The 144,179-nt window shown below is 34.0% G+C and overlaps 9 protein-coding genes, 3 long non-coding RNA genes and 1 other non-coding gene across 13 annotated transcripts; 1 reads left to right on the top strand and 12 right to left on the bottom strand.

Moving 5' to 3' along the window:
* Positions 1-23,905: 23,905 nt before the first annotated feature.
* On the bottom strand, positions 23,906-26,213 carry LOC146913728 (uncharacterized). The gene is made up of 2 exons (XR_015016427.1): positions 25,845-26,213; positions 23,906-24,091 (listed from the first exon to the last, which is right to left on the bottom strand). It is a non-coding gene; the product is annotated as an uncharacterized LOC146913728 (long non-coding RNA).
* A 3,739-nt stretch (positions 26,214-29,952) lies between these two features.
* On the bottom strand, positions 29,953-32,216 carry LOC146913727 (uncharacterized). Its single transcript, XR_015016426.1, has 2 exons — positions 31,901-32,216; positions 29,953-30,138 (listed from the first exon to the last, which is right to left on the bottom strand). It is a non-coding gene; the product is annotated as an uncharacterized LOC146913727 (long non-coding RNA).
* An 18,591-nt stretch (positions 32,217-50,807) lies between these two features.
* On the bottom strand, positions 50,808-52,308 carry LOC146913726 (F-box/kelch-repeat protein At3g23880-like). Its single transcript, XM_085720418.1, has one exon. The coding sequence runs from the start codon at positions 52,300-52,302 to the stop codon at positions 51,019-51,021; it is 1,284 nt and encodes a 427-aa protein (XP_085576544.1). The 5' UTR covers positions 52,303-52,308; the 3' UTR covers positions 50,808-51,018.
* A 14,517-nt stretch (positions 52,309-66,825) lies between these two features.
* LOC146913725 (F-box/kelch-repeat protein At3g23880-like) lies at positions 66,826-68,361 on the bottom strand. The gene has a single exon (XM_085720417.1). The coding sequence runs from the start codon at positions 68,271-68,273 to the stop codon at positions 66,987-66,989; it is 1,287 nt and encodes a 428-aa protein (XP_085576543.1). The 5' UTR covers positions 68,274-68,361; the 3' UTR covers positions 66,826-66,986.
* Positions 68,362-78,074: 9,713 nt separating this feature from the next.
* LOC146913724 (small nucleolar RNA R71) lies at positions 78,075-78,179 on the top strand. The gene has a single exon (XR_015017095.1). It is a non-coding gene; the product is annotated as a small nucleolar RNA R71 (small nucleolar RNA).
* A 272-nt stretch (positions 78,180-78,451) lies between these two features.
* Positions 78,452-81,381, bottom strand: LOC146913723 (uncharacterized). Its single transcript, XR_015016424.1, has 2 exons — positions 80,952-81,381; positions 78,452-78,734 (listed from the first exon to the last, which is right to left on the bottom strand). It is a non-coding gene; the product is annotated as an uncharacterized LOC146913723 (long non-coding RNA).
* Positions 81,382-91,583: 10,202 nt separating this feature from the next.
* Positions 91,584-93,095, bottom strand: LOC146913722 (uncharacterized). Its single transcript, XM_085720975.1, has 2 exons — positions 92,993-93,095; positions 91,584-92,359 (listed from the first exon to the last, which is right to left on the bottom strand). The coding sequence occupies exons 1-2, from the start codon at positions 93,093-93,095 to the stop codon at positions 91,584-91,586; spliced, it is 879 nt and encodes a 292-aa protein (XP_085577101.1).
* Positions 93,096-97,448: 4,353 nt separating this feature from the next.
* On the bottom strand, positions 97,449-99,011 carry LOC146913721 (F-box/kelch-repeat protein At3g23880-like). Its single transcript, XM_085720416.1, has one exon. It carries the CDS (start codon positions 98,944-98,946, stop codon positions 97,660-97,662), a length of 1,287 nt encoding a protein of 428 aa, XP_085576542.1. The 5' UTR covers positions 98,947-99,011; the 3' UTR covers positions 97,449-97,659.
* Positions 99,012-103,196: 4,185 nt separating this feature from the next.
* LOC146913720 (uncharacterized) lies at positions 103,197-105,119 on the bottom strand. Its single transcript, XM_085720974.1, has 3 exons — positions 105,017-105,119; positions 103,715-104,383; positions 103,197-103,570 (listed from the first exon to the last, which is right to left on the bottom strand). Exons 1-3 carry the CDS (start codon positions 105,117-105,119, stop codon positions 103,197-103,199), a joined length of 1,146 nt encoding a protein of 381 aa, XP_085577100.1.
* A 4,969-nt stretch (positions 105,120-110,088) lies between these two features.
* LOC146913719 (F-box/kelch-repeat protein At3g23880-like) lies at positions 110,089-111,645 on the bottom strand. The gene has a single exon (XM_085720415.1). The coding sequence runs from the start codon at positions 111,584-111,586 to the stop codon at positions 110,300-110,302; it is 1,287 nt and encodes a 428-aa protein (XP_085576541.1). The 5' UTR covers positions 111,587-111,645; the 3' UTR covers positions 110,089-110,299.
* Positions 111,646-115,984: 4,339 nt separating this feature from the next.
* Positions 115,985-117,907, bottom strand: LOC146913718 (uncharacterized). The gene is made up of 3 exons (XM_085720973.1): positions 117,805-117,907; positions 116,503-117,171; positions 115,985-116,358 (listed from the first exon to the last, which is right to left on the bottom strand). Exons 1-3 carry the CDS (start codon positions 117,905-117,907, stop codon positions 115,985-115,987), a joined length of 1,146 nt encoding a protein of 381 aa, XP_085577099.1.
* A 4,744-nt stretch (positions 117,908-122,651) lies between these two features.
* LOC146913717 (F-box/kelch-repeat protein At3g23880-like) lies at positions 122,652-124,160 on the bottom strand. Its single transcript, XM_085720414.1, has one exon. The coding sequence runs from the start codon at positions 124,098-124,100 to the stop codon at positions 122,814-122,816; it is 1,287 nt and encodes a 428-aa protein (XP_085576540.1). The 5' UTR covers positions 124,101-124,160; the 3' UTR covers positions 122,652-122,813.
* A 4,217-nt stretch (positions 124,161-128,377) lies between these two features.
* On the bottom strand, positions 128,378-140,702 carry LOC146913716 (uncharacterized). Its single transcript, XM_085720972.1, has 4 exons — positions 140,629-140,702; positions 138,324-139,624; positions 128,896-129,630; positions 128,378-128,751 (listed from the first exon to the last, which is right to left on the bottom strand). The coding sequence occupies exons 1-4, from the start codon at positions 140,700-140,702 to the stop codon at positions 128,378-128,380; spliced, it is 2,484 nt and encodes an 827-aa protein (XP_085577098.1).
* Between the last annotated feature and the right edge of the window lie 3,477 nt (positions 140,703-144,179).

The raw sequence follows: 144,179 nt of genomic DNA, 5'->3' as shown, positions 1-144,179 counted from the left end.
GAGAGAGTATATATCAATGATCATAAATTAATACTCCTTCGTCTGACAATGAATGATCAAGTTAATTGTTTCACATATTTCAATACACAATTTTAACATTTAATATCTTTAATTATATATTAACATATAAATAGTTTTAAATTATTGTTTTTCTATTGTCATTCTTTGAATTTATCACAGGACATACTTACATATAAAATTTGAAATTAACTTATAGAATTTATGATACATATGCTAAAACACATGAGGCCCAATGATCCACGAGGCGTGTCAAGGAGAGCGCACGAGAAGCTTTGTGCGACTTACTGCACAAAAACACGCCGTGAACAAATTTCCACAATTGAAGCCCTCGCTAACGATTTTCGAAGATGGTGCCGCATATCATAGAATGTTATCAATCCCTTCGCCTATATAAGTGTGACAACGCGTCACGTCTAAGATACGATTCATTCACCACTTTTTAGCACAAAATCCACCTCTTTGAACCAAGGTTTAACCAAGAGTCTCTTTAGAATGTCATTTATGATTAGAAGAAGAAAAGGTAAAATTAAATAAAAATTGTGGGGTTTGATTCAAGAAAGGAGGATGGTTGATTTGTTTCAGTTGATAAAAGTTCTCTTCCTCATTATTTTCTTTTTCTCTACACTTTACCTTTTACTGTGCTATTTGATTTTCCGATCACCGACAAACTTGTTGTTCCTGTTTGATTTTCACAAATCAAGAAGGAAAATTAATGAGAAAAAAAATGAACATAGACAACACCTTAAAATAAAAATAGAAATTAAAACTCAAGACCCCATCTCATGTAAGGTGGTAGAGAGTGAAGAGAAAGAAAAAAAATGTGAGGCACGAAATCAGATTCATGATGAATAGACTTTGGCAGTGGAGATGACGAAGATAAGAAAAATAGAAAGAAAAAATTATGAGAAAGAACATCTACGAAAATGTAAACAATGTAATATATACGAAAGAGAAATGCTATTGACAAACTCTCTATCAAACTCTTTTTGACACACTCTCAACTATTGGGCCACATCATCAAAAAATTCCACCCATCACCTTTTTACCGGTTATACATGTTAATTGCAATTTTTATTTTATTTAATTATTTTTATTTCAAATCATCATCATCACCTTCATTGGAGACTCTTTCATTGTGACATGAACTTTGCCCCTCCTCTACTGCAAACTCCATTCAATTATGATTACCCCACTTTTTCTTTCTCTTGATAACTTAAACTTGTAAAATTGTTTGTTTTTTTTACCTTTGAAACTTGGTAGCAGTTTTGAATTCATACTGAGTTTATAAATTGAAATTCATAATTGTTAGGTGATGGTAAATAATTCATACTGAGTTTCATTTGGTTTTACACCTTCTTATATACTTTATTTAAATTCGTCCCCTAAATCTATAGTGTTTCTTCTTGAGACACTGCTAGTTTTAACAACCATTTTTTGTCCTGCTGGGTGAATGTCAACGACTCAATAAAACATAGTAATGTGTGTCATATTGAAAGAATGGAAAATTCCATCTAAACTTTGGATTAATTAGGTGATGGGTTTGAACTGTAAATTCATCTCTTACAAAAGAAACATTAAATTCACAGTACATCGATCCACCCCATGGAAGAAGGAAAAAAAAAAGATTAAAAATTATATCTTTTTCCATCTCTTTCATAAACAGATCCAAGAAGGATCTTGAAATTTATAAAGATAACATTAAGTTTTTTTGAAGGTTTTGTGTTTGTTGAGGGATAGGAATTGGAGAGAGAAGTTGAGGAACACTTTTGGCTTTTGCAGATTGTGCCTTGTTATAACAATGCAAATGAGAGAGAGAGAGAGAGAGAGAGAGAGAGAGAGAGAGAGAGAGAGAGAGAGAGATAATGGATGAATTAATACAAAGTGAGGTGTGGCCAACTTTTTTTTGTGGTGGTCGGGGTTTGAACCCCAGACCTTGCATATATTATGCATTGTCCCTACCAACTGAGCTAAGCTCACGAGGACTGAGGTCTAGCCAACTAAACTTATAGACAAGAAACTCAAAGCAAAGAATGGGAAATTCACACACATAAGTGGTTTTTTTTATGCATTGGATTGCTTTGCATTGTTTGTTATCAATGATGCAAAAGAAGCCATAAAAACAAATTCAAACGAGTTCATGCTTGAGTTATTTCTTGGAAATTTTGATATGAACACTCAAACAAACATTACAGGATACAATTGTTTTCTTGAGTTATTTTGATATCATAAAAACTAATTAGGTCATTATTCTACAAATCAACTTAATTCTAATATTCTTTAATATTTTTAAAATAAAAAAGTAAGGTACTATATGTATGAGTGGTTCATGTTGCCTCTCACTCTTATTGCCTTCCTTCATCATTTCTCTTCTTACAAATAAGATCAATGTCAACAACACCCTCCTAGAATGAACAGTAAAGACGTAAACCAAGATGAAGAAATGATAGTTTTTTTAGATGGTTACAATTGTCAAATCGTCATTCATGATGGTGTGGAGGACAATGTATAATCCTCCATCTGCAAGTATATGGAAACACTTCTCAAGGGTAGGATAGCAAATCTTTTGTTGAAATGATTGATGAAAATTTAGTAAATAATATGGTTGCGATAACACAAATCCATAAGCTTAAGGGGTTATCGAAGCTTAATTAAATAATCATCAATCCTATTTAATCAAGTACCACTAAGCCATCTAACTCATGAATAAGTTATTTCATCCATAATATCACTAAATTTTCATCAATCACTTCAACGAAAATTCGGTTACCCAACCTCTTGAGAAGTTTTCCAAAATGCTTTAAGATGGAGATTACACATTGTACTACACATAACAAAAAGGACTATTTGACTGTAGTGACCAACCAAAAGTCTCACACCGTCATCTTTTCATGTTGAGTTACGTCTCAAGGGTTCATTCCTGAGAGGTGTTGAATTCATTGTTCCTGTTTGGATCAAAAGAAATGAGGAAAGAGAAAGAAAAAAAATGAGAGTGAGAGCATGTCTTGCCAATAATAGATATCATACTTAACTTTTCTAGAATGTGAAAACAATTCCAAACAGTTAATACCTCTTTTTTTTTTTTTTTTGTCTTAGATGAAGTGGTCAACCACTTATAGAATGTGAAAACAATTCCAAACAGTTAATACCTCTTTTTTTTTTTTTTGTCTTAGATGAAGTGGTAAACCACTTAAATTAAACTCACACACAACTGTGAGGTCCCGGGTTCGAACCCAGGTCATGACGTCCGACCTTGCAATTTCGGCATTTGTCAGTTGAGCTAGGACTTCTAGACAGTTAATACCTCTTTTATTTATGTATCAAACATTCTTTTGGTCCTTACATTATTACACAAATACAATTTTTTGTATTATTGCTAAGAATAGGTGATTCATTGAAAGAATAGAGTTGTTTTTTAGATAGAAAAGATAATGAAGTTTAAACAATAACAGCAATTGTAATTGGTAATATATATATATATATATATATATATATATATATATATATATATATATATATATATATATATATATAAGTTAGTCAAATGACAGCTAATTAATTAGAAATATATACACCTTGTGGCAAAATATTGGTAAAAAAATCAAATATTGCTTGTTTACAACCTAAAAAAGAGTCTATGTAATCTCGAAATATTCCTCCACAAGCTCCCATATCATCAAGTCAAGAGCCATCTATGTTGAAAACTCATTCATTAAAATTTCAAAATTGTTTATTTAAAATTTAAAAATTGGAATTGTTGTATCTCACAAATCGCTCATATATGTCTCCTCCGTCTTTTTTTATAGGAGTACTTTTTACAGTGGTTGAAGTAATAAATTTGTTATTAAATTATGCTTGATGTATTCATATAAGAGTGTTGCTATATATAGCGAACACAATGCTCACGATTGCATAGCGAAAGTTGCATTACCATTGGATCTTCAAGGCACACAATACATGGGTGGTTGGATTTAAATGCAAGACTTGCTACAGTACACGTGTACAATATTGGGATAGTTTCGGGACAATATTTTCGCTATATGTAGCTTTATCCTTCATATAATACATTAAATGTCTATGGCTGGTAGGATTCAATTGGTCAAAGCAGTTATTCAAAGTATGTTGTTACACACCATGACCATTTTTCTTGGCCAACAAGTCTTCTCAGGGAAATGGAAGTTTGGATAAAAAAATTTCATCTGGAGTGGTGATATTAGCAAAAGAAAATTGGTGACAGTAGCGTGGAAAAAAGTTTGTGCTGATGTGGATGAGGGAGGTTTGGGATTGAGGTCTCTGATATGTCTTAATCAAGCTACTAATTTGAAACTGTGCTGGGAGCTGAATCACTCTGAGGAACAATGGGCTAGCATCTTAAGGGGCAGAGTCATTAGAGACAACAATTGCATTCGGTACCATATTTATTCTTCAATTTGGAGTGGGGTCAAAAGTGAATTTAACACGGTCATAGAAAATACCTGCTAGGTCATTGGAAATGGAAAAAGAATAAACTTCTGGCTGGACAATTGGTGTGAAGAACCTTTGATTCAATATCTGCATCTTCAACAGTCACAAATTCATCATTATCCCAAATTGCTCAGTGATTATGTTTCAAATTCTCATTGGACTTTTCCTGCTGACTTGCTTCAGAACCATCCTTCTTTGTGGAATCTTGCTGCTCGAGTAACTTTGCCTATTCAAAGCAACATTGACAAACTTGCTTGGAAACATAATGGTACTGGTATTCTTACTTTGAAAGAAGCTTATAATTTTAAGAAAAATCATTTTCCTAAGGTTTCTTGGGCTAAGATTATCTGGTCCGCTGACATCCCTCCCTCAAAGTCTCTTCTTGTTTGGAGGTTAATGTTAAACAAACTTCCAACTGATGACAATCTTCAAGCTAGAGGTTGTCTGCTCCCTTCCATCTGCTCCCTTTGCTACAGGAATGCAGAAACCTCAATTCATTTATACCTTGAATGCCCTTATGCAGTTCATCTATGGAATTGGCTTGCATCTACTCTTAACAGAAGCTGAAACTTTCAGAATGTAGAAGAAATTTGGAACATTTGCAATGGTTCTTGGAATCCTCAGTGTAAGCTTGTTATTACTGCTTCCTTGATTAATATTCTAAATGCAATTTGGTTTGCTAGAAACCAATGGAGATTTTCAGGTCAAAGAATTCATTGGAAAAGCTCTTTATCTTCTGTTATTTCTGGCACTTGTCTGACTGGTAATCTGACCAGATCGGTGGCATCAGCAAGCATCTCTAACTTCATTATTTTAAAGAAATTTAATGTTAACCTTCATCACCCTAAAGCTCCAATGATTATTGAAGTTATTTGGAAGCCTCCCATTCCTCATTGGGTTAAATGTAACACTGATGGTTCTACAACCTCTCAAGCCTCGGCTTGTGAGGAATTTTCAGAGATCATGAATCAAATCTGCTCCTTTGCTTTCCTGAGCATACTGGTTTACAAAATGCTTTTCATGCTGAATTATTAGGGGCTATGAGTGTAACAGCCCGGTGGGCCCCTCGCAAGGCAAGGCACTTGACTGTTACTCACAAGCTTAATCACTAGCCCCCTCACCATACTAGTGTTTTTGCCTCTCACGGGAGGCAAAAACACTAGTATGGTGAGGGGGCTAGTGATTAAGCTTGTGAGTAACAGTGCAGTGTGGGGGGTGCAGTGCCTTGCCTTGCGAGGGGCCCACTGGGCTGTTACAATAGCTCAATTGGTAGTGGGAATGCATTGAAGTAGTACTTATCCCCAGGTACTAGGTTCGATTCCCACGGGAGGCAAAAACACTAGTATGGTGAGGGGGCTAGTGATTAAGCTTGTGAGTAACAGTGCAGTGCGGGGGGGTGCAGTGCCTTGCCTTGCGAGGGGCCCACCGGGCTGTTACAATGAGAGCCATTGAGTTAGCAAAGCAATTCAATTGGAACAATTTGTGGCTTGAATGTGATTCAACTTTGGTAATCAATGCCATTAAGAATAATTATGTGGTGCCTTGGTGTCTAAGGAACGGATGGGAGAATTGTATCCATATTACTAGATCTATGAATTTTTTGGCTTCTCATGTTTTTAGAGAGGGAAACACCTGTGCTGATGCCCTAGCTAATGTAGGTCTTTCATGTAATCATCTAATGGTTTGGATGCATGTTCCAGATTGTATTAGAGAGTATTATGGCAAAAACAAATTAGGGTTTCCTAATTTTCGTTTTGTTCATTTTTAAGGAGGTTTTGGTTCTTGTCCCCCTCCTTTTCCTTTGTTGCTTCTTTTGGTTAATATATTTTGGTAGTCTAGCACTTTGCTAGCTATCCCTTTTGGTTGAAAAAAAAAAAGAGGAGATACATAGAAAAGAGTAATAAACGCATCTAGAATTTTGGAAAGAGTTTTATTTTAGAGATGAATATTTTTTGGTAAAATGGTCTTATAATTATGGAATAAGGGAGTATATATACTCATTTTATGATTTTAAAACATTAAAGTGTGTGAACGAAAAAAAAACCCAGATTGAAACATGGATGCTTATTTTAATTAAAAGTATTGATCCCTCTATCTCATTTTAATTGTATTTTAAGGATTGTGCACGGTAGTTAAGAAAATTATTACTCCCTCCGTCTCACAATATTAGTCGTTTAAGGTTTATGCATGATTATTAAAGAAACTAGATAGTATACCCGTGCTTCCGCACGGGTCATATACATTGAAAATGTGATAGTTAAAAGCAAAATTATCAAGCAAAATTTTTCTAAAAATTGAAATAAGTTTTACAACAACACAAAAAGGATAAAGCATAACAACAAACACAATCATACCCTCAAAAATAAGATTGAGGGTAATAACCTTTTTTTTAAGACTAATAGTCATTGCAAATGTAATGACTAAAGGAAATTATCTTCTTAACACTTTAAAGGAATTCTTAAATCAGTCAAAAGTAACCTTATTAATAATCATCGTAAATGAAACGGCTAAAGAAAATTATCTCCTTAAAATTTTAAAGGAATTCTTAAGTCAGAAGGTGTCAAATATAATCTTGATATGAAAACGTTATCACCTATATTACTTCTTGGTATATTAACCTTTGATAAAGGGACAATTATGTTAGACTTATACTTTTTTTCTATTGAAATTCTTTAACAAAATATATCTTTAAAAATTGATATATTTCGATGATAAAATAGTGTGAATAAAAAAATTAGAAAAAGATAAAATACGTAGTTTGTGATATTGGTTTGATGTGAACATAAAACTATAAAAGTATAAATATCGGTGGTGGCTTTTTAAGTTTCAAGCAGTTGTGTCAAAGAAGTAATCGATAATTGACTAAAAATTGGATGGCAATGCACACCCATGTTGCCAAATTTAACCTGTTTTTATGCTCTAAGTTATTAAAAATATTATAGATGGTTAAATAAAAATTAGTATTATTTTCAAAAAAATAAAATAAAAATTAGTATTCAGTGTTTGATTGGGTTGCACTGGCTGCAAGCCTTGAACTAAACATCTATTTTTATTTTATTTTATGGAAATACAAATATTAAACATCTCTATGCCATTTTATGGAGAGTTTGTTTGATCCACTCAAAAATCTAAAGGTCATAGAGCACTCCATTTCCGAATTTGACTCACGTTGAGGTAGTATATTGAACCTTGTCATAGACTCATAGTGAAACAAATCATGAATGCATGTTAGCATTTATTAGAAATAAGGGATCACAGTAATAATCAAGTACATGCAATGAGTCAATGAGCATTTAAAATTTTCATGTTTAAACTCAAGTTATTTATTTTTCAAATTTTGTATTTCATGCAATTATTTATAACATATAACCTAAGTACAACAAAAACAATGACTCTTGTACTAATACAACATTCTACATAATTATGTAGAATTGTAGGAGCAGCCCAGTTCATTGCTTGTTTTAAAACTCACACCAAATGTTTTTAGTTCTATATACATTGATCATCCAAGAATTAGCACGCCATAACTGATATGAAATTGATAAAAAATTGCGAATTAGAAGAAAACTTAAAAAGAAGATAAATGTTAGTAATCTATTTTAGACAAAAATCAAAACTTGTCACTTAAACCCATTTGCAAAGTGTGTTGCTTCATTGAATTAGATCACTAAATCTTGTCTCTTTATATAAGAAAACGAAAGGCCTAAACATTAGTTCACCATTAGCAAAAACGATTTTAAAAAAGCCCAAAAAATCATTTATAGCAAGAATGAATCAGGAAGCAATAGAGAATAATGGGAGAAAATGGAGGTCACCTCTTAGAAGAATAGTGTGTGTTGAGAAGAAAAACACACACACTTATGTTGAAAAAAAAAAAAAAAAAACAAAGCGATTTTTGAATGGAACATAGGAAAGAGCAGCCGTATATATAGCAAAGCGTCACACATCAGCTGTTAGGTATTCTTTATGCATGGAAAACAGAATAAAAATAAATGTCCTAGTAAGTTGGATAGTTATATTAAACCAAGACAAATGAATTAAATGTGGCAGGAGGGAAGTTGAAATTCGAAAGTTTTCAAATATGGAGCCAAAAATTTGGAATTAGGGTTTTGCAATTAGGGTAAGATTGTTAGCTAGGATTAGATATAAAGGATGATTAATTGTGTTGATTTCAATGGTAAAATTAGTAGCATTTACTAAAACACCCTTATTAATTGTAGTTGGTGGAGTAATTAAGTTGGATGAAATTCATTAAATAAGGGTATAATAGTTAAAAAAACTAATAAATATTGCATTGGTATTGTAAAGTGGCAATTATTTTGAGAAATAGAGAAAATGCTAAAGAGACAATAATTGTGAGACGGAGGGAGTAGTTTAGTTGATTTTAATGGTAAAATTAATATCATTTATTAAAATGCCCCTGTTGATTGTAGTTAGTAGAGTACTTAAGTAGAATGAAAGTTAACCAATAAGGGTATATTAGTGAGAAAAAATAATAAATGTTGTATTGATATTCTAATGCGACAATTATTTTGAGACACGAAAAAAATGTTAAAATGACAAATGAAATGAGACGGAGAGAGTATATATCAATGATCATAAATTAATACTCCTTCGTCTGACAATGAATGATCAAGTTAATTGTTTCACATATTTCAATACACAATTTTAACATTTAATATCTTTAATTATATATTAACATATAAATAGTTTTAAATTATTGTTTTTCTATTGTCATTCTTTGAATTTATCACAGGACATACTTACATATAAAATTTGAAATTAACTTATAGAATTTATGATACATATGCTAAAACACACGAGGCCCAATGATCCACGAGGCGTGTCAAGGAGAGCGCACGACAAGCTTTGTGCGACTTACTGAACAAAAACACGCCCTGAACAAATTTCCACAATTGAAGCCCTCGCTGACGATTTTCGAAGATGGTGCCGCAGATCATAGAATGTTATCAATCCCTTCGCCTATATAAGTGTGACAACGCGTCACGTCTAAGATACGATTCATTCACCACTTTTTAGCACAAAATCCACCTCTTTGAACCAAGGTTTAACCAAGAATCTCTTTAGAATGTCATTTATGATTAGAAGAAGAAAAGGTAAAAATAAATAAAAATTGTGGGGTTTGATTCAAGAAAGGAGGATGGTTGATTTGTTTCGGTTGATAAAAGTTCTCTTCCTCATTATTTTCTTTTTCTCTACACTTTACCTTTTACTGTGCTATTTGATTTTCCGATCACCGACAAACTTGTTGTTCCTGTTTGATTTTCACAAATCAAGAAGGAAAATTAATGAGAAAAAAATGAACATAGACAACACCTTAAAATAAAAATAGAAATTAAAACTAAAGACCCCATCTCATGTAAGGTGGTAGAGAGTGAAGAGAAAGAAAAAAAAAATGTGAGGCACGAAATCAGATTCATGATGAATAGACTTTGGCAGTGGAGATGACGAAGATAAGAAAAATAGAAAGAAAAAATTATGAGAAAGAACATCTACGAAAATGTAAACAATGTAATATATAAGAAAATGTAAACAATGTAAATGAGTGAGAGAGAGAGAGAGAGAGAGAGAGAGAGAGAGAGAGAGATAATGGATGAATTAATACAAAGTGAGGTGTGGCCAACTTTTTTTTTGTGGTGGTCGGGGTTTGAACCCCAGACCTTGCATATATTATGCATTGTCCCTACCAACTGAGCTAAGCTCACGAGGACTGAGGTCTAGCCAACTAAACTTATAGACAAGAAACTCAAAGCAAAGAATGGGAAATTCACACACATAAGTGGTTTTTTTATGCATTGGATTGCTTTGCATTGTTTGTTATCAATGATGCAAAAGAAGCCATAAAAACAAATTCAAACGAGTTCATGCTTGAGTTATTTCTTGGAAATTTTTATATGAACAATCAAACAAACATTACAGGATACAATTGTTTTCTTGAGTTATTTTGATATCGTAAAAACTAATTAGGTCATTATTCTACAAATCAACTTAATTCTAATATTCTTTAATATTTTTAAAATAAAAAAGTAAGGTACTATATGTATGAGTGGTTCATGTTGCCTCTCACTCTTATTGCCTTCCTTCATCATTTCTCTTCTTACAAATAAGATCAATGTCAACAACACCCTCCCAGAATGAACAAACAGTAAAGACGTAAACCAAGATGAAGAAATGATAGTTTTTTTAGATGGTTACAATTGTCAAATCGTCATTCATGATGGTGTGGAGGACAATGTATAATCCTCCATCTGCAAGTATATGGAAACACTTCTCAAGGGTAGGATTGCAAATCTTTTGTTGAAATGATTGATGAAAATTTAGTAAATAATATGGTTGCGATAACACAAATCCATAAGCTTAAGGGGTTATCGAAGCTTAATTAAATAATCATCAATCCTATTTAATCAAGTACCACTAAGCCATCTAACTCATGAATAAGTTATTTCATCCATAATATCAATAAATTTTCATCAATCACTTCAACGAAAATTCGGTTACCCAACCTCTTGAGAAGTTTTCCAAAATGCTTTAAGATGGAGATTACACATTGTACTACACATAACAAAAAGGACTATTTGACTGTAGTGACCAACCAAAAGTCTCACACCGTCATCTTTTCATGTTGAGTTACGCTCAAGGGTTCATTCCTGAGAGGTGTTGAATTCATTGTTCCTGTTTGGATCAAAAGAAATGAGGAAAGAGAAAGAAAAAAAAAATGAGAGTGAGAGCATGTCTTGCCAATAATAGATATCATACTTAACTTTTAATTTTAGAATGTGAAAACAATTCCAAACAGTTAATACCTCTTTTTTTTTTTGTCTTAGATGAAGTGGTAAACCACTTAAATTAAACTCACACACAACTGTGAGGTCTCGGGTTCGAACCCAGGTCATGACGTCCGACCTTGCAATTTCGGCATTTGCCAGTTGAGCTAGGACTTCTAGACAGTTAATACCTCTTTTATTTATGTATCAAACATTCTTTTGGTCCTTACATTATTACATAAATACAATTTTTTGTATTATTGCTAAGAATAGGTGATTCATTGAAAGAATAGAGTTGTTTTTTAGATAGAAAAGATAATGAAGTTTAAACAATAACAGCAATTGTAATTGGTAATATATATATATATATATATATATATATATATATATATATATATATAAGTTAGTCAAATGACAGCTAATTAATTAGAAATATATACACCTTGTGGCAAAATATTGGTAAAAAAATCAAATATTGCTTGTAGTGGAACAAACTAAGTTCAGTCAAAATATATAGAAATACAGACCAAAATCTAAAGATAAGATAACAAAAAAATAACAAAAATGCAAGAGTGGACTAAACCTAATGTAATTAGGGTTAACTAATTGATTAAACAAAAATGAAGGAATAGAACGTAGTACTACAAAAAGAAAAAAGAGATTACGAGAATAATTCAACATAGATAACAACTTAAAACAATTTAATGTAAGTTTGTGGAGAGAGAAGAGAAAAAAATAAACATGTGAGACACGAGTCAGATTCATGATATAGAGTTTGATAAGAAGGAAAAAAAATGCAAATGAATGAGGAAGAAAAATTAGAGAGAAAATATATTAAAAGGAATAGAAAAGAGAGTAAAGGCAAAGAAGAGAGAATGGATGAATGAATGGAAAGACTAAAGAGTAGGCTGCTTCAATTTATAGACAAGAAACTAATTAATTTGATTATTAATGAAACTCTTTAAATTGATAATAGGTCAAAAATCTTTAACAATTTTTTTCTTACTTCACACGCCAAAGAGGGTACAAGATTCGTGCACTCTTTAATTTTTTTGAAGTCTAAAAATGGAAAAAGAGAAAAACAAATGAGAAAGATGAAATTGGATGAAGCTCAATATGCAAATAAAATTACTGTTTCGAGAGGGAATTACTTTTGTGAAGTTGTGTTATACCTAACCACAAATTCTACGAGGTAGAAATAAGTTTACCACTATTGAGTTCCATGTTTAAATGTGAGCCTGTAGATGTGGATTTACTGGCTTGTTTGCTACTCTTGTTCGCATAATATTTGATTTTCTCTTTGAAAGACACATAATATTGACATTGAGTGTTACATTTGTTCATTTTATGCAAATTAAAAATAAAAGAAGAGTGATTTATTTTTTCTTTTAATGGCACATAATATTGACATTGAGTGTTACATTTGTTCATTTTATGCAAATTAAAAATAAAAGAAGAGTGAATTATTTTTTCTTTTAATGGCACATAATATTGACATTATATACCAACGAAAATGGTTGGACTATCTAACTATCCGAGTCAGTTTGTTGAGAAAAGGTTATATACCAACGAAAATGGTTGGACTATCTAACTATTTGAGATTAAATGGGACAATTCATAATTATATACTTTACAGTTTACAACAAAGAATGTAGATATTAAAAAGTTAGGATCTAGCTAATATAGCTTAATCCCAAGTTCAATTAGGCTTGTTAACACTACACTTTTAATAGTATTCACATTTACAATAACAAGTATATATCTACTTGGTTGAGACATTAACTTAACAGAAATTGAACCAATACAATATGTCAATATAATGTATTGTTGAACTGCTACAAGATGGTGTCATGATAGAAACAAGAGATCAAGATAATGTGAAAATTTAATCCATTAATAAACAGAAATGCAGCAAATCTCTAGTTAAAACTAGTCATTTAAAAATGAAAGTATATCAAAAATAAAATTAAAAGGAAGTTCAACAAACAAGAGAATTTGGCAATTTAATGAGGGAAAATATGTCAATATATTGTGGATGTTGATTTTGGATGAGGATGGTGAAGTTTGTACTTGTGCAAATAATAATGTTGCATAAGTACATTATTTGGGTGTTTTGAGATGTTTCTATGGATACTTAAAAGATATTTTTTATCACAAAAGAATGAGGAAGAAAATTTACAGAAATATATGGAAATGAAAACGAACACGAAAAAGAAAAACGAATAACTATAAAGAGAGTAAGAGTCCCTAAAAAAAAAAAAAAGAGAGAGTAAGAGATTTATGAATGAATGGAAAGGTGAGTGACTCAATTGATAGAATAGAAAGAAGGATATGTGTGGGATTTCTTCTAAAACAATTTTTAGCCAGGCTATCAGTTTTTTGTTAAATTACACTCACCTCTCTTGAGGTTTCCTTAAAAAACATCAACACTCCTCCATTTTTAAACTGAACACTAACCTCCCTTAAATTTTATTGAAAGTGACAAACGCACAAACAAGGGCAATAGTCAGGGATATAGCTGAAATATTATACAAGGTATCTGTAGAATCAATTCTCCTAGACACATAAGCTACAAGGAGCTGCTTCTGCTAAAATCAATTCTAGACTTCAAAATCGATTTCCCATTACGTGACCGAAACAACATGCTAACCCAAAAAACTCATGTTTAGCCTTCTAGACATGCTTTTTGTTTCCCCTCAACGTGGAACCAAACAAGTGCTTACTAACTTTAGAGTGAGAAAGTTACATTACTTTGGGTTATTTTCGACTGTTAGATCAATCACATGTTTTAGATCTTAGTACAAAAAAAGGAGACTTGATTCCTAAACACGTATTGTTCCTCGACCTACTTCCTCAATCCATTATCGTCCTACTAAAAATTGTTCGATCGCCACTATCGTCTAACATTCAGCCTCCGTTCCAAGATGGCGCTGACAATCGGAACAATGGTAGATGGAACGATGTTGGATTGTTGTAATGGTTTGAGGAATAACAGGGTTTGAACGTCCATTCAACTTTTACGATCCAATACCGATTTCTAATTTTTTTTTTTTTAAAGAAATAAATACCTTAGAAACATATCAAGATCAACATCGTCGAAAATAGAATAAACAAAAGACAAAAGTATGTATCTTTCCTGCTCTTAATTAAAGTTGGCTAATCCCTATCCGATTAATGACGCATTGACAGAAATATCTGGCATTCAAACTATCTAAAAATGGAGAATTCTACGGTACAGTCACCCAAATGACTTTTCCAATAAAGTCAAACATTTTAAATCAGTTTGTGGAAAACCGGCTTTAAAAGTCTAAATAAAAATGGAATTTATTAAAGGACCAACAGGGAAATGTATTTTACAACCCTTTATATTATGTCCAAACTATCAAGATATTACACTAGTTAAAGCACAAATTAGATGGTGCAATACAACGGCTGAATATTTTTTAGATAAATATTTATATGAAAGCCATGAAAATATAGATCATTTTTTATATAATGAATATAAAGGATTAGCTCAAGATTTAAGGAATAAACTTAAAGAATTAGCTAGATGAGTGAAGAAAATAATACCCTCACAACTAGAGTTAAAGCTTTGCTTGACGAAACCAAGAAATTAAATGAGAGATTTGAAAGACAGATTTCTTTTCTTGAAACCTTACCTCAAATCTATAAACAAAATAATTTGTTTACAAAAGATTATGAGCAAGGATTAGAAAGACCCCATGAAACTTGGGTAAATATGGAAAAAGATTTTCCGTGTTACAATAAAAATGAGAATAATAAATATCCTCATATATATCATTCTTTTAATCCTCAGTTAAACAATATCACTGATATGATTAATTATCTAATAAAAAACTGTTGTAAACAACATCTTTCTCTTCAAGAAGGGGGGAAGAATAAGGAAAAAATCGAAATCGAAGAAAAAACCTTATTTGCTAATTATAAAAGATGAGTATAGAAGAAAACATAGAGTATCAACTCGAAAAATTAGATCAACTTATGGCTACTTTAGACATAAGTGAAAAAGATTCCATTAAGGAAGAACCTGAACCTAAAGATCTAGAAGATTTTGTCTACGACTTTAGTTCTGATGATGATTCAAAAGACGATGGAAATTTCGTTAAAATAGAACAATTAGAAATGGGCGAAAGCTCAGGAACAAAAAGAGGACCCTCTTATAATTGGAATGCAGAATTCCATAGGGAATTTTCCCAAGCTAAATACCAAAAAATTCCTATGAGTTATATTCCCAAACATAGTGTAAACGATGGAAGTGGAATTTTAAATATTGATTGTGTTGACAATCTTGTCCAAGCCATAAGAAGTTGGTATAATAAAAATACTATCCAGATACAGTTAGATAGTGACTTAAAAGGTCTAAGCCCAAAACAAATTTTTAATTATCTTTTGTGTAGAACAGAAGGTAATGCATATAAATTTCTGGCCGAAAAACCTGAAGAAGAACAAACTGCAGAAAACAGTATGGGAATGATCAATAAAATCTTTGAATGGCTTTTAAATGAATTCAAAGGATGGCAAGATACGGTAGACTCAAATACCGCCTTTAACACTGAAAAATTATGGAGAATAATGAATTTATCCATATGTAATCCTTGTTACATAGAAAATTATATTTGTGAATTTTCACAATTATATTATGATTTAAATAAAGACACTAGAGAAAACCAAAAGGTTGTCGAATTATTTTACCAAAAATTACCTATGTCTATGTCCCAAATAATTCAAAACGAATTTAACAATGCAGTATCCTCAGGAACGGTTAAAGATACTTTAGGAGCTAGAATTTCTATCCTTAGAAATTGGATGCAAGAACAATGCCTAAAGAAACAATCAAAACGAGATGCACGAATAGGTTTGTGCTGCGATAGAATCCAAGGAAAAATTGGAGCATATGGTTGTGAAAAAACTAGGAAAAGAAGAAAATATCCTAGAAGAAAGAAATTTAAAAGATTTTCCTATGATAAAAAGAAACATAGGAAGAAAAGATTCTATAGAAGAAAAAGGGAGTACCCTAGAAAAAATAAAACCTGTCCTAAAGGTAAAAAATCATGCACATGTTGGCTATGCCATGAAACAGGACATTATGCTAATGAATGTCCAAAGAAAGTTTCTAAAGAAAAGAAACAAGTTTTAAACATGATCTATAGAATAGGTTATGAACCAGTAGAATCAGACTCAGATTCTGATTGGGAGCAACAAAGCTTCTATGAACTTTGTACAGATTCCGAAGATGAGCAAAACCAAGATTTTGAGTAAAGGAAACCCTAGTGCTACCTTTATTAAAATAAAACTTCGTAAGAAGGAGATTTTAGCCTATTTAGATACAGGTGCAACATTATGTTTTGGAAAACGAAACATATCAAGAAATTGGGAAAGATTAGGAAAACCCAAAGAAATAATTGTTGCAGATAAGTCAAAACATCAAATATGGTTTGTTTTGAAAAATATCTCAATTACTATAGAAGGTCATGAATTCTTCATACCAACAATTTATCTCCATGATTCAGGATTAGATTTAATCATTGGAAATAACTTTTTAAAGTTATATGCACCGTTTGTGCAAAATGTTAAAACTATTTCTTTACTTTGGAAAAATTTAGCAAACCCCAAAGAAAAGACAAAAGTTATAACAACAAAAATTATAACTAGAAATGAGATTATTCAATTAATTTCTGAAAATCTTATAAACCTAAAGAGTATTTGGGAAGAAGGTAAATTATTTTTAAATCTTGAAGAAATAGAACAAAAACTTGATGCTGTATGTTCAGAAGATCCTTTGGATAATCTGAAAAATACAAATCATGAACTTGTTACCATCAAATTACTAGATCCTAATAAGGAGATTAATGTAAAGTATAAAATGCCTTATTCAGTACAAGATAAGTTAGAATTTCAAAAGGATATAAAAGAACTTCAAGAAAAGAAGTTAATTACTCCATCTGCAAGTCCACATTCAGCACCCGCTTTTTATGTGACAAATCACAATGAAATAAAAAGAGGAAAAGCTAGAATGGTGATAAATTATAAGAAACTCAATGATGCTACAATAGGAGATTCTTATAAATTACCACGAAAGGATTATATTTTGCAAAAAATAAAAGGATGTGATTGGTTTTCATCTTTTGATGCAAAATCAGGATACTATCAAATCAGACTTTCAGAAGGAACTAAGCCTTTAACAGCTTTTTCATGTCCACAAGGACACTATCAATGGAATGTTCTTCCATTTGGACTAAAACAAGCACCATCTATATACCAAAGATTTATGGATAATGCTCTTAGAGGATTAGAACATATATGTTTGGCATATATTGATGATATTTTAGTTTTTACAAAAGGAACTAAAGAACAACATCTTAAAGATGTAGAAATTGTTTTAAATAGAATTTCAGAAAAGGGAATTGTTATTTCAAAAAAGAAATCACAATTAGCCAAAAAGGAAATCGAGTATTTAGGCCTTATTTTTAAAGAAAATGGCACCCTCGATTTATCTCCACATGTTCAGGAAAAGATTCAAGCTTTCCCTGATGAATTGAAAGATCGAAAACAAATTCAAAGATTTTTAGGATGTTTGAATTATATTGCCAATGAAGGATTTTTCAAAAACTTGGCAACTGAAAGAAAGATTTTACAGAAAAAGATATCTGAGAAAGTTCCATGGTCATGGACTGAACAAGATACTCTAACTGTAAAAACTATTAAAAGAAAAATTAAAGTTTTACCCAGCTTATACAATCCAACAGAAAACGATTTTTTAATTGTTGAGATTGATGCTGATAAAACAACCTGGGCAGGTTGTATGAGAGCTCTACCTAATGGTAAAGCGATACTGAATCTTGATGATTCGGGAAACTATGTTGGTGATGTAACCCATCAACAAGGAATGAAAGATACTGGAGCAACCCAGTACGCTAAGTCTAGTAGCTCGAAAGAGAAATTGGACAAACTCTCTGATTCATCAGAAAAATTAGTATCAAAAGATACTAAGATTGATTATTCTTATGAAAATATTAAAAATAAGATAAAAGATGAAGATCTTTTACTTTGTAAATATGTTTCAGGATCATTTACAGATACCGAAACAAGATATCCAATTCATGAATTAGAAACATTGAGTTGTGTTAAAGTTTTAACAAAATGGCAAATGGAATTAATTCCAACCAGATTTTTACTAAGAACAGATTCCAAATATGTAACTGGATTTTGGAAATATGACCTTCGCGTCAATTACAAATATGGAAGACTTGTAAGATGGCAGATGAAACTCCAACCGTTTCACCCATATATTGAATATATAAAATCTGAAAAGAATTGCTTTGCAGATGCATTGACAAGAGAATGGAAGCAGCTATAAAGACATTACAGAATTCTCTCAGGCAAAAGCAGGAGCAAATTGCCTCTGCAAAAAATCGTCTAGAAACTCTTCTTTCTGAAGAGGGGGAGATGATATTAACAATTCAAAACCTTGAAAAACTATGCAAAAAAGAAACATCAACAGTTTCAGAATCCAAAAATACTGAAAACTGGGATCTGCTAGGTCAAGATTCTGGAAAATTCAACTACTATGTAAAATACTCAGCTCCAAAAGAGTCAAACATCCCAATTGAGTCAATAGAACCAAAAGGATGGAAATCCCCAACAACTGTCCTTGCAGATTTACCAAAAACATCTTGGGCTGATAAAGTCGAAGAAGATGAAAGAAAAAATGGAAAAGAAAAAGAACCCATTAATCAACAAACAAGCCAAAAAATTGACAGTCAACTTGGAGGCAAAAAGAAAGCTTATGTAATTTTTGATGGACCTATGAAAGGTATCTACCAAAACTGGGAAACCACAAAGTTACATACAAACGGCAAAAATGTCAGATACAAAGGATATGAGACCCTTGAAGAAGCAAAAACAGCCTACAACACTGTTTACAAGGAGGTTGCAACAGCAAACAATATAGTCCAGCCATCAAAAATGGAGACTAAGAAGAAAATATCTGTAGATAGAATTATCTATGGAGAAAGCAAATTTGTTAAAGAAGTCACCATTGGAGACTACTACAAAAACTGGAGATGGTTAACCAACTACTCAGAAGAATTAAAAACAGAATGTTTTTATCCTAGCAACAACGGGATAGAAGTAAAAGCTGTAACAGTCCCAGGCGTAGGAAAAGAATTAGTCAGATCATTCTATGATTGTGGAATGATTAAAACAATGTATCTTCAAGAAGATGCAGGAAGAAAAATTCATGAACTAGAACTTCTTCCAAAAGATATAGGCGAAATCGCTTATAAGTTCAACAATAGCTTCGCAAAAGGTAAAGAGTTCTTTTTATCTTTTACTTCAACTTATCCATGGTTTGAAGACGATGAAGTTATTAAAGCCAAACACTTAATCAAGATTGGCATTTCAAATCATTCATATCCAACAAATGATGGAAGAGATGTAGATCCAAGACCAGAGTGTTTTCTGCATCAAATGGAAAAATTCTACGACACTCTCATCAGATTTGGAGTAAAATTACCAAACTTCAGGGTAATTACTGCAAAAGAAAGTTTTCTAGTCTATAGTGATTCAAGGAAACAAGCAAAAGAAGAGCATCTTCAACAAATCCTAAAGTTTGAAGAAAACTTTAGTGGACTTGAAGCAGACTTGGACCGTCTACCCGACCCAATCCAACAGGAGTGCTGCCGACACTTTCAAAAATACAAAGGACACCAATGCAAGTGGTGCGCAAAGGACATGAAAAACGTGGCCGACAAAGAATCGTTGTATGACAGTGACATATCACCAAATAACGAAGAAAATGTAGAAAGTTAGTGGGCATGGGACCCATTTAGAGATAAGCCTTATCTCTAAGGCAATTATGTAACATATTTTTCTACGTTTTCTTTTTCTTTTTGTCTTGTCATTGCTTTTGTGTGCTGTAAAGGAAAGGGACGTTGTGCCAACTATGAAGGCCAACTTGTGAGTCTCTCATCCTATAAATAAGAGCCTTGAAGCTCATTTGTATTCACCATGTTTTGAAGCAATATAAGTTATATCGTTTGATATGAGCTTGCCTCTTAGTTTTAAGAACTAGTGGTCCTATAGTGGTAAAACACTATAGTTGAGAATTCTTGAGGTAATACTCTGGAGGAATTCGCCCTGAGTTGGGATAAACTCAACACAAGCAGAAAAAACTGCTGAAGAAGATCAGATTGCTGAAGCAAAACAACCCATATTTCTGAAGAAAAATCAGGTATGAATTTATCAAGAATTATTATAAAATATGTCTGAAGTTTCATATTTTGAAGGAACATCTAGTTATCATGCTGATAGCATAATAGATAATAAAATTGAAGAAGCAGATTTGTCTTTAACTGCTGAAGAAAATTTTAAAAGAAAGTTTAGTAAACTTAAGGAATTTCTGTCAAGAAAAAATATTCTAAAATTCGGAATAATGGTAGGAGAGGAAGCAATTCCAATTGAAACAACTAATGGAAAAATAGTTATATCAACTATAGATAAACAACAAATCGATAAAAGACTTGGAAAATTTTCTGAGAACGAGAGAAAAAAGATTGGTTATATTCATATATCAACCATTCAAATTCTAATCAAAAGTACCTTCATGAAAGGTATTGATTCACCTCTAGAAATAGCTCTAGAAGATTCTAGAATTAGAAATAAAAAACAAGCAGTAATTGCAAAAGGAAATTGTAATCTAAAATATGGAAAGATAAAATTTGATATAAATTTACAGATGGGATTATCCCTAAAAGATATAGATTTGAATAAATCTATAGTTTTTCATTATAAACTAAAAGATTCAACATTTATGAAAGAAGGTAATCATCCTTTTACAATTTACTACAGAATTAATTATGCTTTGAGTAATTCACATCATAGCATAGAATTCATAGGAAAAGAAACAATTCATATTGATGAATTATTTACACCATTAATTACTTTGGAAACACCAATATTTAAAGATATCACGAGAAATAGTTTTTCTTTGATAGAAGCAGAAAAGAATATGTTTGAAGAAACAGAAAAACCGTTGTTTAGAAGCCAAAGTCTTCGAATAACATCACCGAACAAAGATCAAAGAGATTTTAGCAAATCATTAAGTTCTCAAACTATATTTGAAGATGATACTTCATCCTCATTCGAACCACCTAGAAAGGATTTTGAAATAAGTAGAGAAAAAGAGCTTAAGGATCTTCATGATTCTATAAAAACTCTATCGACACAGGTTAATAAGATTAATCAAAGACTATAAAAGGTCAAAATGCCTGGATTAAATCTAAAAACAGAGTTACAACTCTATAAGCAAAAACTAGAAAATATAATTTCTGAAATAAATTATCAAAATACAAGAATTATGTTAAATCAAATTCTTTTTGCTTCACAAGATTTAATAATCTACCATGTAGATTCTATTTCTAAGTTATTAGAAGAAATAGAAGATTTGAATACTCTTACAAGTATTCAGCAAGAAAAAGCAAAAATGCTTTTAGAACCCTTTCAAGGTTTAGCAAAAATCGAAAAAATGTTAAAACAAATAAAAACTGATCAAATGTTAGAACAAGAAAACCTCCGCTGGAGAATCAACAATTAGATATGCCTGGACTAGATCTTATAACAGAATTAAGACTCTTCAAGAAAAGGCTAGAAGACATAGTCTCTGAAATAGAATTGTATTATGAAAGAATTGTTTTTAAACAAACTCTTTACAATTCTAGAGAATTTGTTATATATCATATAGAATATATTGAAGATCTATTAAGAGATACAGAAGATTTAGAAAATCTTACTCAGATACAAAAACAAAGAGCTAAAACACTCTTAAAACCTTTTCAAGGGTTATTTAAAATCGAACAAATGTTAAAAGAAGTTCGTGAAAATTCCGCTGAAAACCCCACTCCAAACCTGGTATCAGAGCAGGAAACACAATCCTAAGGGATAAATATGAAAATAAAAATAAAAAAGAAATTAAAAAATATTTTTTATATAAAACAAAAGCTTTTTAAAATCGTTTTTCCAAATAACCGATTTAAAAAGACATCCACGTGGCACTCTCCCATTAAGCCACATAAGCGACTTTTCCAGAAAAGTCATAAAAACAACTGCACCATAGCAGTCCCCTCTAAAAATACCCAAAAAATGGTTTCCTCTTTTGGCTATTAAGAATTGTTTACTTCCCTATACGTAAATTTTCATTGATAAGTAACATATAAATATCAACGAAGAACAAATTAAAAGAGTTAATATTCCTAGATTTAAGCATATCACATGTGCATGTCTATCATTGCTTTTCCACCAACTAATCAAGCATGGAGAAGCTTCTATAAATTTAAATCAAATATTAACAGAATTAATGTAGATGACCATTTAACTCATTTTACTAGAAAGATATATAAATAGTATAATTCTATCTCTTCTAATAATTCTTTTCTTACCGCACAGAAGATAAAATGCAAAAAACTGAAGGTCGTACAAGAAAAATTAGAGAGAAAATATGTAGAAAATAATAGAAAACCGAGTAATGGCAAAGAAGAGAGAATGGATGGATGAATGAATGGAAACACTAAGGAGCAGGCTAACTCAATTTATAGACAAGAAACTAATTATATTAATTATTACATAATAGTCATAATAAAATTACTTGCGCTCCAAGTAATAGTCTTTAGGGTTCTATTCTATACTATAAGCTTCTGCATGGCCATAGCATGTTATGATGCACGTGCGTTTTAGCTATATATAATGTTGTAATCATTGACCCTTCACAATAATAGAATCATATTTTCCTTTTCATAATATGGTATCAGATTTTCCCTCAAGGGAAAGTTTGTTACGATCCTCGTAACCGTTTTCGTTGTGCCTTGTAGATGAAGTTTCTTTGAATCTTCATCTTCTTCCTCTGATTTTCTGCCATTTTCGTTGCTTCAATTGCAACGATTCTTGTTGATTCTTCCTAATTCTTGATGTTTTGTGAAGAAGCTTCTTGTTCTTCTTCCTCCTTGAGTTGATTTTACTCTGTTTTCTTGATTCGTGGTTTCGCCATTGGAGCACCTTCGTCTTCTACCTTTTTTCGTTCAATTTTCAATTACTCTGTTTCATTATGGTTCGCAATAACAATCAGCAACAACAATCGGATTCTGAATCCGCTTATTTTGTTCATCCCAGCGAAGGACCAAATTCTGTTATTGTTTTACCAAAGTTCAATGGTTCTAACTACCTTTCATGGAGCTGTTCTATGCAACGCGCTTTAGGAGCTAAGAACAAGCTTCCTTTCATCAATGGAACCTTACCTGAACCTGATCATGCTGATCTGAACCGCAATGCATGGGAACGTTGCAATCACCTAGTTCATTCATGGCTTATAAACTCGGTTTCAGACTCAATTGCACAAACACTTGTCTTTCATGACAATGCTTTTGAGGTTTGGGAAGATTTGAAGGAGCGATTCTCCAAAGTTGATAGAATTCGCATTGCTCAATTGAGATCCTCTTTGCACACACTCAAGCAGGGTACCAAATCTGTCTTGGATTATTTCACAGAGATGAAAGCTGTAACACCCATACTAGACGTATCTAGAAAGTCTAGCATGTGTATTAGTTTAGTACTGGATACAATAAAAATTTACAACATAAAAACTTCGAATGAACATTATATACAACAAATGCGTTCGTACAATAAATTACAACTCAAATTTTCTAAAATATGACATATGCATCCTTGAACATCCATGCCATGCTGCAGCTGGTACGAACGAACACTTGCTGAAACATCCATCCGGCTACTAGCTTGCTAAACCATCCTGATATCTGAAACAAATAAGGATTGGGATGAGACATAATGTCTCAGTGAGTTCCACCTAACCCTAGGCTATAGGCAACCTCGGGGAAACCTACGGTCACCACGTGTCTACCATACAACCTGCCGGTTGATTATACGTGTGTGGGGACTTGCTTTCTTAGACGACGGTGCTTGCTAGGGTCGTCTTAATATTCTTAACTTGTTATAGGCTTCTCTGCTATACGTGTCATGGCGGTGAAGGGGGAACTAAAACCGCATTGCCAAGAATACATTCTAAGCATCAAGGCTCTCTTATAACTCTATCATGACACGATTCTAAACCGGACGATTAGGGGTAACCTAAGATCGTCGTCGGCAAATCTTTCTTTAATTGCTTCTACTTGCTTAATATGTTGTATCTACAACATATCATCTCTTATCACCTAAGTGATTCTTGCTATTCTACTACTTCTTGACGAACTACGCCAAGTCTCTACTTGTTCTTGACGATCTACGTCAAGGCTCTATGACATAACATAAACATGAATGATAAATATGCATAGTCAGCTTCATTGATTATGTTAGCGTGTAACAAACATCTTATCTGAGTTCATTTTACGGATTAGTTCCGAGTGGAGTAACCCCGAAAGTTCATCCCTTACTACCGGTGAAAATGCTTTGCAATAGCGCACCGGACTCCCTTAGTGAACGTGCGGGTCCCTTACGGCTTGCCCCATTCCCCTAGGAGAACCTTTTATATCCAACCTTGGAAGGTATATAAAAGACACGACACTTTAACTTAGTGAAATGCGGCTCCCTTTCGGCTTAACCATTCCCCCCCCCCCCTTGGGGAACCCCTTGAACCCAACCTTGGAAGGAATTCAAGAGACATAACACTCTTATTATAATCTTGGTCTTATGCATGTATAAAGGTTAAACCTAATCATACTAACTCTTTTACCTCGGATCCTTGAACGATCCCACTAGAGGTAAACTAAAGGCTTGCTCAACTTACTTCGTGAATGAATATGAAATCGATTCACGTCTTGCCATAGTCGTATGGCTCTTACTTCTTTAAGAAGATAATACTCTTAAACATATGCGAAAAGCTTAAACTTCGCATCTTATCATTCTAGGGATCTTGCTAACTTGCTAGTTCTCGACAACTATGTCGAGGCTCTAGTTTTTCCTTACTTAATGAGTAATTTACTACCCGATTCCTGACATGATTCTCTCGTATACCATGCCTTACTAACATGCATAATACTTGCCTCTTTAACATAAGAATCTTGCTTCCCTTGATCATCATTTGGGACCTTGGTTTGAGGGGTTTACATTCGTAAAAAGACATCACGGAGAAAACCGCATCGCGAATCCCCATGCCTACCTAAAGCGAGCAAAACAAAGAGATTTCTCCCTGTCTTACTCGCCTAGGCGAGTAGATTTGCTGGGGAGGCGAGCAGGACCCCCCTTTCGGAGTTCTAGCTCGCCGTGGCGAGTAATAGCTCGCCGTGGCGAGTTAGGACAGTCCAGAACACTTAATAATGGTATTTTTGACCCAAAAACCTCAAACCAAGTGTCTCTATGTGTTATAGAACATATTTGATCATTGGAAACTTATAAAACATTCATATGGTAAGAATTAACACGTATAGCATGCATGGCATAAAAAAAGGGGCAACTAGTCTAACACTTGAACCCTAGAATTTCATATTACTCATAATATACATACATGGCATAATCATAATCCCAAAGGGTGGGAAGTCTATCTATGGAACTCACCTAAACCAAGTTCTTGAAGCATCACCATGTGCCAAGCCCAATCATGCCAAAACCCTAGCCTTGCTCCACTTGCTTCCTTTGTCCAAAACTTTCTATCTTGATGCTTTTCTTGCAATCTAAGACATCATGATACTTGATTGATCATGAAGAAACCATACTTGAACTTACTCACCAACAAACCCTAATTCTTGCTTCTTAGCTCATAGTTGTTTCTTGCTTGTTTCACCAATCCCATGAAGCATAATCAACATAAGTTCCCAAACCAACAATCTAAAGCCTCAACTTCTTGATCAAGATCAAACCCTAGATTTTAGATCTCTTCTTGAAAGGAGGAAAGGAAAAATCAAAGAAGACCAAGCTTCCCCAAGTTAGAGGATCATGAAGGAACAAGAAAACATGCTTGGTATAGAAGGAGAATTAGAGAAGAATTGAAGAAAGAAAGAGAGAAGGGCGTGGGAGAAGAGAAGGAGAGGGAAAGAGAAACTCTTGCCAACATAGAAAGAGAGAGAAAAGGATAAGGGTTATGAGATATTTTCCTCCCAAAACAATATAAATATCCTTTCCACATGAATTTACCATTTTGCCCTTGCCTTGGACGTGTTTAAAACAACTCTGATATTTTTCCAGTATTATGCTGACATGTCATAAATTATTAACCATAAACTTACTTCCCATGAATTAATTCCTCTGACACGATCACGGGTAATATTTCCATTAGCTGATGAGCGGGATGTTACACTCTACCCCCCTTAAAGAAATTTCGTCCTCGAAATTTAGAGATCAACTACCAATCCTCATGATAAAAACTTATCATCTATGGTCTGAACCACTCATTTTCTAGTCATACATATTCAAAGGGTTCTTCGTATCAGGTCCTCATCTTGTTTCTTAACCCACATGCAACTGAACATAGCCTTCTTGATCTTAATATCACTCAAAATTTAGAGCTAACCGGTTACATTATGATTTATAATATTCCTTGCTACACACAGACTTGTCGTCTTGGACTCGTACTTTACCCGCTTAACATAAACCATTCATAAAAGGTATCTTAACATAAACATGAACGCTCAGGATTTTCCCTTTTAACTGGAATCCTACTGGAAACCAGGTTTGCCCTGCAGTGCTTACTTGCAACATTTAAACATCCTTTCATGCATACATAATCTTATCGGGTAAACATATACTTCATGCATCAATTTACTTACTGTACCTTAAGACGCATGCCTCTCACATGCATTACTCATATAAATGGTTCCATGAATCTCTTATCTCTTTTCAGAGCCTTAGGAAACCTTCTGATTTCGTTGCAATCTCATTGCATCTTATCACACCCGTGCTAAGGGGTAACTCATATTTCTTGACATCAAGATGTGTAATTAACAATACCGTTCATCTGACAATTAATCACTAACATCGTGGTTCACACGCTCTTGAAACTTTCTCGCAAATCTACTTGCTCATACATCAAACATTCTTAACACATTTCCATGCATCCTGTAGGATATGGGCTTCATGCGAACATTGTCGTTTCCACAACGTGTGCATACTTTCAAGTGCCGTCTCTTGTTAAATGATAACGATACATGTTCTAGCATCTTTCTTGAAGGAATTTTCTTAAGCTCTGGTATTCGGGTTCTTGGAACGAATAAATACATGACCAAAAAGATTTGATCATTTCCAAAACTGAATTTGTAATGGTACCACAGAACCACCGGACGAGTTTCTATATTTTGAAAAAAAGAATTTAACAACTCGCCCAAACTTGTCCACGACAAGTTGGTCCTGAAGCTTGTACGTCTTAAGAGAGTTTACTTACGACGTATCTTATCAGTTTCAAAAATGTAAAATTCCATGAGTTTGAAAATAAGCATCGTTCCCAAGTTCCTTAATACCAAGATTAACTTTTAGAAGTTATAAATTCATAACTCGACACGTCTTAACAAGTATCGTTTCATTCAACAAGTAGTGCATACGAAAGTATGATCCTCTTTGAACAAAACTTGAGAGTCGCATCTCCCTACACTTATCATGCTTAAACTTCGAAGGTGGATTCTTCTTTTTAACCGATATACATACTCTTATCACATCGAGAACTCTTTGCTTACCTTACTATGCTTCTTGTTAAACTTGTGTTACCAACTGAAAATCCTCATGTTGATTCATACTTACTAAATTTCCATGTTCCGCGATTACCGTTTAACTTTTGCGGCACTACTCTGATTCCCACCGGTTGGCTTAAACCATTAATCTAATCTGTTAGAGCGTTTGAGACCTCAATTCATGCTTATCACTTGAATGTTTACTTCTTGAACTATCCTCAAAATCTTTCATGGTGCAACCAACATCACAACCTTACACTTGTCTTGTAATTTTAAAACTTGTGATAACTTATCTTATGCTCATAATACTTGACTTGGGGTAAAACTTACATCTTTGCTGATTGGATTTTCCTGCTGTGGTATACATAACATACATTAAACTTGATTTCCGAGTAAACTCAAATCCCTTTGACCAACTCGTCTTGTACTTGAACGTATCTTTCTTAAACATTTAACCTTTGCATCCTCACTTACTATATTTTGCTTAATCATACTAATGCTTGCTCGTTGATTTTTCTTTTAAAGGAAACTTTGTAAACTAGCGCACGGGTCATTGACGTTGGTGATTTTCTACTATATACAAATACTGAGTTTAGGCCCCGGTTGATACTCTAAAATCATAGAACGAGTTGATAACACATACGTGTCATCAAATCTAGATTTTAATGAGTCTAGCTCGCTCTACGAGTATCGTAGCAAACCGGTTCCTAGGAAATCTCATGAATTTTCAAAATGTCAACTTCAATCACCCCTACGCATAAATCTTTCTAAAATTATTTAAAATTTATGATTCCACATCGTATCGAGCCTTGGCAAGTCAATTAAGCAAAACATAGGTTCGAGAGGTACGTCATAATTCCACATAATCTGTGAACCTTGCGCTGCTTTAACTTCTTACTTCATACCTCATACATAAACGTTTGTGACTTTCCTTCTAGATACCGGAACTTCTATACTCTTGATCTTGGCTCGTTCTTGATTCTTAACACATTAACTTCCAAAGCTACCTTAAACCGTATCGATTTCGTTGATGGTTGCCCATGCCTTTTTCCTTGAAAATCTTAAGATATGATATGCAGTCGTTACTTGATGTCATAAAAAGGTTTTCGTTGCATGAAAAATATTATGAAAACAACCCTCCAATAGTCAACGAAACCCTGGAGATGAATTAACGGTTTTTAGGAAATATGAAATCTCATTCCAGGTTCGCTATTGGCGAGTTTCTTCAGTTCAATTATCCCAAAGGTATACTTTACATACAATTATCATTTCTCAAGTAATCCAATGCACATCAGTCACTCCTACGTTCATAAAATACTTTATCGTCTATGCATGGCAAGCATCAACCTAATTCGATACAATGTTCGGTATGTTGGAAATTAATGCCTTAATCCTGATAACATAAAACTTTCTCTTGAATCCTTAACTTCGTTCACATATAATACTATTCCTGAGAGCCCGCTGACTCCGTCAACATACGTCGACTTCTAACTATCTTGTAACCTTATACAGACATTCCAAAATATCATAAACCCGTTCTAACAACCACTCCTTCCGAAATCTTCGGTCATGCTTAGATACATATATCCAACTTCTTCAATTACGGGTACATGAAGTATTGCTAACATCTTACCCGACATGGTCGGAACGTTCCTTCTTAACATATCTTACATTCCCGGTGGATTCACACTTCTACTTGATTAGTTCACCGGCCACCTTTTGGCACGATCGAACTTCTTCATCACATACTTCGTTCCTCCTGGGTCCTATTCAGCTCTCAGGCATCTGTTCTAATCGTTAAATGCTAAATTGAGTTGATCAGGCTCAACTAACATCAACAAATAGAACATTTACCCGGAACCCAATGGTCCCACTTCCTTTGTTGTAATTTAATGATCCAAGGCACGGTCTGAATCGACCTGCTCTGATACCAATTGTAACACCCATACTAGACGTATCTAGAAAGTCTAGCATGTGTATTAGTTTAGTACTGGATACAATAAAAATTTACAACATAAAAACTTCGAATGAACATTATATACAACAAATGCGTTCGTACAATAAATTACAACTCAAATTTTCTAAAATATGACATATGCATCCTTGAACATCCATGCCATGCTGCAGCTGGTACGAACGAACACTTGCTGAAACATCCATCCGGCTACTAGCTTGCTAAACCATCCTGATATCTGAAACAAATAAGGATTGGGATGAGACATAATGTCTCAGTGAGTTCCACCTAACCCTAGGCTATAGGCAACCTCGGGGAAACCTACGGTCACCACGTGTCTACCATACAACCTGCCGGTTGATTATACGTGTGTGGGGACTTGCTTTCTTAGACGACGGTGCTTGCTAGGGTCGTCTTAATATTCTTAACTTGTTATAGGCTTCTCTGCTATATGTGTCATGGCGGTGAAGGGGGAACTAAAACCGCATTGCCAAGAATACATTCTAAGCATCAAGGCTCTCTTATAACTCTATCATGACACGATTCTAAACCGGACGATTAGGGGTAACCTAAGATCGTCGTCGGCAAATCTTTCTTTAATTGCTTCTACTTGCTTAATATGTTGTATCTACAACATATCATCTCTTATCACCTAAGTGATTCTTGCTATTCTACTACTTCTTGACGAACTACGCCAAGTCTCTACTTGTTCTTGACGATCTACGTCAAGGCTCTATGACATAACATAAACATGAATGATAAATATGCATAGTCAGCTTCATTGATTATGTTAGCGTGTAACAAACATCTTATCTGAGTTCATTTTACGGATTAGTTCCGAGTGGAGTAACCCCGAAAGTTCATCCCTTACTACCGGTGAAAATGCTTTGCAATAGCGCACCGGACTCCCTTAGTGAACGTGCGGGTCCCTTACGGCTTGCCCCATTCCCCTAGGAGAACCTTTTATATCCAACCTTGGAAGGTATATAAAAGACACGACACTTTAACTTAGTGAAATGCGGCTCCCTTTCGGCTTAACCATTCCCCCCCCCCTTGGGGAACCCCTTGAACCCAACCTTGGAAGGAATTCAAGAGACATAACACTCTTATTATAATCTTGGTCTTATGCATGTATAAAGGTTAAACCTAATCATACTAACTCTTTTACCTCGGATCCTTGAACGATCCCACTAGAGGTAAACTAAAGGCTTGCTCAACTTACTTCGTGAATGAATATGAAATCGATTCACGTCTTGCCATAGTCGTATGGCTCTTACTTCTTTAAGAAGATAATACTCTTAAACATATGCGAAAAGCTTAAACTTCGCATCTTATCATTCTAGGGATCTTGCTAACTTGCTAGTTCTCGACAACTATGTCGAGGCTCTAGTTTTTCCTTACTTAATGAGTAATTTACTACCCGATTCCTGACATGATTCTCTCGTATACCATGCCTTACTAACATGCATAATACTTGCCTCTTTAACATAAGAATCTTGCTTCCCTTGATCGTCATTTGGGACCTTGGTTTGAGGGGTTTACATTCGTAAAAAGACATCACGGAGAAAACCGCATCGCGAATCCCCATGCCTACCTAAAGCGAGCAAAACAAAGAGATTTCTCCCTGTCTTACTCGCCTAGGCGAGTAGATTTGCTGGGGAGGCGAGCAGCAGCTCGCAGCTGCGAGTTGGGGGCGAGCAGGACCCCCCTTTCGGAGTTCTAGCTCGCCGTGGCGAGTTAGGACAGTCCAGAACACTTAATAATGGTATTTTTGACCCAAAAACCTCAAACCAAGTGTCTCTATGTGTTATAGAACATATTTGATCATTGGAAACTTATAAAACATTCATATGGTAAGAATTAACACGTATAGCATGCATGGCATAAAAAAAGGGGCAACTAGTCTAACACTTGAACCCTAGAATTTCATATTACTTATAATATACATACATGGCATAATCATAATCCCAAAGGGTGGGAAGTCTATCTATGGAACTCACCTAAACCAAGTTCTTGAAGCATCACCATGTGCCAAGCCCAATCATGCCAAAACCCTAGCCTTGCTCCACTTGCTTCCTTTGTCCAAAACTTTCTATCTTGATGCTTTTCTTGCAATCTAAGACATCATGATACTTGATTGATCATGAAGAAACCATACTTGAACTTACTCACCAACAAACCCTAATTCTTGCTTCTTAGCTCATAGTTGTTTCTTGCTTGTTTCACCAATCCCATGAAGCATAATCAACATAAGTTCCCAAACCAACAATCTAAAGCCTCAACTTCTTGATCAAGATCAAACCCTAGATTTTAGATCTCTTCTTGAAAGGAGGAAAGAAAAAATCAAAGAAGACCAAGCTTCCCCAAGTTAGAGGATCATGAAGGAACAAGAAAACATGCTTGGTATAGAAGGAGAATTAGAGAAGAATTGAAGAAAGAAAGAGAGAAGGGCGTGGGAGAAGAGAAGGAGAGAGAGAGAGAAACTCTTGCCAACATAGAAAGAGAGAGAAAAGGATAAGGGTTATGAGATATTTTCCTCCCAAAACAATATAAATATCCTTTCCACATGAATTTACCATTTTGCCCTTGCCTTGGACGTGTTTAAAACAACTCTGATATTTTTCCCGTATTATGCTGACATGTCATAAATTATTAACCATAAACTTACTTCCCATGAATTAATTCCTCTGACACGATCACGGGTAATATTTCCATTAGCTGATGAGCGGGATGTTACACTCTACCCCCCTTAAAGAAATTTCGTCCTCGAAATTTAGAGATCAACTACCAATTTAGAGATCAACTGCCATAAATATTTCCTCACCATTGTTGATGATCACAGTAGATTTTTGTGGATCATCTTACTTAAGACTAAATCTGAGGCCTCTCATCATATTCAAACCTTTATCAAAATGGTCCAAACCCAGTTCAATGTCACCCCTAAATGCATAAGGTCTGACAATGGTCCTGAGTTTCTCATGTCATCTTTTTATGAATCTCATGGTATTTTACACCAAAAATCTTGTGTTGAAACTCCCCAACAAAATGGGAGAGTTGAAAGAAAACATCAACACATTTTGAATGTAGGAAGAGCCCTTTTATATCAATCTAAACTTCCTGCATCCTACTGGTCCTATGCCCTATTGCATGCAGTTTTTATCATTAATAGGATCCCTACTCCTTTACTTCAGGGTCAGTCTCCCTATTATATCCTTTACAATAAACTTCCTGATATTGATACATTCAAAGTGTTTGGTTGTTTATGTCATGCATCTTCTCTTCAATCCCATAGAACCAAACTCCAACCTAGAGCCAGGAAAACTGTTTTCTTGGGCTACAAGTCAGGATACAAAGGCTTCATCCTTCTTGATATTCACTCCAGAGAAATCTTTATATCTAGGCATGTTGTTTTTCATGAATTTTTCCTGCCTTATCCAAGTAATAGTGAGTCTGTCACCACTCAATGGGAGTATTTTTCACCTGTTCAGCCTGTTGTTTCTGAATCAGTTGATACTCCAATTTCTGCTCCTATCATTGATGATGATGATTACAATTCATCATCATCACCCTCACATCATATTCAAACACATCCCACTGATAATTCACCACCTCCTTCACCCCCTCATCATTCTCCTGATGATCCTCCTTCACCAAGGAAATCCACCAGAAATAGAATTGCACCACTTTATCTTCAAGATTATGTTTGTCATAATTCACATACTGTCTCTTACCCTATTTCCAATTATGTTTCCCATCAACATTTGTCTAACACACATTCTCATTTTGTTATGTCTTTACACTCTCAAAATGAACCCAAAAACTATGCTGAGGCAAGCAAATTTGAATGCTGGAATAAAGCTATGCAAGTTGAATTGTCAGCTCTTGAACAAACTGGTACATAGAAGATTGTTGATTTACCAGAACATGTCAAACCTATAGGCTGCAGATGGATTTATAAAATCAAATATAATGCTGATGGTTCAGTAGAGAGGTACAAGGCCAGATTGGTTGCCAAGGGTTATACTCAAATTGAAGGCCTTGACTACTTTGACACATACTCTCCTGTTGCCAAGATGACTACCATCAGACTTGTCATTGCTTTGGCCTCTATACATAGTTGGAATCTTCATCAGTTGGATGTTAACAATGCCTTCCTTCATGGTGAATTACAAGAGGATGTTTACATGATGCTCCCTCCTGGTGTCACTTCCACAAAACCTAATCAAGTCTGCAAACTTCATAAGTCTTTGTATGGTTTAAAACAGGCCAGTAGAAAATGGTATGAGAAGTTAACTTCCATACTCATTCAACAAAACTATGTTCAGGCTTCTGCAGATCACTCTCTATTTACCAAACATACTGAATCCTCTTTCACCATACTCTTGGTTTATGTGGATGACATAATATTGGCAGGCAATTCACTCTCTGAGTTCCAACATATTAAATCCATTCTGCATGCATCTTTCAAGATCAAGGATTTGGGAAAATTGAAGTATTTTCTTGGTCTTGAAGTGGCTCACTCTAAGCATGGCATTTCACTATGTCAAAGGAAATACTGCTTAGATTTGTTATCAGATTCAGGCACTCTCAGTTCTAAGCCTGTTTCTACTCCCTCTGATGCCTCTATTAAACTGCATCATGATTCATCTCCACCATATGAAGATATACCTTCATATAGAAGACTGATTGGTAGGCTGCTCTATCTCAATTCTACCAGGCCAGATATCACTTTTATCACTCAACAATTGAGCCAGTTCCTATCTAAACCAACTCAGACACATCACACTGCTGCCCTAAGGGTTCTCAAGTATCTCAAAGGCTGCCCAGGCAAAGGATTGTTCTTCCCCATAAATTCCTCTCTTCATTTGCAGGGATTTTCTGATGCAGATTGGGCTGGATGTGTTGATAGCAGGCGCTCAATTTCTGGCCAATGCTTCTTTATAGGCAACTCTTTAATTTCCTGGAGAACAAAGAAGCAGACCACTGTTTCCAGGTCCTCTTCTGAAGCTGAGTACAGAGCTCTAGCTTCAGCCACTTGTGAGTTGCAATGGCTTCTTTACTTGCTTAAGGATCTCAACATTACCAGTTCTAAGCTTCCAGTCTTGTTCTGTGATAATCAGAGTGCACTTCATATAGCTGCCAATCCAGTGTTTCATGAACGTACAAAACATTTGGAGATTGATTGTCACTTGGTTAGGGAGAAACTTTAAGCTGGCATCATGAAGCTTTTACCAGTTTCCTCACAAGATCAACTTGCTGATTTTTTCACCAAGTCATTGCTTCCTCAACCTTTTAGCATTCTTTTATCCAAGTTAGGGTTGCTTGATTTGTACCAACCTCTAACTTGTGGGGGGCTATTACATAATAGTCATAATAAAATTACTTGCGCTCCAAGTAATAGTCTTTAGGGTTCTATTCTATACTATAAGCTTCTGCATGGCCATAGCATGTTATGAATCACGTGCGTTTTAGCTATATATAATGTTGTAATCATTGACCCTTCACAATAATAGAATCATATTTTCCTTTTCATAATATTAATCATTAATGAAACTCTTTAAATTAATAATAGGTCAAAAATCTTTAACAATCTTTTTCTTACTTCACACGCCAAAGAGGGTACAAAATTTCTGCACACTCTTTCATTTTTTAAAGCAAATAAATGGAAAAAGATAAAAATAAATGAGAAAGATGAAATTGGATGAAGCTCAATATAGAAATAAAAATTTATTGTTGGAGAGAGAGGCATGTGTGTATTTCGTAAGGAAAAAATATTGATTTTGTGAAGTTTTGTTAGATCCAACTACAATTTCTAAGAGGTAGAAATAAAGCTATCACAGATCGAGCTCCGGTGTTTAAATGTGGGCTTTAGATGTGGATTTACTGCCTTACTTGCTACTCCTTGTTTTCCCATAATATTGATTTTCTTTTTGAAGGACACATAATATTGACATTGAGTGTTACATTTGTTCATTTTATACAAATTAAAAATAAAAGAAGAGTGATTTTTTTTCTTTGAATGGCACATAATATTGACATTGAGTCCAAACCTAACTATCCGAGTCGATTTTTAGAACAATGGTTTGTTTAGAAAAGGTTATATACCAATGAAAATCTGGGAGCATATCCTATTATGTTTACTAACAAGTGAAATGGTTAAAGACTATCTAACTATTTGAGATTAAATGGGACAATCATTGTATGCTTTACAATAAAATGGTTACTTTTGTTTTCCATCGGTTCATAGTATCTTATAATTTTACGCTGCTTGTTTTTTAATATAGGAAGGATATGTAATATCTTCCCATTTATGATGAAATTAATTTGATTTGATAAGTTCAGATACAATATATTATTATTCATAAATCTGGAAATTAAGTGGAAATGTTATTTTCAATCAATTTTAACGGTGTTATGTCTTTGAGAGAAACTTGAATATTTACCTCCAATTTATTCATCCTCTTATATTCTTTTATCTCTTGGTTATCAATCATCAACATATTTTCGTGTAGCTTGCATACTCTATCCCAATATGCAATGTATGTTTGTTGTTGTAATGTCCCAATAGAATATAATAGATCCAAGTTGCATTAAATATTTTAGATAAGTCGTGCTTTCTATAAAGAGAACTTATAGAAAGTAATAAACAACTAAAGGTGTTCATCACATGTGTCTTCTTACTTCATACGTTTTCTCGTGCCTTGTCACATGCATATATGCATGAACTACGATTAATCCACATGAAGTCCAAAAATATACTTTTGTATCTTTTCAATATGTAAAGCTTCCTAGTTGTAAGGGTATCATGATATGAGATAATTGTTGATTAAAAGCCTACTAGCACATCAATCGTCGTGTCTGAAATCTTCCACAAAGTTATGAACATTACTCTTCAGCCAATCTCCTGGAAAATAATTACGGTTTAGACTTCAAAAGAAAGTGAATTGCGGTCTCTAAGATAATGATATCTTCAATATTATTCCATCATCAAGTTAGAGACCGCATATCACTTGATTTTGGAGTCCATACAACAATTATATTTTTGAAGGCTAGACAAGACTCAATTTTGTGGAAGAATCCATACATGAAGCGGAGACAAAAAAAAAACTAATCATCAAAATTTTGATTAGGACACTAGTCGTGCTGAGTATAGTATTGTAGGATAGCAATTTTCTATTATAGGACAAAAAAAAAAACTAATCATCAAAAACTAATCCATACAATTTAAAGGAAGGATTGAGCAAACCCTTTTGAGTGGGTTCAAGATTAGAAATGTCTATTTAACTGTAGGTAAAAGTATTGAAGATAGTAATTTTACTGTCAATTATGTGTTATCCATAGGTAAATGTCTATTTAACTGTAGGTAAATGTCATGTTTGAACCATTACTCATATATTTAACTACAAGTTAATTGTTTGTCACTATAATTAGTGTTTGATTTTTTTTAAATTCTTTTTCAATGAAAATTGTCAAATCTGTAATCGGGCCTCCAAATTATCGGGGACGGCCCTGTATATATATCTCACAAGGATGATCGTATGTTATAGACTACGTCGGCAAGGATCTTCACATTCTTTTGGATAAAAGATTGAATACTATTTGTAATATTTTTTGTAAATAATCAATGATCTTTGTAATATCATGTATTCTCAGTAATATGCAAAATTTTAACTAATATTTGTATACAAATAGTAACATACTCCATCCTCTCCTTTTCGTAAGAGATAAATGTGTCGATAAAAGTTTATGTGTTTGGTCTTTATTATGAACCAAAAACATCAAATTTGATTATTTTTTTATAAGCAAGGAAAATAGAATAAATAAAAGAGAAGTACAGGGGTATAAACCTAACTCAGCAACCACAAAATCAACCTTAAAGAGGTAATACAACATAGAATAACAAAAAGTGGTAGAAAAGTACCCAAATGCTTAACAGACTAATACACATAATAAACACAATCCAGCAAACCCGGTGGGTGGCACGAAACTAGATTGCAAAAGAAAGCGATATGCAACATAATGTAGCATTAAATCAAACAAAGATGGGTTTCAATATTATCAAACTCCCATCTTTTGAGTAATGGTGAATGAACAACCCGTCAACACAGACAAATTCAACTACCAACCACCTCCCCCTGCAATAAAACACAGCAAGCTTCCTAGCCCTTTCAAGCCATATAAACCAAACCACAATGAACCATATATGCGGTATCAGGAATGCATCCAGATGAAATCAGAAAGTACGACAAGGACATGGTCTTGAAGAGCACTGATCTAGATTTTGAAAAACTTTTTCACAACACAAATTCATCGTAATAGCGGTGAACTGCCAGCAGATCCATGATACCAACAACACTGACGTGATGACGGGGAAGAACCGGCCAATAGTACGTTTCACGTATTCAGACCCATGAGGGTTTTGACACCCATATCAACCACCAACATCAAGCATGGAGATGAAGAAGGAGGGTGGTACTGATCTGTACAGAGGCCTACCAACCACCTCCGTTGAGAACACGAGAACAGACAAATGACTCAACGACCACCATCGCTGAAGGAGGTTGGTGATGGTTGAAACCAACCCTGACGAGTTTCTATATCCGAGAAACAATGTGCAATCGTGCACCGTTTCATCAACTTCCAAAGCTAATGGGCGCATACGGCCGAGAGGTCCGGAAATTTTTCAATGTTATTAAAATATAAAATTGTATAAATGTCGGAAAATATAAAATTATATATATGTTGTCTTGAATATGATGTGTTGCTAAGATGTTTTTGATCTCAATCTATAGTACTTTTGTTCAATCTTAAATCCTTCTTAGAACCATTTGATATTCAGATTAATGTTTCTTTGGATAAAATTTGATTTGTGCCTTTGTAATAGTATATTCTAAAGAACACTCAAATAAACTTGTTTGGTAACAATATATATAAGAATCGGTCTAACATTTCAATTAAGTTTGTGATAATATCATTATTTTTATTAAAATTTGATTTGTGCCTTCGTAATAATATAGTTATTTTTTATGATGACAAATTTATTAAATTTAAAATCATATATTTGATTCTTATTTTTAAAATCAATGCATCAGAATGCGATATATGTAGGTACACATATGGTTAAAAATAATTAATCCTAACAACAATGATCATAGATGGTCTCTTTAAATGTTGCACATAAATTAGAAAATGGAAAAGTAAATAAGAAAGGTGAAATCAGATATTGCTCAAATGGAAATAAAATGACCATTTGAGAGAGAGAAGCATATGTTATTGTGTTATCGATTAGCTTGATATTTGATGCAATACTAAAAGCAAAACATCACGATATTTGCAAAAGTAATAGATGGATCAACAATGTATCGGGATTCACTAACTTTAGAGCATAAAATTTACATAACTTTTGCTCATTTTTGAATGTTAGATCAATCACATATTGCAGATTTTGACACATGTCGAACCATTTAATTTTTTTAAAAGAAGTCGGTATTAAGTCCAAAAAGGAAACCCGATTCCCAAACTTCTTGGCCTAAGGCTTAAACCCACCGTCTTCCTTCCACAACATTATCAATCACCATTGTCATCCTGTAGTCTATCGTTATTTATATCACCACCGTAAAAGCACACACCATGAAATATCATCTCATTTTATGAAGATCTGCCACGGTGCATGATTTAATGGTGCAATAAAAATGGCAATAGACATCCAGCTTACCAACGGTGATCAAAATGGTAGCGATGTTGAGGTAGAAGGTCAAGGAAAGAAACATGTTAGGGAATCAGGTCTCCTTTTTTGACAAAGCACATATTCTTTTAGTTATTTAAAATAAATAATAAATAAATAATTGACATCACGATACTTGTTCAAATGATGTAATTCATCAAACCAAAGCCACAAAAATTGTCAACAATTGGAGGTGAAAAACGATATTGATAGCATTTTTTTATCTCTAATGCAGACTCTACACTTTTGGAGGCAAATGGCAGAATAAATTTCATCGCTTTGAACTAATAAAATCTATACAATATTAATTCATCTCTTCAAACTTGTCTGAAGGTGTGAGAGAGGATTTTTGAGTATTTGGGGGTGTTTTGTGAATGTTTCTTTGGATGCTTAAAAGTTTTTTGTCACAAAAGAATGAAAGAACATGCAAAAGAAGGAGAAAAGAAAAATAACAGAAATATGTGAAAATGAAACGAGTAAGAATAAAGAGAGATGGTATGACTGAATAAATGGCAAGTTGTGTGACTCAATTTATAGAAGAGAAAGAAAGTGAGAAATTAAATAAGTAAATGAGAAGGTTAAATGTGTGTAGAGTGGTTGCATTCTGTTTAATTTTTGTAGAACATAAATGGAAAAAAGTAAAAAGTAAAAAGAAAGTTAAATTGGATGAAGTTGAATAGAGAAATGAAATAACTGTTGGATATATATTGATTGAGAAGTATGGCTACCATTGTGTTGTTGTTTTATCGTTTAAATACGAGCCTTTAGATGGGAATTTATCAATGGTGTAGAATGCTTGAAATAAGGAATGAAGGAGTGTAGGATAGATGGAACCATTGTAAAAACAACATTATCCATCAAAGCAATGTACTAAGTTGATGTCAATCATAATCCTTCATGTTCCCTAAAAAAAAAAAATCATAATCCTTCATTTTTATCGACGTGTTAATGTCTACATTTTTCACCTATTATATTATTTCTTTAATTAATTTTTTTTTTTTTTGACATATGTGTCTGGTATTTCATGCGACAAGATTTATCGAAGTGGCTAATTGGATTTTTCACGTTACATGTATAGGAGTAATAGTCATTTTGGTCTCTGAATGTGTAATGATTAGTCATTTTAGTCCTTCATTGTATCAAAATTTCAAAATAGTCCTTGATTGTGCATTATGTTAGTCAAAATAGTCCTTGACACTAAAATAACCTTTCAATGCTCACAATAACTCTTTTCATATATGACTAAAATGACAATAAACATGTACTTATGAGGACTAATATGACAATAAGTAAGTATATTGAAGGACTAATCTGACAATATTAATTAAACATTTTAACAACAAGGACTATTTTGATTAACAAAATGCATAATCAGGGACTATTTTGATGTTTTGATACATTGAAGGATTATTTTGACTACTCATTACAATTTCAAGGACCAAAGTGACTATTACCCCTAGATGTATAAGAAAATTTACAAAATTGACACTCTAGACATGAGTTTGAAAAGACAAACATGAAATCAAACAATGCATATCTCTTCTTTCCATACTTTATTTTATCTTAATGAACGATGATTTTGTTGTGAAAAAAAAAAAGAAGATAATTTTGTGAAATGACTCATAATTTCTCTTTATCACTCAAAATTAATTACATGCATGTCTTAATTTTTGTGAAATGACTTATAATTATTTACAATCTATATTTTCATTTACAAACAAATTACTTTTTTCTCTCTCAAATGACAACATAGCGGTTTCGAACTCCGAACCTCTGAAACCAATTTTTTTTTTTTGATAAGACAAGAGCAAACTGACATCAAAAAGAATAGTGTCCAACTAAATTGGTACCCTATTCTAGTCTCTTGCCAATTGCTCATATATATTATTAAAAAAAGGAAAAAATTACAGGAAAAACTGGGGGGACATAAAACCTAACCCAGTCAACAACCCTAACGGGCAAAATCAAAAACTAAAAAATAAAAATCTCAGAAGTGGATTCAACTTTAAACATTTGTAATAATTAAGCTCAGGTCTAAATTTTGGCGAATGAACTGATCGTCAACACGAAATCGGATCACGTACCATCAACTCTCTGCAACAAAGACAACAAGCATTGACAACTCTTTCGAGTCCCTATAGTACCACGGACAAATGCTTGAAAATGGGGGTGAATTCGATCGCCAACACGGTAATTAACGAATTCACGAGCACCAACTCATCTTAATTAGCCATTTATGGCCCACATCAAGCGAACATACAAACCCAGCCGAGGCACATTTAGGATGGCATATGAACTCGACCGACAACACGGTAACGAATATCATACATCCACAATTTACGGTGACAAACGACGCAAATTCAAGGCCATTTCTAGCCACACAATCCAAAATCGATCTCGAGACCGAGTAAGATTTTTTGAAAACAGCAACAACCAAAGCATGCCAATCCTTGCAAAACTGAAACGTGAAGCAAGCGAACCTGCAGACAACCGTCCAAACAGAAACCACCATCGACACCCACCATAACCCTTGCAAACGGCGAATCAAAGAAAGCCAGAGGAGGGTTGATAGTGTTGGAGTAGAGGCGGCCGCAGGAAAGAATGGTAGATCTCCCCTTGATTGTTGAAACCAGACTACCCAAACCACCAGCGGTGGTTGTTGAAAACAGACAGCCCAAATCACCAACGATGTGGAGGACGTCGGCGAATAAGAACAACCTCCCCAAAACCATCGACATAAAATCGTTGAGATATAAGGGAGAGGGGTGGTGCGGAGGGTAGCAGCCGCTCATCGCACCACCATCTATAACAGCTACATGAGAGAAAAGAGTGGAAAGCGGTGATAGATTGGTGCGGCAGCTAGGTTTGGTGAGGTGAGGTGCGGCTCCAGTTTATTCACCAATTAAGAAAGTTTCTCTGAAACCAAATATGTCTTTTACCATAGAACAAATCTTTAGGTTATGCTAAATTGGTCACCCGACCATTTAACTAATTTTTGTGTTTCAAATTGGTTACGTAACTATTAAAACGTTCAATTTCATCCCTTATCTATGTTGTCTTTAATCATTGTCACATAACTACTAAAATGTTGAAATTGTTCCCTTATTTATGTTGCCATTAATCATATTAGTCATCGTTTTAACCATAAATATCCAAGATTGATCAACATTGTAGGTGAACCACTATGAATCTTATTAAAAAATTGATTTTTAGCTCATCGATATTTTTTTTTCAAAAAGGTGGTTGTTAGTCATGTAGGTCTGTTGTATCCTACAATGAAACATCTAATTTGTGACAATCTAGATTTTCATTTACAAATGTTCTTTTACATTTATTTCTCTTAAATGACAATATAGCAGGGGTCCGAACCTACACATTCAAAATCTGTCTTTTTACCCTGGAACAAATCTTTAAAGTTAAATTCATAAAAGTTTTTTCGGTATTTATAGTCTGCTCTGCTATGTGGGTGTTTCATAGACATCTCTTTTTTTATTTAGAATTTATCTTGTTGTGTCAATAATATTTGTACTTTTCCCTCCCCCAACTTTGTGAGAGCCAACTACTCCTCTCATTAAATTATATGTTTTAAAATTAGTTTGCATTTTTTTTCAATGTTTCCTTTGTCTTGTTTTTGAAAGCAAACTCTAAAAGCATTTTTTTGAAAAGTAACTTTGACTTAGAATTCAAATAGAAGATACTATTATTTTGTTGTACTTATGTATTTAATTGTTTATATAAATACTAGTTTGAAACCCGTGCCTTGCACGGGAAATTTTATGCTGATTTTTTGTTTATGTAATTTAATTTACATTGATAATATTTAAAATACATGTCAAAATGCATGTATATCCTATATATAATGGGTATACACGTATCTTTGAGGTGTTTTTTTTATTTAATTGTTTCCTTTAATTGAAATTATTTCATCATTTTGGATTTTAGTGACAGAGGTAATCTTGCGGCGACAAAAGGTGAACACACGACTTTGAGAATAAATTAACTCTTTATCAAATGCGCCAACCTTCATCGACTATTGTTATAATATTATTTAAACTACTTTATCATTTCAATGACATCTTTTGATCTTACTTGCCAAAAATTATTATTTTTATATTTGAGTGCAATAGAAAATCTCTAGTTTAATTAATATAAAATGAAGTGAGCTCTATTTAAACATGAGTTTTTTTAATAAAAAAATCTATCTAAACATGGTTATTCACAGTTAGAAAGAAAAGGTCTTTAATCCAAAAACTAATATGATATACATGCAAAGGAATCTAAAAAAAACACACACACACACACACACACACCTAACCTTAATAACCTAAATCATTTTAAACGAAAACACAACATTTGTTAGAAGAAACGAAAAACTTATGTTTCATTGCAAAACTAACTTAAGAACGAATAAAAAAATTAACTTCATCTTGGAAGATACCAGCCCGTGAAAGGAAATGATATATATTTCATGGTAAATCATCTTTGTCAACTCTTGTATATTTAGTGTGATACAATTTGTCTATCTTGAAATTGTGCTTAATAGTCCACTGACGTCAAAGCTAAGTTTATAATCTATCTTTTGAGTTGCATGTTTCATGTTTAGCTTTGTGATCCTTGTGTACGACTTTTTCCTTGCTATTCCTAGCACATCTTAAAAAAGAACTAATTTTTTATTTTTTATTTTTGACGTTTTTTATTAAATGCTTGTTGTTCTTAGCATTATCACACTATTTTTTTATTAATTGCAAAACTATTTCATGTATTGCATTAAATTTTTTCGACAAATAAATGAACATTGCTTAAAAGAACAAACATAACGATATCTCATGTTTTCCTTCAAAAAAAACTCTATCTCATATTTCATTCTCCTTCAACTAATAACTGGAAAAAAAATACTCCTTTGTTTCAAGATACATGTCGTAGTTTTAAAATGTGCACTATTTATCTAACTTACTTTGACAATTATTATTAACTAATATATCAATACAAATGTTAACATTCAAGATGTTGCTCAATTTGTCTCAATGAATATTTAAAAAAAAAATCATAATTTTCTATTATAGATAACTAAAGATATTAATAGTCAAAGTTACGTATGGGCATGTGTAAAGTGGTTCACGCCGACGTGTATTTAAAAACGAAGGAAGTACAATGTTAAAGCTCTATCGAAGAAGAGGAAAACAAATATGAAGAAAAAAAAAGTCAATAATGCTAGTTGGATGAAAATCAAATCAATGGACATAGAAAAGTGTGCAACTAAATTCAATGTAATATTTGTTATTTATAAAAACTTTTTAATGGAACATTATACATCCTCTGGTCACTATTATAAGAAAAATTTCACTTTATCGGTGTATTCAATAAAGGAAGATTAGTCACTTTAGTCCATGAATGGGAAAGGAGTCGTCACTTTAGTCGCTGAATGCAGTTAAATTGCAAAATAGTCCCTGAATGTAGACTCTGTTAGTCAATTTAGTCCATGAATGTAGACTCTGTTAGTCAATTTAGTCCCTGAATGTTGTAATACCCCGCTTGTTTCTTGTGATGTTTTACCTGTTAACTTAAGACTATGCGCGTTTAAGAGTAAGAGGGGTATTTTAGTATTTTTACGTGTGAGGGGTTTATAAGCTTGTTTGGGCACATAATTTCTCATTGTTTTCAAGTCTTTCCTCTCTCTAAACAAATTCAGAATTTCCTTCTCTCCCTCTCTCTAAAACTTGCGCCCTCTCCCTCTCTTGTTGCTCCAAACCAATTCCAATTTCTGAGAAGGATCATTTGCATGTTGTTGGTGAATCAAATTAGAAGTTGGTTCCATCTTCCTTGCTCTCAAGACTAATGAAGTTAAGAAGGTTAATGTTTAAGCTAGGGTTTTGGTGTAGAGACTTGAAGAGCTTGAATTACTCTCTGAGATCTTGCATGTGAGGTCTTTAGATAGCTTCCCACCTTGGGTTTGTGTGTATCTAAGTGAGAAAGCATGATTTTTGTTAGTTATGAATGTTTGATCTAGTACCCCTTTTGTTAATTGTTGTTGAAATTGTGTGTATTGTTGCTATGCAAGTATAATAAACTGTTTTTCTATGCTTCTGGATGTGTTATGAGTGTTAGGAACTTGAAATTGGAGGTTTTGGATCAAAAATTCGCATTTCTGCAGGTCTGGTCTGATGAGTGCTTGCTTAAGCGTGCACTGCACACTTAAGCATGCCAGAGGCAGTAGTAAACCAACTGCATGCTTATGAGCACGCTTTCAGCATGCTTAAGCGTGCAGTATCAATGCAGCACGCTTATGAGCACACTTAAGCATGCAGCTTCTGACAACACTTTTCCAAAAAAATTCTTATGGGTTGCTAGTGTCGTCCGGGTCATTCCTTCATGGATTTTTATACCGCTTCAACTTAAGCAAAAATCCTCTAAATGCCAAGTTAAATAATTCACATAATACCATATGATTTACTAAAGAATTGCATGAGCAACATCACATAAACTTAGCAAGAATTGGCGTATGTGAGACATAAGTGTTTTATGCGGGTAGCAATTAAGTCTAATAATGGAGAAATAATAGAGCCTCGACTTAGATAGTCGGTAATATGTATGTTAGCTCGCCTTTAAGGCGTATCAAGATATGAACATGTTTATTATTGTATATGAAATTTCGTGTCTCTTGCGATCCACGTCAGGGGGATTTCAAGAGGTTCACGCCAGGGGGACGTGACACGCTCCGCAAGGTAGGCCCGCACGACATTAAGAGGAGTCCGATGTACCTTATCTAGGAATTCATCGGTCATGTAAGGGATTGTATTCGGGGTTACTCCGCTTGATACACTCCGTAAAATTAACTTAGATAATTGATTGATACACTAAGATACGCTATGTTTATAACAAGAAATGATATGATATGATACAATTTTAGCAACAAGTGACGACGGTCTAGAACCGCACGATCGTCTTAGGTAAGCATGAGTTCACACACGTATAATCAACCAATCGGTTGTATTCTAGACACGAGGTAACCGTAAGTTTTTCCCCGAGGTTATCTCTAGCCTAGGATAAAAAGTAAAAGAGAAAGTTAAATTGGATGAAGTTGAATATAGAATTAAAATAACAGTTGGATATGGTGAGAATATTGATTGAGAAGTATGGCGAGTGATGGTTGGTAGAAATATGGCTACCAATACCATTGTGTTGTTGTTTTATCTTTTAAATATAAGCCTTTAGATGAGAATTTATCGACGGTGTAGAATGCTTGCAATAAGGAATGAAGGAGTATAGGATTGATTGAACCATGGTAACAACTACATTATTCATCAAAACAATGTACTGAGTTGATGTCAATCATAATTCTTCATTTTTTTTTACCGATCAATGATGTATTAATGTTTACATTTTTTCACCTATTATATCTTTAATTATTTATTATTCTATATTTATTTGCTATTTCATCTATTGGATGCTGGCGTGATTTATGGAAGCAACTAAGTGGAGCTTTCCGGTTAGATGTATAAGAAAATTGAAAAATTGACACTCAAGATGTGAGTTTGAGAAGACGGACATGAAATCAAACAATGCTTTCCATTCCTTATTTTATTTTAATGAAATATAATCTTATCTTATCTTATCTTATCTTAATAATACAAATGCAAATTATGCACACAAACCCTAGATTTGCCCTAATTTTATACTAAAATTCCCCTACTATGTTCCAAAATTACAGCATTGCCACCAAACAATTGCCAATTAGAGGCCATCACGGACATAATACTATGTACACTATCAAACAAAAAGAAAAGGCTAAACAAACAAAAAAAACAGCCAAACCATCTCTCATAACGAGAGCTTCTTCTTCCTCTTCCCCTTCCCCAAACCCATTTCCAATTTTCTCATCACAAACTCAGATTCTCTCTCGACTCACCACAAAGTGCATCGCCATAAACTTTGGTTAGTTGTTTTTGCTTTTTGTCAAATACAATTTTTTTTTGTTCTTGCTGATTTGGAGTTTTTTCTTCATAGTTAATTTGTTTTTTGTTTTTGAGGATTTTATATATGTATTGTTCCTTTTTAGAATTTATCAACCATTCGAGGTTTCTCCTTCTTTATTTTTTACAATTTAATAAAATTTATCAACCATTCGAGGTTTCTCCTTCTTTATTTTTTACAATTTAATAAAGCTTTAAGGCCAGTGCCATTTTGCTTTCATCTTTCATTCATAATGATTTGAGTCTATAGAAGTGTCTGCTATTTTTACTAATTTGAATTCATTGTATACGAAGGTTGGATATTCTTCAACATTTTTCTTTGGCCTCTATTGTGGTTTTTTATCAGATTCGGCAGTTGAAGGTTATGCTTCAAAAGTTTGATCTTATGTATCAAAAACTATGTTTTGTTTGACTAATTTTTTAATTCTTCTCTTCGGAATAAAAAGTACTTTTAAGATCATAGTTCCTTTTGAAACAATAATATCTCGTCGGAATTTAGAATGATCTTAACAATATATAAATTTCTTTTATCGAATATATGACATGACAAGTCAAATACAAAAATTCATATCTACGAAAATTCTCAAGTCTTCCCCATTCTATTTTCACACAATCCCTTGATCTTTCAATCTCGCTAATTTTCTTTTAACAAGTAAAGAGTATATGAATTGTTCATACTACATATAGATACCTCTTTGTTATTTAATTGTAGATGCTTTAATTTTAAAAGCTTGTTTGGAATGGCGTTAGTTTTCTTAAAAACACATCTGTACGGTACCCAATGCAATTCCACTGTTTCAAGAAGTTGGTAATAGAAGCTTCTGAGTTAATACTTGCTTTTGCCGTAATTTTGGAAAAAACGTGGATTACGTATCCGAACAGAGGCTAAGATGAGGACATCTAATTTGGAATACTTGTTATCTAAAAGATTAAAGAAAGAAATGTTAAGACATTTATAAGAGGTATCCAGATAGGAAGAACAGTTGTAGCTCAGTTTGTTTTATCCTGGAAGCGGGGTGGTTGATAGTCTGTATTGCACAACTTTGGGCAATGCCACAAAACGTCTTAAAGATAGCGACCTGGTCGTGACTCAACCTAGTAACAACTTCGATAGATATTCTTTTTCAGAAAAAGGATTTGGAAATCCAAATACAACTGTTTGGTAATCCAAAAACAACAATTTAAAACTATCATAACACATTTTACTTAAATTAAGAAGAAAACAACAGATTCTATTTTTTTTTTTTTTTGTATATATTTTGGCATAAATCACTATTCAAACACAAATCAAGCATAAGAACCTAAGCATGTTGCTGTCTAATTATTTTGAATGGTGAATATAAGAATATCATTTACCAGATGCTCTACTAAATGGTCTATCCGAAACCAAACTAGTGATTAATTCAAAGTTCAAAGTTGTATCGATATAACATTCATACATGTGGGAGTAAACTATGTTAGCTGTGCATAGAGTGGCATGAAATTGCAATCTATGTTTCTTTACTAGTGTTAAGGTACAAGAGAAATAAAGAAAAATAAGCAATTCATGTGCATCTCAAGAGGATTCTTTTAAACAAGATCTGATCATAATCTTTTTCCACAAGCTCACTACATGATTGATCGCGATACAACTGCAACACAACCATGGTTTAAAGAATTGCTAAATACTTCAGTTTCAAGCGAAGAAGAGTTAGAAATATTGATATGATCTTTACGACAGAAAAGAAACTTCTAAGTAGCAATGTAACTATGCATCTCAAACAAGTTTGCTAAGAAAGAAGGCTACTGCCTGCCCAACAGTTAGATTCAAATCAATATTAAACAGTAAATACCTCATAAAGATGTGATCTTCCGCGTAATATTATAGGACATTTTTGAAAGTTGTATTGAAGTTGTTTATGCTAAACTGACATTGTTGCGATGTGCACGAACATTTGTTAGGACTAAAATGACTAAAGTTTTGTATTTGATTGATGCTATGAAAGTACACTTAAAAGCAATGTGGACTGTTTTTTATCGGGATCGGAATTTTCTGCGCAAAACATATAGTTGAATATTATGTTCGCAACATATCGGATGATAATTCATTCATGTGGTATATAAAAGATGGTTTAAACATGCAGCTCAGGATTCATTGTTAGCTTAGCTAACTTCATCAGGTAATAGAAAAATATCATAGTTCATTTCTGCATATATTTCAAAAAGAACACATATTGTTTCCAAACATAATTTAATAGAATGCTTCATGCAAATTGTAACCGTTTGATCTGAATCTAAGGGGAAATTTGAAGAATTTTCAACAAAATATGATGTGTTTTATGATGAAACTCTAAGACAATGCGGCAACAGATCCAAAGGAACAATAGAGAGATACACACCTACAAACAGCATTGAGGCGGCGAAGCGAAAAAGACAGTAACAGCACAACAAAACCTGCAGAAACCATATCCACGGACCAGAATATTTCTACTAGTCTATGTATATAACCATAAGAATCTAATGCTGAAAAAACAGAACCAGGCGCTGCTACATGTCAGGAATCGAAAATTTCAGCAGCAAATCTCAGCTGCTACATAACGACATCACATAAAAGGATCCCAATACCCAAAGGTTAAGCAAGCATTGAAGCATATTACCTAAGAAAATGCCAAATGCATTTTTTATAGATACTAGTCTAATCTAAACCTTTTTCTAAATTAAATGCCATACATGGGGGTAAATTTTGTGTGGATTTCATTAAAGTTATAATTACGTTACTATTAATTAACACGAAACTATAAATTCGGGATAAAAAACAAGAACCAACATAAAATAAATAATATAATCGACGAAAAGATATGAGGAGAATCTTTGATAACTAAAACATAGCAAATCATTTACATTCTTACACTGACTGATGACTATCTTTTGTTGTTAGTTGGTATTCTTACATTGATAATACATAAATGAAAGCAGTATTTTGAGTAAGAACGAATCGGTAAGACCTTGAAAATAGTTGACGAATATAAAGCAAAACTATGAAGTTCAAAATATGATAAAGGTCAACACTTCAAATGGCATTGTACATCCAACCCTAAGAAAAATTCTTTTCATTGCAGTAATGCCAGAAGAAGTCATAAATGAAAACTTTAAAATCACACTACTAGGGTAAAATGAAAATAATTATGATAATGAAGAAACGTAAAAAGCCTTAGTTGTGTTGCGATTTCGAGGTTAACATCCAAATGAAACTGCAAGCTAGGTGTCTCATAGCCGTACAAGTGTGGATAATTCAGTTTAAATATATTAATAAAAGATCAATAAATTTCAAAGGAACTAGAAAGTCAGAACAAAAACTGATACAAACCAACATAAAAATAAATGACATAACAAACAAAAACACTTGAGAAGAATCTTAGAGAGCCAAGATAGCTAAGCATGTAGGTCAAGGTGATATGAGACTCTCAGCGTAGACATTAGAGGTAAACCTAGAAGAAGGGAGGTCGTAAAACCGGGGAATCTCTATTTGTAATTCATCTTCTATTTCTTCATCTTCTATTTCAGTACGATTCTTGTAATTGTAAATATGTAATTCCTCTTCTATTTCCAAGAACATTTGGCCATCCTCTTCAGAAATATAAACCAGTCTGACAAACACACAACAAGTATAATCAAGTTCCTCGAACGAGACATTGAAAAATTTATTCCAAGAATCTTTATTTCCATAATCTTTCATAACCCAAATATCCAAAAACGTGTTGGTGTGAGCAAGGAGGCATAGGCAATCCTTAAAAATCCCAGAGTTGAGGATCTCTAGAGGTTCATCTAAACCAAAATTGGGTTGCAAAATCTCTTCATAAGACTCATTTCCTAAATCAAGAGAAAGAATGACCCATGAAGAGTCATTATCTTGATCCCGTGGTATGACCCAATTAATGGTGCCACTTACAAATATCCCGTCATACCAACCGGGTTTACTCATGATTTTAGAAGGGAAGTCTGCGATCCTTTTCCAAAAATTTGTATTTGAGTTATAAATCCTGACTTGAGTTTTGCAAAATAAATCAGATTTATGAAATCGATAACAAGTAACAGCAACTACTTTGTAAGTATCACTAAAACCATCATACCCGATGCTGTAACCAGTTTTAGATTTACCCTGAGGTAGATTTTCCAAAGGTGGCAATATCTTGAATTTCCCAGTAGAAGGATTACCTACAACCAGATCACTATTGGAATCCTCGTAGGACGTTTTGAAACAAATGAGGCCATTGCAAGAGTTAATTATGAGAACATCACTTTCTTCAGGGTTTATAGGGAATCTGAGCATTGTCTCCAGCATGAAGGTGGTCGTAATCCCATCGAAGGGATCCTGTTTCTGAACAGATGCAAGTCGGTAATCATAAAGAAAGAACTCATCATCTAAGTACCTTATCGGACATATGACAAGGTGGTAATGGCTGGTTTGTGACAATCGAAGGTGATCTTTGGCGAATTTAGGATCGGAAATAATGGAATTCAAGGGCTTGCAGACACACTTGAGTATCAATAGTGACTTCACAGTGAGCCTGTACAAGATTTCTAACAACAAATCGAGCGATAAGAGAGCAAACAGGCCGAGGGGGACAGAAGAGTTTTGTTTTCTTACGGAGGTTGACACAACATTTTTGTGGTGATTGTTTCTTTTAGGGCTTGATGATGTTGTGGAGAGAGTCAACGATTGCCTCATGGTTGACACTATTGAATTGAAACCCTAACCCTAACCTCAAAATAAAAGAAGAGTTTTTATATATGCATTTTGGGCTATGAACTATAAGTGGATTTCGAGAAACCAACCAAGAATTTTAGATGATTTCTAAATAAGCCTCTTAAATTGCTAAATAAGCCTCTTAAGTTTCAAGTTTCTAAAGCTATTTATGTATTATTCATTGCATTCTTCTTAAAACTTATTCATAAATTTTTAGTCTCCTGCAAGGTGATTTTAGCTAGAGACTAAACATAGATATGAAAAATCTTCACCAAAATTACTCAATTGATAGAAAAGTATCTTGTATAGATTAAAAATATATTTAATTATTGTTCATAAAAACATATTTAACATTTATTTTAAAAATTATTTATCCATTGCAGAAGCATAAATTTAATTATTAACTAAAAAAGTTCACAGCTTTTTGTATAATTGCTTCTCTCTCCATTCTATAATATATGATTTGTTTGAGCATTTCATACCTATTAAAAAAATGAAAAGAGATATAATTTTACTTTTACTATATTAGTCTTATTAAGTTTCATTGTACTAATTCATCATAGAATATATATTGAATTGAGAATGACGAACATAGTATTAATTAGAGAGTATGGATAAAATAATATGATTAATATACGATCTTAGAAAATGAGAGTAACAATTATTTGATAACAACTTCTTTTTATAAATGTACGAAGTACATTGTACTCGAGAGAACAAAATTGAGGAAATATGCATACCACAAAATTGAATGTTCCTCTTATCCCCTCATTTCCATTGTTTAAAATGATACTGTCGATTCAAGTTTGCTAGAAAAAAAAATAACAAGGTCACTTCATGAACTTAGCCCCTAAATCATCTTATCATGCATGCTTGAATGAATTTCGCCAAAAGTACAAAAAAAGGAATAATGAAGTCTTATTATTGTGAAATGAACATGGGTTATAATGATTCCTGCATTGTAACATATTACTCATCCCATCTCCCCGTAAGCATGTGGTTGACTCATGTATATGGAAGAAATTCGATTGGAAAGGAAGAATTCATCTTGTGTAACCCACATGTTTCTAGATGAAGAATCATTGCTAAGCAGCAGAGGAAATTTCGTACAATATCATGATAATCCAAAAACAAAAAAAAACAAAAAAATACTATCCTACCTATAAATAATAGCGAAAATTGACCGGCATCATTACAAAAGAATCAAAAAGACAAAGTTCAACTTTCAAAGTCCCGTCCTATCTATATTTCCTCTAATTACTCTTTTATCTTTTTTTCTATTAAAACTCTTGATAGGAAAGTGATCATGGCAAGCACAGTTAGTATTCCATCTCTCACTAGAACTTGGGTTTACTCTTAATATGGTAACATAGAAGATGTTCTAAAGTTTGATCCTAATGTACCTACACCACACCCCAAGGAAGATCAAGTGCTGATCAAGGTTGTGGCTGCATCCCTTAATCCTGTTGATGTTAAGAGGGCTCTTGGTCATTTCAAGGACATTTACTCTCCTTTACTAGTAAGATTTCAATTATCTATTATGATCTAAAAATGAAATTTGGTCCCTATAAATATATAAAATAAATTAGTCCTGTAAAATATGTTCTTGGTTTTTAGTCATTTAAAAAAAAACATTGTCAATCAATTTTAAACGACAGAACATGAAAAATGTCTACTTAAATTTTTAGCATGTTCATTTTACTCTTTGTTATACCCTAATTTTGGACCTAAAAATACTTATTCAAAACATTTCTTCTATCTTGAATATATGTCTCTTACTCTTGAAGAATTGCCAATTTGCTATTGTTTACACTGACATTTTACTCTGCTTTATCTCTCAATTTAGCTCTAAAAATCTTTTTCAACTGTGTATTTGTCTATGTTTTCTTGCATTTCAAGTCATCCAAAAATATTTTCCTTGCATTTTAAGTCATTTGAATTTGTCTCTGATCAATTGCATATTTCTCTGCATTTTATTTCAATGTTACTTGCAAAATTCATGAAAAAGGGTATTTTAGTCATTTCCTGCATTCAAATCCATTTTAGTCCTTGAAAAATTGTTTGAGTCTTTTCAATTGGTTTGAATAAGTCCTTGTTTCAATCTCATGTCAAAATCCATTTCAAAAATTACATTTAAAGTCATTTTGAGTCAGTTTAGCCCCTAGGGGCATTTCAGTCATTTCCTGTGTTAAAACTCTGTTTAATCTCTAAAAAATTGTCTCTGAGTCTTTTAATTTGCTTGTATAAACTCTTGCTTTAGTTCCCTGTTAAAAAACCATTTTAAAATTGCATCTGAGATATTTTGAGTCATTTTAGTCCCTAGGGGCATTTTGGTCATTTCACACGAAATTTTGGCAGAGAGAGGTTACTTTGAAGTACCTCATTTAGTAGTTGGTTCATTTTAGTCCGTTTTGTTATTTTTAATCGTTTCGCTTTACGTTATTTTCCATTTACCAATTTTAAATTCAATTTTATTTTTTTTATTTTCATTTTAGTCCTAAAAATTTCTAAAAATTGCGTTTCAGTCCTTTTTTAATTTTACAGTCCAGTCCTTTATTTTTTGGTAATTTCAGAATAGTCCACACTTATGTCCAGTTTATTTTTAGTTTTTTTGCAGAATGGTCCTTATTGTATATCAAGTTTATTTTTGTCTCTTTTTTTAGTGTTGCAAGTTGGTCCTTTAACTTTCCAGAATTGCAGAAGGGCCCCAAGTTCCAAATTAGTCCAGTTTCAAATCAAACAAGTCCAAGTCCAGTTGGCACTATCCAATTGGTACAGAATCACACATGGCACCTATAAAATAGTGCCAACTCAGGTCCAAATGAGAATCATCACCATTCAACGCAAGCCACATCACAAACACAATCCAATCCTCTCTCTTTCCATCAAGATCAAAAACGTAACCGCTTTCCAGAATTCATCAAGAACAGGATGAAGTTCATGAAGAACTTCATCCCCAAATCGTAAACCCTAACCTTCCAGAACTCAATTCAACCTCAATTCATCGCAAATTCACCTCAATTCATCACAAATTCGCACCACCTCATCACAAATTCGTACCAATTTCATCACAAATAAACTCAATTCAACAATTACTACACAAAATTGGTTCAAATTTACAGAAGATTCTCAGAAGAATTATCATCACCGAATCTTCACCTTCGCAATTCAAGCAAAAATTCGTCAATTACAAAGACGAATTCCTCGCGATCACGAAGGATCTGGTAAAAGAGAGAAGGAGAGAGATTGAATTCGAGGTGAACCAGAGAAGAAGAAGAAGAACAACAACGAAGCACTTACCAGAAGCTTAGAGAAGATTCGAGAAGGTTTTCTTCGTCTTCTCAGTCAAATCTCCAATCAAATCTAGGTAAACACACGAATCCTTCTAGTTTTCATCCTAAATCATCATCGAAGGTTCGTAGTTGAAAATAAACGGTGAAACGAAGTAGGTTGACGAATTCCAGAACGTATTCTTTCGAAAAAGATTGAAAAAGAGTGAAAAAGATTCAAAACCGAAAAATCAAATGTAGATCTACAGAGTTTCACCGTTTATTTCTCAAATCTAAGTTCATATTTGAAATCAGCATGAATAATAGAGTGGTTTAGGGTTTAGATCCATGTAGATCGGAGAAGATTAGGGTTCCGTCACCGGAATATTCGCCGGAGGTGGTCAAGTCCGCCGGAGAAGACGACGGAAAGTTTAGAGAGAAGGGAGAGAAGTCTGAGATGTAGAGAGAGAAATGAAGGAATGGAATGAACTGAACCGGTCCACAAACCCTTATATAGGCAAGTGAACCGGTCTGGTTCAGTCCTGGTTCACTTGGCTTTGCATCCTGGCCTTTAGATCTAGGGTTTGATCCAATTGGATCAATCCAACGGCCTTTGTTGATTCCCTGTGGATCCAGGATCCACTTTCCTTGGGCCTGGGCTTTGGTTTGGGTTTCTGACGTTGTTCTTGGTTTTTTTTGCTATTTTCATTACTGTTTCTTGCTGTTTGCACCCCTATGTGTTCAAAATTTTGTTAAAAATTCCTAAAAAAAAATTCTTACATGTTCTTGACAATTTCTTGACATTTTTGTGATATTGTTATGTGTTAAAACCTGAGGAAATATATGTGGTATTTTTTGCTAATTGTCCACTATTTTTGTCAAAATTTGTGAAGTTTTGCATGTTCTTGAGTCTAAAAAAATCCTTTAAAATTCTAAAAAAATTTCATGTATATTTCTTGTTAGTTTTGTGATGTTTTTATAATGATTTTGCATATTAAAAAGTTGGTAAAAAATAATGTGATGCTTTTCTTGCTATCTTGTGATGTTTTATATTAAAAACTTGGGAAAATATGCACAATTTTGCTCCATTTTTTAGTGTATGCTTGTGAGTTGGGATGTGTGGATTGGGGATTGATTTGTCACTGTTTGGATGTGTTTATTGCTGTATGTGAATAAGTGTGGTTAATTGCTTGCTTTGCAAGGCAACCTAATGTTTGTTTGTGAAAATAAAGTGCCAAGTGTGTCTAAAATATATCATGATTCTTGACTTGCATGTGTTCCTATAATTCTCATATTATTGCTTGTAATGAAACCTTTGGAAAATTGTCATGATATGGGGATTATAGGTCATATACTTGTCTTGATGTTATGGTAAATTTTAGGTGAATGTTGCTATTTCTAGGTTAACAACTTCATTACTTTTTGTCAAGTTTTTTTTTTTTAGTGTTTCTCTTGCTTATAATTTTCATGCTATTATACCTTATGCTACTAACCACTTTATTTTCATGTTTCATACATTCCATAAGCTCATCTCATCTCATATTCTAATTTTCTTGCAATTTAATTTTCATACCAAGACTTAGCATGTAAAAATTTAGGGATTTTGTAATATTTTTCTTATGCTTTTAAATTCTTGCAAGACCATAGCATGTATCTAGGCCAATGATGTAAAGGACAATGGACTCTAATGATGTACACCGACACAAGCACCGACACATGCACACACATCACATGGATACTTTAGATGTATGCTTAGGGAATGTCTGCCTTAGGTGTATGCTTAGGAATCGCGATACTTAGAAAAATTCTCTTTTCCAAAAAATATGAACAACATCACTCAAATCATTTTCTAAATAAACTTTGGGGTCAAAGCCCCATTGATTTTCCTTTTATTTTCTTAAACAAAAATCTTAATGAATTTTAATCATACTTAGACTCTTTTGCAAAATAACTAATTCAACCTCACATTTTCACAATCTTATGCCCTTGAGGCCTCTCTCTCTCTCTCTCTCTCTCTCTCTCTCTCTCTCTTATTCTTCAAAATCCCATTTTCAAACTTAAAATCAATCAACAAAAAACAAAAACATTTTTTTGAAGAGAACTACGGTGGATTTGATCCCTTAAAAGGGTACGTAGGCAAGGAAACAATATTCCTTCAATTCAAATAAAACAAAACTCAAACATCTTCTTCTCCCTCCAATTCTTCACTTTGTAAACTCTTAGGTGTAAATATCATTTTTCAAATAGCATTTAAAAACAAAGCGCGCGCGTAGAAAGTAAAGACGGTTCCTATAGGATACTATAGTTACTATAGGTGCCTAACACCTTCCTATAGCAAAACCAACTCCCGGACCTCGATTCTCAAGGGTTTTTCTTATTTTTTCCCTTCCCAAGAAAAAAAATGAGATATCAAAGGTTAAAAAGGTTCAAACTTAATCAATGTTTGACACCCGAAAAACCAAGATAAAACACTCTTAAGTATGAAGCCACAACAACAACTTCCTCACATCTTCAATTCATCAACAACAACATAATTCTCTTCATTTCATTGCAACAACACTTTACCAATTCAAATCATTAAACCCAATCCACAATTAAACAACAACTTCCATGATTATGATACATTTCTCGCAAAATTCACAACAACATAACAATTTAATCCAAACACCAAATTTAGCATAATAACTTCATGAATTATTTATTATTCTATATTTGTTTGCTATTTCATCTATTTGATGATGGCGTGATTTATCGAAGCAGCTAAGTTGGAGCTTATGTGAGTTTGATAAAACAGACATGAAATCAAATAATGCATCTCTTCTTTCAATTCTTTATTTTATTTGAATGAAATATAATTTTGTAAAATGACTTATAATCTCTCTTTCTCACTCAAAATTAATTACATGTCTTAATTTTTCTGAAATGACCAAATAACCTATAATTTTTTAGAGTTATATTAGGTTGAAACTCCCATTTTCCATCCCACCTTTATACACATGCTTATGTGGCAAACATACAATAAAAAACTAAAAACAAAATGAAATATAAAAAAGGAGAAAAGACAAAACGACAAAACAACACTATTTATCTCTCATCCTCTCTTTCCTCTGCCCATTTTCTCTCTGTTTCCCATCACCATATAAACCGCCCCCATCTTTGATCTTTCTGGTGGTCAATTTCTTCTCGTTTTTGCTACTTGGTAACTGTTGTAACGCCCTCCTTTTTATTTAATTATTTTAATTAGTTTTAGAATATATTTATATATTTATATGATGTATATGAGGGATATATGATTTGTTGAGATTAGATGTCTTTTTATAATTTAGTTAATATATTTTGTTGAGTGATATTTTGTTATGTTATATGTTGGTATTTACTAGCATAATATATTTGTTAATTGTTATAGATATATATTTGTTATTTGGTGTATTATTATATATTTAGTAGAGAAATATTATTTATTAGAATATGAGGATTATTAGTGTGAGTGGATTTGGGGGTTAGAATAGAAAGAAGAATAAGTTGTTGGGCCTAAATAGATTTGGGAAGAATATTTTAGTATTATAAATAGAGAAGCTTAGGTTGGAAAGAGTTTACCTTATACCGCTTTTTGGAAAAGAGGAGAACAAGAAAGAAGAGAAGAGAAGAGAAAAGTCAAGAGAAGAGGAGAATATCTTAGGAAAGAAGAACGCTGCTGCTGATTCAGGAATTAATCTAAGGTGGGGGTGAGACTATCTTGCATTAATATTAAGTTGTTAAATCATTAGATTACATCTAACAAGTTGGGGAGAGTTTGTGTGAATTTGAGAATTAGGGTTTTGAGAGAGATTTGATGATTAGATGATGAAAACTTGTTGAATTGATGTAGAAATTGTATACAGACCTTAGATAATCCATAGGATGATTATTGGAAATAGTTTTAAGGTTAGCACCATGAGATTAGGTAAAACTTGAAGAAAATCTGCATTATGCCCGAATTTTGATATTAAAACTTGTATTGATCGGTGCGGAATTGGTCTTAGGTGTAAACACGAAAGTTGTAGGTATGGATGTTATCTTTCTAATGCCGTTGGTCTCACGTCCAAACGATTTATAGAACTTGAGTTATGGTCAAATTACTGCACGTAGGTCACAGTGAATTTTTATGGACTTTCAGCACAACTTTTCCGAATTTAAAATGAAAACTGGTATTGATCGGTACAGAATTGGTCTTAGGCGTAAACATGAAAGTTTTAGATAATTTTGTTAGCTTTCTAGTGGCTTTGGTTTGACGTGAAAATGATGTTTGGTATTTGAGTTATGATGAAAATACTACATGGAGGTCTTAGCAAAATTGTACGGTGACAACATTCTCTGTTTCATGTTTTTGCATTTTGTTCATATGTTTCTGTTTTAAATTGATCTTTCTTGTAAACCTGAAAGTTGTTGATATTTGTGATATCTTTCCAGTAACTTTGGTTTGACATGAAAATAAGTTGTGGATAATTTATTATGTTTTTACAAAGATACATAGTGAATTATTGTCGCTGTTTAAATACGATGTTATATGAAGTTGTTTATGATTGATGAATATGATGTTTTAAGATGTTGTTTATTATCATTTGATATTGTTAAATTATGATATGCACTGAATTATTTATGTGATCCATATGTTGTCAAGATGCTAAGATGTTAAGATGTTAAGACGTTAAGATGATAAGAGTTGTTAAGTCGTCCAGTCGTTATGAAGTCACCAAGTTGTTAAGATGTTATGTTGTCAAGATGTCAAGATGTTAGGATGTCATAGATGTTCATGAAGTTGTCTAAGTTGTACGAAAGTTATGTCGTTGCATTAGAGTTGTGTCGTTGCATAGTCAGAGATGGGGGCTCAATGCCCGACAGGTCCTTTATGACCTTAGAGATGGGGGCTCAATGCCCGACAGGTCCTTTATGACCTTAGAGATGGGGGCTTAATGCCCAACAGGTCCTTTATGACCTTAGAGATGTGGGCTTAATGCCCGACAAGTCCTTTATGACCTTAGAGAAGAGGGCTTAATGCCCTGGTGGTACCACATGCATAATGAAGATGTCTAAGATGATTTGAGAAGTAGAAGTTTCATAGTCGAGTCGAAGTTGTTAAGATGTTGAGATGTCAAGTTGTCAAGTTGTTAAGATGACAAGTGGATAAGTTATTAATGAAGTGCTATGATGAATGAAGACGAATGATTTATGATAAGATGTTACGTGAGTTATAATTATGTTGATATATGAAGTTGATTCCGAATTTGATTATGAAGTTGTTTTCGGTAATGCTATGTTTTGATAATAATACTTATGTGAAATTACATGATGATGCTTATGATTATATTTGATATTAGGTGTTGATGCTTATAAATAATGTTTGATGAAATGTGGTGACGTTTGTGATTAATATTGATGCTATGTGATGATTGTTGGAGACTATTATTTGATGTTATATGATGATGTTAAGATTAGTAATTGATAACATATGAAGATGTTTATGATTAGTATTAAGATAGTTTTACGACCAATATAAGAAGATAATGGCACTAGTTAAGGAAGTTTAAGTTGTTAGATATGATTAATGAATTATAAGATGTTTAAGTTGTTGAATGTACTTTATATGATTTATATTCTTAATATTATTGTTTGAGAAATCTCACCCCTCTGCTTGGAAATGTTGCTCTTCGTATGGGTAACTTGCAGGTAACCAGGATTAGTTGCGGTCGTGAGTGGACTCCTCACAAGTGTGTCTTAGGTGCTCTGATACGTAACGAGATGAAACTTGACTTTACTTCTATTCCTTACGTATAGTTTATGAACTTTTATGAATAAATGACGAACCAAGACTTTATGAGATTTCGTGATGAGGCCTGTGATGACATGCTGTCATTACGTAATTTTTAGGACTTATTGTGACATTTTGATAGAGTTCTCATGCAATCTATACTGTTTTGGAGTGCAAAAAGCTGAAATATTGAAGTCTGTTTGAAGCAAATCGCGCCACGCCAATTTCAAGCCGTGCTGCGATTTTTGAAGCGAAATTACAACCTCCCTGTTTGAGGGAAATCGCGGCACGCCTATATACATGGCGCAGCGCGATTTTGATGGGTCAGGCCCAAGACTTCTATAAATACTGCACTCAATAAACTAAACAAGATATATGATTGTCTGATGTATGTCGGCCAGATTTCAATATGTGCCAGCTCTGTCAAGTTTTAAAAGCATTTCATGTTGGCTTCATACGGTAAGATTAGCATAAGATTATCTCTATAAATAATAATCAATATATAAATATAAGAATCAAGAGATCAATAAACTAAACAACATTAATATAGGCACATTCTAGAGATATTAAAGGAAAGACGTTACAAAAATTTGGAATTAAAAACATGTCTATAAAATCAAGTAAAACATTATAATTAATAAAAATATGATAATAATTTTCTATTCAAATATTTTTCGATATTTCTCAATTAAAAATATGGGAAATAAAATATTTGAAACTTTTGAAATATGCTCAAAATTTACTAACACTTGTTCAATTTAATTCTTCCAACCAAAGCCACAAAAATAGTCGACAATTGGAGATGAAAAACTATATTGATAGCATTTTTTTATCTGAAATGTAGGCTCTGCACTTTGGTGGCAACTGGCGAGATGAATTTCATAGCTTTGAACTATATTAATATTCATCTCTTCAAACTTGTCCGAAGGTGTGAGAGAGGACTTTTCAGTATTTGGGTGTGTTGAGAATGTTTCTTTGGATACAAAAGTTTTTTTTTCACAAAAGAAAGAACATGCAAAAGAATGAGAAATGAAAAATTACAGAAAATATATGAAAATAAAAATGAGTAACGATAAAGAGAGAAGGTATGAATGAATGAATGGCAAGGTGTGTGACTCAATTTATAGAAGAGAAAGAATGTGAGAAACAAGTAATGAGAAGGTTAAATGTGTGTAGAGTGGTTGCATTCTGTTTAATTTTTGTAGCACATAAATGAAAAGGGATAAAAAGTAAAAGAGAAAGTTAAATTGGATGAAGTTGAATATAGAATTAAAATAACAGTTGGATATGGTGAGAATATTGATTGAGAAGTATGGCGAGTGATGGTTGGTAGAAATATGGCTACCAATACCATTGTGTTGTTGTTTTATCTTTTAAATATAAGCCTTTAGATGAGAATTTATCGACGGTGTAGAATGCTTGCAATAAGGAATGAAGGAGTATAGGATTGATTGAACCATGGTAACAACTACATTATTCATCAAAACAATGTACTGAGTTGATGTCAATCATAATTCTTCATTTTTTTTTACTGATCAATGATGTATTAATGTTTACATTTTTTCACCTATTATATCTTTAATTATTTATTATTCTATATTTATTTGCTATTTCATCTATTGGATGCTGGCGTGATTTATGGAAGCAACTAAGTGGAGCTTTCCGGTTAGATGTATAAGAAAATTGAAAAATTGACACTCAAGATGTGAGTTTGAGAAGACGGACATGAAATCAAACAATGCTTTCCATTCCTTATTTTATTTTAATGAAATATAATCTTATCTTATCTTATCTTATCTTAATAATACAAATGCAAATTATGCACACAAACCCTAGATTTGCCCTAATTTTATACTAAAATTCCCCTACTATGTTCCAAAATTACAGCATTGCCACCAAACAATTGCCAATTAGAGGCCATCACGGACATAATACTATGTACACTATCAAACAAAAAGAAAAGGCTAAACAAACAAAAAAAACAGCCAAACCATCTCTCATAACGAGAGCTTCTTCTTCCTCTTCCCCTTCCCCAAACCCATTTCCAATTTTCTCATCACAAACTCAGATTCTCTCTCGACTCACCACAAAGTGCATCGCCATAAACTTTGGTTAGTTGTTTTTGCTTTTTGTCAAATACAATTTTTTTTTGTTCTTGCTGATTTGGAGTTTTTTCTTCATAGCTAATTTGTTTTTTGTTTTTGAGGATTTTATATATGTATTGTTCCTTTTTAGAATTTATCAACCATTCGAGGTTTCTCCTTCTTTATTTTTTACAATTTAATAAAGCTTGAGGATTTTATATATGTATTGTTCCTTTTTAGAATTTATCAACCATTCGAGGTTTCTCCTTCTTTATTTTTTACAATTTAATAAAGCTTTAAGGCCAGTGCCATTTTGCTTTCATCTTTCATTCATAATGATTTGAGTCTATAGAAGTGTCTGCTATTTTTACTAATTTGAATTCATTGTATACGAAGGTTGGATATTCTTCAACATTTTTCTTTGGCCTCTATTGTGGTTTTTTATCAGATTCGGCAGTTGAAGGTTATGCTTCAAAAGTTTGATCTTATGTATCAAAAACTATGTTTTGTTTGACTAATTTTTTAATTCTTCTCTTCGGAATAAAAAGTACTTTTAAGATCATAGTTCCTTTTGAAACAATAATATCTCGTCGGAATTTAGAATGATCTTAACAATATATAAATTTCTTTTATCGAATATATGACATGACAAGTCAAATACAAAAATTCATATCTACGAAAATTCTCAAGTCTTCCCCATTCTATTTTCACACAATCCCTTGATCTTTCAATCTCGCTAATTTTCTTTTAACAAGTAAAGAGTATATGAATTGTTCATACTACATATAGATACCTCTTTGTTATTTAATTGTAGATGCTTTAATTTTAAAAGCTTGTTTGGAATGGCGTTAGTTTTCTTAAAAACACATCTGTACGGTACCCAATGCAATTCCACTGTTTCAAGAAGTTGGTAATAGAAGCTTCTGAGTTAATACTTGCTTTTGCCGTAATTTTGGAAAAAACGTGGATTACGTATCCGAACAGAGGCTAAGATGAGGACATCTAATTTGGAATACTTGTTATCTAAAAGATTAAAGAAAGAAATGTTAAGACATTTATAAGAGGTATCCAGATAGGAAGAACAGTTGTAGCTCAGTTTGTTTTATCCTGGAAGCGGGGTGGTTGATAGTCTGTATTGCACAACTTTGGGCAATGCCACAAAACGTCTTAAAGATAGCGACCTGGTCGTGACTCAACCTAGTAACAACTTCGATAGATATTCTTTTTCAGAAAAAGGATTTGGAAATCCAAATACAACTGTTTGGTAATCCAAAAACAACAATTTAAAACTATCATAACACATTTTACTTAAATTAAGAAGAAAACAACAGATTCTATTTTTTTTTTTTTTGTATATATTTTGGCATAAATCACTATTCAAACACAAATCAAGCATAAGAACCTAAGCATGTTGCTGTCTAATTATTTTGAATGGTGAATATAAGAATATCATTTACCAGATGCTCTACTAAATGGTCTATCCGAAACCAAACTAGTGATTAATTCAAAGTTCAAAGTTGTATCGATATAACATTCATACATGTGGGAGTAAACTATGTTAGCTGTGCATAGAGTGGCATGAAATTGCAATCTATGTTTCTTTACTAGTGTTAAGGTACAAGAGAAATAAAGAAAAATAAGCAATTCATGTGCATCTCAAGAGGATTCTTTTAAACAAGATCTGATCATAATCTTTTTCCACAAGCTCACTACATGATTGATCGCGATACAACTGCAACACAACCATGGTTTAAAGAATTGCTAAATACTTCAGTTTCAAGCGAAGAAGAGTTAGAAATATTGATATGATCTTTACGACAGAAAAGAAACTTCTAAGTAGCAATGTAACTATGCATCTCAAACAAGTTTGCTAAGAAAGAAGGCTACTGCCTGCCCAACAGTTAGATTCAAATCAATATTAAACAGTAAATACCTCATAAAGATGTGATCTTCCGCGTAATATTATAGGACATTTTTGAAAGTTGTATTGAAGTTGTTTATGCTAAACTGACATTGTTGCGATGTGCACGAACATTTGTTAGGACTAAAATGACTAAAGTTTTGTATTTGATTGATGCTATGAAAGTACACTTAAAAGCAATGTGGACTGTTTTTTATCGGGATCGGAATTTTCTGCGCAAAACATATAGTTGAATATTATGTTCGCAACATATCGGATGATAATTCATTCATGTGGTATATAAAAGATGGTTTAAACATGCAGCTCAGGATTCATTGTTAGCTTAGCTAACTTCATCAGGTAATAGAAAAATATCATAGTTCATTTCTGCATATATTTCAAAAAGAACACATATTGTTTCCAAACATAATTTAATAGAATGCTTCATGCAAATTGTAACCGTTTGATCTGAATCTAAGGGGAAATTTGAAGAATTTTCAACAAAATATGATGTGTTTTATGATGAAACTCTAAGACAATGCCGCAACAGATCCAAAGGAACAATAGAGAGATACACACCTACAAACAGCATTGAGGCGGCGAAGCGAAAAAGACAGTAACAGCACAACAAAACCTGCAGAAACCATATCCACGGACCAGAATATTTCTACTAGTATATGTATATAACCATAAGAATCTAATGCTGAAAAAACAGAACCAGGCGCTGCTACATGTCAAGAATCGAAAATTTCAGCAGCAAATCTCAGCTGCTACATAACGACATCACATAAAAGGATCCCAATACCCAAAGGTTAAGCAAGCATTGAAGCATATTACCTAAGAAAATGCCAAATGCATTTTTTATAGATACTAGTCTAATCTAAACCTTTTTCTAAATTAAATGCCATACATGGGGGTAAAATTTGTGTGGATTTCATTAAAGTTATAATTACGTTACTATTAATTAACACGAAACTATAAATTCGGGATAAAAAACAAGAACCAACATAAAATAAATAATATAATCGACGAAAAGATATGAGGAGAATCTTTGATAACTAAAACATAGCAAATCATTTACATTCTTACACTGACTGATGACTATCTTTTGTTGTTAGTTGGTATTCTTACATTGATAATACATAAATGAAAGCAGTATTTTGAGTAAGAACGAATCGGTAAGACCTTGAAAATAGTTGACGAATATAAAGCAAAACTATGAAGTTCAAAATATGATAAAGGTCAACACTTCAAATGGCATTGTACATCCAACCCTAAGAAAAATTCTTTTCATTGCAGTAATGCCAGAAGAAGTCATAAATGAAAACTTTAAAATCACACTACTAGGGTAAAATGAAAATAATTATGATAATGAAGAAACGTAAAAAGCCTTAGTTGTGTTGCGATTTCGAGGTTAACATCCAAATGAAACTGCAAGCTAGGTGTCTCATAGCCGTACAAGTGTGGATAATTGAGTTTAAATATATTAATAAAAGATCAATAAATTTCAAAGGAACTAGAAAGTCAGAACAAAAACTGATACAAACCAACATAAAAATAAATGACATAACAAACAAAAACACTTGAGAAGAATCTTAGAGAGCCAAGATAGCTAAGCATGTAGGTCAAGGTGATATGAGACTCTCAGCGTAGACATTAGAGGTAAACCTAGAAGAAGGGAGGTCGTAAAACCGGGGAATCTCTATTTGTAATTCATCTTCTATTTCTTCATCTTCTATTTCAGTACGATTCTTGTAATTGTAAATATGTAATTCCTCTTCTATTTCCAAGAACATTTGGCCATCCTCTTCAGAAATATAAACCAGTTTGACAAACACACAACAAGTATAATCAAGTTCCTCGAACGAGACATTGAAAAATTTATTCCAAGAATCTTTATTTCCATAATCTTTCATAACCCAAATATCCAAAAACGTGTTGGTGTGAGCAAGGAGGCATAGGCAATCCTTAAAAATCCCAGAGTTGAGGATCTCTAGAGGTTCATCTAAACCAAAATTGGGTTGCAAAATCTCTTCATAAGACTCATTTCCTAAATCAAGAGAAAGAATGACCCATGAAGAGTCATTATCTTGATCCCGTGGTATGACCCAATTAATGGTGCCACTTACAAATATCCCGTCATACCAACCGGGTTTACTCATGATTTTAGAAGGGAAGTCTGCGATCCTTTTCCAAAAATTTGTATTTGAGTTATAAATCCTGACTTGAGTTTTGCAAAATAAATCAGATTTATGAAATCGATAACAAGTAACAGCAACTACTTTGTAAGTATCACTAAAACCATCATACCCGATGCTGTAACCAGTTTTAGATTTACCCTGAGGTAGATTTTCCAAAGGTGGCAATATCTTGAATTTCCCAGTAGAAGGATTACCTACAACCAGATCACTATTGGAATCCTCGTAGGACGTTTTGAAACAAATGAGGCCATTGCAAGAGTTAATTATGAGAACATCACTTTCTTCAGGGTTTATAGGGAATCTGAGCATTGTCTCCAGCATGAAGGTGGTCGTAATCCCATCGAAGGAATCCTGTTTCTGAACAGATGCAAGTCGGTAATCATAAAGAAAGAACTCATCATCTAAGTACCTTATCGGACATATGACAAGGTGGTAATGGCTGGTTTGTGACAATCGAAGGTGATCTTTGGCGAATTTAGGATCGGAAATAATGGAATTCAAGGGCTTGCAGACACACTTGAGTATCAATAGTGACTTCACAGTGAGCCTGTACAAGATTTCTAACAACAAATCGAGTGATAAGAGAGCAAACAGGCCGAGGGGGACAGAAGAGTTTTGTTTTCTTATGGAGGTTGACACAACATTTTTGTGGTGATTCTTTCTTTTAGGGTATGGTGATGATGTTGTGGAGAGAGTCAACGATTGCCTCATGGTTGACACTATTGAATTGAAACCCTAACCCTAACCTCAAAATAAAAGAAGAGTTTTTATATATGCATTTTGGGCTATGAACTATAAGTGGATTTCGAGAAACCAACCAAGAATTTTAGATGATTTCTAAATAAGCCTCTTAAATTGCTAAATAAGCCTCTTAAGTTTCAAGTTTCTAAAGCTATTTATGTATTATTCATTGCATTCTTCTTAAAACTTATTCATCAATTTTTAGTCTTCTGCAACGTGATTTTAGCTAGAGACTAAACATAGATATGAAAAATCTTCACCAAAATTACTCAATTGATAGAAAAGTATCTTGTATAGATTAAAAATATATTTAATTATTGTTCATAAAAACATATTTAACATTTATTTTAAAAATTATTTATCCATTGCAGAAGCATAAATTTAATTATTAACTAAAAAAGTTCACAGCTTTTTGTATAATTGCTTCTCTCTCCATTCTATAATATATGATTTGTTTGAGCATTTCATACCTATTAAAAAAATGAAAGAGATATAATTTTACTTTTACTATATTAGTCTTATTAAGTTTCATTGTACTAATTCATCATAGAATATATATTGAATTGAGAATGACGAACATAGTATTAATTAGAGAGTATGGATAAAATAATATGATTAATATACGATCTTAGAAAATGAGAGTAACAATTATTTGATAACAACTTCTTTTTATAAATATGTAAATCAAACGTACGAAGTACATTGTACTCGAGAGAACAAAATTGAGGAAATATGCATACCACAAAATTGAATGTTCCTCTTATTGATAGGGACAAACCGCAAGTGCACGGCCTATCGAAGTAATAGTAGTAAGTAGAGTTATCGTTCCGCTAGGGAGTTGTTCAACTTAATTAACTTTTAATGAATGATTAGAGGAGAGAAAGTTAATGAAAGAGAGTTTGATTGCTGAAGGTAAAAACAATAATAATAAAGGGCCTTAGGATCATTGGTTCATCATAATGACTAATCCTTTACTAGACAAAACCTAAACATCTAATTTCATGATTTACACACTAATTTCTAAAGACCGGTTTCCCTTAGCCCCTCACCTTTCCGACGAAAGTCCGGTGAGAGTTTACTTCTAGCAACCAAGCCTATTTCGCTGACATGATTACTAGAAGATGCATAGAGGATTGAAACTACTCTTTGTCTCAATAATTGCAAAGACTATTTCACTGTTTTGCAATTATTGTCTAGATTTACTTGTTCCAACATCAAGACTCCGCTCTCGCTTTATGAATTGATGTTTGGGATGATGGATTAACGATTATCAAACCCTCCGCTTTCGCTTCCACAGTTTGATAATTGTTAATCCACGTTAAGACGGTGAATCTAGATTAGAAATTAGGGTTACATAGAAATTAGGGTTTAGACATGTTTTGTTTAGGATTGAGTCATTAGACTCCCCAACAATCCCAAGACGAAGAAGTCTACTCACTCATGTTCATCGTAGACATGGGGGAAGAAGAGAGAAAATAACAGTAAAGTAAATTGCGAAGAAAGTAAAGGGAAAATAAAGACTTTTATTAAAATAGCAATTGAAATAAACAAAGTAAAGGATGATTGTTTATGGTGGAGAGCTACTCTATTTATAGCTTTACATCTGACTTAGAAACTAAGCAACTAAAAGGATAAAACGGTAAAGCTGCAACAGGGTAACTTGGGCTTAAAGAAAAGCAGCAAAACAGGTCCTGGAGACGGGCACGGCCGTGCCAAGCTTCTGACTTTGGGGGAACATATTTTTGTCCCGTATCTTCGTATTCTTGCGCTGTATTTGCTCCAGTCCTCTTTCTTTTGCTCCAAGGCACCTTCCACCATATATTTATTCCTAAAATAAAATAAAACACAATTTGAAGTAAAATATTCTAAACTAAAATAAAATGTAATAAAATCAAATCAAATCTAAAATAAAACTAAACTAAATAAGGCAATAAATAAGACTATCTATGACTCATCAAACTCCCCCACACTTGAATCTTTGCTTGTCCTCAAGCAAAAGGCAGCAAACATAGCAGCAACAAAAGATTTGATTATGGAAATATTTAAGAACAAATGTCTCAAAAGAAAGGCTTTGCTTCAAGTACACTAATTACAACTTCAAACACTTCTCATGAACCTATTCTACCCAACATCAAGTCTCAAGTGAGTGTGTGTGTGCAGTCCAACCCTTTTCTTGCTCCTGTATAAGACAGATATTATGAGGAATAGGTTCTATCCCTAGTGCTAAAGTAACCGAGAAAAGTCCTTTCTTCATTTCATATAAGAGTGATGGGAATTTAAGTTAAGATTGATTTAATTTAACAATTAAGCACAAGGGGCTGCAGATGCTTAGGGGCTATCTATCCTCGTAGGAAGTCTTCTCGGATGTAATTGTCCTTTCCCCCTAGATTCAAAATCACCCTGAGCAGTGCTGCAAAATTTTATTTATTTCATCTCCGCGTAGGAAGTCTTTTTGGATGTAATTGTCCTTTCCCCCTAGCATTGATGAATTTGTTTCACTTTAAGTTCAATTTAAGGAGTCACCACCACAATTAGGAAGTTAGGATGTAATTGTCCTTTCCCCCACATGTTGGTGCCATTCTCCCGCCCCATTTAACATTAACAAATTAAAAAGAATATAACAATTAAGAACAATTTGATTAATTTTCCCACACAAACTTATACTACTTTTACTCTTAAGACTTTAAAGGGTCTAAGTTAACACTAAAGATAGAACGTGTTCCTTAAAATACCTATTCATACATTTACTCAAGGATTGCAACCGGGTGCTTTTCTCATTGGAGAATTTTCACATTAAAACAAGATATGGGTATAGCAAGAACATAAGAAACACAAGAAACTACTTTTATGTACAAGAAGCAACCTAAGGAAGAGACAAAACAAAAAAATTTCATGCCATTTCTACATTAAAAACAAGCTACTAGCACTACTACAAAATTGGGAAAATATAGCGCCTCATAAATAGCGCTTTTAACACTAAAGCGCTATAAATTAAAGCACGAAGGTCTTAGCTAGCGCCGTTTTGAAAAAGCACTATCTATCCTTTTAAGTATATATAGCGCTTTGTATTGAAAGCGTCAGTATAGGTTAAATAAAAATAATAGATATTTAAATAAAAACATGATTAATCGTATATGGCTATATATAAATCAACCTTAAATAGCGCTTATAAGTTAAAAAAAGCGCTACTGTATGCTTGAGAAAGATAGCGCTTATAGGTTAAAAAAAGCGCCATTTTATAAAGTGATTTAATGTACATTAACTAACAGGTCCCCTGTTCGATCCCCTGCATAGCATATTTCAATTTTTTTTTTTTGAATTTTAATGAAAAATGGATTGCAGTAACAAAGCACATCTTTTTTTTAATCAAAAAAAAAAGCATACCTTTTTTTTAATATTTTTATCATATATATATTATATATATAACAAACTAAATCCAAACTTTTTCAAAAAAACAAATTCAAACTTTTTCCAAAAAACAAATCCAAACTAAAAAAACAAATCAAATATATAACAAACTAAATCCAAACTTTTCCAAAAAAACATATCCAAACTCTTTCTAAAAAACAAATCTAAAAAAACAAATCAAAATTTCCAAATCCCACTAAATCCTACTTTTCCATAAATAAAGCATATCCTCGCAAAAAAAAAAATTAAAATACCCCATATACTCTTAATAATTGAATGGAAGTGTAGTAGTCAATATTTAGAAAGAAAATAGAGTTTTTTTAGAGAGAATAAGAAATTAGAGTGCTAACGGGGGATTAGTAAATTTGGGTAGAAAAGAGGTGTACTTAATGAGATGAGTAGTGCTTTAATGAGTTAAGTAGAGGGGAGTGTGAATAGCAAGACGGTGTAATTACAGAAATAATAGTATCAATTTCGAGAGGTGCAGATAGTAATTTGAAAAGATTAGTAACAAACTTAGAGGATATATAGTAATTTAAAAAGATTGATAACAAACTCAATTAAAGTTTATAAATAGAGAAGAGAATTAGAGAAGAAGAGTTAGCGAGGAAGAGAAACAAAGCGGCAAAAGAAAAACTAGGTTATGGAGAGAAGAGACAACGAGGAATAGCAAGAAGAACCTAGAGAGAGATTTCACCGTAGGAATTCATCACTTTTGCAAACTAGAGGTATGGGGGGGGTCTCTATTCACCATAAGGTGTGGGTAGTGAAGGGTTTATGTTTTCCATTTTTTTTATGATAATTCATGTTAAATTAGTACTGTAGTTTATTGTTGTGGTTTTAGTATATTATTAACTCTGAATTCATGGGCATCTCCTTATTTTCTTTCTTTTGCTTTGTTTGGAATTGGAATTCTATTTTGTGGCATGATATATAGATCTGCGATGACCATTATTAATTACCGATGCTAAATTGCTAATTGATAATTGTTTATCGATGCTAATTGTAATTATTTATCAATGCTAATTGGAATTATATTTTTGATTTAATTGATAATTGTTTATCGATGCTTTCTAGTTTTCTCGAATTCAACGATGCCTTTACATTAATGGATCATGTTCTGCGTACACCTTACTTTGGATAGGAACTAATTTTCTACTTGTTAGCCTTGTATAATTATTGGTTCAGTGCCTTTGTTTCTAATTCATTAGCTCTTGTTTTATTAGTTTCGTGAGTTGCTACAGTTCCACCACTTTCCTTGCAATTTCATGATTGTTCATTTTGATAATTATATGCAACATGTAGCTATCTTGTGTCAAAGTTTAGGCATAGTGTATATTTATGATTGTGTTCTTTTGAAATAGTTGTGTGTATATATAACGATCAATGGAAAATTATTATAATGTTAGTTCATAATAATATATTCAGTTTTCAAAGTGATTTATGTATAAAATAGCTATATTTGAAATTATTTCTACCATTTTTAAATGTGTTTGAGATGAGTTTAGTGTCGAGTGATGGTGAGTGTGTCAATATATTTTTAATGATAAATTGAAATTATGAGATATTAAATGATGAGCAAAGATAAATTATTTGACAATGTGTGTAAATAATAAAATAATTGAAGATGTATTATTTAAAGATGTGTTATATAAAGATGTGCTATTTGAAGATGTGTGATTTAAAGATGGGCTTTAATTTGTACGCATGATCAGTAGTACTTTGAATTTATCTTTAATATAATATAGTATTATTGCTTAATGATGTTTTCTGGTATATATTCAGGTGGAGGATTCAAGTAGAGGAGAGTGAACGAAATTTGGAAATGAATGATGATTTGCCTGCTTGTTTTGGATAAAAATGTTGAGAAGATCAAGAAGATAGATGAAGACTGCATGATACCATAGAAGATTTTGATGTTTATGTTAACTAATTAGTTGTAACTCCTAGAGATATCTATGTTACCATATTATAGGCTATACATTTCTGACTTTTATGCTTTATATACATACATTTTTTATGATATGGTTAAGTTTTATTTGATAAATAATAGTCCCAATTATAATGTGCCAAAATTATATATATTTCCCTTTAAATTTCTGACTTTATATATATTTTACTTTAAATTGATAAAAAAAACACTATCAGCAAAGGAAAAAAAAATTGACAAATAAATAAATAAATAAATGCTTCTCTTAGCGCTTTTTTTCCTTTATAAAGCGTTATCTAAACATAATGTTACATAGCGCTTTTAAAACAAAAACGCTGTCTTTAAACCTGTCTTAGATGGCTTTTTTTTTTGAAAGCGCTATCTAAGGAGACCCTTTGCTAGCGCTTTTTGACATAAAGCGCTATATAAACCATGTTTTAGCTAGCGCTTTATACATAAAAAAAGCGCTATATTACTTTTACCAGCGTCATTTACAGTAGCGCTTCAAAAGCGCTATCTAAAGCAAAAAAAAAGCGCTATATAAGCTCATTTTTGTAGTAGTGTAGTCATGCCTCTTGCCCTAAAAACAAAACAAAAGAATAAAGTTCAAGGGAGTTTGGGAACACTACGACTCTAGACACTTTATTAGCCCCCCCCCCCCCCCCCCCCCCCACACACACTTAGGGAAAGCATTGTCCTCAATGATTCAAAGAAAAAGAAATTAAAAGAGAAGAAGAAGTAGAGGAAGAAGAAAGAAGGAGTAGAAGAAGAGTAGTAGAAGAAGGGAAAAGAGGAAGAGGAAAGCTCACATGTTATTGAGGTCCATAAGGAGGACCTTGAAGTTGGAGGTGTTGCATCATCCGACGGAGCATCTCATTATTTTCATCATTGACATGGTTGCCCCATTGAACTTCATTGCGAAGGCCGGATATCTCAACACCTTGCCTTTGTTGCTCGGTGCTCATCCTCTCGATTTCATTGTGAATCCATGTCCATCTTTGATTTTCATTAAGCTCACCGGCTTCATGGCCATGGTGCCCCTCTTGGTGCAAATTAGCACTCTCTCCCATGTCATGCTGCAAGTTAGCACCGTCTCCTTCATCATCTTATTGTTCTAGAACCTACACATCATCAACATACAACCAATTTTCTTCCACCTCGGTGGTAGTCCGAGATGGGTTAGGCAATAAAAACATGATTGGCAAATTTAGCTTAAGTTGGTAATGTAGTGGTGGACGATGTTTAATGAAATTCATAGCAATGAGGGCTTCCCGGTTAAGCTTATTGTTTCCCTCAATTGGTTTGATTCCCTCATCCTCACTCACACCAAAACACCGAGCTATGTATGTAATGATGCCACCCACCACTATGTCTCCCCTACCGGCTGGTTTAGTAGCTACAAAGTCTAGGTAATCAATCAAATAAAAGCCAGTGTTGACGGGGTGGTTGTGGAGCATTGCCCATAACATGAACAACTCATCGGTTCTAGTATTTCCTAGCTCGGTTCTAACCCAAATAGTGCAAGCCATTACCCTTTGGAGGTACCTAAGTACGGGGTTGTGGATGTTGCTAGCTTTGTTGGCTCTAGGAACATAGTTGGAAACGCCGGTGATGCGGTTCCAAAAGGTAGCTGGGTCATAGTTATCCGGTTTTAGACTATCATCCCAATGATCATGAATATACCCCTCATTGACAAAACCTAAGGCTTCACAAAAGTGCCGAAGAGACATATTATAATCAATGTTCATTAACCGGAAAACAACTCTATGATTAGGGTTATCAAAATTCAACTTATCTTTGGTAAAAACAAGTGAGCTTAAAAATTCATAAGTAAAATTCTCATAACCCCTCATAGGTGTTAGCATATCAGTCCAACCTAGCCTACCCATCGACCTAAAAACATCATCTCTAAGCCCTAGCACTTGCAAATCATAGGAATCAGGATATCTAGAGGGATGTAAGGTTTTAGAAGTAAGAATTTTGTACCTGTCCCTTTGTTTGTTGTCTTTGAACTGAATTCCATGATTCTTGACTTGTGTTTGCTTCTTTAGGGGAGGACCGGAAGAACTTGCTGGTTCCTTTTCACTTCTTCTTCTTGAAGCCATTTGACCTTGGTTATGGTTGGTATGAAAGTTTGGGGTTTGGGAAGATTTTTGGTGGAAAGGATTGATTTAGGGTTGGGGTGGATGTTTAAGTAAGGTTTATGGGTTTAGTTATGGAGATTGGTTGAGGTTTTGTGGTGTTTGGGTTAGGTTTTGAAGGATTAGGGTTTTGGTGAATTATGGATTTGGATGGATGAAAGATGTTTTTGATTGGTGGTTTTTGTTTGGAATGATGTTTGTGATTGATTGGTGAAAGAATTGAGTGAATTGGTGAAGTTTCGAGGGAGATATGAAGGTTTGAAGGTTTGAAAGTTATGGAGGTTTAGAGAGAAGTTTGAAAGATGAAAGAGGGTTGTGGTTTGTGAATGAGGAAGAAGGAAGAAAAAAATTTATGTTATAGGATGTGTAGAGATCGGGCACGGCCGTGCCACCCTTGGCACGGGCCGTGCCAACTTTCTATGGCTCCATGGCTATTTTTGTTCACAAACCATGGCACGGCCGTGCCAACCTCAGCACGGGCCGTGCCAACCTTCTGGTAAGGAGGACTTCAAAAATTTTCAATTTCTTGATTTTTTTTCGAATCACACTTGGACAATTACCTACAAAACAACTTAAAACAAAGAAAAACAAAACAAAAGCAGTAAAATGTGTGGGTTGCCTCCCACGAAGCGCTCTTTTAATGTCATTAGCTTGACGGTTAGAAAGAGTCCTTAGAATGGATCAAAGATATCATATTGTGTAGATGACGTTATAAAACGTTCTTTCACAACATGATCGTTAAGCATGCAACAAGAGTAAAGAGCGGGACCCTTCATAACATTTTCCAACTCGTATCCTACCATTTGATCACTCACTTGAAAGACTATCCTACCAAGTTTTACATCAATGAGAGCTCCCGCGGTTGCGAGGAAAGGTCTACCTAGGATTATAGGGACGTCATCGTCCTCTTCAATGTCAACGACTACAAAATCAGTGGGGATGTATATCCCCTCTATCTTAACAGGTATGTCCTCGACAAATCCTACAAGTTTCATGGTAGAACGGTCAGCTAACTTTAATTCCATTTCAGTAGGCTTCAATTCTCCTATCCCTATCCTTTTAAGAAGAGACAAAGGCAGCAAACTAACACTAGCTCCTAAGTCACATAAGGCTTTGTTTATGGTTTCATTCCCAATTTCACACGGTATGGCAAAGCTACCTGGATCTCTAAGCTTAGGGGGTGCTTCTTGGATGATTGCACTAGTTTCCTTAGCCAAGGCTATTGTCTCATTATGCTCTATAGCCCTTTTCTTTAAAAAAATTTCCTTTAAAAACTTGGCATATAGAGGCATCCTAGACAAAGCTTCAGCAAAGGGAAGTTTAATGCAAATCTTCCTAAGTATGTTAACAAATTTTTCAAACTTACCCTCTAGTTTAAACTTATCAGGATTTAAGGGGGATGGAGTTTTGTTTTCTTCAAGTGGTTTTGCTTCTTCTATCACAACTTTATCACCTAAGGGCTTGACATTTTCTTTCCCAATGTTTTTAACCTTAGCAAAAGTTTCGCCTAACTTACTACCCCCAAAAGATATGACATTAACTTGGGCTTTGGGATTGGCTTCGGTTTGACCAGGAAAGATTCCCGGTGTTTGGGAAGAGGTAGCCACTTGTTGGGCTATTTAAGCAATTTGAGTTTCAAGCATTTTAGAGTGAGTAGCAATAGAATCAACCTTGGTATTGAGCTTGGAAAGAGAATCATTCAGAAATCCAGTTTGGTTTTTAAGTTCTTGAAGTTGTTTGTTTTGGTTGGCAATAGAATTTTCCAACAAAATTTCCAAATTGGATTTCTGAGTGAATCTTTGGTTGTTTGCATAACCGGGTGGTGCTACTTGTCCATAGGGATTTTGGTTTTTATAAAAATTTTGATTTTGTCTCATCCCTTGGTTGTATTGAGCATAATTCATTTGCTCAACACCGTTAATAGCACTACCTAGTTGGCAATCAACACCAGCATGACCAGTTATACCACATATTTCACAAGAAGGAGTAGAAACAGAATTGATAACACTAACATTGAGTTTTTCAAGTTTTTCAGTTAGTGTATCAATTTTAGAAGCAAGGTGGTCATAGTTAGAGACTTCGTGTATACCTGCCTCCTTTTTGGAGGGTGAAGAACTAGTGATGGCTCTCTCGTCGGTCCACTTGTAGTGATTTTGAGCCATGTCTTCAATCAAGGCATTCGCCTCCGTGTAATTCTTGTTCATAAGTGCTCCACCTGCAGCTGCATCAACAGACATCTTAGTGGTATAAGATAAGCCATTATAAAAAGTGTGGACTATAAGCCACTTCTCTAGGCCATGGTGGGGACAAAGTCTTAGCATTTCTTTGAAACGCTCCCACGCCTCATAGAGATTCCCCATCTTTTTGGTTGAACCGCGTGATTTGGTCTCTAAGTTTAGCGGTTTTAGATGGTGGAAAGAAACGGGCAAGGAATGCTTGCCTCATCTGATCGCATGAAGTAATGGAACCGACTTCGAGGGAATGGAACCAAGCACTAGCTCTATCCCTTAAGGAAAAGGGAAAGAGATGAAGTCTTACGGCTTCTTGGTTCTCCTTCATGGTTCCACTAATTCGTAGGAAAACAGAGATGTGAAGATTGGGATCCTCAGTGGGGGATCCCTGTAACACCCCGTTTTCCCAACTTGAAAATTTCATCATAAATCAGAGTATTTAAATCACAAACGGAATGTCACATACTTCTTAAAACCACAAAATAGATAATAATGATTATCTTTCAAAATTCAACGTCAAAATCTATAATCTAAAATCAAAGTCTTGGCACGCAGGCCTCATTAGAAAATCTCATCATTTTAATTCAATACTTAATCATAAAAAGGTTCATCAAGGACACGTAAGGAATAGAAGTAAAAGCAGGTTCCCATCCCGTTACGTATCAGAGCACCTAGACACAATGTGAGGAGTCTACTCACGAACACAGCTAGTCCTGGTTACCTGCAAGTTACCCATACGAAGGGCAACATTTTCAAGCAGAAGGGGTGAGATTTCACAGTCAATAAATTAAGCATATAATTCATTGAAATGCATTTAACAACATAAAATAGATTAAACATTTATCAATTATAATCATCAAATATCATCATTAGTTCGTAAACAATTATCATCTCTAATTCATAAGCAAAAATCATCATTAAATCATAATCAAGTATCATTATATATTTAACAACTTAAGACATCATAAGCATCAACATTAATAATCATTTAGTATCATATTATTATCATCATCAATCATAAACGGACATCATCATCAATATCATCATCAAATCATCATTAAATATAAGTTATGACGACTCTACAATGCAACTACAACTTCAACAACAACTTAGACAACTTTAACAACAACTTAGACAACTTCAACAACAACTTAGACAACTTCAACATGCATGTGGTACCACCAGGGCATTAAGCCCCCTTCGCTAAGGTCATATTTGGACCTGTCGGGCATTAAGCCCCCATCGCTAAGGTCATAAAGAACCTGTCGGGCATTAAGCCCCCATCGCTAAGGTCATAAAGGACCTGTCAGGCATTAAGCCCCCATCACTGACTATGCAACGACACAATCTTCCTACAACTTGGACAACAACGTGAACATCTTATACAATTCCATTAAAATGGACAACTTCTTAAATCATGACAACTTACAACTTAAACAACTTCGACTTCATTGACGACAACAACATCTTCGCATGATAATATCATTATTCATCAATCATCAACAACATCATATAATAATTCATCAATCTAAATAGTTGCAGCAATTCAAGCATAAGCACCCACAAATTTATCCATGACTTCAAATACCACATATTCACATAATTTAAATCAAGAGACACCTTAATAATGTTTCTAATTCTTCTTTTAACCTCCCACATCTAAATTTGCACATTAATTAATTATTCTCTCAAAGGGCTACAACCGTCGCGGTGAGCCCCGATTGAACTTTGGGAACACGACTTTCCTGTTCATCTCAATTAATTTACATTCATGATCTCGAACTCTTCTCTCTCACCCCATACCTAAATTGAAGCTTTCACACTAGACAAAAGGACCTGAAGAACTCCATAATGACAACGAACCCAACCTGTTGATCGAATACGTGTCTCATCTTAATTAATAATAGTGTCTAGTAACCCATCCAAGCAATAACCCAACAACACTAATAAATAAATTATTTACTATTACTTCAAAAGTTTAAACAAGTTAAAAACACTGTATTTTTTTTGTTTTTAGAAAAATAGGAATTAAGTGACTATCATTCAAGTCTCGGTTAAAGGAAGAAAAGAACAAGGTCGGCATGATATATATTTTCTAAATCAAATATGTTTCAAAGTAAACAAAACATTACTTTTAGGATCATAGTCATGAATGCACAGAACTAATGAGAATAGCATAAACTAGTAACATATCTAGGTCAACTAGTTTAGATATATCTAAATCTAAATTGTAGGCATCAAACACAGGAATTCAAATTTAAAAAAAATAAAAAGAATATAAAAGTTTCATTTGCAAATTTAGAAGGACCGGTGCCAATTCTTAAGACTCCAAATTGACAATAAAATTTAATAGTTATAACAAATAGTCAAATAAACAAGTATGATGCTATATTCTCGAGCTATCTCTATAAGTTGATTTTTATAAAAATTAGCAACCAAAGAAATTAAATATTGTAACTTTAATTGATTTCATTCCAATGTAATCAATTGCATATTCTATATCTATTATCATGGTACGGTTAAGTGTTCTCTTACATGTAAATTAAGTCTCAGCGCTAAAATCATAGCTTTGATAATTTTCATGTGTAAATCATCGGTGATAAAGAATGGACCTTCGACAACATAAAAAGAAAAGAACCTAACCGGTGAAAACAAAAGATCTCTCAAAGGGAATGGACAATAGGCAATCACGGTCGAGAAACCACAACTACAGTACCATCACAAGAATTAAGGAAACATCGGAACCCACATGAATATGCTACCTAGATTGAATAATAAAACTCCCTGTTACATCAGTTCAGCAGTTTTTTTTTCTCATCTAATCATTAATTCTCACTCAAACCCTAATTTCTCATAATCTCAACTCATCCTAAAACATGTTAGATGCAATCTAATGATCTACAGACTTAATATTAGTGAAAGATAGTCTCACCCTTACCTGGTTATTGCAGAAATCGACAGCCCCTTTTTGTTCTTCTCTTTTTCTGACTTTTCTCCCTTTTCTCCCAAAAGCGTTTCACGTACGTTGTAAAACTTATTCTCTCAACCTAATCCTCTATTTATAATACTTGTATTACTCTTCTCACCACTAAACTTACTCACCTCACAACACAGCCCCACTTGTTAGTAATTTTTTTTTTTCATATCTTATTTTATTTAATAACAAAATAAGTCACCCAACGTAACAACTTCACAAAATCATATACTCCTCATAATTCATTTATAAATCATATAAATCACTCAACTTCATGAATCATATAATTCACACACATCAATCATGTAAATCACTTAAATCATAAATCATATAAGCATATATTTATAAATATATTTAAAACCTCGCTAAATCAATTAAAAAATTAAGACGGGCGTCACAATCCCGAGAATTGGTTTTGCTGCACCAAGTTAAGTAGGGCAGGCTTAATTTCAAAATTGTCATCCTCAACCGTTGGGTACACAATAACAGCTTGTGGCTCAGCCGTAGACGGCGTTGCATACTCTTTGAGAGTGCGATTGGCCATGGCGGTGTTATTTTGTGCTGCTCTCCTTCTTCTATGTAAGAACCTTTCGATCTCGGGTATGAATACCGCTTGATTTCTAGTTCTTCGCATAAAAGGTTGAGAACCCAAGAAGTTAACGATAACAGAAAAATAAAAAGTTAAAAATAAAAAGAAAAGAGAAAGAAGAAGAGAGAATTCTAATCACTAAGAAAAAGCTAATTAAATTAGTTAACTCCCCGGCAACGGCGCCAAAAACTTGATAGGGCCAAACCGCAAGTGCACGGCCTATCGAAGTAATAGTAGTAAGTAGAGTTATCGTTCCGCTAGGGAGTTGTTCAACTTAATTAACTTTTAATGAATGATTAGAGGAGAGAAAGTTAATGAAAGAGAGTTTGATTGCTGAAGGTAAAAACAATAATAATAAAGGGCCTTAGGATCATTGGTTCATCATAATGACTAATCCTTTACTAGACAAAACCTAAACATCTAATTTCATGATTTACACACTAATTTCTAAAGACCGGTTTCCCTTAGCCCCTCACCTTTCCGACGAAAGTCCGGTGAGAGTTTACTTCTAGCAACCAAGCCTATTTCGCTGACATGATTACTAGAAGATGCATAGAGGATTGAAACTACTCTTTGTCTCAATAATTGCAAAGACTATTTCACTGTTTTGCAATTATTGTCTAGATTCACTTGTTCCAACATCAAGACTCCGCTCTCGCTTTATGAATTGATGTTTGGGATGATGGATTAACGTTTATCAAACCCTCCGCTTTCGCTTCCACAGTTTGATAATTGTTAATCCACGTTAAGACGGTGAATCTAGATTAGAAATTAGGGTTACATAGAAATTAGGGTTTAGACATGTTTTGTTTAGGATTGAGTCATTAGACTCCCCAACAATCCCAAGATGAAGAAGTCTACTCACTCATGTTCATCGTAGACATGGGGGAAGAAGAGAGAAAATAACAGTAAAGTAAATTGCGAAGAAAGTAAAGGGAAAATAAAGACTTTTATTAAAATAGCAATTGAAATAAACAAAGTAAAGGATGATTGTTTATGGTGGAGAGCTACTCTATTTATAGCTTTACATCTGACTTAGAAACTAAGCAACTAAAAGGATAAAACGGTAAAGCTGCAACAGGGTAACTTGGGCTTGAAGAAAAGCAGCAAAACAGGTCCTGGAGACGGGCACGGCCGTGCCACATGTTGGCACGGGCCGTGCCAAGCTTCTGACTTTGGGGGAACATATTTTTGTCCCGTATCTTCGTATTCTTGCGCTGTATTTGCTCCAGTCCTCTTTCTTTTGCTCCAAGGCACCTTCCACCATATATTTATTCCTAAAATAAAATAAAACACAATTTGAAGTAAAATATTCTAAACTAAAATAAAATGTAATAAAATAAAATCAAATCTAAAATAAAACTAAACTAAATAAGGCAATAAATAAGACTATCTATGACTCATCACTTATCCCCTCGTTTCCATTGTTTAAAATGATACTGTCGATTCAAGTTTGCTAGAAAAAAAAATAACAAGGTCACTTCATGAACTTAGCCCCTAAATCATCTTATCATGCATGCTTGAATGAATTTCGCCAAAAGTACAAAAAAAGGAATAATGAAGTCTTATTATTGTGAAATGAACATGGGTTATAATGATTCCTGCATTGTAACATATTACTCATCCCATCTCCCCGTAAGCATGTGGTCAGGGGCTTGATTCCTGACTCATGTATATGGAAGAAATTCGATTGAAAAGGAAGAATTCATCTTGTGTAACCCACAAGTTTCTCGATGAAGAATCATTGCTAAGCGGCAGAGGAAACTTCGTACAATATCATGATAATCCAAAATATATATATATATAGGGTTATGTTACAAGACACCCTTTGGTGGTGTCTTTTATCAAGCAACACCTTAAGGTGTGATTTTCATTTTCACTTTTTAGTTATAACTTTGCTAAAAGACACCTTCATAAAAGTAAGTTGGTGTCTTTTCGCAAAAGCTCATAGAGTAACTTGATAAAAGACACCTTCACAAAAGGTGTCTTCTATCTTATTCAAAAAAAAAAGGCGTCTTCTATCATAACCCATATATATATATATACTATCCTACCTATAAATAATAGCGAAAATTGACCGGCATCATCACAAAAGAATCAACAAGACAAAGTTCAACTTTCAAAGTCCCGTCCTATCTATATTTCCTCTAATTACTCTTTTATCTTTTTTTCTATTAAAACTCTTGATAGGAAAGTGATCATGGCAAGCACACTTAGTATTCCATCTCACACTAGAACTTGGGTTTACTCTCAATATGGTAACATAGAAGATGTTCTAAAGTTTGATCCTAATGTACCTACACCACACCCCAAGGAAGATCAAGTGCTGATCAAGGTTGTGGCTGCATCTCTTAATCCTGTTGATGTTAAGATGGCTCTTGGTCATTTCAAGGACATTGATGTTGGAATATTTTATTATTTAATAATATTCAAATATCATTATGTGGGCAAATATCGTAATAATAATTATATTAGTTATTTATCAATTTAGAGCCTTAATTGATTAGTGATCAAATTAAGTAATAAGGCTAATTAGATTTCTATTTTGGATAATTAATTATTTAATTTAAGTAATAAGGCTAATTAGATTTCTATTTTGGATAATTAATTATTTAATTAGTTGATATGGACTCAATGAGTGGATGTCCGGATGTCCCATTAACGGAATAATGGGAAACCCTAATGGCCATCTAATATAAAAGAGGTTATGGTCCCCAATACACCGTACACGGCAATACTCTCTCTGCTCCCCATCTGAAGAGAACTTGAGGCATAAAGATACCAGTTGAGGAAGAACCAAATTAGCCGCCGCTAACCTTGCTGTGTGTTTCAGATTATCACATCCTCTCTCGGTTTACGGTTGATGTTGAAAGAGGGTTGTTATGAAAGCTTTATCCAGGTATTCCTAATACACTAATTCTTAATATCCTTGATAAATCAAACATGTCGTAGATGCGATCATAATCATGTTCAATGTTTTGTTTGCTTATTGATTCATAATTGTTGAATATGTTTTATGAAATCTGTTTTTATTAAGACCTAAATTTCCAACAAGTGGTATCAGAGCGGTCTTCATGTTTGATTTATTAGGATGGTTGTATTCTGCCATTATTTGTTATTATATACGAATCCTAATTTTATGTTCGAAAGCACGACACAAATTTTTCGTTTTGGTTTTACATGAGCTGAAGTTGCTTTCGTTTTTTTTTTTAAGTGGATTCATAAACAAGTAAATATTGGTTTATAGCAATATCTTGGATGAATACGAGATATACATTGATTTTGATTTAATCAATTTTTCTTTATGGCCATATGTGCGTTCTATTTTTTTCAAACTCTTTCCTGGATGACTTAATTTACTTGAACGATTCCAGTTAAAGGTGGAAAAGTAATTCCTTAGCCATCGGTCATCTTGACTTTCGTTTCAAAATACCGTTCTTAGTCTTTAATAATTTTATAAATCCCGATTTCTGGAAATAAGGAATTATGAATTGTTGATTATATGTGAAACAAATTGAATTTCAAAGTTAAATTCTTTTTTGGTTAAATTTTGAGAATACTTTGGTTTTGAAAATCGAACTCAGATTCAATTTGGCATTCAGTTAATTTTCAAATCAAGAAGTTATTGGAATCATTTAAATTTAGCTATTCCAATTTTTTTTTAGTTGGTTTGTTTTGGTTTCTATTCATTCGGTTTCAATACCACTAATTTGGTTTTGATTAAATTAAGGATAATATTTAACTTTTTTTTTAGTTGGTTTGTTTTGGTTTCTATTCATTCGGTTTCAATACCACTAATTTGGTTTTGATTAAATTAAGGATAATATTTAACTTTGTATATAAAGCTAAGGAAAATAAAGTTTGGCTCACTTGTTTTATATTTTATGGTTCACACACTTATGTTTGATCATATTGATTTGTGTTTAATGATCAAAATTTTCTTGTGGCCATAATCAATGGGGATTACTGTTGTGTTTATAAGCTTTAGATCCTTGACATTATTTTGTGTGTGTGGATAATATATGTGCTATATCCATCTTTTGGTCCAGTAAAAGAGATGATCCTTTATATTTACACTTGCGGGTTATTCATGGATTTCATAAAGAAAATTGCTTCAGATTTTGGATTATGTGTGACCTTTTGAAAAAATAAAGATTTGGATTTTATTTTGATTTTGGTGATTTGATTTTATATTAAATCATTTGGTAAAAGTAATTTTCAAATATTGTTATCATATCATGCAACTTGATTTTCATTTGAAATTAGTTTTGATTCACAAGATTTCCTACATAAAGTTTATTTTAAGAAGTAGGTAAATAAAGAGTTAAAATATATTTGTGATATATAAGTTGCCTTTTAATAATGAATCTCAAAATATTATGAAAGAACTTTGTAGTACATGATTTACATATTTGATTCTTCTAACTTTGGAAAATATGGAGTCTAGAGTTGTTTGTTTATTTTTAAGCATATAATGATTTGTTTTCTTTATGTTGAAAATAATTGGTTCTAGAATTATTTGTTCCTTTATTTAAAGAATCATTAAGTGTATATGTGAATCAATTGTGGCATGAATATTTTGGTGTATATAAAATTCAATTTTCTTTTGGTTTGAAATTGAATATATTTTTTTTTCTTATAGCATGATTATGATGTTAAAGTTTATTGTTATTAAGTTTTCTACAATAATATTTTATCTTATCATGCATTTTGAATATATTTCATGCTATGTTTGTTGTTGCTTTTATGTGATATATGTAAATGTATTGTCATACACACATGATGTGATTTGTGACTTTCATCTTCTTTCAAATTCGTGAATTATTTGTCTTCACACTTAAGGGTTGTTGAGTGACCTTATGGTTACTTAGCAACATAATGGACTAATTCAACCTACATTATGTCAGTAGTGCCTTGTAAATTTAAGACCATTCCCATTTAATTTACTGTAAAATGTCTAGTAATTGCGGTTGTTTTGGTTGAAACAACATGTTGCCATAGTAACCTCTGTTGTGTAGATTTGATTCAACTGAACTTACAAAAAACGTAGTATGGAATTATTCATGTGAGTTGTCGTCGGCCCTAAGGAAGGCACAACTTGGCCGGATAGTTTCGTGCATATGATAATAAATGTGTGGTGATTATAAAGTAATTTTCCATGTGAATAATAGGATACCCTAAGGTGACTACTATTTGACAGGACTTATCACCTCATTTAATATATATTAAGATTATCTAGTAATTGCGGTTGAGACGGTTGAAACAATAATGTTGCCCAAGTAACCTCTGTTGCGTAGATTCGACTCAACTGAAGTTACAAAAGATGTAGTGTGTAATTATTTATACGAGTTGTCGTCGGCCCCAAGGAAGGCACAACTTGGCCGAATACTTACATACCTGTGATGGTAAATATGTGGTGATTATAACGTAATTATCCATGTGGATAATAGTATGCCCAAAGGTGACTATTATTTGACAAGACTTATCACCAATGTTTGATCATTACATTGAGAGTACCGCTTGCATTTAATTCTTAGCAATCCAAAGATTGTGTTTTAATGGTGCGCTTGGTATCTTGTTAAGGTCTTTTATTTACAAATAAAGAAGCACGTTTCTTTAATATTTTACTGACATGCGTGATGATGTTGTGTTGGTGTAAACTTATTTAAATATTTAAGAGTTTACATTCACATATATTATGATAAACATATGACAATTATAAGAATTTATTCTTTGTCAAAGTAAATTGTCCTTGTTTGATCATTGCTGTAAAATATCACTAGCAATTGATATTATTGTTTAAAGACTTGATATTGATGGTGCACTAGGTATTTTGATGAGTACTTTAACTACTCTCTTTTTTTTTGTTGAAGGAAGTACTTTTACTACTCTTGTTCTCTTTAAATTAATATAGTTTATGTATATGCTAATTTGAGTTAAATTCTAATATAGGATTTAAAGAATAACATTGATATTGTTCTTGGATCTAAACCTTAGATAAGGATGGTAAAACTCACATTCTCTCACAAATTCAGTACCCAATGTGAGAATCAAGTTTGACAAGTGAGTATACACCAAATTCTATAGGTCACATGTGATCATAAAGCTAAGATATCATATATATTTGAGGTGTTATTTAAGAAGACATATTTATGTCATATTTTCTTTGCTTAAACTAAAGTGCTTTTAAAGCAATATAGAGAAAGACAAGCTCTCATTGGAGAGTGAGTATTTCATTAAGATTTTAGGCAAAGAAAATATTAGGAGCACATTATGTAAATATTTAATCTTGCTGAGACGCTGTAATTTCGGCTATCAGATGACTTGTTCGAAAATTCAGTAATTTCGACTATCATATGACATGTTCGAAAATTCAGCATTTAGTACTCTTTGCACAATTAAGTTCATAACTGTTAAAGTTAGAAATGATCCTTTAAAGAATCAATTCATAAAGTGTGCAAATAAAGAAAAAGTTGAAGCTAGAGACAATAAAACAGTGCTCATTCGGAAAATACCTCAAAAGATAAGGGAAAATAAAGAAAGGTATTCTTGACTGACTTATGTTCAATGATGTTGAAAGATATATCAATTTAGAATGGACAAAGTCGATAAAGATTATTTTATTCAATTTCAAACTATTTTTAGATTGTCATTACTAGCTTAATTTTGTATTTAAAAGACAGTTTGGTGAATCATTATTTGAATTAATTTTTGTTTTAATTTCTTTTTGAATAAATCAAGATATTTTGAGTTTTATTTTTAAATGATGATTCAATGTGTCTTTTAAGTTCAATTATTAGCGTCAATTCAGTTATGACTTATGACATTCTATAATGTTTAAGGGTTTGAAAACTATAAAAAAAATTGTCCCACAAATTAAGGAAATTTTGAGACATAAATTGTTAAGTTTTCTTGAGGATATTGAGTTTTGGGAGAGATATGGTAATAGAACAAAATTGAATGAGGAAGAATTAGTTCTAAACTAATTCATATAGTTACTATTATTATAGTATATTTGGATCCTCAAGAGGACATTATTGTTATACCTCTCAATCAAGTTAAGAAACTATTTCATATAGATCAAACTCAACACCCTCAAGAACTAGGGATTCTAGTGTCATTAAGAATTGACTGAAAAGAGAAATTCTATTTAGTATGTTTGAAAGACTCTATTAAGACAGTCATGATACTAGTTTGCTTACTATAATTATGGAGCTGCATAAGATAGATTTAAATATAGTGTTTCTTAATGGTGACATTAATGATACAATATGGTGCAGCTGAATAAAACTTTTGTATCAATTGATACAGAGTAAATGGTTTGCAAAGTCATGATCCACTTATATGTTAAGAAATTTGTCTCTTTAGTGTTACCAAAAAATTCTCATAAAGTAATTGTCTCATTTGGTTTTGAGATAATATTATGGAGAATTGTGGATTTAGCAAGTTCAGTGGAGTTTATATTCCTAGTTTAATATGTCAATTTTATTTTATTTAGCCAACGATGATATATGTTTGTTATGTGAAACCAAGGAAATCTCTAACAAAAGTTAGTGATGAAAGATCGTAGGGACACCTCTTTTGTATTAGGCATTTCAATACTTAGAGATTCTTCTCAAGGTATTATTCGGATATCACAAAAGAGTTATATCAATAAAGTTGAAAATGAAATGACATAACTTTTGGATGACCTCAATCACCGAGAGAGACTTTTCAGTCTCAAATATTACCCATTAGGAAATTTATGAATTTAGAAATTTAAGTATTTTCCTACACTTTGCCTATAAGATTTTTATGTATGACTTTATTATTCGCATTTGGAAATAGCGTATATAATAAGATTGTTTGGCATATATTTGAGCAATTTAAAATTTGAATTGTTGAAAAAGCAACCATAAGATTTATTAAAGTGAACAAGAGAGTTTATGCTCACATCAGAGATCTGACAATTTGGAGATCATCTATGTGTCAGACTTTGGCTTTTGGATGTAAGTAGATAATACACATCCTAACTCAAGAAATGACTGTAAGTATTTATGTCACTTGGTTGCATATTGTTAAGGTATTGAAAGACCACTCAAGTTATATAATGACATAATTCAGTCGTATAGTTGTTTAACAACAAATTTCTAAAAATTCATTACCATATAGATTATTGTTGTTAAATGATAGAACATGTAGAGACAAATTTTATGCTAGCTGATCCACTAATCTAAGACTTGACACATAAGGTCTTTCATATGGTTGTTGTCATTAAGGATATCTTGGATTAGTGGGAGTCTCTTTTATTTTATGTTCTATACTTTTGTTTTAGTATCGATACAAACTTTATGTTTTGTTTTTCTGCAGAAATAAAGTTCATGAGGTTATTTTGTTATAACCATTTCTGTATCATTCTGCGCAAATACTAAATTTGCAAACTTCAGTTTGATCTCACTAAAGTTTTCAGTTGGATCAGTTGGAAATAGGCATGATTTAGAGATCACATTACATGAAATTTTCATGCCACTCATCCATATCAATCTATGTCATCAAGTGCATTGATATGGTGGTCGTCGGGGTTCCGTCACGTTATATGTAAGTGACGACAGCCGCGGTGGTCCCATTATTAATGTATGAGGTGGACCAGATTGTACGGTTGAAATCTAAAGATAAATAACATTCGGACGCGCGCCTAAAGAATTCTGGTATAATTATTAAGATATGTAGCCCAAGTGGGAGATTGTTCGAATATTTTATTATTTAATAATATTCAAATATCATTATGTGGGCAAATATCGTAATAATAATTATATTAGTTATTTATCAATTTAGAGCCTTAATTGATTAGTGATCAAATTAAGTAATAAGGCTAATTAGATTTCTATTTTGGATAATTAATTATTTAATTAGTTGATATGGACTCAATGAGTGGATGTCCGGATGGCCCATTAACGGAATAATGGGAAACCCTAATGCCCATCTAATATAAAAGAGGCTATGGTACCCAATACACCGTACACGACAATACTCTCTCTTCTCCCCATCTGAAGAGAACTTGAGGCATAAAGGTACCGGTTGAGGAAGAACCAAATTAGCCGCCGCTAACCTTGCTGTGTGTTTCAGATTATCACCTCCTCTCTCGGTTTACGGTTGATGTTGAAAGAGGGTTGTTATGAAAGCTTTATCCAGGTATTCCTAATACACTAATTCTTAATATCCTTGATAAATCAAACATGTAGTAGATCCGATCATAATCATGTTCAATGTTTTGTTTGCTTCCGCTATTGATTCATAATTGTTGAATATGTTTTATGAAATCTGTTTTTATTAAGACCTAAATTTCCAACAATTGATTCTCCTTTACTAGTAAGATTTCAATTAAATTTAACACATCCCACTTCAGACCGGGACCAATGACAGACAGGGATAGGCTTAGGCACCTGAGAATTCAAAGGAATGCCAAACAGTTGAGACAATCTAAGATCAGCCATAGTTGAGTCATTTAAGCTAATTAACATACTAACATTTGTCATTCAAAAAAAAAATCTTTGTTGCTATAATAAGAATAAAAGAAATTTTTCCTAACAAAGAAGCATAAAGCGTCCTGGCAAGGAGAAAGCTAATTAACATACTAACATTTGTCATTAAGAAAAAAATCTTTGTTGCTATAATAAGAATAAAAGAAATTTTTCCTAACAAAGAAGCATAAAGCCACTCTTGCAATTAAGAATTTTCACTTTGATTCTAACTATTATATTCTCCTTAAACATATATAAACAATAGTGCAAGACTTATTAATAAACCATTCTCTCAAAAAAAAAAAAAGACTTATTAATAAACCATATCTAAGAGTATTTTGAGTAACTCCAAGGCTATGGTAGAATCAGTTTCAAGCCAAATGTCGGTAAAGTGTAACTCCAAGGCTTTTTCAATGGCTACCATACAAGCATTGAATTTTGCCCTAAGGGGAGAGGCATAGCCTATGTTATGAACCAAAGCGCCTAAGAAAGTAGACCTGTAATCTCTTAAAACAAAACCAATGGACCCGCAAGGGGGGTCCCAAAAGCAGAACCATCACAATTAAATTTAACACATCCCACTTCAGACCGGGACCAATGACAGACAGGGATAGGCTTAGGCACCTGAGAATTCAAAGGAATGCCAAACAGTTGAGACAATCTAAGATCAGCCATAGCAGCGGCACCATGAGTAAGAGCAAGATGAAAACTAAGTTTAACCTCTGACTGAATGATATTGAGCATAGTGCTTATGGTGGACTGCTTGTCATTGAAATATCTGTTATTTTTTTCAAGCCAAATACACCATATGGTATGAAGAATAGAAGAATTAACAATCTGATGCGCCAATTTGCCACCAACTCCGACACTACTCAGAACAAGAGAGAGACCAGAAGTGAGATCCATATGCTGACCACTACCCTTGCTAAGCCAATCCCAAAGCTGAGCTGTAACCGGACAATGGAGGAAAATATGATTGGAGGACTCAGATTGTTTCCTGCAAAAGCAACATATGGACACTATATAACAACCTCTTTTCCTCAAATTTTCATCATTGGGGAGCCTATCATGAAGGAGCCTCCAACTTATGAAAGCTCTAGTAGGAGGAACGTAGGAGTTCCAAATGAGCTTGTCCCAATGAACCTTAGTACCATGGCTGACCATAGATGAGTAGGCAAGCTTATTGGACAGGGCACCATCAGTGGAAGCGGTCCAAATAAGCCTATCCTCGGTGGGGTCAATAAGAAGAGTGATATGGAATATCTTATCAGTGAGAGCACTATCTTTGATTCTGAAATAAGAGGTTAGATTCCAAGAGCCATGATGTAGTTAGAGACTGTCATATCTAAACAATGATGTAAATCTGCAGGAATCTGCCAAATATCCATTATCGGTCTCTCTATAACCATCTATCCTTCCAAAAAGACACTTTAACTCCATTTCCAATTGTCCAAGTGAAATGCATGTTAACAATATTAACCATTTACTTCATGCCAGCCCAAATAGAGGAATGTATGTGATAAACTTTAGGTTTGCCAGAAGTAAGGAGCTTATGTGAGTTTGATAAAACGGACATGAAATCAAACAATGCATCTCTCTTCTTTCAATTCTTTATTTTATTTTAATGAAATATAATTTTGTAAAATGACTTATAATCTCTCTTTCTCACTCAAAAGTAATTACATGTCTTAATTTTTGTGAAATGACCAAATAACCTATAATTTTTTAGAGTTATGTTAGGTTGACACTCCTATTTTCCATCCTACCTTTATACACATGCTTATGTGGCAAAAATACAATAAAAAACTAAAAATAAAATGAAATGTAAAAAAGGAGAAAAGACAAAATGACAAAACAACACTATTTATCTCTCATCCTCTCTTTCCTCTGCCCATTTTCTCTCTGTTTCCGATCACCATATAAACTGCCACCATCTTTGATCTTTCTAGTGGCCAATTTATTCCCGTTCTTGCTACTTGGTAACTTCCTTGTTCCCTTAATCCTATAAACCGCCGCCATCTTTGATCTTTCCGGTGACCTTGATTCCGTCGCCGAAGAGAGAAGGGGAGAGAGAGCGAGAGAGAGAGAGAGAGAGAGAGAGAGAGAGAGAGAGAAAAGGTGTGAGATCTGGTATCAAGGTCGGCGGAGACAAGGTGGATTAACGGTGGAGGTAGTAGGCAAAAAATGAGGAAGAGAAACTGACCTTTTGTTCTTTTTTTATTTAGATGAGAAAAAAAAAAGTGCCACATAAGAGTGGGAGGAGGTTTGTATGCCACATGGAGGTGATGAGACAGCGGAGAGAAGGGTGAGGGAGCGGCGGACGACAACAGTGATGGTGGAGGAGAGAGGGACGATGAGGGGAGATGAAGAGAAAACGTGCTGATTTTATTTGGGCCTTTTTTTTATTTTTTTTTTATAAGGTTTATATGTGCTTTGACAAAATTGCCCTCAATTAAGTGTTGAAATATCAAAATTACCCTACCATTTGGGGGGTGTATAAGGGTGGGTTGCCAGCTATATATTTCAACCTATCAATGCTCAATTTTTTACATGAGGAATGCTAGCAACTTATATTCTAACACACACTTTTCAACACTCTCTTTGATTGGTTAAATTCACATGAGTCCCAAAAAATCATGTAGGTCCCTTATAACTTTGATGGGTCCCATTTAAATTTTAACCAATCAAAGAGAATGTGTTGAAAAGTGTGTGTTAGAATGTGTGTTGCTAGCATTTATCTTTTTACAGTCTATATTTTCATTTAAAAAGAAATTACTTTTACCTCTCGAAAGACAATGGTTCGAACTTCGACACGTATTTTGAAACGGAAGGAGTACCACTTTCATTAATGATGACATGATGATTGACTCAAATGTCTTAGTTGGAATAAATGATCATAATAGTAACATCATTTATTCCAACGAAGACTTGTCAATCAAGCGTTACTTCATTAATGAGAGTGGACCAATTTTTTTTGGAAATGAGGGACTAAAATTTCTGCTAACATAAAATAGGGGAAATAAAAGTGCATTTAAGCCTTCAATTTTTATTTATCCATATATTTTTAATTTTCAATTAACAAAGATTAGATAACTATAATTCCAAATCTCATCTCTTTCAATACATTTCATTTCCTTTAGTTTTTAAACTTTTTGATTTTTTTTCTTCTAAGAAGTTAAACTAATCTACCAAAATTAGTTCTCGGGAGAATAACTTTTGTCACTTATACAACATATTTCCACATGGTAAAGCATTAGAAGCATAATGTTTTAAATTGAATCAAATTTATAAGTGGCAATTTTTCTATGAAATATCCATTAGAAGAATCTAGTGGAGAGAGAAAGATTAAAAAAAGAAAGAACTCGAATACAGCAAGACAAAGACTTCAACAAAGGTTGTTAATGAGAAAACGAAGAATTAAAAGCCTAAGAAACTTGATGGTCCTGGTAGTTTTTCAATTTCATACATCAATCAAGAAAGTTAAATCGTTAACACATTAAAAAAGGTTATTTAATCCTTCACAAAGGCAAAAGCTAAATCTAGAACCTCTTGATGAAAGGGATGAAGAAGTGTTTGGAAGAAAAATTTTGACCCTCAAAATCATCAAAGCTTCAAACATCAACAACTTAGAAAAATACAGTTTCTACTCAGAAGTTACTGTGAGATCGATATCATTTTATTATGCAAATAAAGACGTGCAATTTTAGGTTTATCAGCTAGCATTGCGATTCAATATTTGATTTTTGACTGTAAAACTAGTCCTATTCTTAGCAAGTAACATCCACAGATGAATTATTATAAATTCGTGTTTAAAAACTCTTTTCCTAGCACTTAATAAATCAAAAGAACATTTTCAAAGTTATGTTGGAGCAAAGTAAGAAATTGGAAGAAAAAAAAGGAAAATAGAAAATGATATTATGGTAAAAATCAAAATCATCCTATATTGTTTACCAAAAACACCGATAAACACCTGCCTAACTATTTAGACATTTTTGTTAGTTGAGTCAGGCCTTGTGGACTATAATGTAGTATTTTATCCTCCAATAAAGTGAGGTTATACTTTGTGTTACTATAGGTAAGTTTTTGAGGCATGTAGAAATGCAGCCTGGCACTACTACAAAACTTGAATATTTTTATAGATATTAAAATCATATTTAACCCTATATACGATATAGTTTAACACTCTTTAAATATTTTTTAGCCTATAAACAGGTGAAAGTGAGACGACACTAAACAAGGGAGAAAAGTGGTTACTTATTTTAGATGGTGTTGTGTTAGAGAAATTGCAAAATCTTACTTGGAGAAGGGAAAGTGAAATCACTGTTGGACCATAAGAGTCCCTACATTTTCTCAGAGTGTACAAAATAGTTATACATCTCATACCATGAGCATGATTATAGTCAGGCGTATCAATTTCCTTATATTTTATTTGTACCACCGGATCCTTAACTCCATCGGAAATTTATAGTAGTTGCACGCTAAATGGTCTATCTGAATCGAAACTAGCGATTAATTCATAGAGTTCAAAGTTTTGTTTACAAAATCCAAATGCTAATCAAGCATTTTACCTAAGCAAATGCCAAATTCAAGTTTTATAATCAAATGTCATACATGGAGTAGTAAACTACGCGAGGTTTGCATCAAGTGTCTTGCGCAATTGCAATCTTTGTTGCTGTATAAGAATAAAATAAATCTTTATTTACCAATGTTCCGGTAAAAGATAAAAATAAGAAAAAGAAGCAATCCCTATCGAAGCAGCATCAAGCCGCTCTGCAAAACTAAGCTCTGGAAGCCTCGAAATTGAGAAATGAGCACTAGGAAACTCTAAGACAACATAATTACTTCCCATGCTACCAGACACTATTATTTTCACCTTGCTCCGTCTTTATGACAACTTATGTTTTGTTTGAGGTCACTAGATTTCAAAGGAAGGGAATCAGAAAAATGAGCACATGAAACTCTAAGGCAACATACAATGAAACAGATCCAAACCATTTCAAGTCTCCAACAAGAACTTTACTGAAAAGGCATTCTTGTTCAAAAATGTAAACACAAGGAGAATCTTGTCCAAGAAAACCACTGAACCCAAGGAAACAACAATCAAAAACTTGGAATCCAAGAAACATACAATGAATCAATGAGTTATGAAAATGTAACTACTTCAGGTAACAAAAAGAATGCACATACAACAGAAAGAGCTGCCACAGGACAGGAATCGAAAAACTCAGCAGCAAACCTTCCTAAACTACATAACAACATCACATACAAGGATTCCAATGCCACTCATATAGGTTTATCCTCGTTATTTTAAATTTACTCAGCCCCCATCAACACGATAAAGCTTTAATCTCATCCACCACCTCCACCGGATCCTTAACTCAATCTGAAATTTATATTTGATGTGCGCTAAATTGTTTATCGAAATCGCAACTAGGGATTAATTCATAGAGTTCAAAATGTTCTTAACAAAACCCAAAGGCTAAGAAAGAATTAAAGCATATTACCTAAGAAAATGCTAAATTCATGTTTTATCGATACAAGTCCAACCTAAACCTTTTTCTTAATAAAATACCATACATGGGGGTAAACTTTGTACGGTTTTCATTGAGTATCGTACACAATTGCTATCTTGGTTGCGATTGCGTCCTGGCAAGGAGAAAGCTAATTAACATACTAACATTTGTCATTCAAAAAAAAAATCTTTGTTGCTATAATAAGAATAAAAGAAATTTTTCCTAACAAAGAAGCATAAAGCGTCCTGGCAAGGAGAAAGCTAATTAACATACTAACATTTGTCATTAAGAAAAAAATCTTTGTTGCTATAATAAGAATAAAAGAAATTTTTCCTAACAAAGAAGCATAAAGCCACTCTTGCAATTAAGAATTTTCACTTTGATTCTAACTATTATATTCTCCTTAAACATATATAAACAATAGTGCAAGACTTATTAATAAACCATTCTCTCAAAAAAAAAAAAAGACTTATTAAAAAAGATATGAGGAGAATCTTTGATAACTAAAACATAGCAAATCATTTACATTCTTACACTGACTGATGACTATCTTTTGTTGTTAGTTGGTATTCTTACATTGATAATACATAAATGAAAGCAGTATTTTGAGTAAGAACGAATCGGTAAGACCTTGAAAATAGTTGACGAATATAAAGCAAAACTATGAAGTTCAAAATATGATAAAGGTCAACACTTCAAATGGCATTGTACATCCAACCCTAAGAAAAATTCTTTTCATTGCAGTAATGCCAGAAGAAGTCATAAATGAAAACTTTAAAATCACACTACTAGGGTAAAATGAAAATAATTATGATAATGAAGAAACGTAAAAAGCCTTAGTTGTGTTGCGATTTCGAGGTTAACATCCAAATGAAACTGCAAGCTAGGTGTCTCATAGCCGTACAAGTGTGGATAATTGAGTTTAAATATATTAATAAAAGATCAATAAATTTCAAAGGAACTAGAAAGTCAGAACAAAAACTGATACAAACCAACATAAAAATAAATGACATAACAAACAAAAACACTTGAGAAGAATCTTAGAGAGCCAAGATAGCTAAGCATGTAGGTCAAGGTGATATGAGACTCTCAGCGTAGACATTAGAGGTAAACCTAGAAGAAGGGAGGTCGTAAAACCGGGGAATCTCTATTTGTAATTCATCTTCTATTTCTTCATCTTCTATTTCAGTACGATTCTTGTAATTGTAAATATGTAATTCCTCTTCTATTTCCAAGAACATTTGGCCATCCTCTTCAGAAATATAAACCAGTTTGACAAACACACAACAAGTATAATCAAGTTCCTCGAACGAGACATTGAAAAATTTATTCCAAGAATCTTTATTTCCATAATCTTTCATAACCCAAATATCCAAAAACGTGTTGGTGTGAGCAAGGAGGCATAGGCAATCCTTAAAAATCCCAGAGTTGAGGATCTCTAGAGGTTCATCTAAACCAAAATTGGGTTGCAAAATCTCTTCATAAGACTCATTTCCTAAATCAAGAGAAAGAATGACCCATGAAGAGTCATTATCTTGATCCCGTGGTATGACCCAATTAATGGTGCCACTTACAAATATCCCGTCATACCAACCGGGTTTACTCATGATTTTAGAAGGGAAGTCTGCGATCCTTTTCCAAAAATTTGTATTTGAGTTATAAATCCTGACTTGAGTTTTGCAAAATAAATCAGATTTATGAAATCGATAACAAGTAACAGCAACTACTTTGTAAGTATCACTAAAACCATCATACCCGATGCTGTAACCAGTTTTAGATTTACCCTGAGGTAGATTTTCCAAAGGTGGCAATATCTTGAATTTCCCAGTAGAAGGATTACCTACAACCAGATCACTATTGGAATCCTCGTAGGACGTTTTGAAACAAATGAGGCCATTGCAAGAGTTAATTATGAGAACATCACTTTCTTCAGGGTTTATAGGGAATCTGAGCATTGTCTCCAGCATGAAGGTGGTTGTAATCCCATCGAAGGAATCCTGTTTCTGAACAGATGCAAGTCGGTAATCATAAAGAAAGAACTCATCATCTAAGTACCTTATCGGACATATGACAAGGTGGTAATGGCTGGTTTGTGACAATCGAAGGTGATCTTTGGCGAATTTAGGATCGGAAATAATGGAATTCAAGGGCTTGCAGACACACTTGAGTATCAATAGTGACTTCACAGTGAGCCTGTACAAGATTTCTAACAACAAATCGAGTGATAAGAGAGCAAACAGGCCGAGGGGGACAGAAGAGTTTTGTTTTCTTATGGAGGTTGACACAACATTTTTGTGGTGATTCTTTCTTTTAGGGTATGGTGATGATGTTGTGGAGAGAGTCAACGATTGCCTCATGGTTGACACTATTGAATTGAAACCCTAACCCTAACCTCAAAATAAAAGAAGAGTTTTTATATATGCATTTTGGGCTATGAACTATAAGTGAATTTCGAGAAACCAACCAAGAATTTTAGATGATTGCTAAATAAGCCTCTTAAATTGCTTAAATTGCTAAATAAGCCTCTTAAGTTTCAAGTTTCTAAAGCTATTTATGTATTATTCATTGCATTCTTCTTAAAACTTATTCATCAATTTTTAGTCTTCTGCAACGTGATTTTAGCTAGAGACTAAACATAGATATGAAAAATCTTCACCAAAATTACTCAATTGATAGAAAAGTATCTTGTATAGATTAAAAATATATTTAATTATTGTTCATAAAAACATATTTAACATTTATTTTAAAAATTATTTATCCATTGCAGAAGCATAAATTTAATTACTAACTAAAAAAGTTCACAGCTTTTTGTATAATTGTTTCTCACTCCATTCTATAATATATGATTTGTTTGAGCATTTCATACCTCTTAAAAAAATGAAAGAGATATAATTTTACTTTTACTATATTAGTCTTATTAAGTTTCTGTTGGAACATGTGTGGAAAAAAAAATGAAAGAGATATAATTTTACTTTTACTATATTAGTCTTATTAAGTTTCTGTTGGAACATGTGTGGAAATTGAGTAAAAAGACTAAACACAAATTCCCATGTTGGGTAGAACTAGTGTTGTGTGAATTGAAAAAAGTGGAAGTCCCACATCGGATGGAACACACACATTAGTAGTGTTTATATAGTGGGGGTGTACCTCTAATTAATGGGGGTACATAAGCACTAGAGAAAAAATATATATTGATATATATTTTATTATTTGGAAATGATAAATTAAATAATTAATTTAATCATTATTAGAAAGTGCTTTCTTAATCCCCAAGTTTTGCTAAAATATTTTGGTACATAATATAATATATTTTTGTACTAAATTTAATATATTTTAGTACTCAATTAAGATATTTTTGTACAAGATCTAATATGTGAATTACTTAATCGGAAAGTAATATGTTACTTGTTCCCAAAGTTTCTCATATTACTTGTTCCCAAAGTTTCTCACTTATTAGTTGTGAATTTTCTCTATAAATAGAGAGCTCACACAGTGCATTCCACACACCAAAGAGTTTCATTGAGTTGTCGGGAACTCTTTCTCTCTTCTCCCTTTTTTGACTTGTGTTGACGAGTCTTTCATCGAGTTCAATGCTGTAAGCAACTCTTGTTAATCAGAATTTTACTCGCTATGCAAAGGTTCAAGTTGTAGGCGACACCTTTGTTTACTAGCAAATCTTATGGAGACGTTTTTTGACGTTATTTATGAAACCATTTTTTAAATTCAAGTGGGGGATTGTTGGAACATGTGTCGAAATTGAGTAAAAAGACTAAACACAAATTCCCATGTTGGGTAGAACTAGTGTTGTGTGAATTGAAAAAAGTGGAAGTCCCACATCGGATGGAACACACACATTAGTAGTGTTTATATAGTGGGGGTGTACCTCTAATTAATGGGGGTACATAAGCACTAGAGAAAAAATATATATTGATATATATTTTATTATTTGGAAATGATAAATTAAATAATTAATTTAATCATTATTAGAAAGTGCTTTCTTAGTCCCCAAGTTTTGCTAAAATATTTTGGTACATAATATAATATATTTTTGTACTAAATTTAATATATTTTAGTACTCAATTAAGATATTTTTGTACTAGATCTAATATGTGAATTACTTAATCGCAAAGTAATATGTTACTTGTTCCCAAAGTTTCTCATATTACTTGTTCCTAAAGTTTCTCACTTATTAGTTGTGAATTTTCTCTATAAAGAGAGAGCTCACACAGTGCATTCCACACACCAAAGAGTTTCATTGAGTTGTCGGGAACTCTTTCTCTCTTCTCCCTTTTTTGACTTGTGTTGACGAGTCTTTCATCTCTTCTCCCTCCTTCGACTTGTTTAACAAGTCCTTCTCCTTTTTCTACTCCTTTCTGTCCCTTCGGAATTAAGAGTGTTCTTAAGACCATAGTCCCTTTTCGGTTTAATGTCCCTTTGGATTAATTAAGAATGGTCTTAAAAACATAGTCCCTTCGGTAAAATATGTCCCTTCGGAATAAAGAGTACTTTTAAGATCATAGACCCTATTCGGAATAATAATGTCCCGTCGGAATCAACAATGATCTTAACGTTATATAAATATTATAACAATATTTTTCTATTTGAGGAGAAATGGTGTTAACACCATATTTGAGTGGTCATAGTACCATATTGATAGTTTGGAGAACTTAAAGGTTAGAATGGTGGAAACACCATATTTGAGTGGTCTTAGCACCATAATAGAATGGTAATAATACCATATTAAAGTGGTTTCAGTATTAAAGAGTGGTCTTAGTACCATATTTGAAGGTGTAATTCTCGAACGGTTTCCTACGGTGCAGTAGTTAACCGCACAGTTGTAGCTGGGTTTGTTTTATCCTGGAGGCGGCGTGGTTGATAGTCTACCTTGCACAATTTTGGGTAGTGCCACGAAACGTCTTAAAGAGAGCGACCTGGTCGTGACTCAACCTAGTAACAACTTCGGTAGATAATAGAATTTGGAAATCCAAATACAACAGTTTGGAAATCCAAAAACAACAGTTTCATTGTACTAATTCATCATAGAATATATATTGAATTGAGAATGATGAACATAGTATTAATTAGAGAGTACGTATAAAATAATATGATTAATATACGACCTTAGAAAATGAGATTAATAATTATTTGATAACAACTTCTTTTTATAAATATGTAAATCAAACGTACGAAGTACATTGTACTCGAGAGAACAAAATTGAGGAAATATGCATACCACAAAATTGAATGTTCCTCTTATCCCCTCATTTCCATTGTTTAAAATGATACTGTCGATTCAAGTTTGCTAGAAAAAAAAATAACAAGGTCACTTCATGAACTTAGCCCCTAAATCATCTTATCATGCATGCTTGAATGAATTTCGCCAAAAGTACAAAAAAAGGAATAATGAAGTCTTATTATTGTGAAATGAACATGGGTTATAATGATTCCTGCATCGTAACATATTACTCATCCCATCTCCCCGTAAGCATGTGGTCAGGGGCTTGATTCCTGACTCATGTATATTGACGAAATTCGATTGGAAAGGAAGAATTCATCTTGTGTAACCCACAAGTTTCTCGATGAAGAATCATTGCTAAGCGGCAGAGGAAACTTCGTACAATATCATGATAATCCAATATATATATATATATATATATATATATATATATATATATATATAGACACACACACACTATCCTACCTATAAATAATAGCGAAAATTGACCGGCATCATCACAAAAGAATCAACAAGACAAAGTTCAACTTTCAAAGTCCCGTCCTATCTATATTTCCTCTAATTACTCTTTTATCTTTTTTTCTATTAAAACTCTTGATAGGAAAGTGATCATGACAAGCACACTTATTATTCCATCTCACACTAGAACTTGGGTTTACTCTCAATATGGTAACATAGAAGATGTTCTAAAGTTTGATCCTAAGATCAAGTGCTGATCAAGGTTGTGGCTGCATCCCTTAATCCTGTTGATGTTAAGAGGGCTCATGGTCATTTCAAGGACATTGATTCTCCTTTACTAGTAAGATTTCAATTATCTATTATGATCTAAAACTGAAATTTGGTCCCTATAAATATATAAAAAAAAAATTAGTCCTGTAAAATATGTTCTTGGTTTTTAGTCATTTAAGAAAAAAACATTGTCAATCAATTTTAATCGATAGAACATGAAAAATGTCTACTTAAATTTTTAGAATGTTCATTTTACTCTTAAGTATGCAGCCACAACAACAACTTCCTCACATCTTCAATTCATCAACAACAACACAACAACAACATAATTCTCTTCATTTCATTGCAACAACACTTTACAAATTCAAATCATTAAACCCAATCCACAATTAAACAACAACTTCCATGATTATGACACATTTCTCGCAAAATTCACAACAACATATCAATTTAATCCAAACCCCAAATTTAGCATAATAACTTCATGAATTATTTATTATTCTATATTTGTTTACTATTTCATCTATTTGATGATGGCGTGACTTATCGAAGCAACTAAGCTGGAGCTTATGTGAGTTTTTTTTTTTGATCAAATAGAGAATGCTATAAAAGAGCATGAAAAGGCCTGCAACCTGTGTACAATCAGTTCATAGAAGGACTATTAACAGATAAATCTATGTTGTCTCTAAACAGAAAAGGTAAAACAAAAGAGGGGAGTGCGTCCCACCACTGCAGAGAGTGTGTAGCAAGCCCCTGACCATTCTTAGCAAGAGCATCTGCCACCAGATTCCCCGATCTATGAACATGGGAGCATCTACTATGGATTCCCTTACAAAACCGCAAGCAATTTGCCCATCTGGCCTGTAAACGCCAAGGGATACCTTCAAAGGAGTGAAAAGCTTTAACGACTATGGTAGAATCAGTTTCAAGCCAAATGTCGGTAAAGTGTAACTCCAAGGCTTTTTCAATGGCTACCATACAAGCATTGAATTTTGCCCTAAGGGGAGAGGCATAGCCTATGTTATGAACCAAAGCGCCTAAGAAAGTAGACTTGTAATCTCTTAAAACAAAACCAATGGACCCGCAAGGGGGGTCCCAAAAGCAGAACCATCACAATTAAATTTAATACATCCCACTTCAGACGGGAACCAATGACAGACAGGGAGGCACCTGAGAATTCAAAGGAATACCAAACAGTTGAGACAATCTAAGATCAGCCATAACAGCGGCACCATGAGTAAGAGCAAGATGAAAACTAAGTTTAACCTCTGACTGAATGATATTGAGCATAGTGCTTATGGTGGACTGCTTGTCATTGAAATATCTGTTATTTCTTTCAAGCCAAATACACCATATGGTATGAAGAATAGAAGAATTAACAATCTGATGCGCCAATTTGCCACCAACTCCGACACTACTCAGAACAAGAGAGAGACCAGAAGTGAGATCCATATGCTGACCACTACCCTTGCTAAGCCAATCCCAAAGCTGAGCTGTAACCGGACAATGGAGGAAAATATGATTGGAGGACTCAGATTGTTTCCTGCAAAAGCAACATATGGACACTATATAACAACCTCTTTTCCTCAAATTTTCATCAGTGGGGAGCCTATCATGAAGGAGCCTCCAACTTATGAAAGCTCTAGTAGGAGGAACGTAGGAGTTCCAAATGAGCTTGTCCCAATGAACCTTAGTACCATGGCTGACCATAGATGAGTAGGCAAGCTTATTGGACAGGGCACCATCAGTGGAAGCGGTCCAAATAAGCCTATCCTCGGTGGGGTCAATAAGAAGAGTGATATGGAATATCTTATCAGTGAGAGCACTATCTTTGATTCTGAAATAAGAGGTTAGATTCCAAGAGCCATGATGTAGTTAGAGACTGTCATATCTAAACAATGATGTAAATCTGCAGGAATCTGCCAAATATCCATTATCGGTCTCTCTATAACCATCTATCCTTCCAAAAAGACACTTTAACTCCATTTCCAATTGTCCAAGTGAAATGCATGTTAACAATATTAACCATTTACTTCATGCCAGCCCAAATAGAGGAATGTATGTGATAAACTTTAGGTTTGCCAGAAGTAAGGAGCTTATGTGAGTTTGATAAAACGGACATGAAATCAAACAATGCATCTCTCTTCTTTCAATTCTTTATTTTATTTTAATGAAATATTATTTTGTAAAATGACTTATAATCTCTCTTTCTCACTCAAAAGTAATTACATGTCTTAATTTTTGTGAAATGACCAAATAACCTATAATTTTTTAGAGTTATGTTAGGTTGACACTCCTATTTTCCATCCTACCTTTATACACATGCTTATGTGGCAAAAATACAATAAAAAACTAAAAATAAAATGAAATGTAAAAAAGGAGAAAAGACAAAATGACAAAACAACACTATTTATCTCTCATCCTCTCTTTCCTCTGCCCATTTTCTCTATGTTTCCGATCACCATATAAACTGCCACCATCTTTGATCTTTCTAGTGGCCAATTTATTCCCGTTCTTGCTACTTGGTAACTTCCTTGTTCCCTTAATCCTATAAACTGCCGCCATCTTTGATTTTTCCGGTGACCTTGATTCCGTCGCCGAAGAGAGAAGGGGAGAGAGAGAGAGAGAGAGAGAGAGAGAGAGAGAGAAAAGGTGTGAGATCTGGTATCAAGGTCGGCGGAGACAAGGTGGATTAACGGTGGAGGTAGTAGGCAAAAAATGAGGAAGAGAAACTGACCTTTTGTTCTTTTTTTATTTAGATGAGAAAAAAAAAAAGTGCCACATAAGAGTGGGAGGAGGTTTGTATGCCACATGGAGGTGATGAGACAGCGGAGAGAAGGGTGAGGGAGCGGCGGACGACAACAGTGATGGTGGAGGAGAGAGGGACGATGAGGGGAGATGAAGAGAAAACGTGCTGATTTTATTTGGGCCTTTTTTTTATTTTTTTTTTATAAGGTTTATATGTGCTTTGACAAAATTGCCCTCAATTAAGTGTTGAAATATCAAAATTACCCTACCATTTGGGGGGTGTATAAGGGTGGGTTGCCAGCTATATATTTCAACCTATCAATGCTCAATTTTTTACATGAGGAATGCTAGCAACTTATATTCTAACACACACTTTTCAACACTCTCTTTGATTGGTTAAATTCACATGAGTCCCAAAAAATCATGTAGGTCCCTTATAACTTTGATGGGTCCCATTTAAATTTTAACCAATCAAAGAGAATGTGTTGAAAAGTGTGTGTTAGAATGTGTGTTGCTAGCATTTATCTTTTTACAGTCTATATTTTCATTTAAAAAGAAATTACTTTTACCTCTCGAAAGACAATGGTTCGAACTTCGAACCTACAAATTCAAAATACGTCTTTTTACGATAGAACAAATCTTTAAAGTTAGGCTAAATTAATAACCCTATCAATCCTTTAATTTCTTCCCTTAGTGATGTACTCCCTCCGTTTCAAAATACATGTCCAAGTCAATCATTTCACATATGCCAATGCACAATTTTGACCGTTAATATATTTAATTATCTAAAGTAAAAAATTATAAAAATTTAATATTTTGAAAATGTTTGTCGAGACAAATCAAACAACATCTTACATGCTAACATTTGTATTTATACATTAGTTAAAAAGTATGATCAAAGTAAGTCAAGGGAATAGTGCACATTGCAAAAATTGGACATGTATTTTGAAACGGAGGGAGTACCACTTTCATTAATGATGACATGATGATTGACTCAAATGTCTTAGTTGGAATAAATGATCATAATAGTAACATCATTTATTCCAACGAAGACTTGTCAATCAAGCGTTACTTCATTAATGAGAGTGGACCAATTTTTTTTGGAAATGAGGGACTAAAATTTCTGCTAACATAAAATAGGGGAAATAAAAGTGCATTTAAGCCTTCAATTTTTATTTATCCATATATTTTTAATTTTCAATTAACAAAGATTAGATAACTATAATTCCAAATCTCATCTCTTTCAATACATTTCATTTCCTTTAGTTTTTAAACTTTTTGATTTTTTTTCTTCTAAGAAGTTAAACTAATCTACCAAAATTAGTTCTCGGGAGAATAACTTTTGTCACTTATACAACATATTTCCACATGGTAAAGCATTAGAAGCATAATGTTTTAAATTGAATCAAATTTATAAGTGGCAATTTTTCTATGAAATATCCATTAGAAGAATCTAGTGGAGAGAGAAAGATTAAAAAAAGAAAGAACTCGAATACAGCAAGACAAAGACTTCAACAAAGGTTGTTAATGAGAAAACGAAGAATTAAAAGCCTAAGAAACTTGATGGTCCTGGTAGTTTTTCAATTTCATACATCAATCAAGAAAGTTAAATCGTTAACACATTAAAAAAGGTTATTTAATCCTTCACAAAGGCAAAAGCTAAATCTAGAACCTCTTGATGAAAGGGATGAAGAAGTGTTTGGAAGAAAAATTTTGACCCTCAAAATCATCAAAGCTTCAAACATCAACAACTTAGAAAAATACAGTTTCTACTCAGAAGTTACTGTGAGATCGATATCATTTTATTATGCAAATAAAGACGTGCACTTTTAGGTTTATCAGCTAGCATTGCGATTCAATATTTGATTTTTGACTGTAAAACTAGTCCTATTCTTAGCAAGTAACATCCACAGATGAATTATTATAAATTCGTGTTTAAAAACTCTTTTCCTAGCACTTAATAAATCAAAAGAACATTTTCAAAGTTATGTTGGAGCAAAGTAAGAAATTGGAAGAAAAAAAAGGAAAATAGAAAATGATATTATGGTAAAAATCAAAATCATCCTATATTGTTTACCAAAAACACCGATAAACACCTGCCTAACTATTTAGACATTTTTGTTAGTTGAGTCAGGCCTTGTGGACTATAATGTAGTATTTTATCCTCCAATAAAGTGAGGTTATACTTTGTGTTACTATAGGTAAGTTTTTGAGGCATGTAGAAATGCAGCCTGGCACTACTACAAAACTTGAATATTTTTATAGATATTAAAATCATATTTAACCCTATATACGATATAGTTTAACACTCTTTAAATATTTTTTAGCCTATAAACAGGTGAAAGTGAGACGACACTAAACAAGGGAGAAAAGTGGTTACTTATTTTAGATGGTGTTGTGTTAGAGAAATTGCAAAATCTTACTTGGAGAAGGGAAAGTGAAATCACTGTTGGACCATAAGAGTCCCTACATTTTCTCAGAGTGTACAAAATAGTTATACATCTCATACCATGAGCATGATTATAGTCAGGCGTATCAATTTCCTTATATTTTATTTGTACCACCGGATCCTTAACTCCATCGGAAATTTATAGTAGTTGCACGCTAAATGGTCTATCTGAATCGAAACTAGCGATTAATTCATAGAGTTCAAAGTTTTGTTTACAAAATCCAAATGCTAATCAAGCATTTTACCTAAGCAAATGCCAAATTCAAGTTTTATAATCAAATGTCATACATGGAGTAGTAAACTACGCGAGGTTTGCATCAAGTGTCTTGCGCAATTGCAATCTTTGTTGCTGTATAAGAATAAAATAAATCTTTATTTACCAATGTTCCGGTAAAAGATAAAAATAAGAAAAAGAAGCAATCCCTATCGAAGCAGCATCAAGCCGCTCTGCAAAACTAAGCTCTGGAAGCCTCGAAATTGAGAAATGAGCACTAGGAAACTCTAAGACAACATAATTACTTCCCATGCTACCAGACACTATTATTTTCACCTTGCTCCGTCTTTATGACAACTTATGTTTTGTTTGAGGTCACTAGATTTCAAAGGAAGGGAATCAGAAAAATGAGCACATGAAACTCTAAGGCAACATACAATGAAACAGATCCAAACCATTTCAAGTCTCCAACAAGAACTTTACTGAAAAGGCATTCTTGTTCAAAAATGTAAACACAAGGAGAATCTTGTCCAAGAAAACCACTGAACCCAAGGAAACAACAATCAAAAACTTGGAATCCAAGAAACATACAATGAATCAATGAGTTATGAAAATGTAACTACTTCAGGTAACAAAAAGAATGCACATACAACAGAAAGAGCTGCCACAGGACAGGAATCGAAAAACTCAGCAGCAAACCTTCCTAAACTACATAACAACATCACATACAAGGATTCCAATGCCACTCATATAGGTTTATCCTCGTTATTTTAAATTTACTCAACCCCCATCAACACGATAAAGCTTTAATCTCATCCACCACCTCCACCGGATCCTTAACTCAATCTGAAATTTATATTTGATGTGCGCTAAATTGTTTATCGAAATCGCAACTAGGGATTAATTCATAGAGTTCAAAATGTTCTTAACAAAACCCAAATGCTAAGAAAGAATTAAAGCATATTACCTAAGAAAATGCTAAATTCATGTTTTATCGATACAAGTCCAACCTAAACCTTTTTCTTAATAAAATACCATACATGGGGGTAAACTTTGTACGGTTTTCATTGAGTATCGTACACAATTGCTATCTTGGTTGCGATTGCGTCCTGGCAAGGAGAAAGCTAATTAACATACTAACATTTGTCATTCAAAAAAAAAATCTTTGTTGCTATAATAAGAATAAAAGAAATTTTTCCTAACAAAGAAGCATAAAGCGTCCTGGCAAGGAGAAAGCTAATTAACATACTAACATTTGTCATTAAGAAAAAAATCTTTGTTGCTATAATAAGAATAAAAGAAATTTTTCCTAACAAAGAAGCATAAAGCCACTCTTGCAATTAAGAATTTTCACTTTGATTCTAACTATTATATTCTCCTTAAACATATATAAACAATAGTGCAAGACTTATTAATAAACCATTCTCTCAAAAAAAAAAAAAAAGACTTATTAATAAACCATATCTAAGAGTAACTTGCAATGATGTGCACCCAAAACCAATGCTACTAATGATTCATCAACAATGGTTAATTTCACTTCAACAAAACCAGGTAGCCATAAAGGAAGCATATACCATATAGACTAGATTTTAAAGGAAGAGATAGACAGAGAAAAATAAGCACATTAAACTCTAAGAGCAATTTTTGAAGTTATTATTAGTTACATTACCATTAATTAACACGAAACTATACATTCGGGACCAAAAACTAGAACCAACATAAAATAAATAATATAACCGACGAAAACACATGAGGAGAATCTTCAATAGCAACCATAGCAAAGCATTTACATTCTTACACTGACTGATGACTGTCTTTTATTGTTAGTTGGTATTCTTACATTGATAATACATAAATGAAAGCAGTATTTTGAGTAAGAACGAATCGGTAAGACCTTGAAAATAGTTGACGAATATAAAGCAAAACTATGAAGTTCAAAATATGATAAAGGTCAACACTTCAAATGGCATTGTACATCCAACCCTAAGAAAAATTCTTTTCATTGCAGTAATGCCAGAAGAAGTCATAAATGAAAACTTTAAAATCACACTACTAGGGTAAAATGAAAATAATTATGATAATGAAGAAACGTAAAAAGCCTTAGTTGTGTTGCGATTTCGAGGTTAACATCCAAATGAAACTGCAAGCTAGGTGTCTCATAGCCGTACAAGTGTGGATAATTGAGTTTAAATATATTAATAAAAGATCAATAAATTTCAAAGGAACTAGAAAGTCAGAACAAAAACTGATACAAACCAACATAAAAATAAATGACATAACAAACAAAAACACTTGAGAAGAATCTTAGAGAGCCAAGATAGCTAAGCATGTAGGTCAAGGTGATATGAGACTCTCAGCGTAGACATTAGAGGTAAACCTAGAAGAAGGGAGGTCGTAAAACCGGGGAATCTCTATTTGTAATTCATCTTCTATTTCTTCATCTTCTATTTCAGTACGATTCTTGTAATTGTAAATATGTAATTCCTCTTCTATTTCCAAGAACATTTGGCCATCCTCTTCAGAAATATAAACCAGTTTGACAAACACACAACAAGTATAATCAAGTTCCTCGAACGAGACATTGAAAAATTTATTCCAAGAATCTTTATTTCCATAATCTTTCATAACCCAAATATCCAAAAACGTGTTGGTGTGAGCAAGGAGGCATAGGCAATCCTTAAAAATCCCAGAGTTGAGGATCTCTAGAGGTTCATCTAAACCAAAATTGGGTTGCAAAATCTCTTCATAAGACTCATTTCCTAAATCAAGAGAAAGAATGACCCATGAAGAGTCATTATCTTGATCCCGTGGTATGACCCAATTAATGGTGCCACTTACAAATATCCCGTCATACCAACCGGGTTTACTCATGATTTTAGAAGGGAAGTCTGCGATCCTTTTCCAAAAATTTGTATTTGAGTTATAAATCCTGACTTGAGTTTTGCAAAATAAATCAGATTTATGAAATCGATAACAAGTAACAGCAACTACTTTGTAAGTATCACTAAAACCATCATACCCGATGCTGTAACCAGTTTTAGATTTACCCTGAGGTAGATTTTCCAAAGGTGGCAATATCTTGAATTTCCCAGTAGAAGGATTACCTACAACCAGATCACTATTGGAATCCTCGTAGGACGTTTTGAAACAAATGAGGCCATTGCAAGAGTTAATTATGAGAACATCACTTTCTTCAGGGTTTATAGGGAATCTGAGCATTGTCTCCAGCATGAAGGTGGTCGTAATCCCATCGAAGGAATCCTGTTTCTGAACAGATGCAAGTCGGTAATCATAAAGAAAGAACTCATCATCTAAGTACCTTATCGGACATATGACAAGGTGGTAATGGCTGGTTTGTGACAATCGAAGGTGATCTTTGGCGAATTTAGGATCGGAAATAATGGAATTCAAGGGCTTGCAGACACACTTGAGTATCAATAGTGACTTCACAGTGAGCCTGTACAAGATTTCTAACAACAAATCGAGTGATAAGAGAGCAAACAGGCCGAGGGGGACAGAAGAGTTTTGTTTTCTTATGGAGGTTGACACAACATTTTTGTGGTGATTCTTTCTTTTAGGGTATGGTGATGATGTTGTGGAGAGAGTCAACGATTGCCTCATGGTTGACACTATTGAATTGAAACCCTAACCCTAACCTCAAAATAAAAGAAGAGTTTTTATATATGCATTTTGGGCTATGAACTATAAGTGAATTTCGAGAAACCAACCAAGAATTTTAGATGATTGCTAAATAAGCCTCTTAAATTGCTTAAATTGCTAAATAAGCCTCTTAAGTTTCAAGTTTCTAAAGCTATTTATGTATTATTCATTGCATTCTTCTTAAAACTTATTCATCAATTTTTAGTCTTCTGCAACGTGATTTTAGCTAGAGACTAAACATAGATATGAAAAATCTTCACCAAAATTACTCAATTGATAGAAAAGTATCTTGTATAGATTAAAAATATATTTAATTATTGTTCATAAAAACATATTTAACATTTATTTTAAAAATTATTTATCCATTGCAGAAGCATAAATTTAATTACTAACTAAAAAAGTTCACAGCTTTTTGTATAATTGTTTCTCACTCCATTCTATAATATATGATTTGTTTGAGCATTTCATACCTCTTAAAAAAATGAAAGAGATATAATTTTACTTTTACTATATTAGTCTTATTAAGTTTCTGTTGGAACATGTGTGGAAAAAAAAATGAAAGAGATATAATTTTACTTTTACTATATTAGTCTTATTAAGTTTCTGTTGGAACATGTGTGGAAATTGAGTAAAAAGACTAAACATAAATTCCCATGTTGGGTAGAACTAGTGTTGTGTGAATTGAAAAAAGTGGAAGTCCCACATCGGATGGAACACACACATTAGTAGTGTTTATATAGTGGGGGTGTACCTCTAATTAATGGGGGTACATAAGCACTAGAGAAAAAATATATATTGATATATATTTTATTATTTGGAAATGATAAATTAAATAATTTGGAAATGATAAATTAAATAATTAATTTAATCATTATTAGAAAGTGCTTTCTTAGTCCCCAAGTTTTGCTAAAATATTTTGGTACATAATATAATATATTTTTGTACTAAATTTAATATATTTTAGTACTCAATTAAGATATTTTTGTACAAGATCTAATATGTGAATTACTTAATCGGAAAGTAATATGTTACTTGTTCCCAAAGTTTCTCATATTACTTGTTCCCAAAGTTTCTCACTTATTAGTTGTGAATTTTCTCTATAAATAGAGAGCTCACACAGTGCATTCCACACACCAAAGAGTTTCATTGAGTTGTCGGGAACTCTTTCTCTCTTCTCCCTTTTTTGACTTGTGTTGACGAGTCTTTCATCGAGTTCAATGCTGTAAGCAACTCTTGTTAATCCGAATTTTACTCGCTATGCAAAGGTTCAAGTTGTAGGCGACACCTTTGTTTACTAGCAAATCTTATGGAGACGTTTTTTGACGTTATTTATGAAACCATTTTTTAAATTCAAGTGGGGGATTGTTGGAACATGTGTCGAAATTGAGTAAAAAGACTAAACACAAATTCCCATGTTGGGTAGAACTAGTGTTGTGTGAATTGAAAAAAGTGGAAGTCCCACATCGGATGGAACACACACATTAGTAGTGTTTATATAGTGGGGGTGTACCTCTAATTAATGGGGGTACATAAGCACTAGAGAAAAAATATATATTGATATATATTTTATTATTTGGAAATGATAAATTAAATAATTAATTTAATCATTATTAGAAAGTGCTTTCTTAGTCCCCAAGTTTTGCTAAAATATTTTGGTACATAATATAATATATTTTTGTACTAAATTTAATATATTTTAGTACTCAATTAAGATATTTTTGTACTAGATCTAATATGTGAATTACTTAATCGCAAAGTAATATGTTACTTGTTCCCAAAGTTTCTCATATTACTTGTTCCTAAAGTTTCTCACTTATTAGTTGTGAATTTTCTCTATAAATAGAGAGCTCACACAGTGCATTCCACACACCAAAGAGTTTCATTGAGTTGTCGGGAACTCTTTCTCTCTTCTCCCTTTTTTGACTTGTGTTGACGAGTCTTTCATCTCTTCTCCCTCCTTCGACTTGTTTAACAAGTCCTTCTCCTTTTTCTACTCCTTTCTGTCCCTTCGGAATTAAGAGTGTTCTTAAGACCATAGTCCCTTTTCGGTTTAATGTCCCTTTGGATTAATTAAGAATGGTCTTAAAAACATAGTCCCTTCGGTAAAATATGTCCCTTCGGAATAAAGAGTACTTTTAAGATCATAGACCCTATTCGGAATAATAATGTCCCGTCGGAATCAACAATGATCTTAACGTTATATAAATATTATAACAATATTTTTCTATTTGAGGAGAAATGGTGTTAACACCATATTTGAGTGGTCATAGTACCATATTGATAGAATAATGTCCCGTCGGAATCAACAATGATCTTAACGTTATATAAATATTATAACAATATTTTTCTATTTGAGGAGAAATGGTGTTAACACCATATTTGAGTGGTCATAGTACCATATTGATAGTTTGGAGAACTTAAAGGTTAGAATGGTGGAAACACCATATTTGAGTGGTCTTAGCACCATAATAGAATGGTAATAATACCATATTAAAGTGGTTTCAGTATTAAAGAGTGGTCTTAGTACCATATTTGAAGGTGTAATTCTCGAACGGTTTCCTACGGTGTAGTAGTTAACCGCACAGTTGTAGCTGGGCTTGTTTTATCCTGGAGGCGGCGTGGTTGATAGTCTACCTTGCACAATTTTGGGTAGTGCCACGAAACGTCTTAAAGAGAGCGACCTGGTCGTGACTCAACCTAGTAACAACTTCGGTAGATAATAGAATTTGGAAATCCAAATACAACAGTTTGGAAATCCAAAAACAACAGTTTCATTGTACTAATTCATCATAGAATATATATTGAATTGAGAATGACGAACATAGTATTAATTAGAGAGTACGTATAAAATAATATGATTAATATACGACCTTAGAAAATGAGATTAATAATTATTTGATAACAACTTCTTTTTATAAATATGTAAATCAAACGTACGAAGTACATTGTACTCGAGAGAACAAAATTGAGGAAATATGCATACCACAAAATTGAATGTTCCTCTTATCCCCTCATTTCCATTGTTTAAAATGATACTGTCGATTCAAGTTTGCTAGAAAAAAAAATAACAAGGTCACTTCATGAACTTAGCCCCTAAATCATCTTATCATGCATGCTTGAATGAATTTCGCCAAAAGTACAAAAAAAGGAATAATGAAGTCTTATTATTGTGAAATGAACATGGGTTATAATGATTCCTGCATCGTAACATATTACTCATCCCATCTCCCCGTAAGCATGTGGTCAGGGGCTTGATTCCTGACTCATGTATATTGACGAAATTCGATTGGAAAGGAAGAATTCATCTTGTGTAACCCACAAGTTTCTCGATGAAGAATCATTGCTAAGCGGCAGAGGAAACTTCGTACAATATCATGATAATCCAATATATATATATATATATATATATATATATATATATATATATATATATATATATATATAGACACACACACTATCCTACCTATAAATAATAGCGAAAATTGACCGGCATCATCACAAAAGAATCAACAAGACAAAGTTCAACTTTCAAAGTCCCGTCCTATCTATATTTCCTCTAATTACTCTTTTATCTTTTTTTCTATTAAAACTCTTGATAGGAAAGTGATCATGACAAGCACACTTATTATTCCATCTCACACTAGAACTTGGGTTTACTCTCAATATGGTAACATAGAAGATGTTCTAAAGTTTGATCCTAAGATCAAGTGCTGATCAAGGTTGTGGCTGCATCCCTTAATCCTGTTGATGTTAAGGGGGCTCATGGTCATTTCAAGGACATTGATTCTCCTTTACTAGTAAGATTTCAATTATCTATTATGATCTAAAACTGAAATTTGGTCCCTATAAATATATAAAAAAAAAATTAGTCCTGTAAAATATGTTCTTGGTTTTTAGTCATTTAAGAAAAAAACATTGTCAATCAATTTTAATCGATAGAACATGAAAAATGTCTACTTAAATTTTTAGAATGTTCATTTTACTCTTAAGTATGCAGCCACAACAACAACTTCCTCACATCTTCAATTCATCAACAACAACACAACAACAACATAATTCTCTTCATTTCATTGCAACAACACTTTACCAATTCAAATCATTAAACCCAATCCACAATTAAACAACAACTTCCATGATTATGACACATTTCACAACAACATAACAATTTAATCCAAACACCAAATTTAGCATAATAACTTCATGAATTATTTATTATTCTATATTTGTTTGCTATTTCATCTATTTGATGATGGTGTGATTTATCGAAGCAGCTAAGTTGGAGCTTATGTGAGTTTTTTTTTTTGGATCAAATAGAGAATGCTATAAAAGAGCAGAAAAAGGCCTGCAACCTGTGTACAATCAGTTCATAGAAGGACTATTAACAGATAAATCTATGTTGTCTCTAAACATAAAAGGTAAAACAAAAGAGGGGGGTGCGTCCCACCACTGCAGAGAGTGTGTAGCAAGCCCCTGACCATTCTTAGCAAGAGCATCTGCCACCAGATTCCCCGATCTATGAACATGGGAGCATCTACTACGGATTCCCTTACAAAACCGCAAGCAATTTGCCCATCTGACCTGTAAACGCCAAGGGATACCTTCAATGGAGTGAAAAGCTTTAACCACTATGGTAGAATCAGTTTCAAGCCAAATGTCGGTAAAGTGTAACTCCAAGGCTTTTTCAATGGCTAGCATACAAGCATTGAATTCTGCCCTAAGGGGAGAGGCATAGCCTATGTTATGAACCAAAGCGCCTAAGAAAGTAGACTTGTAATCTCTTAAAACAAAACCAATGGACCCGCAAGGGGGGTCCCAAAAGCAGAACCATCACAATTAAATTTAATACATCCCACTTCAGACGGGAACCAATGACAGACAGGGAGGCACCTGAGAATTCAAAGGAATACCAAACAGTTGAGACAATCTAAGATCAGCCATAACAGCGGCACCATGAGTAAGAGCAAGATGAAAACTAAGTTTAACCTCTGACTGAATGATATTGAGCATAGTGCTTATGGTGGACTGCTTGTCATTGAAATATCTGTTATTTCTTTCAAGCCAAATACACCATATGGTATGAAGAATAGAAGAATTAACAATCTGATGCGCCAATTTGCCACCAACTCCGACACTACTCAGAACAAGAGAGAGACCAGAAGTGAGATCCATATGTTGACCACTACCCTTGCTAAGCCAATCCCAAAGCTGAGCTGTAACCGGACAATGGAGGAAAATATGATTGGAGGACTCAGATTGTTTCCTGCAAAAGCAACATATGGACACTATATAACAACCTCTTTTCCTCAAATTTTCATCAGTGGGGAGCCTATCATGAAGGAGCCTCCAACTTATGAAAGCTCTAGTAGGAGGAACGTAGGAGTTCCAAATGAGCTTGTCCCAATGAACCTTAGTACCATGGCTGACCATAGATGAGTAGGCAAGCTTATTGGACAGGGCACCATCAGTGGAAGCGGTCCAAATAAGCCTATCCTCGGTGGGGTCAATAAGAAGAGTGATATGGAATATCTTATCAGTGAGAGCACTATCTTTGATTCTGAAATAAGAGGTTAGATTCCAAGAGCCATGATGTAGTTAGAGACTGTCATATCTAAACAATGATGTAAATCTGCAGGAATCTGCCAAATATCCATTATCGGTCTCTCTATAACCATCTATCCTTCCAAAAAGACACTTTAACTCCATTTCCAATTGTCCAAGTGAAATGCATGTTAACAATATTAACCATTTACTTCATGCCAGCCCAAATAGAGGAATGTATGTGATAAACTTTAGGTTTGCCAGAAGTAAGGAGCTTATGTGAGTTTGATAAAACGGACATGAAATCAAACAATGCATCTCTCTTCTTTCAATTCTTTATTTTATTTTAATGAAATATAATTTTGTAAAATGACTTATAATCTCTCTTTCTCACTCAAAAGTAATTACATGTCTTAATTTTTGTGAAATGACCAAATAACCTATAATTTTTTAGAGTTATGTTAGGTTGACACTCCTATTTTCCATCCTACCTTTATACACATGCTTATGTGGCAAAAATACAATAAAAAACTAAAAATAAAATGAAATGTAAAAAAGGAGAAAAGACAAAATGACAAAACAACACTATTTATCTCTCATCCTCTCTTTCCTCTGCCCATTTTCTCTCTGTTTCCGATCACCATATAAACTGCCACCATCTTTGATCTTTCTAGTGGCCAATTTATTCCCGTTCTTGCTACTTGGTAACTTCCTTGTTCCCTTAATCCTATAAACCGCCGCCATCTTTGATCTTTCCGGTGACCTTGATTCCGTCGCCGAAGAGAGAAGGGGAGAGAGAGAGAGAGAGAGAGAGAGAGAGAGAGAGAAAAGGTGTGAGATCTGGTATCAAGGTCGGCGGAGACAAGGTGGATTAACGGTGGAGGTAGTAGGCAAAAAATGAGGAAGAGAAACTGACCTTTTGTTCTTTTTTTATTTAGATGAGACAAAAAAAAAAGTGCCACATAAGAGTGGGAGGAGGTTTGTATGCCACATGGAGGTGATGAGACAGCGGAGAGAAGGGTGAGGGAGCGGCGGACGACAACAGTGATGGTGGAGGAGAGAGGGACGATGAGGGGAGATGAAGAGAAAACGTGCTGATTTTATTTGGGCCTTTTTTTTATTTTTTTTATAAGGTTTATATGTGCTTTGACAAAATTGCCCTCAATTAAGTGTTGAAATATCAAAATTACCCTACCATTTGGGGGGTGTATAAGGGTGGGTTGCCAGCTATATATTTCAACCTATCAATGCTCAATTTTTTACATGAGGAATGCTAGCAACTTATATTCTAACACACACTTTTCAACACTCTCTTTGATTGGTTAAATTCACATGAGTCCCAAAAAATCATGTAGGTCCCTTATAACTTTGATGGGTCCCATTTAAATTTTAACCAATCAAAGAGAATGTGTTGAAAAGTGTGTGTTAGAATGTGTGTTGCTAGCATTTATCTTTTTACAGTCTATATTTTCATTTAAAAAGAAATTACTTTTACCTCTCGAAAGACAATGGTTCGAACTTCGAACCTACAAATTCAAAATACGTCTTTTTACGATAGAACAAATCTTTAAAGTTAGGCTAAATTAATAACCCTATCAATCCTTTAATTTCTTCCCTTAGTGATGTACTCCCTCCGTTTCAAAATACATGTCCAAGTCAATCATTTCACATATGCCAATGCACAATTTTGACCGTTAATATATTTAATTATCTAAAGTAAAAAATTATAAAAATTTAATATTTTGAAAATGTTTGTCGAGACAAATCAAACAACATCTTACATGCTAACATTTGTATTTATACATTAGTTAAAAAGTATGATCAAAGTAAGTCAAGGGAATAGTGCACATTGCAAAAATTGGACATGTATTTTGAAACGGAGGGAGTACCACTTTCATTAATGATGACATGATGATTGACTCAAATGTCTTAGTTGGAATAAATGATCATAATAGTAACATCATTTATTCCAACGAAGACTTGTCAATCAAGCGTTACGTCATTAATGAGGGTGGACCAATTTTTTTTGGAAATGAGGGACTAAAATTTCTGCTAACATAAAATAGGGGAAATAAAAGTGCATTTAAGCCTTCAATTTTTATTTATCCATATATTTTTAATTTTCAATTAACAAAGATTAGATAACTATAATTCCAAATCTCATCTCTTTCAATACATTTCATTTCCTTTAGTTTTTAAACTTTTTGATTTTTTTTCTTCTAAGAAGTTAAACTAATCTACCAAAATTACTTCTCGGGAGAATAACTTTTGTCACTTATACAACATATTTCCACATGGTAAAGCATTAGAAGCATAATGTTTTAAATTGAATCAAATTTATAAGTGGCAATTTTTCTATGAAATATCCATTAGAAGAATCTAGTGGAGAGAGAAAGATTAAAAAAAGGAAGAACTCGAATACAGCAAGACAAAGACTTCAACAAAGGTTGTTAATGAGAAAACGAAGAATTAAAAGCCTAAGAAACTTGATGGTCCTGGTAGTTTTTCAATTTCATACATCAATCAAGAAAGTTAAATCGTTAACACATTAAAAAAGGTTATTTAATCCTTCACAAAGGCAAAAGCTAAATCTAGAACCTCTTGATGAAAGGGATGAAGAAGTGTTTGGAAGAAAAATTTTGACCCTCAAAATCATCAAAGCTTCAAACATCAACAACTTAGAAAAATACAGTTTCTACTCAGAAGTTACTGTGAGATCGATATCATTTTATTATGCAAATAAAGACGTGCACTTTTAGGTTTATCAGCTAGCATTGCGATTCAATATTTGATTTTTGACTGTAAAACTAGTCCTATTCTTAGCAAGTAACATCCACAGATGAATTATTATAAATTCGTGTTTAAAAACTCTTTTCCTAGCACTTAATAAATCAAAAGAACATTTTCAAAGTTATGTTGGAGCAAAGTAAGAAATTGGAAGAAAAAAAAGGAAAATAGAAAATGATATTATGGTAAAAATCAAAATCATCCTATATTGTTTACCAAAAACACCGATAAACACCTGCCTAACTATTTAGACATTTTTGTTAGTTGAGTCAGGCCTTGTGGACTATAATGTAGTATTTTATCCTCCAATAAAGTGAGGTTATACTTTGTGTTACTATAGGTAAGTTTTTGAGGCATGTAGAAATGCAGCCTGGCACTACTACAAAACTTGAATATTTTTATAGATATTAAAATCATATTTAACCCTATATACGATATAGTTTAACACTCTTTAAATATTTTTTAGCCTATAAACAGGTGAAAGTGAGACGACACTAAACAAGGGAGAAAAGTGGTTACTTATTTTAGATGGTGTTGTGTTAGAGAAATTGCAAAATCTTACTTGGAGAAGGGAAAGTGAAATCACTGTTGGACCATAAGAGTCCCTACATTTTCTCAGAGTGTACAAAATAGTTATACATCTCATACCATGAGCATGATTATAGTCAGGCGTATCAATTTCCTTATATTTTATTTGTACCACCGGATCCTTAACTCCATCGGAAATTTATAGTAGTTGCACGCTAAATGGTCTATCTGAATCGAAACTAGCGATTAATTCATAGAGTTCAAAGTTTTGTTTACAAAATCCAAATGCTAATCAAGCATTTTACCTAAGCAAATGCCAAATTCAAGTTTTATAATCAAATGTCATACATGGAGTAGTAAACTACGCGAGGTTTGCATCAAGTGTCTTGCGCAATTGCAATCTTTGTTGCTGTATAAGAATAAAATAAATCTTTATTTACCAATGTTCCGGTAAAAGATAAAAATAAGAAAAAGAAGCAATCCCTATCGAAGCAGCATCAAGCCGCTCTGCAAAACTAAGCTCTGGAAGCCTCGAAATTGAGAAATGAGCACTAGGAAACTCTAAGACAACATAATTACTTCCCATGCTACCAGACACTATTATTTTCACCTTGCTCCGTCTTTATGACAACTTATGTTTTGTTTGAGGTCACTAGATTTCAAAGGAAGGGAATCAGAAAAATGAGCACATGAAACTCTAAGGCAACATACAATGAAACAGATCCAAACCATTTCAAGTCTCCAACAAGAACTTTACTGAAAAGGCATTCTTGTTCAAAAATGTAAACACAAGGAGAATCTTGTCCAAGAAAACCACTGAACCCAAGGAAACAACAATCAAAAACTTGGAATCCAAGAAACATACAATGAATCAATGAGTTATGAAAATGTAACTACTTCAGGTAACAAAAAGAATGCACATACAACAGAAAGAGCTGCCACAGGACAGGAATCGAAAAACTCAGCAGCAAACCTTCCTAAACTACATAACAACATCACATACAAGGATTCCAATGCCACTCATATAGGTTTATCCTCGTTATTTTAAATTTACTCAACCCCCATCAACACGATAAAGCTTTAATCTCATCCACCACCTCCACCGGATCCTTAACTCAATCTGAAATTTATATTTGATGTGCGCTAAATTGTTTATCGAAATCGCAACTAGGGATTAATTCATAGAGTTCAAAATGTTCTTAACAAAACCCAAAGGCTAAGAAAGAATTAAAGCATATTACCTAAGAAAATGCTAAATTCATGTTTTATCGATACAAGTCCAACCTAAACCTTTTTCTTAATAAAATACCATACATGGGGGTAAACTTTGTACGGTTTTCATTGAGTATCGTACACAATTGCTATCTTGGTTGCGATTGCGTCCTGGCAAGGAGAAAGCTAATTAACATACTAACATTTGTCATTCAAAAAAAAAATCTTTGTTGCTATAATAAGAATAAAAGAAATTTTTCCTAACAAAGAAGCATAAAGCGTCCTGGCAAGGAGAAAGCTAATTAACATACTAACATTTGTCATTAAGAAAAAAATCTTTGTTGCTATAATAAGAATAAAAGAAATTTTTCCTAACAAAGAAGCATAAAGCCACTCTTGCAATTAAGAATTTTCACTTTGATTCTAACTATTATATTCTCCTTAAACATATATAAACAATAGTGCAAGACTTATTAATAAACCATTCTCTCAAAAAAAAAAAAAGACTTATTAATAAACCATATCTAAGAGTAACTTGCAATGATGTGCACCCAAAACCAATGCTACTAATGATTCATCAACAATGGTTAATTTCACTTCAACAAAACCAGGTAGCCATAAAGGAAGCATATACCATATAGACTAGATTTTAAAGGAAGAGATAGACTGAGAAAAATAAGCACATTAAACTCTAAGAGCAATTTTTAAAGCAAAACTATGAAGTTCAAAATATGATAAAGGTCAACACTTCAAATGACATTGTACATCCAACCCTGAGAAAAATTCTTTTCATTGCAGTAATGCCAGAAGAAGTCATAAATGAAAACTTTAAAATCACACTACTAGGGTAAAATGAAAATAATTATGATAATGAAGAAACGTAAAAAGCCTTAGTTGTGTTGCGATTTCGACGTTAACATCCAAATGAAACTTCAAGCTAGGTGTCTGATAGTCGTCCAAGGGTGGATAATTGAGTTTAAATATATTAATAAAAGATCAATAAATTTCAAAGGAACTAGAAGTCAGCACCAAAACTGATACAAACCAACTTAAAAATAAATGACATAACAAACAAAAACACTTGAGAAGAATCTTAGAGAGCCAAGATAGCTAAGCATGTAGGTCAAGGTGATATGAGACTCTCAGCGTAGACATTAGAGGTAAACCTAGAAGAAGGGAGGTCGTAAAACCGGGGAATCTCTATTTGTAATTCATCTTCTATTTCTTCATCTTCTATTTCAGTACGATTCTTGTAATTGTAAATATGTAATTCCTCTTCTATTTCCAAGAACATTTGGCCATCCTCTTCAGAAATATAAACCAGTTTGACAAACACACAACAAGTATAATCAAGTTCCTCGAACGAGACATTGAAAAATTTATTCCAAGAATCTTTATTTCCATAATCTTTCATAACCCAAATATCCAAAAACGTGTTGGTGTGAGCAAGGAGGCATAGGCAATCCTTAAAAATCCCAGAGTTGAGGATCTCTAGAGGTTCATCTAAACCAAAATTGGGTTGCAAAATCTCTTCATAAGACTCATTTCCTAAATCAAGAGAAAGAATGACCCATGAAGAGTCATTATCTTGATCCCGTGGTATGACCCAATTAATGGTGCCACTTACAAATATCCCGTCATACCAACCGGGTTTACTCATGATTTTAGAAGGGAAGTCTGCGATCCTTTTCCAAAAATTTGTATTTGAGTTATAAATCCTGACTTGAGTTTTGCAAAATAAATCAGATTTATGAAATCGATAACAAGTAACAGCAACTACTTTGTAAGTATCACTAAAACCATCATACCCGATGCTGTAACCAGTTTTAGATTTACCCTGAGGTAGATTTTCCAAAGGTGGCAATATCTTGAATTTCCCAGTAGAAGGATTACCTACAACCAGATCACTATTGGAATCCTCGTAGGACGTTTTGAAACAAATGAGGCCATTGCAAGAGTTAATTATGAGAACATCACTTTCTTCAGGGTTTATAGGGAATCTGAGCATTGTCTCCAGCATGAAGGTGGTCGTAATCCCATCGAAGGAATCCTGTTTCTGAACAGATGCAAGTCGGTAATCATAAAGAAAGAACTCATCATCTAAGTACCTTATCGGACATATGACAAGGTGGTAATGGCTGGTTTGTGACAATCGAAGGTGATCTTTGGCGAATTTAGGATCGGAAATAATGGAATTCAAGGGCTTGCAGACACACTTGAGTATCAATAGTGACTTCACAGTGAGCCTGTACAAGATTTCTAACAACAAATCGAGTGATAAGAGAGCAAACAGGCCGAGGGGGACAGAAGAGTTTTGTTTTCTTATGGAGGTTGACACAACATTTTTGTGGTGATTCTTTCTTTTAGGGTATGGTGATGATGTTGTGGAGAGAGTCAACGATTGCCTCATGGTTGACACTATTGAATTGAAACCCTAACCCTAACCTCAAAATAAAAGAAGAGTTTTTATATATGCATTTTGGGCTATGAACTATAAGTGAATTTCGAGAAACCAACCAAGAATTTTAGATGATTGCTAAATAAGCCTCTTAAATTGCTTAAATTGCTAAATAAGCCTCTTAAGTTTCAAGTTTCTAAAGCTATTTATGTATTATTCATTGCATTCTTCTTAAAACTTATTCATCAATTTTTAGTCTTCTGCAACGTGATTTTAGCTAGAGACTAAACATAGATATGAAAAATCTTCACCAAAATTACTCAATTGATAGAAAAGTATCTTGTATAGATTAAAAATATATTTAATTATTGTTCATAAAAACATATTTAACATTTATTTTAAAAATTATTTATCCATTGCAGAAGCATAAATTTAATTACTAACTAAAAAAGTTCACAGCTTTTTGTATAATTGTTTCTCACTCCATTCTATAATATATGATTTGTTTGAGCATTTCATACCTCTTAAAAAAATGAAAGAGATATAATTTTACTTTTACTATATTAGTCTTATTAAGTTTCTGTTGGAACATGTGTGGAAAAAAAAATGAAAGAGATATAATTTTACTTTTACTATATTAGTCTTATTAAGTTTCTGTTGGAACATGTGTGGAAATTGAGTAAAAAGACTAAACACAAATTCCCATGTTGGGTAGAACTAGTGTTGTGTGAATTGAAAAAAGTGGAAGTCCCACATCGGATGGAACACACACATTAGTAGTGTTTATATAGTGGGGGTGTACCTCTAATTAATGGGGGTACATAAGCACTAGAGAAAAAATATATATTGATATATATTTTATTATTTGGAAATGATAAATTAAATAATTAATTTAATCATTATTAGAAAGTGCTTTCTTAGTCCCCAAGTTTTGCTAAAATATTTTGGTACATAATATAATATATTTTTGTACTAAATTTAATATATTTTAGTACTCAATTAAGATATTTTTGTACAAGATCTAATATGTGAATTACTTAATCGGAAAGTAATATGTTACTTGTTCCCAAAGTTTCTCATATTACTTGTTCCCAAAGTTTCTCACTTATTAGTTGTGAATTTTCTCTATAAATAGAGAGCTCACACAGTGCATTCCACACACCAAAGAGTTTCATTGAGTTGTCGGGAACTCTTTCTCTCTTCTCCCTTTTTTGACTTGTGTTGACGAGTCTTTCATCGAGTTCAATGCTGTAAGCAACTCTTGTTAATCAGAATTTTACTCGCTATGCAAAGGTTCAAGTTGTAGGCGACACCTTTGTTTACTAGCAAATCTTATGGAGACGTTTTTTGACGTTATTTATGAAACCATTTTTTAAATTCAAGTGGGGGATTGTTGGAACATGTGTCGAAATTGAGTAAAAAGACTAAACACAAATTCCCATGTTGGGTAGAACTAGTGTTGTGTGAATTGAAAAAAGTGGAAGTCCCACATCGGATGGAACACACACATTAGTAGTGTTTATATAGTGGGGGTGTACCTCTAATTAATGGGGGTACATAAGCACTAGAGAAAAAATATATATTGATATATATTTTATTATTTGGAAATGATAAATTAAATAATTAATTTAATCATTATTAGAAAGTGCTTTCTTAGTCCCCAAGTTTTGCTAAAATATTTTGGTACATAATATAATATATTTTTGTACTAAATTTAATATATTTTAGTACTCAATTAAGATATTTTTGTACTAGATCTAATATGTGAATTACTTAATCGCAAAGTAATATGTTACTTGTTCCCAAAGTTTCTCATATTACTTGTTCCTAAAGTTTCTCACTTATTAGTTGTGAATTTTCTCTATAAATAGAGAGCTCACACAGTGCATTCCACACACCAAAGAGTTTCATTGAGTTGTCGGGAACTCTTTCTCTCTTCTCCCTTTTTTGACTTGTGTTGACGAGTCTTTCATCTCTTCTCCCTCCTTCGACTTGTTTAACAAGTCCTTCTCCTTTTTCTACTCCTTTCTGTCCCTTCGGAATTAAGAGTGTTCTTAAGACCATAGTCCCTTTTCGGTTTAATGTCCCTTTGGATTAATTAAGAATGGTCTTAAAAACATAGTTCCTTCGGTAAAATATGTCCCTTCGGAATAAAGAGTACTTTTAAGATCATAGACCCTATTCGGAATAATAATGTCCCGTCGGAATCAACAATGATCTTAACGTTATATAAATATTATAACAATATTTTTCTATTTGAGGAGAAATGGTGTTAACACCATATTTGAGTGGTCATAGTACCATATTGATAGTTTGGAGAACTTAAAGGTTAGAATGGTGGAAACACCATATTTGAGTGGTCTTAGCACCATAATAGAATGGTAATAATACCATATTAAAGTGGTTTCAGTATTAAAGAGTGGTCTTAGTACCATATTTGAAGGTGTAATTCTCGAACGGTTTCCTACGGTGCAGTAGTTAACCGCACAGTTGTAGCTGGGCTTGTTTTATCCTGGAGGCGGCGTGGTTGATAGTCTACCTTGCACAATTTTGGGTAGTGCCACGAAACGTCTTAAAGAGAGCGACCTGGTCGTGACTCAACCTAGTAACAACTTCGGTAGATAATAGAATTTGGAAATCCAAATACAACAGTTTGGAAATCCAAAAACAACAGTTTCATTGTACTAATTCATCATAGAATATATATTGAATTGAGAATGATGAACATAGTATTAATTAGAGAGTACGTATAAAATAATATGATTAATATACGACCTTAGAAAATGAGATTAATAATTATTTGATAACAACTTCTTTTTATAAATATGTAAATCAAACGTACGAAGTACATTGTACTCGAGAGAACAAAATTGAGGAAATATGCATACCACAAAATTGAATGTTCCTCTTATCCCCTCATTTCCATTGTTTAAAATGATACTGTCGATTCAAGTTTGCTAGAAAAAAAAATAACAAGGTCACTTCATGAACTTAGCCCCTAAATCATCTTATCATGCATGCTTGAATGAATTTCGCCAAAAGTACAAAAAAAGGAATAATGAAGTCTTATTATTGTGAAATGAACATGGGTTATAATGATTCCTGCATCGTAACATATTACTCATCCCATCTCCCCGTAAGCATGTGGTCAGGGGCTTGATTCCTGACTCATGTATATTGACGAAATTCGATTGGAAAGGAAGAATTCATCTTGTGTAACCCACAAGTTTCTCGATGAAGAATCATTGCTAAGCGGCAGAGGAAACTTCGTACAATATCATGATAATCCAATATATATATATATATATATATATATATATATATATATATATATATATATATATATATATATATATACACACACACACACACACTATCCTACCTATAAATAATAGCGAAAATTGACCGGCATCATCACAAAAGAATCAACAAGACAAAGTTCAACTTCAAAGTCCCGTCCTATCTATTTTTCCTGTAATTACTCTTTTATCTTTTTTTCTATTAAAACTCTTGATAGGAAAGTGATCATGGCAAAGCACACTTATTATTCCATCTCACACTAGAACTTGGGTTTACTCTCAATATGGTAACATAGAAGATGTTCTAAAGTTTGATCCTAAGATCAAGTGCTGATCAAGGTTGTGGCTGCATCCCTTAATCCTGTTGATGTTAAGAGGGCTCATAGTCATTTCAAGGACATTGATTCTCCTTTACTAGTAAGATTTCAATTATCTATTATGATCTAAAACTGAAATTTGGTCCCTATAAATATATAAAAAAAAAATTAGTCCTGTAAAATATGTTCTTGGTTTTTAGTCATTTAAGAAAAAAACATTGTCAATCAATTTTAATCGATAGAACATGAAAAATGTCTACTTAAATTTTTAGAATGTTCATTTTACTCTTAAGTATGCAGCCACAACAACAACTTCCTCACATCTTCAATTCATCAACAACAACACAACAACAACATAATTCTCTTCATTTCATTGCAACAACACTTTACCAATTCAAATCATTAAACCCAATCCACAATTAAACAACAACTTCCATGATTATGACACATTTCTCGCAAAATTCACAACAACATAACAATTTAATCCAAACACCAAATTTAGCATAATAACTTCATGAATTATTTATTATTCTATATTTGTTTGCTATTTCATCTATTTGATGATGGTGTGATTTATCGAAGCAGCTAAGTTGGAGCTTATGTGAGTTTTTTTTTTTGGATCAAATAGAGAATGCTATAAAAGAGCACAAAAAGGCCTACAACCTGTGTACAATCAGTTCATAGAAGGACTATTAACAGATAAATCTATGTTGTCTCTAAACATAAAAGGTAAAACAAAAGAGGGGGGTGCGTCCCACCACTGCAGAGAGTGTGTAGCAAGCCCCTGACCATTCTTAGCAAGAGCATCTGCCACCAGATTCCCCGATCTATGAACATGGGAGCATCTACTACGGATTCCCTTACAAAACCGCAAGCAATTTGCCCATCTGACCTGTAAACGCCAAGGGATACCTTCAAAGGAGTGAAAAGCTTTAACCACTATGGTAGAATCAGTTTCAAGCCAAATGTCGGTAAAGTGTAACTCCAAGGCTTTTTCAATGGCTAGCATACAAGCATTGAATTCTGCCCTAAGGGGAGAGGCATAGCCTATGTTATGAACCAAAGCGCCTAAGAAAGTAGACTTGTAATCTCTTAAAACAAAACCAATGGACCCGCAAGGGGGGTCCCAAAAGCAGAACCATCACAATTAAATTTAATACATCCCACTTCAGACGGGAACCAATGACAGACAGGGAGGCACCTGAGAATTCAAAGGAATACCAAACAGTTGAGACAATCTAAGATCAGCCATAACAGCGGCACCATGAGTAAGAGCAAGATGAAAACTAAGTTTAACCTCTGACTGAATGATATTGAGCATAGTGCTTATGGTGGACTGCTTGTCATTGAAATATCTGTTATTTCTTTCAAGCCAAATACACCAAATGGTATGAAGAATAACAAAATTAACAATCTGATGCGCCAATTTGCCACCAACCCCGGCACTACTCAGAACAAGAGAGAGACCAGAAGTGAGATCCATATGCTGACCACTACCCTTGCTAAGCAAATCCCAAAGCTGAGCTGTGACCTGACAATGGAGGAAAATATGACTGGAGGACTCAGATTGTTTCCTGCAAAAGCAACATATGGACACTATATAACAACCTCTTTTCCACAAATTTTCATCAGTGGGGAGCCTATTATGAAAGAGCCTCCAACTTATGAAAGCTCTAGTAGGAGGAACGTAGGAGTTCCAAATGAGCTTGTCCCAATGAACCTTAGTACCATGGCTGACCATAGATGAGTAGGCAAGCTTATTGGACAGGGCACCATCAGTAGAAGCGGTCCAAATAAGCATATCCTCAATGGGGTCAATAGGAAGAGTGATATGGAATATCTTATCAGTGAGAGCACTATCTTTGATTCTGAAATAAGAGGGGAGATTCCAAGAGCCATCCAAGGTGTAGTCAGAGATTGTCATATCTAAACAATGATGTAAATCTGCAGGATTCTACCAAATATCCATTATCGGTCTCTCTAACCATCTATCCTTCCAGAAAGACACTTTAACTCCATTTCCAATTGTCCAAGTTGAATGCATGTTAACAATATTAACCATTTACTTCATGCCAGCCCAAATAGAGGAATGTATGTGATAACCTTTAGGTTTGCCAGAAGTAAGGAGCTTATGTGAGTTTGATAAAACGGACATGAAATCAAACAATGCATCTCTCTTCTTTCAATTCTTTATTTTATTTTAATGAAATATAATTTTGTAAAATGACTTATAATCTCTCTTTCTCACTCAAAATTAATTACATGTCTTAATTTTTGTGAAATGACCAAATAACCTATAATTTTTTAGAGTTATGTTAGGTTGACACTCCCATTTTCCATCCCACCTTTATACACATGCTTATGTGGCAAAAATACAATAAAAAACTAAAAACAAAATGAAATGTAAAAAAGGAGAAAAGACAAAATGACAAAACAACACTATTTATCTCTCATCCTTTCTTTCCTCTGCCCATTTTCTCTCTGTTTCCGATCACCATATAAGAGAGAGAGAGAGAGAGAGAGAGAGAGAGAGCGAGAAGGTGTGAGATCTTGTATCAAGGTCGGCGGAGACAAGGTGGATTAACGGCGGAGGTAGTAGGCAAAAAATGAGGAAGAGAAACTGACCTTTTGTTTTTTTTTTAGATGAGACAAAAAAAAGTGCCACATAAGAGTGGGAGGAGGTTTGTATGACACATGGAGGTGATGAGACGGCGGAGAGAAGGGTGAGGGAGCGGCGGACGACAACGGTGATGGAGGAGGAGAGAGGGACGGTGAGGGGAGAGGAAGAGAAAACGTGCTGATTTTATTTGTGCCTTTTTTATTTTATTTTTTTATAAGGTTTATATGTGCTTTGACAAAATTGCCCTCAATTAAGTGTTGAAATATCAAAATTACCCTACCATTTGGGGGGTGTATAAGGGTGGGTTTCCAGCTATATATTTCAACCTATCAATGCTCAATTTTTTACAAGAGGAATGCTAGCAACATATATTCTAACACACACTTTTCAACACACTCTTTGATTGGTTAAATTCACATGAGTCCCAAAAAATTATGTATGTCCCTTATAATTTTGATGGGTCCCATGTAAATTTTAACCAATCAAAGAGAATATGTTGAAAATTGTGTGTTAGAATGTGTGTTGCTAGCATTTATCTTTTTACAATCTATATTTTCATTTAAAAAGAAATTACTTTTACCTCTCTCGAAAGACAATGGTTCGAACTTCGAACCTACAAATTCAAAATATGTCTTTTTACGATAGAACAAATCTTTAAAGTAAGGCTAAATTAATCACCCTATCAATCCTTTAATTTCTTCCCTTAGTGATGTACCACTTTCATTAATGATGACATGATGATTGACTCAAATGTCTTAGTTGGAATAAATGATCATAATAGTAACATCATTTATTCCAACGAAGACTTGTCAATCACGCGTGTTTTATCTTGGTTTTTCGGGTGTCAAACATTGATTAAGTTTGAACCTTTTTAACCTTTGATATCTCATTTTTTCTTGGGAAGGGAAAAATAAACAAAACCCTTGAGAATCGAGGTCCGGGAGTTGTTTTCGCTACGGGAAAGTGTTAGGCACCCATAACGACTATAGTATCCTATAGGAACCGTCTTTATTTTCTACGCGCGCGCTTTATTTTTAAATGCTATTTGAAAAAGGATATTTACACTTAAGAGTTTGCTAAGTCAAGAATTGGAGGGAGAAGAATGTTTGAATTTTTATTTTATTGGACTTGGAGAAGTTTTGACTTCTTGCCTACATACCCTTTTAAGGGATCAAACTCCATGTAGTTCTCTTCCAAAAATATTTTTGTTTTCGTTGATTGATTTTAAGTTTGAAAATGGGATTTTGAAGAATAGAAAGAGGCCTCAAGGGCATGAGATTTGGAAAAGGTGAAGTGAGATTAGTTATTTTGCAAAAGAGGTCTAAGTATTATTAGAATTCATTGAAGTTTTTGTTTAAGAAAATAAAAGGAAAATACAATGGGATTTTGATCCCAAGGTTTATTTGGAAATTGATTTGAGTGAATTTGTTCATATTTTTTGAAAAGAGAATTTTTGTCTAAGTTTCAAGGGTCCTAAACATACATCTAAACATTCAATCACCTAAACATACATCTAGGCATGCATACCCTAAACATACATCTAAAGTATCCATGTGATGTGTGTGCATGTGTCGGTGCTTGTGTCGGTGTACATCATTAGAGTCCATTGTCCTTTACATCATTGGCCTAGATACATCCTATGGTCTTGCAATAATTTTAAAGGCAGAAGGTAAAGTACAAGAATTCCTAGGTCTTTACATTCTAAGTCTTGGCATAAATTGTAAAATGCAAGAAAATAAAGGCTAAGAATGTAAGATGGAGGATGAAATGTTTATGAAATGAATGAAACACAATGAAATTGTTAGTAGCATAAGGTGTAATAGGTAAAAGTAAAGCAAGAGAAAAATTATAACAAGGGCATAGAAATTAACACAAGATAATGCAAAATATAGCTAAAACTCCACTTCAAAAAATACTAGAATCACATGGCCTATAATTCTCATAATTCAACACATTTTTCAAAGGCACAAACTCAGGTTGTAGAGTGAGAATCAAAGCAACATGATAAGCTATGCATTTTGAAGTGAATTTAGCCATATTTACATTATTTATCTACAAACAAAACTTACAAAGCAAGCAATTGATCATTATTCACACATGCAGCAAAACACACTTAAAACAATTGGTAAAAAAAACTTTACAAAATCACGTAGTATAGACCACAAATATTTTCAAGAATTAGAAAGGAAATCAAGCAATTTTTCATAGGTTTTTAATACAAGATTAAAAAAATAAGCAAGAAAATATGTCAATATCTTTTATCAAGTTTTCCAGTAAACAAATGGCACAAAAACCTCACAAAAATCATCAAGAACATGTGTAAATTTTTAGGGAATTTTACAGTACAAAATAAGCACGCAGGGGTTTAAACAGCAAGAAAACAAGTGTACATAGCAAAAAAAACAAAGGAACAACGAAGGGAGAAGCCCAGGCCCAAAGGGAAATGGACCTGGATCACCAGGGAAGCACAGAGGCCGTTGGATTGATCCAATTGGATCAACCCTAGATCCAACGGTCGGGATTCAAGGCTCAGGGGTGAACCAGACTGGTTCAAGTGAACCGGTCTGGTTCAAGGCCCTTTATATACACAACAGGCCGGTCCAAGGCCATTTCCCACTTCTCTTTCTCTCTCTAAGTTTCAGACTTCTCTCCCTTCTCTCTAGACTTTCCGTCGTCTTCTCCGGCGGACTTGACCACCGCCGGCGAAGATTCCGGTGACGGAACCCTAATCTTCTCCGATCTACATGGATCTAAACCCTAAACCACTCTATTTTTCATGCTGATTACGAATCTGAACTTAGTTTTACGAAATAAACGGTGAATCATTGTAGATCTACATTTTAGGGTTTCGGTTTTCAAATTTTTTCATCCTTTTCAATCTTTTTCGAATGAACCGGTTTTAGAACTTGCTAATCTACTTAGATTCACCATTTATTTTCAATTACGAACCTTCGATGATGATTTAAAACAAAAACGAGAAGGATTCGTATGTTTACCTGGATTTGAATGGAGATTTGAGTGAGAAGACGAAGAAAACCTTCTCGAATCTTCTTTAAGCTTCTGGTAAGTGTTTCGTTGTTGTTGTTCTTCTTCTTCTCTGGTTCTCTTCGAATTCAACTTCTCTTCTTCTTTCTCTCAACACCTTCCTTGTGATCGTGTTGAATTCGTCGTAATTTGACGAATTCACGCTTGAATTACAAGGCTAAGGTTCGATGATGATGATTCCCTGGTGAATCTCTGAGAACCTGCTTCGAATTCGTTTGAAATTGTTGGATTCTGTTGAAATGGAACGTGAATTGAGCTTGTATCTTGTGGAATTGGTAGAAAATTAGTGCGAATTTGTGAAGTCTGGTCTGGAATTGGAAGTTCGAAACGGTTAGGGTTTGAGTTCTTGATGAATGTTCTTGAAGTTCATATGAGTTTGTGGTTTTGATCCATTTTTCTGAGAAATGAAAAATGGAATCTGTTTTTGTGAGTTGGCGTGTGATGAATGGTGATCTCTTTGACTTGTACAGTGATGTGGCCTTATATAGGCTGACACATGGCCTTCTGGACCAATAATGAGCTGACACGTGGTTTGGACACTGGACTTGACCTGCTTGATTCGAATTTGGACTGATTTGGACTTAGGGACCTCTTTGCAATTTTTGAAAGTTTGGGACCAATCTGTAAATTTAAAAAAAAAGGACTATTCTGCAATTTCTGCAATTAAGGGACCAAACTGCAAAACTAAAAAAGGCTAAAAACAAAAGTTTGAAACTTAAAGGACTAAAATGTAAAACTGGTCAAAGGACGAAACTGCAATTAAAGAAAACTAAAAATGAAAAAGGACTAAAATGCAAATTTTAAGACTTGGAGGACTAAAATGAAAATTAAAATAAAATTGAATTAAAATTGGTAAATGGAAAATAACGTAAAGTGAAACAATTAAAAATAACAAAACGTACTAAAATGAACCAACTACTAAATGAGGTACTTTAAAGTAACCTCTCTCTGTCAAAATTTTGTGTGAAATGACCAAAATGCCCCTGGGGACTAAATTGACTCAGAATGACTCAGATGCAATTTTAAAATGGTTTTTTTTAACAGGGAATTAAAGCAAGAGTTTATACAAACTAAATGAAAAGACTCAGAGACAAGTTTTTTAGGGATTAAATAGAGTTTTAACACAGGAAATGACTAAAATGCCCCTAGGGGCTAAACTGACTCACAATGACTTCAAATGTAGTTTTTGGAATGGATTTTGACATGGAATTAAAACAAGGGCTTATACAAATCAAATGAAAAGACACGAACAATTTTCAAGGACTAAAATGAGTTTGGATGCAGAAAATGACTAAAATGCCCTTCTTCATGGATTTTGCAAATAACATTGGAATAAAATGCAGAGAAATATGCAATTGATCAGAGACAAATTCAAATAACTTGAAATGCAAAAAACTTTTGAGTGACTTGAAATGCAAGAAAAGAAGAATTGAGCTAGTATTTTTAGGTCCAAAATTAGGGTATAACAGCTGCCCCTATTTAAGTTTCTTTGTCCGGAGAGTCAAGAGACGAAGTCTTTGATTTGACGGGACGAAGATACTTAAATATTAACATTTGCACTGTTTTTGGACATAACAATACGCTTCTCACTTTTTTCAAAACATAAATGCCATGCAACATTTTGATTATGAATGCAAGACAACCAACTGGAGTCTACGGGGCATGTCATATCGCCGGGGATCTAGGTAGACATTAACAAGGTAGACAAACCAGGGGACAAAAGAGAGGTACAAGCTGTTCTTTGGATCGAACTAGCCACTTGTCCAAGTAATACAAACAGAAGGTGAGCACAAGCTGTTCTTTGGATCGAACTGGCTACTTGGCTGGGAATAGAAGTACAAGATAGGTACAAGTTGTTCTTTGGATCGAACTTGTCACTTGACCGGAGACATAGACATATAGGAAGATACAAGCTGTTCTTTGGATCGAACTTGTCGCTTGATTGAAAACATAAACAGATAGGCAGGGACAAACTGTTCTTTGGATCGAACTCGCCGTTTGGCCTGGAGACATAGCAAGAGGCTGATACAAGCTGTTCTTTGGATCGAACCTGCTGCTTGATCAATATCACAACATGTAGGTAGGTGCAAACTGTTCTTTGGATCGAACTTGTCGTTTGACCGATAACAAAACACAAGCTGGGTACAAACTGTTTTTGGATCGAACTTGTCGTTTGACCGGGAACATGGGCATATAAGCAGGTACAAGCTGTTCTTTGGATCGAACTTGCCACTTGACCAATAACAAGATACAAATTGGAAGTTTGATTTGAAAAGATAAAAATTGAGGGTGAGTTGATATTGACTTAATTTGAAGACAGACATGACCATTATTGTTGGCCCAAAAACACATTGAGAGTAGATTAGCATTGATTTGAATTGAATTGAAAGTTGACATTGAAAGACAGAAAGTTGAGAATAGCCAGAGACACAAACATAGACATAGACATTGGAATTGAATTGAGAGTTTAACATAGACATAGACATTGGAATTGAACTGAGGGTTGAAATTGAATTGAATTTTGAAGTTGAGTTCGAGTTGAGTTAAAATTGGTATTGAGTTGAATTGGAAATTGAAATTGAATTGAATTGGAACCGGGATTGAGTTGAATTGAAAGTTGGAATTGGGAATGTAACGTGTATGTATGGTATAACAATATCATCAAATGTATGAGCACATGGAATGCATGATTATGCATGTATGAATGCTTGGAAATGCATGATTGGTTTGTAGTTTGACAGAGAAGTTTCACAAAGACAGACGAAACATTGGAAGATTGGGCACGTGGTGGCTCGTGCTATAACATATGCACAGGAATCCTCTTTGAAGAGACTGTCGTTGAGAGACGTATCGAAACCATGGATGAGGGCAACATATCATTTCACACACGATACATGTCGCCGTTGCTAGGCGTGTCAGTGCTGGGTGAATATTGGATGTTCGCATCTGTGGTCCATGCTTTTCATATTATTCATTCTTTTCATTTTTCAATCCCATTTTTGCCTGAACCGCCCTTTCGGGTTTTCGATTCACCGGGAATAAATTCTTTTTATTGCCCCATTTTTGCCTGAATTGCCTTCACAGGTTGTCAATCAGCGGGGTGCTCATTTTTGCCTAAGCCGCCCTTTCGGGTTTTCAACTTAGCGAGCTTTTCATTTTCATTTTTCATTCTGTTTTTTCATTCTTGCCATTGACCACAGATCATCCTGGGGAACAACTTGCTTGTAATATGTATTGAAATGGACATTGACACTCATTTATTCATGCATGTTTCAATGGAATGTACCCTGTTGCTCAGGTTTGCTTTCAAAATAGACAGAAAAAGATTTTTTTCAATTTTTTTTAAAAGATATTTGTTTCAGACATTGACATTATCAAATAGAAAGAAAATAGTTTGTATATGGCATTGAGAGTAGAAAGGAAATAGAATTTCAAACAAAAGCACAGGCTCAAATTGATGTAGAAGAGTGAAGGTCAGCCAAAGGCATAACTCCACAGATTTACAAAGCTTGGAAAATGGTAATTTTATTGGTTGGTGGTACATTGAACACGATGACCGCTACATTTCATAGAAATTTTGAATTCACAAGTACAGAAGCATCTGATGAAGACGATCATTGACAGTTACAGATGCCCCAAGGGGTGATGATGATTTGCCAGATGTAGTTACTTGTCTTTTATTATCGACCTCATTTTTGCATGAACCGCCCTTTCGGGTTTTCGGCTCATCGAGGCGCTCATGTTTGCCTGAGTTGCGTACAATCTCAGCGAGCTTTTTTTCATATTCATTTTTTTGTGTCCCTAACTTTTGCCTGGATCGCCCTTTCGGGTTTTCGATCCACCGGGAAGCGCATTTTTGCCTAGGCCGCCCTTTCGGGTTTTCGACCTACCACGCTGTTATTTTCTTTTTAGACAAAGTATTTCTTGACTATATCGGCATTGACAGGATTCGGAAGTTCAACACCATCCATGTGTGTAAGGATCAAAGCACCACCAGAGAAAGCCTTCTTGACAACATAAGGACCCTCATAGTTAGGTGTCCACTTGCCCCTTGGGTCGGGTTGCTGGCTTATCCTCCTTTTCAATACAAGTTCGCCTTCCTTGAATTCTCGAGGTCGGACTTTCTTGTCAAAAGCATTCTTCATTCGCGCTTGATACAACTGTCCATGAGTCATAGCATCCATACGTTTCTCTTCAATCAAATTCAACTGGTCATACCGACTTTGACACCATTCAGCCTCAGTTAACTTTGCTTCCATGATCACTCGAAGAGATGGAATCTCCACTTCCAGAGGGAGAACTGCTTCCATGCCATATACTAGAGAAAAAGGAGTTGCCCCTGTTGAACTACGCACCGTATTACGGTAACCATGTAAGGCAAAAGGGAGCATTTCATGCCAGTCTTTGTAAGTAGTGACCATCTTCTGAACAATCTTCTTGATGTTCTTGTTAGCGGCCTCAACTGCACCATTCATCTGAGGTCTGTAGGGAGAAGAGTTGTGATGTTCGATCTTGAATTCTTCACATAAAGCTTGCATCATGCTATTGTTCAAATTGGAACCATTGTCAGTGATGATCTTGTTGGGGACACCGTATCGACAGATGATGTTATTCTTGGTAAATTTGACAACCACCTGCTTGGTCACATTTGCATATGAAGCAGCCTCAACCCACTTGGTGAAGTAGTCAATTGCCACTAGAATGAAACGGTGCCCATTGGAAGCCTTTGGTTCAATCCTTCCGATCATGTCGATGCCCCACATAGAGAAAGGCCATGGGGAAGAGATAACATTGAGGGCATGTGGAGGCACATGAATTTTATCAGCATAGATTTGGCATTTGTGGCACCTCTTGGCATATTTGTGACAGTCACGCTCCATAGTTATCCAGTAATAGCCGGCTCTTAACAGTTTTCTTGACATGGTATGGCCCGTGGCATGGGTCCCAAAAGTACCATCGTGCACATCATGCATCAATTTCTTAGCTTCTCGTTCATCAACACATCTTAGCAAGACCATATCATAATTCCTTTTGTATAGGATTTCTCCGTCCAGAAGGAATCTACTAGCCCATCTCCTCAGAGTCTTTTTATCCCTGTTGGAAGCACCAGGTGGATATTCACGATTCTGCAAGAACTGTTTGATATTATAATACCAAGGCTTTCTGTCATTCACTTCTTCATTAGCTTGATCTGGCACATTCTCAACAACAAACACATGAGCAGGCCTATCAAGACGCTGCACCTTGATTACCGGCACGTCGTTCCAGTGGTTCACATGAAACATAGAAGATAAAGTAGCAAGAGCATCCGCCATCTGATTCTCATCCTGAGGGATATGGTGCAGCTCAACCTTTGTAAAGTATGCCAACAGTCGTCTTGCATAGTCACGGTAAGGGATCAACTTCTCATGATGAGTCTCCCATTCACCTTTTATCTGATTAATGACAAGTGCAGAATCTCCATAAATGTCAAGGTGCTTAATTCTAATGTCAACGGCTTCTTCAATGCCCAAGATGCAAGCTTCATATTCAGCTATGTTGTTCGTGCATTCAAAAGTTATTCGTGCGGTGAAAGGAATGTGGTGCCCCTGTGGAGTTATAATGATGGCACCAATCCCTTTACCACAAGCATTGACAGCACCATCAAATACCAATCCCCACTTGCTATTGGGGTCCGACCCTTCATTGATCAGTGGTTCCTCACAGTCTTTTGCTTTCAAGTACATAATCTCTTCATCAGGGAAATCAAACTTAATCGGCTGGTAATCATCAAGAGGTTGACAAGCAAGATGCTTAGCAAGGATACTTCCTTTGATTGCCTTCTGAGCTTTGTACACAATATCATATTCAGACAACAACATTTGCCAACGTGCAATCTTTCCGGTAACAGCAGGCTTCTCAAAGATGTACTTAATTGGATCCATTCGGGATATCAACCAAGTTGTATGATTCACCATATACTGACGCAGGCGTTTGGCAGCCCAAGCTAAAGCACAACAAGTCTTTTCAAGCATCGTATACCGAGTCTTACAGTCGGTGAATTTCTTGCTCAAATAGTAGATAGCATGTTCTTTCTTTCCAGTCTCGTCTTGTTGACCGAGGACACAACCCACGGATTCATCTAACACTGACAGATACATAATCAAAGGCCTTCCTTCCACTGGCGGGACAAGGATAGGTGGTTCCAACAAGTATTCTTTGATGCTATCAAAAGCTTCCTGACATTCATCGTTCCATACAACAGGCTGATTCTTTCTGAGCAATTTGAAGATTGGTCCACAGGTGGTAGTCATGTGAGATATGAATCTTGAAATGTAATTCAGGCGTCCGAGGAAACCTCTGACTTGCTTCTCAGTTTGAGGAGCCGGCATCTCTCTGATGGCTCGGACTTTGTCAGGATCAACTTCAATGCCTCTTTGACTGACAATGAAGCCTAGCAACTTTCCAGATCTTACACCGAATGTACACTTGTTAGGATTCAAACGCAACTTGTACTTTCTCGGTCTTTCAAACATCCTTTTCAAATACACAACATGTTGCTCTTCATCACTTGACTTCACAATCATGTCATCAACATATACTTCAATCTCTTTGTGAATCATATCATGAAACAGAGTAGTCATACCTCTTTGATAGGTAGCACCAGCATTTATCAAGCTGAACGGCATCACTTTGTAACAGAATGTTCCCCACGGAGTGATGAAGGATGTCTTTTCTCTATCTTCAGGTGACATCCGTATCTGATTATAACCGGAGAAACCATCCATAAAGGAAAACACTTTGGATTGAGCAGTACTGTCAACAAATACATCAATATGAGGCAATGGGAAGTTATCTTTTGGACTGGCTTTATTCAGATCTCTGTAATCAACACACATTCGAACTTTCCCATCTTTCTTTGGTACTGGTACAATGTTGGCAATTCACTCAGGATATTCAGTTTTCATGAGGAAACCCACATCAATTTGCTTTTGCACCTCAGCCTTGATCTTAAGAGCCATGTCTGGACGAGACCTTCTCAATTTCTGTTTGACAGGAGGGTATTCAGGCCTTGTCGGTATCCGATGTTCCACAATCTTGGGATCTAGACCCGTCATATCTTCATAGGACCATGCAAAGACATCTGGATAATCATGGAGAAGCTGAGTGATTTTCTTTTTCACTTCTGACTCGAGTGCAGCACCAATTCTGATTTCCCGCTTGTTCTCTTCAGTGCCCAGGTTGATAAGCTCAATTTCTTCCTGGTGAGGCTGAATGGCTCTTCTTTCCTGCTCAAGCAGTCGAGTGATCTCATATGGTATCTCTTCATTATCCTCCTCATCTTCGGCTTCATATACAGGGAATTCAAAATTTGGAGGAACCATAGGGTCACTGTGTTCAACGGGTTTATTATGGTTCAATCTGCATAATATGATTGGGATGATTTTAGAAAAATATTTTTCATGCAAATTTTTGAAATTAATAAGAAAATAAAGATGTTTTGGTTTTTTCTGGCATTACCATTATTTCCAAGAAAAAGGCACTAAAAGTGAAAAAACAAAGAGTCGCGGAAAAGACGATAACTTTTATTAATAACGGCAATGCCGAAACAAACATGCCCTTACAAAGACACCACTTTCGCCTTGGGCAGAGCGAAAGGATTGTTATTTTGAAAACAAAGAAAAACATGAGCAATAAGACACATTACATGGAAGCATGCATGACTAAAGGAATATCAATGGCCTCCCAATTTCTCACGGTGCCTCCTGGTACAACAAATGTAGGCACATAACTACTTCCAGCAGCATTTTCGACAATAGCATTGATAAACCCAGCACTGTAGAAAGTTCCTATTGAAACGCCTGAGGTCGGGGAGAACCCAAGACCTTCTCTGCGCTTATTCTCCAAAATTTGTATCACTTTGCCCCAGCCGGCAGCTTGCCCTTCTTTAACAGCTTTCTGGGCGTCTTTCAATGAAGCCATGGTAGCACTACCTCTTCTGGGTTCTGCACCTTCAACAGTCAAGCCTTGAAATGACGTTCCTTCAGCGGATCCTGCTTCAACACAAGAGAAAGATGACACTTGGCTAACCAGATACGCTTCTTCACCATGTACAGTGACAAGCTTACCATTCCTCATAAACTTGAGCTTTTGATGCAGAGTAGAAGTTACTGCCCCAGCGTCGTGAATCCACGGTCTTCCGAGGAGACAACTGTAAGAAGCATTGATGTCCATGACCTGGAAAGTGATTTGGAATGTCTCTGGACCAATGGTGATTGGCAGATCTACCTCTCCGAGAACATCTTTGTGAGATCCGTCAAAAGCCTTAACCAAATAGCTGCTTCCCCTTAGAGAAATTCCGTGATGACTCAACTGTCTCAGTGTAGACTCAGGCATTACATTTAAAGATGATCCAGTGTCTACCAACACGTTGGATATCATGTCAGACTTACAGTGCACTGAGATATGCAAGGCTAAGTTGTGGTGTTTCCCTGCTTCAGGGAGTTCATCATCACCAAACCCCAAGTTATTGCAAGCAGTAATTATACCCACTATTCCACTGAACTGATCCACGGAGACTTCATGGCTAACATAGGCCTGTTCCAGTACTTTCATCAACACTTTCTTGTGAGCTTCTGAACTCAGGAGCAAAGACAAGATGGATATCTTCGACGGAGTTTGCAGCAGCTGGTCTACAATCTTATAATTGCTCTTTTTGATAAGCCTCAGAATTTCGTCCAGATTAGACTCTTCAATAGACTAGCCCGATGGGCTGTATTCTGGTCAACAGGAGGAGGAACAGGTGGAGTTACTGTGACAACAGGTGTAACCACCTTCTTCTGGAACAAGGGTGGACGGATCTTTCAACTTCTCAGAGTTGTAATTTCTCCGGCAACATTATCAACCGTAGCTGGGGATACCAGAGGCATTTCCACTCCATTCTCAATCATAGTTGCATCATACTTGTAAGGGATTGCCTTAGTGGAGGCATAAGATACCGGGCCAGGTAGCCTGATTACCAAAGGCTCAACATTCCTTGTCTGAGGTACATTTTTAGCAGGAGAATCATGAAACACTGGCACAATCATACAAACATCGCTAACAACCAGACGTTTGTTATCCATTAGGCCCTGTATATCATCTTGCACCACACAACAGCCCATAGGATTCTGAAGACAGTCTGAACAGGAGGCATGATCATGATTAAACAAGGAGGCTTGGCAAAGTTTGACATGTAGTGGCACCAAGGGAGTAGCAACATTACGGACATCCAAAATGGGAGCCTCTCGAGGAACACGGACTTCTTCGAAAGCCTCGATCATGTTAACAGCAGCATGGTTTGGAAGTGGGTTGTCAAGAACATGAGGAACACTGTTTTCAAAAGTCAACCGTCCTCTGTCTATCAAATCCTTCACAACATACTTCAGAGCATAGCAACCTTCCACATCGTGGCCTTGAGCGCCCTGATGGAATTCACATGTGAGATCCTGTCGGAACCTGGGAGGCAGTGGCGTAGGCGGAGGTTTTCCTGGCCTGGTGACACAGTGTCCTTTAGCAAGTAGAGTTGGGAGCAGATCAGCATACCGCATTGGTATTGGTGGAAAATAAGTCCTGGGCCGAGGACCCTGTTGTTGCTGCTGGGCAGGAGGCTGTTGTTGTACCTGCTGAGCAATGGCATTAACGGGCACTGGCGGTTGGCCCGGTGGCAGAGGATATTGCTGGTAGAATGGTGGGAAGAAAGGATGTTGAGAGTACTGCATATACTGGTAGGGTAGAGGTAACTAGGTGGCATTAATAGGAGCGACAGTAGCTGCAGGCTGGTTACCAGACACCATCCCTACTTCGGATTCTTTCTTCTTATGGTGGCCATTACAGTACTTCTTCGGTGCACCAGATGAGGACTCACCTTTTTCAAGAACAATGATACCCTCTCTGACAGCCTCCTCTAGACGAGTTCCCATAGTAACCATTCGGAAAAGTTATTTGGTGCAGAGACTATCATTCTTTCAACATATTCCTTCTTCAAGGTTTTCAGAAATGTCTGTGTCAGTTCTTCCTCATCGAGTCGAGGAGAAACACGGGAAGCTGCCCCTCTCCACCTCTGAGCATATTCACGGAAGGTTTCATCTGATTTCTGAGACAAAGACTTAAGAGAATCCCTATTCGGCTTCAAGCGAGTGTTAAATTCGTAATGACTTTCAAAAGCAGCAGCGAGTTCCTCAAAAGTATGGATGTTGTCTTTGCTCAAACCGGTGTACCAGTCTGCTGCATCTTCTGCCAAGCTATCCTGGAAGCAGTGGATCATTAGTGCATCATTATCTGCATAGTTAGCCATCTTCCGGACATACCGAATGACATGGCTATGTGGACAAGAAGATCCATTGTATTTGTCAAATTCTGGCTCTTTGAACTTCTTAGGAACCTCAAATCGGGATACCAAGCATAGATCACGGGCCTTAGCAGAAACACCGTTCCCACGGCTAGCTTTGACCTCACGGAGCTCTTCAGCTAGCTCTTTTAACTGTTCCCTCATAGCCTCCATTATAGGGTCTTGTCCACGCGGAGTATCAACATCAATTACCTGTCGCACAGTGTGCACAACAGGATCGGTAACAGTAGTCACTTGAGGCATAGAGGTAGATGTAGCAGCAAAAGTTGTTGTAGGAATAGGTCCTTGATTGCTAATACCAGAAATACCAGCCGCAGTATTAGGAGCATAGAAAGCTGAGAGTCCATAAGGGCGTCTATTGGGCATGACAAATCGAGCATCAGAAGTCACAGTGGATAATGGGATGGATGGCACCACTTCAGTAAGGACCGGAACAGATGT

The sequence above is a fragment of the Medicago sativa genome, chromosome 6 (genome assembly GCF_051527215.1).
Source record: "Medicago sativa cultivar Bolivia chromosome 6, Bolivia_mono, whole genome shotgun sequence".
Taxonomy (NCBI): Eukaryota; Viridiplantae; Streptophyta; class Magnoliopsida; order Fabales; family Fabaceae; genus Medicago; species Medicago sativa.
This window is presented reverse-complemented; position numbering and strand designations above follow the sequence as displayed.

Excerpts from the sequence above, each read along its gene's own strand:
- LOC146913726 (XM_085720418.1), bottom strand. The coding sequence starts at position 52,302 with ATGAGGCAATCGTTGACTCTCTCCACAACATCATCAAGCCCTAAAAGA.
- LOC146913725 (XM_085720417.1), bottom strand. The coding sequence starts at position 68,273 with ATGAGGCAATCGTTGACTCTCTCCACAACATCATCACCATACCCTAAA.
- LOC146913722 (XM_085720975.1), bottom strand. The coding sequence starts at position 93,095 with ATGGCGGCGGTTTATAGGATTAAGGGAACAAGGAAGTTACCAAGTAGC. Across the intron at positions 92,360-92,992 it reads AGATGGTGGCAGTTTATATG|ATAGTGCTCTCACTGATAAG; the intron begins GTGATCGGAAAC and ends TCAGAATCAAAG.
- LOC146913721 (XM_085720416.1), bottom strand. The coding sequence starts at position 98,946 with ATGAGGCAATCGTTGACTCTCTCCACAACATCATCACCATACCCTAAA.
- LOC146913720 (XM_085720974.1), bottom strand. The coding sequence starts at position 105,119 with ATGGCGGCAGTTTATAGGATTAAGGGAACAAGGAAGTTACCAAGTAGC. Across the intron at positions 104,384-105,016 it reads AGATGGTGGCAGTTTATATG|ATAGTGCTCTCACTGATAAG; the intron begins GTGATCGGAAAC and ends TCAGAATCAAAG. Across the intron at positions 103,571-103,714 it reads GAATTCTCAGGTGCCTCCCT|GCTATGCCTCTCCCCTTAGG; the intron begins GTCTGTCATTGG and ends TTCATAACATAG.
- LOC146913719 (XM_085720415.1), bottom strand. The coding sequence starts at position 111,586 with ATGAGGCAATCGTTGACTCTCTCCACAACATCATCACCATACCCTAAA.
- LOC146913718 (XM_085720973.1), bottom strand. The coding sequence starts at position 117,907 with ATGGCGGCGGTTTATAGGATTAAGGGAACAAGGAAGTTACCAAGTAGC. Across the intron at positions 117,172-117,804 it reads AGATGGTGGCAGTTTATATG|ATAGTGCTCTCACTGATAAG; the intron begins GTGATCGGAAAC and ends TCAGAATCAAAG. Across the intron at positions 116,359-116,502 it reads GAATTCTCAGGTGCCTCCCT|GCTATGCCTCTCCCCTTAGG; the intron begins GTCTGTCATTGG and ends TTCATAACATAG.
- LOC146913717 (XM_085720414.1), bottom strand. The coding sequence starts at position 124,100 with ATGAGGCAATCGTTGACTCTCTCCACAACATCATCACCATACCCTAAA.
- LOC146913716 (XM_085720972.1), bottom strand. The coding sequence starts at position 140,702 with ATGAAGCCGAAGATGAGGAGGATAATGAAGAGATACCATATGAGATCA. Across the intron at positions 139,625-140,628 it reads TGCTTGAGCAGGAAAGAAGA|AAAGAATCAGCCTGTTGTAT; the intron begins GCCATTCAGCCT and ends CAAATTGCTCAG. Across the intron at positions 129,631-138,323 it reads GATGCATGATGTGCACGATG|ATATGACAATCTCTGACTAC; the intron begins GTACTTTTGGGA and ends ATCATTGTTTAG.